The sequence below is a fragment of the Vulpes vulpes genome, chromosome 13 (genome assembly GCF_048418805.1).
Source record: "Vulpes vulpes isolate BD-2025 chromosome 13, VulVul3, whole genome shotgun sequence".
NCBI classification, from domain to species: domain Eukaryota; kingdom Metazoa; phylum Chordata; class Mammalia; order Carnivora; family Canidae; genus Vulpes; species Vulpes vulpes.
In genome coordinates, this window is record NC_132792.1 from 102,182,394 (window position 1) to 102,300,184 (window position 117,791).

At 35.3% G+C, this 117,791-nt stretch overlaps 1 protein-coding gene and 1 non-coding gene across 4 annotated transcripts; one reads left to right on the plus strand and one right to left on the minus strand.

Annotated features, from left to right (window-relative positions):
• Positions 1-7,742: 7,742 nt before the first annotated feature.
• Positions 7,743-7,815, minus strand: TRNAK-UUU (transfer RNA lysine (anticodon UUU)). Its single transcript has one exon. It is a non-coding gene; the product is annotated as a tRNA-Lys (tRNA).
• Positions 7,816-25,015: 17,200 nt separating this feature from the next.
• DSG1 (desmoglein 1) lies at positions 25,016-105,416 on the plus strand. Of its 3 annotated transcripts, XM_072732124.1 has the most exons (17): positions 25,016-25,221; positions 71,362-71,489; positions 71,874-72,213; positions 80,790-80,825; positions 81,092-81,223; positions 82,476-82,631; positions 84,455-84,599; positions 86,951-87,117; positions 89,069-89,203; positions 89,510-89,695; positions 91,813-92,072; positions 93,133-93,272; positions 94,943-95,284; positions 96,687-96,820; positions 97,156-97,228; positions 99,307-99,515; positions 101,934-105,416. In XM_072732124.1, exons 3-17 carry the CDS (start codon positions 72,166-72,168, stop codon positions 102,978-102,980), a joined length of 3,210 nt encoding a protein of 1,069 aa, XP_072588225.1. In that variant the 5' UTR covers positions 25,016-25,221; positions 71,362-71,489; positions 71,874-72,165; the 3' UTR covers positions 102,981-105,416. The 3 variants fall into 3 exon arrangements, with proteins under 3 accessions (XP_072588225.1, XP_072588224.1, XP_072588226.1); XM_072732125.1 differs by lacking the exon at positions 25,016-25,221 and having other exon boundaries at positions 71,150-71,489; XM_072732123.1 differs by lacking the exon at positions 25,016-25,221 and having other exon boundaries at positions 70,462-72,213.
• The last annotated feature ends 12,375 nt before the right edge of the window (positions 105,417-117,791 follow it).

The window sequence follows — 117,791 nt, forward strand, 5'->3', positions numbered from 1 at the left end:
TATTATATCTTAATTAATTTAATTTAAATGAAAAAATATGTAAAAAAAGAACAAAATAAAAGCACTAGGATTTGTTTTAAAAAGAGAGAAAGAAACCACATAGAAAAAAATAGGCTTTAAACTACAAATGGTAACAAGAGACAAAGAAAGTCAGTATATAGTGGTAAAGGAGTAATTAATCTAGCAGAAATAACAGTAGTAAATATATATGCAACCCAACATTGGGGCATCTAAATTTATTAAGCAATGACTAACAGATTTGAAGGGAGAAATAGACAACAATACAGTAATAGTTGAGGATTTCAATATCCCACTTTCAACAATGGATAGATTGTGCAGAAAGAAAATCAATACATTATACATTATAATATATGGATTTAAATCACGTATCACACCAAATGAACCTAAAAATTATGTATAGAATATTCTATCCAACAGAAGCAAAATACACAATTCTTCTTAAGTACATACATCATATTTCAGGATGGACCATATGATAGGGCACCAAACAAGTGCTACCAAATTTAAGAATATTGAAATCATACCAATAATTTTAACTGTCCATAATGATATGAAATTAGAAGTCAATAAGAGGAAAGCTGTAAAATGTACAAATACATGAAAGTTAAACAACACACTCCTGAACAACCAATAGATCAAAAGGGAAATTTTAAAAAATCTCAAAACAGGGACACCTGGGTGGTTCAGCAGTTGAGCATCTGCCTTTGGCTCAAGGTGTGATCCCTCCATCCTGGGATCGAAGCCCTAGTCTGACTCTCTGCATGGAGCCTGCTTCTCCTTCTGCTTATGTCTCTGCCTCTCTTATGAATAAATGAAAAAAAATTATAAATAAATGAATAAATCTAAAAACAGATGAAAATGGAAACACAACATACCAACAAACATAATACATCAATACCTATGGAATGCCACCAAAGCAGTTCTGAAAGGAAAATGTATAGTGGTAAATGCATATATTAAGAAAATAGAAGGGTCCCAAATAAACTAATTGTATACCTCAATAACTAAAAAAGAGCAAACTAAGCCCAGAGTTAGCAGAAGAAAAGAAATAACAACTATCAGAGCAGAAATAAATGAAATAAAATCAGAAAAGCAATAGAAACAGAGAGCCAGTTTTTCAGAAAGATAAATGAAATTAAAACTTTAGCTAGACTAAGAAAAAAGAGAAAAGATTCAAATGAAGTCAGAAATTAAAGAGAGGACATTATAACTGATAGAAAAATACAAAGGATCATGAGAGACTACTATGAACAGTAATACGTCAACAAATTGGATAACCTAGAAAAAGTGGATAAATTCCTAGAAACATACAGTCTTCCAAGATTGAGTCAGGGAGAAATAAATCTAAACAGATCAACAATGAGTAAGGAAATTGAATCAGTAATTAAAAACTTTTTTTTTTAAGATTTTATTTATTTATTCATGAGAAATACACAGAGAGAGAGAGAGAGAGGGAGAGACATAAGCAGAGGGAAAAGCAGGCTCTCCATGGGGAGCTCAAGGTGAGACTCCATCCCAGGACCATGGGATTACAACCTGAGGTGAAGACAGACACTCAACCGCTGAGCCACCCAGGCATCCCTCAAACTTTTTAACACAGAAAACCCCAGGACCAGATGACTTCACTGGCAAATCTTATTAAACATTTAAAGAAGAATTAACAGCAAACCTTCTCAAACTCTTTCAAAAAATTGAAAAGGGAATTCTAAATTCATTTTATGAGGCCAGGATTACCTTGAACCCAATGCCAGATATATATACTATGAGAAAAGAAAACCCACCATAAGCTAAATCTCCTAGGCCTGTTTTCCTACCAGCCTGCTATCCCTCTGCCCTTTCTGTAGAGACCTTTTGTCATTGTCCTTGTGAAAATGGATTGGCCCAGGGTTCCGACAAGAAGCACTGTTTCCATGGAAATCAGTGTGCACAGACTGTGCTAGAAAACACAAACCACCCCATGTACCCCAAGACACTTCAAAGTTCTTCTCTCCATGCACACACCACCAAGGGAGAAGAGTGAGCATAAGCAGAGAGGTTTCATCTTTAATATTATGGAGTTTTAGTCCTGATTTAATTGAAAAATTGTGGAATTTGAATACTTTTATCTTAAAATGTCTAGATCAATTTTTTTTTCTTACTCTCAGGTGGTACTGACTTCAGACCACAATTATTAGAACATACAGTTACATTTTTATAGATCTGTCTTTGTCTATTATATTTACTCTTTAGTCTGGATATGGTAGAAAAATAACCTGATGAACAGACTGTCTTGGCACAAGGCTGACAATATTTCCCAGGGGGGACTGAATTGGAGAGAAACTGGGGTAATAAGTAACATGTGATACAGCAGGGAAGCACGTTGAATTGTGGTGGTGGGAATAAAGAGGAAGAGCTTGACATTAAGAAAACACTTGATAAGGCTTGGAAATGAAGAAAAGATAAAAAGGGATAAAAAAAATTCTGCAGTTTCATGCAAGCAAAGGCTAGAAGAGCAGTGAGGTACTCTCTTTAACAGAGGCTAGCATGGTGTCTCAGGCCATCCCACCTGAATGTAATGCTGCTGTCTGTCAGCCACCAGAGGAGTGGGAGTACAAATGTGGCTTTTTCTTCTGAGTATGGTTGACCTTGGACTGGAACAAAGTGTGTTGGGGTGACAATGTCCCATTCAGTAGAAAGATGGAAACAAGAATAGCAGCAAGATAAGAGGATTGCAAGGGATGTCTTTGTGAACCTTTGGCATAGAAGTGACAGTTGACACCACAAGTTTGAATGATTATTCCAGCAGAAGTGAAGGGAGAGGTGAGCGCAAGGGCAGGGAAGGAGCCCAAGCAGTTGCCTATCAACATGACACATCTCATTTGGCTTTATTTTTCATTTGCTCTCTATTTCCATATGGATTTTTTTTTAAAGATTTTATTTATTTATTCATGATAGAGAGAGAGAGAGAGAGAGAGGCAGAGACACAGGCAGAGGGAGAAGCAGGCTCCATGCAGGGAGCCTGACATGGGATTCGATCCCGGGTCTCCAGGATCGCGCCCTGGGCCAAAGGCAGGAGCTAAACCGCTGTGCCACCCAGGGATCCCATCCATATGGATTTTTAAAAAGAAGGATAAACTGTTGATCAGAGGTGAACTAGTGCAATTTGTAAATACAGGCTTATTGATGGAAAGAAAACTTGGTCTAGAACTGGCATTTTCTCTTTCAAATTTTTCGTTTTATGCATTCGCAAATATTATTCAATGTCATTAAACTTTAAAAAAAAGATTTTATTTATTTATTCATGAGAGACACACAGAGAGGCAGAGACATAGACAGGGGGAGAAGCAGGCTCCCCGCAGGGAAAGACTTGATCTTGGCACTTGATCCCAGGACTCAATCTGGGAACCTTGGGATCACACCCTGAGCTGAAGGCAGATGCACAACCACTGAGCCACCCAGATATCCCATCATTAAACTTTTTAAAAAGAAATATTTGGAAAAATGTTCAGGCATTAAATTCCTTAAGTAATACAGTCTAAGGGCTCTTTTCTGAAAATAATAACTATTTCTCCAGGTTTTATTTAATTAAATTAAATGTAGTTTTGATCATTGAAACTTATAACATTTATATGTAATGTCATGGTTGACTCCAACTATCCCATGAATACAGTACCCTTTATTGGTAAATATTTGTATTTATTTCATCTATCACTAAAACAAACAGGAAAATATTCTTCTCCAGTTAACAAACCAGATATTTAGGAAAAAGAAGAAAAGGTCTTTTCTAAACTCTAGGGGTATGGTTACTGAAAAATGACATACTTTTGTAAATAGGGATGTGTGAAAATCTTATCTTAATTTGGGGAAAATGTTGAATTCATATTTTGAAAATAATTAAATAGTTTTAATTACACACATGTAATATAATACTTTAAATAATGAGCCTCATCTGGTTTACAGAAATATTCACAAAACGATTTTGGTCATCTGTCTTGCCTGAGTATCTGTTGATTTAAAATATCCAAAATAAAAATTTCTGTCTAAATATATTTCCAAGCAAGTATTATTAAAATAGGAATGATTACTAGGAGATGAGAAATGTTCTCAATAGCAATATAGGAAAAATATGAACCGTGCTAAAATCTCTGCTTGATTTCAATACTGTTTCTAGATCAAGTAAATCATGGTCAATAATAAAATAAAAGTGAAATATACAACACTTGTAATTCTAGTTTACTGTTAATTTTTTCATTGCTTCCCAAAACTGAGCTGTCTTTACTTGTGTAATTGGTAGCTCATTGATTTACATATTCATTCAACAAATATTATTAAAGGGTGAAACATATGCCAGGCACTTATCAGGCAGTGCTTCTGGGAGCCTCCCTGGTTAGGGAGTACTTATGAGCAGACTTGTTAAGTAAACTCAGATTTATTTTTAAGTGTAGATTGATCAAGTTATGTAAATGTCTATATTACTGAATAAAGTGAAGTATTTATTGTTGTTGCTTTCTTGAATCTTTCCTCACACTAATAAAGTACTCTAGAATTTAGATACTTCTCTGTATCCTTCATTAATGACAGCATCACAGGCTATGTGGATGGTGGATGTGTTAGAGCACTGTCCTGAAGTTCTTACATCTACTAAAATTCTGAAATTATTGTGAATATGCACTGCATCTCATTGTTACCAAAATAAGGTAAATCATCTCTCCCCAAAGAAGATGGATGACCTAATAGCTATTCTACTTCAAATGTTTATGGTTATACTTTCATCGTAAGATCTCATGATTGTGTCTTTTTAGTAACTACAAAGTCCATTATTCATTGGGTTCCTTTTTCTTTTTTATCATTTTGAATGGTCAGTCTTTCCTTCCTTTCAAACTATTTTACCTCAAACCACTTTGTGCTTACAATGCCTCAACTATTTTTGGCAATAAGAATGCTGAGGAAAGAAGGTTGATTAAAAACGTGAAAATATATAAATAATTTTTTTTATTTTATCATTTTTTTTCAAAACTTTAGTTTTTAGTAATTATTTTATATCAAATTGACTTCTATTTTCATTTTGCTTTTTGAAAAATAATACTTTGAGTTTGGCATTTTTTACATTTTTTGTTTTCTTTTTTTAAGATTTATTTATTTATTTTAGAGAGAGAGAGAGAGAAAGAGCTGGCGGAGGCAGAGGGAGAAAGCATCTCAAGCAGACTCCCCACTGAGCATGAAGCCTGACGCAGGGCTTGATCCCAGGATCCTGAGATCATGACCTGAGCCAAAATCAAGAGATAGACATTTAACTGACTGAACCAACCAGGTGCACCTCTTTTTGCTTTTTAATAATTTGAGTTTATATATTTTTATTTCATTATTACCCAAGGCTTGTGCAGTGAGCCAATTACTTTTCATTCCTAAATAGTAATTTAATTTCCATTTTTGAAAAAAATTGTTATGAAAACCTGGAAAGAAAAAGTAAAACTTGATAGATTTTAATTTTTCTAGGGTTTTTTGTATCAATTTCTAATTTTACAAGACTTTCTCTATTTTCCTAAGAAGAGTACTCAATGGTTATTGAATATTAAAAATTACCTGGAATCTCCTTTCTTAGTTTGTGAGAAAAAATAGGAAGTGGTGATATTTGATAATGGTATAACTCAGAATAGTCACATTATATTTAATGTGCATAAAATACTTACCATGGTGTCATTTTTCAACAAAATAGCACCATAAGGATTATTCTCAGTATTCAGACACACCGCCCCCACCCCCACCCCCACACACAGACTCATATATACATTTTACTCCTCTGCCAAACTCCTTATCTCTCTTTTTCTATTATTTTACCAAAGCCTGGTAGAAGACTATATAATAATTTAATATTGGCAGAAATAAGCTTTATTTAGAAAGTAAAATCCACCATAATATTGTGATCCAATTTTATTTAGTAAAGACCTTGGGATTTGCCATCTTCTTACTTATTTCCAATAGTGCACATAGTGATGTGCTGGCGTAAATGGCAGGAAGATCACCATGGCTTGGAGGTGTAAGCAAAGAAGCATGCATGAATAATATACATGACAATTAAAGAGAGGCAGCAAAAATAAATAAAACATTAAATTCCAATCTACCAACGGCACTTGAAATAATATACTTGGCATCATATGACAAAATTATTCTATTAGAAAAATAATAGTTGGCTAACACCTGTAAATACTCCACTTAAATGGCACAAGCAGTGTAGCATCAGGCCCATTTAGAGTTTGCCAGGACTATGAATGACACCTACAGATTTGACTGGAGATTATAAAATCTTCAGCTGAGTACATAGATGTGTCTATGGTTCCCCTCCTTTTGGGGGGAGGCCTTCTCATGCAAGGGGCACATGTACAGAAGGCTCCAGCCAATGAACTTCCTGACATATTTTAGAAGAGTATATATGGGAGGGAGATTTTCATGTTTCCTGTGTATTCAAAAATTCATACACATTTTATTTAAGTCAACTATACTATGATCAACTGCAATATCTCTGGAGAATATTTTCCCCTCTTTATTAGAATTTTCCAATCTTCAATCATTTGGGATGAAGTAAATTTAAGCCTAATTCCATAAACAAAATTTGTCCTATTCTCTCTCTGTTCCTAAAGATCTATAGAGCAAGCAAGCACATTTCCAGAAGCATATAAGATTGGAAAGTAATTTCAATTTGCTAGACTTATTTATTTCCAAACTTAACTTTTCATGTTTTATTGTCAGATTGTCCTAGTTTATATCGGTTTTGGGTTAAACTCAGGATTATAGAAACAAATAGAAATACAAAGGACCTCTTACCTAGGAGAATTAACTCAAGTATAAGCTGAAGAGCAGTTGGAAGCTCAAAATTCATTTCCAGGGCAGAGCGGGATATTAATATTTACTGAGAGCTTACTACATATTAAGCACGGCACTGAGTGCATGTACACAGACCATCCTCTTTAATCTTCACCACAATCTCATGAGTTTGGTAAAATCATTACCCCATATTATAGGTGAGGTACTAGAAGCTTGGATGTACGGAGTAACCGACTCAAAGTCAAACAACCAGGAAATGTTAGAGCCTTATTTAAAGGTGAGCTCTTCTTCCAGGGTTTCTCGACCACTGATATTCTTATTGATTGAATTATAACTATTGATGCTTGTAACTATTGATGGGCTGTTTTCAAATAGTTCAATCTTTGGGGACATTGACACTTCAGCTTCTCAAGTAAAGGTTATAGGAAAAGAGCCTAATTTCTAATTCTTCTCTAATTTCCTGGTTGACCCTTTCATCTTTTAGCAGGATGGTCCTTAACCCTCCACGTGTTTGAAATCCTTCCAAACTTCTTCTTGTGATTTAGTTCTAATTTCAAAGCATTATGTTCTGAAAATATGCAGGGGATGATCCCAATCTTTTGGTAAGAGCCTAATTTCTTATCATTTGGTATATACCTTTAGTTATTTTATTATGATTCATTCTGCAGAAGCAGAACAGAGCTTACTGAGTAAAAAGAGACACATGAACAGATGTGCACAAAAGAGATCTAGGCATTACACCCCTGGGAGCCTATGGAATGAGTGGATGAAATTGCCTTTCCAAACTCAGGTTCTAGGCTGAAGAGAGAGGGCTATAGTTTGCCCTTGGTCTCAGGCAGAGAAAATTCGAATTCTCTGTTGCAATTCTAATCCTCTGGGTTTTTTTAAGTTTATTTCTTTATTTGTTTAAGTAATCTATATACCCAACATGGGGCTCAAACTCACAACCCTGAGATCAAAAGTCACATGCTCTTCCAACTGAGCCAGCTAGGCATCCCACCACTTATAATATTCTTAATCATTATTTATTTAGGTAAGCCATACCTAAAGAAAAGACAGATGAAGTGAATTTTAAAGAAGAAACACTTCTCTAACCTATCAAAATTAGAATTTCCTCAATAAGGATGAATACAACCATCACTTCACCATTTAAAGATAGGCTGCTTCTTTCCTATCATTAAAACTAAATACGTTGGGACTCCTGGGTGGCTCAGTGGTTTGGCACCTGCCTTTCGGCCCAGGGTGTGACCCTGGAGACCCAGGATCGAGTCCCACATCGGGCTCCCTGCATAGACCCTGCTTCTCTCTCTCTGCCTATGTCTCTGCCTCTCTCTCTGTATCTCTCATTAATAAATAAATAAAATCTTTAAAAAAAAACCCTAAATGTGTCAAAATTCAAAGAGAAAGACTTTGCCATCCTTTGTTTCCCTTAGTGTTTCCTTTATTTCCCACAAGATGCCCTCCTCAACCTCCTCTCTCCTCAACAAACAGAGTAAACATCTTTGAACCTCATGCTCTGTTTATACAGCCTCACAGAACTACCCCAGATTCCTACTCTAATTTCCTTCTTTAAAATAGTCGATGCCTCTTCCTTTTCCTTAAACATCCCCCCTTTCTTGGGAATACTATATGTTATATTCAGCAGAAAATAAATCAGAATAAATATAATTCATACTAAGATATGAATAACTGCAAATCCTAATAGGTACGTATAAAGGGCACTGTGGGACAGATCTAAGCTTGAACCTGGTCTTTTCTCCCATTTACTCACTAGGGAGTTTCTCTGAATCTCAGTTTCTTCTCTCTATAAAATAGGCAGAATAACACCTGATAGGCTTGTTGTGACGATTAAATGTGATAATATTTATGCAAAGTGATGACCGGATATCCTGGATTACTAGTAAATGTTATTTACCCTCTTATTTGAGTCTATGACAATATTTAAACAGGTTAAAGAAGAAAGTTTTTACATTCCTAAATCACAGGTTGGCAGTGTTTTAAAATGAAGTGTGGAAGTCCTTATTAGATTAGTCAAATCATTCTACTTCTAGCAATAGTCAGTGGAATGGGTTTTCATAAAACACATGTTATAAATAGAAACATATAGAGATAGTCATGCACTAAATCCCACTCAAGACGTGCTTCATTAAAATGGAGAATAGCTTTAGATGTATTTAGCAATATACTCAACAAACCATTTACTAGATGCATGGTTTAGGCAAGAGGCTGCATTGTGTTCATACAGATAAAGAAGACAGGAGCTGTGGAAACATACAGAGAAAATATCCAATCCTGTTGAACAGGGGCTAAGCTCAGAGTCTTTAACTCATATCAAATTATTAACTTAGCTGCACTTTTTAAAAAACACGTTATCTCTCCCCTTAAGATTTGAGGAAGACTTGGGAGCACAGAATTTCTGCCAAAAGCTTCCAGAAACCATATGAAAATAGTGGTTGAAAAAAAAGAAAGAAAGAAAGAAAGAAAGAAAGAAAGAAAGAAAGAAAGAAAGAAAGAAAAAATAGTGGTTGTAAAAAGATTTATTTCTTCTTTTTTACTTAAGGAAATTTCATTCAAAAATTAATAATAATTAAGAAACCAAGGATGCATATTCTTTGTTTTTTACAGTATAAGAAAGATTGTCTTTGGTGTGTGCACGTTGTGGAGAGTCTCTAAGCCAATCTTATTGAGAAATATTTTATCATGATTTTCCCACAGAAAGATATGGCATATTTCCAACTCATCTCCATTCATTCATAGCCTACAAATGCTTCCTATAAATAAACTTTAAATCTGCCGTTTGAGTAGGATGTTTTATGAACAGCTGTCATGCTCTTCAGTTTTCTTTTAAATATGATGTTTTTAAGGACAGAAGTTAAGAAAAGTCCCATTTACTTTGTCATCAGTACTTGGTTTCTCACTGTTCTATGTGGGATCTTTATGTAAAACAGAATTCTCTATTGAAATGTGGCAATGTCTCTTTAAAAGTCTCCACCAAACAGCCAGCAAACCAGTTTAGCAACTTTCTTGGGTGGATTCTCATATGAATAATTAGCCCTGAGCAATGAAACTGTTCAGCAACATGTCCTCTTGAAATCTGTGATCTGCCTGAGACCGCAGGGATCACAACAGACAAGTTTTGTTTCATGGTGCTTCTGAATATCGTCCAGGAAAAAAAATTCTTCCTTTGCATTAGAGCACCAGATGTAGGCACCCTGGTGGTGGTGGTCTCCGCACCTGCACTGTGTTTGTAGCCACTAGGCTGCTGCCACCTGACAGGCCCTGTCAGTCGGGAAAGCCTCTTTTCTGGTTTCTCAAACCCCACCTTCAAAAGCTGAAATTACATGACTCATTTATTTTGATACCATCAGAGTTTTGCTGACAACATGGGATTTTTGCCTGCCTTATGTTAATAAGTAAACTCCTCAGGTCTTTAGGCAGATAAATCCAAGCCTTGCTTAAAGCCTAAAAATGAAAACTTAACTCATTCCAAGTCCCCCTCTTACCTTTCCTTACACCATTAAAGGATCAGTAAACTGTGTGACAAAAGATGGTATGTTGTCAAGACCCAGAAAAAAATCACATCCAATGATTCCATCCAAAGATCCATAGACTCACTAACCATATATCCACAGTGACTGAAACAATATCCTAAATCACAGAAACACAGGTAGATGAATTTGGCAAAGGATATTTATATGCTGTCCAATATACATGACTTCTTACCAAAAGGGGTTGTGCCAAATTGCTGTGTCATTGATGAATAAGCCAAAGTTTCAATGGTTTTATTCACATCCGAGGAGTAATCATTTGGGGAAGTAGTTTCAATGGATGTGTTTTACTGTTCTTTCTAGATAATGAATTCCTTTTGTCAAGAACAGTGTTATTATACTTTCCGTATTCATCACAACACCTGTTGAGGTGCCTGACACATTGGCAATTGACAAATATGATTTGGATGAATGTACTTGAGCAGGTGACCACTTGGAAGTAACCAACACACAGAGAAGAAGAGGTGCTAGGAGATCTGGATTCTTTCCTCATTTGTTCATTGCTGGTTTTGAAAATTTTTAAAGCACTTAAATATACTGAGTTTTAATGTTTTAATGTACAATGAGTAGAGTAGATAAAGGTACTCTCAGGAGTTGTTTGTATTCATTCAACAATCTTTATTTAGTTCACAGTAAAACGGGATGTTTTTGCTCTCGTGGAGTCTATAGGATGGATGAATGGGTAGGAATAAACAAGTAAATAATCAGTAATAGCTGCTATGCAGACAGTACCACAGGGAAAGGAGAGTTTTCCTTTTTGCTTTTAATTTCTCCTTTTTCCTCCAAATAAAATCAACAGGTCTTCTCGAAAGGACACCTTGATTATCAGAATCAAGTGCAAAGTGTTTTACAAGTACAGGTTATAAATGTTTCACAGGAGATTGTGGCAGATGCCAGGAATATGCAATAAGAGCTGGGGGCAGCAGACAATAATTTACACACATACTTTATATTTTAGTTGTCTCTAAGTGTTGAAAACTACTCAAATTTTTCCTGATAGTCTTAGCATCCTTAGCCAGTAAGCCAATGAACTGACTTGACTTCTAAAATATCTGGTTACCCTAATTTGAATTGTTGATAAGCCCAAATTATTAAAACTCATTGATTCAGATAATAAATTTCCAAGAGAATCCAGCAAATTGGGAGCTGGACCTGGTCTATGATCTCAGAGAGGTATGAATACTATACACTGGGCATTGTGGTTACCCAGATAAATCTTCCTTATTTAAACTTGGCACAGAAAGCATGGTCATGAATAGCCCATGGGATCATTTGTTATCTTTAAGACTGTGCACCCGTCCAAGTAAGGCAGGACAGGGGAAATCCCACAAAACACAGGCAGCTTTCAGGGCTAGGAACAGTTCTGAAATCACCTAACCACAGGGAAGAAATAGTTGAGATCATACTGTTCCCTGAATGGTGAGCTATAGCATGTTCCTTGAGCATACCCTCTCCCCACATCAGAGGTTGGCCATGAAAAGCAGGCATTTTCAGGTGCTGGAAAGCCTTCCAAGAACCCTTCCAAAAGGTATGATGAATCTATTTTTAGTTCAAATGTATTTTTACACTATTACTGCTCTAAACTTGCCATTTATCAGAAAACCCCTTTTTCCTCTCTTCCTCCATTTTTTCTTGACCTTTGAGGAATGCAGCAAGGTAAGTTTACCCCAGAAAACAGAAAAAAAGCAAAGCCCATTTGTACTGGGACAAAATCTGAAAATAGAAATTGAGACTGCCATATATCAGTCCTGAATCTGGCTAAGTCTCTGGGACGTGGGGATGCTATCCAACTCAGAAGTTTTTGTGAGAGTTAAACAAGACATCTTTTGGATATGAAAATGCTCCATAAGGGTCAAAGAGCTGTACAATTTGAAGTCTTGAACACTTACTGGCATTTTCTAGCATATTGCACTTGGGACACTTATCAGAGTCTGAACATAGGACTCGCCTAAAAATAGCTTGTTGGAAGTCAGCACTCTGGCTTTCACGATACCAGCTCTAGAAAAGAACTGGAAACTGAAGTAATCAAGCTAACCTTCCCGAGAAAGCTATTGCAGTAAAGAAAGGCAGGGATATCCTGAGCTTCATGAGCCTCATGCTCTCAATTAACTTTTGGCCAGTCTTGTGACTGAAGCAATATGACAGAACTGAGAGCAGAAGCGAACAGCAAGCAGACCCAGGAACCACACAAGAGCACAGGCAATGTGGTGGGTACAAGCAGCAGTATAACCTGTAAAGGCCTGGGATGCAGTAATATCTGACGTGAAACAAACACAGAAAAACACTGCATCTTGAGTAATGGTCTATCTCATGATAGACTCTTCAACAAATGACAAAAAGAGAGCTTCTTGGTCATGTCTCTAACGTACATTTAATTTCTTACACAAATCTCTCTTTGCTCTTCTAGTCATGCTTTGACTTGTCTTTTACAATGCAGCTTTTTAAACTGGAAAGAAAACTGCTGAGTCTCTTATGGCCCAGGAGCTTGCAAACAATGACAGTCTTTACTGCCAACATCTCCAACACTCCCTTCCTTAATCGATTCTGCTTAATGAAGCATAGTATTATCTGCAGACCTCTGTGTTGTTAAAAGGAATGTTGAAACCATAAACACAAAAAAGAAATGTTAATGGGGTGTCTGATAGGCTCAGTTGGTGGAGCTGAGACTCTTGATCTCTGGGTTGTAGGTTTGAGCCCCATGTTGGATGTAAAGATTACTTAAAAACAAAAGGAAGGAAGGAAGAAAGGAAGGAAGGAAGGAAGGAAGGAAGGAAGGAAGGAAGGAAGGAAGGAAGGAAAAATTTTGGAGTGAAATGAGTTCAGAGCTAATTGGTAAGGGATTGGATGAAAACCAAAAACAGGAACTCACCTAAATCAACTTTTTAAAAAGAAATCTACGTTGAGAATAAAAACAAAAACCAAAGCAGACAAAACATGGCTTTAGTCTTTATCTTTACTGATAAAAGTTCCTAACGTTGCCAGAAAGCACTTTAAAAAACAAACACTATTTTATTTTACACTCAAGAGAAACTGTATACGCTGTGATAGAAATTTTGAAAAAAAATTTTTTTTTGAAAATACAGAGAAACAAAAACCAAAATCAAATAATTCATAGTTGACTAACATTCAGTTATAAAGCAAGTTTACATTCTGTCCTCTTGGTCTAGAAAAGATTTTAATGGCTATAAATCAACTGTACTTTGCTCAGCAGTCTGAAAAATGTGTATTTGCATAAAGTAAGAAGGATTTTTTTTAACTATTAAAAGTAAACATTGATTAGCTTGGAATATAAGAATTAGGGCTTAAAAAGAGAATTATGGCTTAACATTGTAAAATCCAATACAGCAATTTTCCTCAGCAAACTAATGTCTCTGTTTTTTTAGGACTCAATCTGAAACAGCAATGCATTATTTTTTAAAATAAAAAAAAATTTTTTAATTAAAAAAAATTTTTGGGGATCCCTGGGTGGCGCAGCGGTTTGGCGCCTGCCTTTGGCCCAGGGCGCGATCCTGGAGACCCGGGATCGAATCCCACATCGGGCTCCCGGTGCATGGAGCCTGCTTCTCCCTCTGCCTGTGTCTCTGCCTCTCTCCCTCTCTCTCTGTGTGACTATCATAAATAAAGAAAAATTAAAAAATATATTAAAAAATTTTTTTAAACTTCTTAAAATAGTACCAGAAGACAGGGAAAATCAGATTTGGGGACCTCACTCCTCCCTGAGGAGCCAGTGGGAAGCTCCTTCTCTGAATTCACACATGCCCACACAGCCTGTGTGACGATATTTTCATTTTCTTCTTGTACACTTTGGCTGTGGCACAACAGTATATCCTACTAACCAAAAAAAGAGGGTGCATGCTTCCTTTGGCCTTAGGAAACCATTAGCTTATGATTATTTTATTTATAAGTCTACTTAGTGTTTGTCCAATGCACCAAATACTAGTCAAGTTTACCAGGAAGTGGTAAAGCTAGGACCAAGAGTCAGAACTGATAACTACCACTTAAGCATTAAAACCACCTCCTTCTGTGAAGGGTTAATGGACTCAGTCCAGCTCCTTGCAGACATCTGTCTACATCACACATAAAATAAATTTAAATTGGCAGTGTCAGCAGAGAAAATGAGATTTCATGGGTGTGAAGACAAACCAACCCTTCAGGTGAGAAACGACTTCACATACTAGAGATAGTGTCTTCATAGTGAGCTCTGGGAAGCCAAACATTTTAAACACCTTGCTCACTGTTTCTTGCCCCATTAAGAGCAGGTGCAACAAATGATGCCATCAGACCTCCTTTAATGACAAACACATCGAATTCTATGAGCATTTATTTGTATATATAGCCGGTGGTCATATACATTTCTAAGCTTACTTCCACTTCTGTTTTACTCAGTTAAACATTCACCTACTCTCATAATGGCATGTGATAAGGGGGAGTATAAATGTGTCAGCTATTATTGTTTTCTCACTTTTAAGACAGATATATTTGATACTCATTCCTGCTGAAGAAAACATGCAAAATCAAAATGTTAACCTGGTTAGCTGTTGGGAGCCGCGTGCCAGGAAGGGGTTAATGGATGGAGCAATGGCTCTCTGTTGACTCTTCCAACTGCGGCCCACCTGTCTCACCCTTGTTGTTGAAGGCTTGTGGCTCAAGGACGCATACTATAGCTATCTATTCAAGGGCGTATACTGTTGCTGTCTACTGTGAAAGGACATGTCTGGAGAACTAAGCTTAAAATATCCTGCTTGTTAAACAACCCTGCTTTATAAAAGAGTGAATAATACAAATAAAGTTGGCATTGTGGCTGAATCCGGCCATATGTCCCTCCTGCTCCCACTCTGTTTATGTCTCTTTTCTTTTCCTCATTCCCTTACCCTCATCCTTGGACGGTTGTCGCCTCCAGCGCGCGCGACAGTTAGCACTTCAATAACTCTAAACATTCTGTAGCAGTATGGATAATGCATTAAAAATGAGCACCAGCTCTTTCAAAATGTTAACTGATGCAGGTTGCAAAATTAATATACAGAAACCTGTTATGTTTCTAAACACTAATAGCAAAGTAGCAGAAAGAGAAAGTAAGAAAACAATTCCATTTACAATTGCAAAAAGAGTAAAGTACCTAGGAGTAAACTTAACCAAGAAGGTGAAAGACCTATACTTTTAAAACTCAAAATACTGATGAAAGAAATTGAAGACAGAATAAACAAATAGAAAGATATTCTATAAGCATGGGCTGTAAGAATTAATATTGTTAAAATGTTCAAACTACACAAAGCAATGTGCAAATTTAATGAAACTCCATCAAAATACCAGCAGTATTTTTCACAGAACTAGAACAAAGAATCCTAAAATTTGTATGGAACTACAAAAGACCCTGACTAGCCAATGCAATCTTGATGAAGAACAAACCTGGAGGTTTCACAATCCCAGATTTCCAGGTATACTACAAAGCTGTAGTAATCAAAACAGTATGGTACGGACACAAAAATAGACACAGAGATCAATGGAACAGAATACAGAACCCAGAAATAGGGATCCCTGGGTGGCATAGTGGTTTGGCGCCTGCCTTTGGCCCAGGGTGCGATCCTGGAGACCCGGGATCGAATCCCACATCGGGCTCCCGGTGCATGGAGCCTGCTTCTCCCTCTGCCTGTGTCTCTGCCTCTCTCTCTCTCTCTCTCTCTCTCTCTGTATGACTATCATAAATAAAAATAAAAAAAAAAAGAACCCAGAAATATCCCATACGTGTATTACCAATTAATCTATGACAAGGGAGGAAAGAATATGCAATGGAGAAAAACAATCTCTTTCACAAATGGCACTGGGAAAACCAGAAAGCAAAATGCAAAAGAATGAAACTGGACCACTTTCTTGCATGATAAACAAAAATAAACTCAAATGAATTTAAGACCTAATGTGAGACCTGAATCCGTAAAATCCTAGGAGAAAATACAAGCAGTAATCTCTTTGACACTGGACTTAGCAATATTTTTCTAGATACATCCTCTCAGGCAAGGGAAATAAAAGCAAAAATAAACTATTGCAACTACATCAAAACAAAAACCTTTTTCACAGCAGAGGAAGCCATCAACAAAATGAAATGGCAACCTACAAAATGGGCGAAAACATTTGCAAATGATACATCTGATAAAATGTTAATATCCAAAATATATAAAGAACTTATATAATTCAACACCAGAAAGACAATAATCCAATTTAAAAATGAGCAGAAGACCTGAATAGACATTTTTTCGAAGAAGACATCCAGATGGCCAACAGTCACATGAAAAGATGTTCAATATCACTAATCATAAGGGAAATGGAAATCAAAACAACAATGAGATATCACCATATACCTGTCAGAATGGCTAGTATCAAAAAGAAAGGAAAGAACAAGTGTTGGCAAGGAAATGGAGAAGAACCCCCGAGCATTGTTGGTAGGAAAGTAAATTGGTATAGCCACTGTGGGAAACAATGTAAATTTTCCTCAAAAAAATTATAAATAAAAATATCATATGATCCAGTAATTCCACTACTGGATATTAACCCAGGGAAAAGGAAAATACTAATTCAAAAATATATATGCACCCCTATGTTTATTGCAGCATCACTTACAATAGATAAGAGATGTGACAACAATGTATAATAATTGATTCATCTGGTTTTCCAACATGAACACACTGAAGAAGCATCACCAGTTTTCCAGGTATAATAGTGTGTAAAACAAATAAACGGTATGAGCGATATCAAGGAAGGGAAGAATATTGAGTAGTGAGAATTTTTCTCCTGAATATTTCCTCTAGGAATGTCACACTATTAACATGAATCTTACAATAAATCTTTTTATTTTAGACATCACTTCACTTTTTCATTTGAAATATATACGTATGACAATCTGGAAGTTAGATCAATAGAAATGTGACAGTATCTCATACTCTGCAACAACAGTACTGCAGTTAAAGAGTTACAGAGTGATTAAGATGGCCATTTAAGTACACGCTTTGAATGCTGCCATCCATCACTGTCATGTTCCTATCGCATATGTATAAAGTTTATTTTTTAAAACAAGATAAAAACACATGAATGCGCCAGAAAAATTGATAAATAGAACTGTGGCCAGAAATGGGGACATTATTTAATGGATAGCTAGAGAGTATGTCAGACAGGGAAAGACAAATATGATATAATTTCACTTATAGGTGGAATCTAAAAAAACAAAACAAACAAAAAAAGCTAACTACTAATCTAAAAAAACCTAACAACAACAACAAAAAAAAGGCAGAAGCAGTTCCATAAATACAGAGAACAAACTGATGGCTGTCAGAGAAGGCGGCTAGGAAGAGAGGCAAAAATGGGTGAAGGGGAATGAGCTTCCAGTTATGGAATGAATAAATCACAAGGATGAACAGTACAGCAAAAGGAATATAGTCAGTGGTAGTATAACAGCATTGTATGGTGACAAATGGTAGCTACACTTGTGGTAAGCATTAGAGTTGTCGAATTACTATGCGGTACACCTGACACTAATGCGACATGGTGTGTCTATTACACTTCAGTTAAAATGAAACTGTTTTAAGGGGAAAAAGTGTTTAATAACCTAATTGTTTTCATATATTCCTTCAACAAATATTTCTGAAACACGATGTGGCAGGCATTCTTCTGGACACTGGAGTTTACAATCTAACTGGAGAGACAATAAATTGGTATATTTGTTTTCTCTTGCTGTGTAAAAACTTACCATTAACTTAGCAACTCAAATTAGCAGACATTTATTATCTCATAGTTTCTGTGAATCTAGAAATCCAAACAATGGGTCCTCTGATTAGGGTCTCCCAAGGCTACCATCAAAATATAAACCAAACCTGAGTTCTCGTCTTAGGCTCAGGGTTTTTCCAAGCTCAGTTGGCAGCATTTAGCTCTTGTAGATGTAGAACTATGAGCCTCAAAGTTTTGTTCCGCCTCTAAAAGCTGCCTGCAATTCCTTGTCTCCATGAGAGTCCCTCAAAACCTAACAGCTTGCATCTCCAAAGCCAGCAAAGGGAAAAGTCTCTAGAGCAAGTCTGCTAATGAAATGGAGTCTTTTGTAATGTACCCTGTCACAGAGGTAACATCCCGTCACCTCTACAAAAAAATGTAACCTAATTCTAGGAATGGCATCATATCACTTTTGCCATATTCCGTTGGCGAGTCAGAGGTCCTGCCCAAACCCAGGGCGAGGAGATTATACAAAGGTACAAATACCAGGAAATGGGGATGATGTGTGCTACCTTGAAGTCTGTCACACCTGTAAATAAATATACAGGGCTAATACCAGACAGAAATGAGTATTCTACAGAGAATCAGTAAGATTGAGTGTGACTCGGTGTTTCCTAAATGAGTGGCCAGAGAAGGCCTGTTTGAGGAGGTGGCTTCTGAATTGAGATCTATCTCAGTGACGAGAGGAAGGCAGATAGTCTGACTTTGTCAACAGTGAGAGGAGCTGGAGAGCAGTGGATGACAGGGAAAGTGATACGAATGAAGTCAGACGGGTAAGCAGAGGCGGGATCACATAAGGATTTACAAATGTACATAATTCTTCTCCATGCTATTATTAGAAGTTTTTAAATAGTGTGGGGGTGTGATCTGACTATATATTTTATTTTGAGAGGCCACTCCAATTGCTGCAATGAAAATAAATCATTGAATTTTAACAGTAGAAGCAAGGAGACCAGCAGAAGGGTCCCATGGTAGTCCAGGCGTTAAGCAATGGGAGCTTGGCCTGGGGTGATAGTGGTAGAGATGGAGAGCGGTAGACAGGCCTGGGAAATGGTTAACACTAATCAGACTTAATGACATATTAGGTGTGTGATATGAGGAATAGAGAAATCCAAGGACACTTCCTTGTTCTTTGTTCTCGCTGCCCTGTTAAAGACAATTTTCTGCAACCCAGGTTTTCTTCAAGAATATATTTTACCATCTTCTTGTGTTAATGGTTGTAGCCCATAGTTCTTTTGTCTGTTTCTTGGGGCATTGTTTTATCAGGAAGCATCCTGATTCCACTGGCCCACATCAAGCCCAACTGTGTTAGATAGCTCTTGGACAAGAACAGATGTTACCCTCTGTCATGTCTAGGGACATTTTCTTATACATATTGCTTACAAATTTAGACACTGTAAAATACAAATTTCAAACAATTTTATCCAGTGTGGGAGACTGAATAACTTTTCTTAATGATGATTTCTTATTACACCAATTATTTTAGTTTACTGTAGTAAGGTGAGCCAAAGGACCATGTAAGGGAAAATGAATTAACGGTACAAAGAGTTTTATTTGTTTTGTGGTAAAATCAAAATATACCTTTAATTTTTGGTCTCCCACTATCCTTTCAAAATGTATTTATTGGCTATAATCTTGCCCTGGCTCTAGATGAAACTGGGGTAGTTCTCATGAACATTTTACTTATTCTTAGATGAGTGGAACCTTAATTCACAGTCACAAAATGCACAGTTTCAATTTAGAAATCAAAATATCAAGAAGAAAGGATATATACAGCAAATAGTAGAATCAACTCCTCAATATCCATTCAGAGGTCAGTTTTCTCCCCTTTCCCAGGTAAGGCCTTTATAGTTGGCCTCTGTGTACAGGGGATGCTGTTGGCTTTTGCTCTGATATCCTGCATCCATCTCATTTTCTAAGTGATATTTTCACTTCCTTCAGGGATAAAGCAGAGGAAAAGAGGAGAGATGAGAATTTGGACTTGGTTGGGTAACTTCACTTTCTTGTCCTAAGAAGTGCTTCTCTTATATGTGATTCCAAGGGCTGTCCTAGGGGGTCCCTGCATGCCCCTTTCACTATGATACCCAGGACACTGGAAAAAGCCTGGCTTCATGAGGTGCCCACCCTCAACCCAAGCACACATTGCTGGTGTCCTCCTCTCACTTAAGGGCTTCAGCCCAGCTTCCACAACATGTGGACCACATGTTGTCCACAGAAAGCATGCAGCCAATCTCTGGCAGGACACACCTGAGCTGCTGCAGCTCTGCTGACCTGGCAGTTCAGCCAAGCAGTTTGTTATTCTCTGCCCTCCAGTGTCCTGGGCTAAAGTCAGACCCCAAGAATGGCATTGAATAGCAAAACAAAGACATCCCTTAAGAAGTATAAGTTGCCCTTAATTATTAATTTGTCCAAAAGCTTTCTCCCTGCTGTTAGTAATCCAGAATGATAAATGTCTCAATATAAATAAGGATATATGCACCTAAATTAATTTAGAATTCTCTCCCTTTCTCTTTCACGGACCTCTCCACTTTATCAGAATCAGAGTTAGACTACATAGTTAAGGCTCACAGAAACAACAGGTAGGAACTTGTCTTTAGCCTAAGGGCCACCACATTCCTTGTTTTGTCAGCACTGCTCATTGAAAGTGGAACCCCCAAATGAAAGTCGGAACACACTCTCAGCTCTTAAAAACATCAAAATGAGCAATGAAGTGCTCTTTAAGTCATTTCTTTCTTAAATTTAAATGAGTTTGAGTTTTTTCTCTTCATAATTTCTAAAGAAAAAATATACACAAATATTTTTATCAAGAAGGACAATGGAAATATGTAGCCAATAGAAATATAAAGCTAACTTACCATGGGCCATTTATAGACAGAGAAGTGAGAATGCCACCACCCACCCGCCACCCCCATCCCTTGCTCAGTATTTCACAACTGTCTACTCTCCAGAACTTGTCTATATTGTTGATTACATTCTCAGGGGATGGTCCATTTCTTACAATATTCACTTTTTGTCATATTTCTTTAAGAAGTCAATAAAATTCTAGTTATAGTATTCACAGATAATGTATAAAACTATTTCCCTTCTTTACCCAGAGTTGTATAAATCATAAATATCTCCAAATACAGAGAGGAGGGGCACACAAGGCAGATTACCTGCCATGGATAGAAATCCTAAGAGACTGTGAACTGACATTGACCCTAGAGTATACTTTTCACCTTTTAATGGAGTTAGTAATCATGCTTATTTGGATTTGCTCACTCAGGTGTGAGGGAACATCTTCAGAGCTTGCACTTCAGATTCTGAGATTCCTCCAGGAGAAGAAAATAATTTATTTCATTAGTCATCCTGAGTTCTACTGCACAAAAGACCATTCTTGTAAAAAATATTTTATTTGTTCATTTGAGATAGAGAACAAGAGAGAGCAAGTATGAGCTGAGGGTGAAGAGCAGAGGAAAAGGGAGAGGCAGACGCCCTGTTGAGCAGAGAGCCCAATGTGGGCCTTGATCTCAGGACCCTGGAATCATGACCTCAGCTGAAGGCAGCTGCTTAACCAACTGAGCCACCCAAGTGCCCCCAAATGACTATTCTTTATTTGTGTGAAGCCCCCAAAGGTTTCAAAACAATTATTTTTATCAAAGATTTTAAGAGAAATCTCATCATTGATTTCATTTATTCATTCACTTATTCTCCCACAAGTTTCTGGAATATATTTACCAATAGACATTTGGTGAGAAGTTGAAGATACAATGGTCAACAAGATATTCTCTGCTTCCATGAAGCTTACCAGGCATGGACTTACTCATTCCATGGTTTTGGTTTTTGTTGTTGTTGTTGTTGTTTTTGAGCACCTCCCACATGCCAGACAATATTCTAACTTCTGGGAAACAGCAGAGAACCAGATAGAAAATAAACAATTTTTAAAATAGCATAAAATAAAATAAAAAGCATAATTTCAGGAATTGGTATTTCTGATGAAAATAAACCAAAGGAAGTTAATTCACAGTGATGGTAGGTGCTATTTTTTGTAGACTGGTCAGAGACTGACGTTTCAGCAAAGACCTGCATGATTAGAACAATCAGCCAATCAAACATCTTAAGGATGACCAACTCAAGCAGAAAGAACTCAGAACATAAGGCCCAAGCAAAGGAAAACCATGGACTGTTTCCTTGAAAGCTTGACTACACTTTTATGCACATCTGAACAATTTCCAACTATCCTATGTTCAAATTTAAACCAACTTACCATTAGGTACATTATACACAGTGAACACTAATACATGTTTTGTACACTAAGTTTGAAGTTTCTGCCACTTGACACCTCATGTTTTGCTCTGCTTGCTTATTTGCCTGCCTAGATTTCTATGCACATATCATGCCCAAAGTCTCTAGGAAAAATGCAAATCTTTCAAATATATCAGCAGTCTATGATTCTTAGAGAAGAGTCTTCTAGAGTCTTTGTCCTCCTTCTGATCTGTATGGTTGCTCTCCAGGCTGGACTCAGTTATCATACTGGGTCTTCCTTTCCCCAGCATCCTGAGCATTTTCTTCTTTACTGTGTTGGATTTCCTGATTTCTGATCCATGTCATCCTCTTTCTTAGATTAGTTTTCATTTTCACAAATAATACCCTCTACTAGCTTACTATGAAAGGACATATTAGAGAAAAAGCTGGAGGTCGGATATGTGAATATTTCTATATTCTACTCTTATACTAAATAGACAATTTGGCTAGGAATAGGACTCCAAGTTTATATTTATTTTCCCTAAGAATTGAAAGGCTATTCTCTTCTGTTTTCTAGCTTTTGGGCTGGCTAAGTTTGATGCCATTCATATTTAAGAACAAGGCAATGAAAATCTGAATAGAAGGTCGGTGTACATGGATAGATAGTACTTATCAATTTACAGACATTGTCACAGAGTAATCTATTTAGGAAATGAAGTTTGAATTCTGACTCTCAATGTCTGTAAGTCTTTAGAAAGGGGATAGGGCTGGTAAATTTTTTTTCCAGAAGGAATCTTCTTCCATTTTCCTACCTTGAAGAAATAATCCAGCCAGTCAACATCTCTGAGCTAAGGGAGGAAGGGGTTTAGGGTCTTACCATTCAGAATGTAGAAGTTATTTAAGCCCCATTTAGGCATGGGTGTGGCTGTAAATCCAGAGTCTCTCTACTTGACCTCTCCAGAGAGTAATCTTCTGGTCTTCTCAAGTAAAGGAGAGACATCCATCAGCTGTGCAGGATTTGGAAGAAGGAGTGTCAATTACTTCAAATATTGACTCATAATCTTGTTTTCCTCTCCATCTGCCTCTATCTCCAATCCTTGAGGCTTTTGGCATTGAGGCATCAATCCATCTAATTCTAGTTTCAACTCTCAAAGAACTACTGATTCAAATTCCACGTATCCATCTGCTGTCTGTTTTAAAAGCATAGTTGCAATTATCTACTTACTCTCTATCCTTATCCCCCCTATACATTAATAGTTATTATAATTCCACTAGATTGATAAAACAGTTGTTTTAATCATTTGGGTTTGATTTTTGGTGTATTTAACCTACAGTATCTAACTAGAAACTCTCCTGAATCATTTTTCCCCACAATCCAATTACTTTTTCACAAAGGATGTGTTAAAAATAGAATTTTATTCATCTCATATCATTGTGCAAAGGTAAGTGAAAGTTATGAAAGGAAAAATGCTAATACTAGAGATAAGAAGGCTAGGTTTCATAAACTTAATACATTAAAGATGGAAATCACTAGGCCTACTAGAAGCTGTATCTCTTTAAGTTCAATCTGATACTTATTGGCTTTAAGCCAGTTGAACACATGACTAGGTATAAAGTATAAGGATAAACTTAAAAGATATGTCTTAAATGCCAAAAAGGTGTTTCTGAAAATGGTGTTTCATGGATAAAATGTAATTCAGGAATTTACAATGGAAATCTTTCTATAGTAATAAGTCTATCCCTAGGCTTTAGGGATTTTGAATTCCAGAAAAATCCAGTAACATAGGCACAAACCTATAGAAGTCTCCAAACAATTTTTGGGCCACCCTTTTAAATTTAAGAGCCATAAAGAAATAGCTATTTGATTAGAAAGGCTATAAAGTCTTTAGTAACCTCAGAGTTCTCTGATATTTTCTGGAACTCTTTTGGCCTATTCACTTTCTTTTCCAACTGTACTATGACTCCTTTTTATCAAAGCTTGTTTTTACTTAAAAATAAATTATTATTCATGTCATATGACACTGAAAGCATGAATCAATGCTCTATCTCCTGCCCTTTCTGAAAAACAATCAGGTGTGCTTGAACAGAGAAAATATTTGAGGAAACAAGAAATCAATGTGGCATAAGAGAGTTAAATATCAGAGGTTGAAAATAATAATTCTCCTTGCCAAAATCCCACCAAATAACAAAACACAAATCACAGTGATCTTGGAAGCCAGAAGATGATGGAGCAATATATTTAAAATTCTAAGGGAAATTAATTTCTAACTTAGAATTCTATACCTAGTCATATAATCAATTAAGTGTGAGAGTTAAATAGAGGTATTTTCACATATATCAAGTCTCAGAATAGTTACTTCCAATGCACCCTTTCTCAGAAGTTGCTCTCTGAAAGCAAGGGAATAAATCAGGAAAGCAGAAATCATGGAACATGAAAAAAAAATCCAAAAACAGAGAAAAGGAGCAGAAATTTCTAAGAATGAGAGGAGAGGGAAGTCCTAAAACTAATCTAACAAGGAGACAGGCAGATCAAATCAGAGCTAAGAAGAGAACACTCCAGGAGGGAAGCTAAAAGACAAAGTCAAACAAACTAACAAATGAGCACGTTAAAAATCTGAGTGAATGATTATCGAAATTTTCAAAGTTCAGTGAAAGTGTTTGGAATGACTACATGAAAGGTGCATAGAAACCTAAGCAACAAAATAATTGTCGACTATCTCCAAGGGAAATGGAAAATTATGTTTTCATGTAATTTGAAGTATACATGAACTTTGAAAATGTCATTTCAAATGTAATTTGAAAATGAAAAAAAGAAATATGATCAGAGAGTACTATGCAGTTCAGCTGTGAATGATACATCCATCGTCAGGACAAGGTAAGCGCTGAATTTTCATCCTATCAAAAATTGTGTGAGAGCTGAATTGGGAGGAGGAGTTGAGAGAGAAATGTGTGAAAATGTGCGAGACAGGGTTTTTCCATTTGATGTTTTAAAGAGAAAGAAAAGATAGTCTCATCTTCCACAAAAGAAACTTAATAGATTATGCTTCAATGTTTAAACTGAAGAGTACTTTATAAAATTTGGAAGACATCTCAGAAGAAACAGAATTGAAAGTGAGTTGCCCTGGTAGATAGGAACCAGGGATGAGGTAGCTAGCATTGGGCATGAGATCGCTAACTTGTCTCATATATGCTTTGTCATTTTATTTTACATTTTAAAGCACATTGCTGATATTTTTTCGATGAATAGGGACCAGGAGTCGAGACACCTGGATGTAAATCTTTGCCCTGGCCTGGTTATTCAGTAGCAGAAACAGGTTCCCTGGATCTCCTGAACTATACTCCTAAAATTCCAGGGCAGTTTTTAGAACAAAATAATCTCCAAATATTCCCTCCAATATACACTTTGGCACTGTGACAGGTCTTGAGCATATTTTCTGAACCCAGAAAACCCCCAAATTCTTGACAAGTCACAGCATGACTGCATCTTCTCCACATTCCAAAGACTCTAAAGATTTGTGCTCAGCTGGACTCCCACCCCGTAGGCCTTTAAATGGATTCTGCAGAGGCTGAGTAGTGCCTAAAGTATCCTATAACCTTTAGGAGATTTCCCAGATAAGAAGGGGGAATTTCCAAGGGAGCTATAGATTTCCTAGGATTTTAGAGACTCAAGTCTCAAGTTTCAGTATAAATGTCCTGTGACAATTCTGAGTGACTAAGAGAAGAGATGGCTGTACATGCCCAAACCCAGGAGGATGAGAGGTCACACTCCCTCCTGGCATAGTGTATCTATTGGAATAAGGACAGAAGAGTGTGATTTTCTTCTTAACCGGGGTTTATATCTATGTATCTAACGATTGTTTTTACAAAAAATTAAAACCTTTTTACACACTTTAAAAGATTGAATATATTTGTCTAATTATTTTTAAAGCTAGCACTTTTGGAAATTTATATATAAATTAAATAGAAATAGAAGATTGTTTAAAGCAAATGGTGTCTGGCATTGTGTGTTAGCACATCTCTGTTTTTCTGTGTCTCATCACAGTTGCTATTTACAAAGCAAACTGCACCTCCTTAACATTTCTCACTCTGAAAGCCAGATCCACATTCTTTTCTTATCAGAGGCTAGTCCCCTGCACTCAACTTAATGTTCAACTAAAGTAACTCAGACTCATTTTACTTATTTAAAATGCTTTCCTTCTCTGAGAAAAGAATTTGTACATTGAGCTGTGCTGAAAACACATTTTATTTAGCTGTGTATAGATGTTTTATGTTTATAAACACACATAATTACAATCGCCAGCCTATTTGAGCTACTTACAAATGGATACAGCAACTACCTGCAAAACTACCTTCCAGTTTGAAAGTAAGTAATCTCCTATTAACTCAAATTACCAAAAGAGATGTGATCATATATATGTCAATTTATATCCATATATAATGAATCCTAGAATTTAAAAATATTAGTTGAATCTTTGGGCGAGATTTCAGATTAAGAGTTCATTCCTAGTTATTCCAATGGAGGTGATCATTTTCCCTCTTCAGCTATTTACTGGGTTTTTAATTATTTAGAATCTTAGTATAACCTTTTTAAAAATAATAATAATAAAAAAAAAAAAAAAAAAACCCTTTAACCATAGCAGCCTACGTGGAGTTTTGTGGTTTAGATTTTGGGCTGGTATTCCTGGTCCATCAAGGATAGAATCCTGAGCCAAAATGGAACTATGTGGAGGCTTCTGATATCATCTTTAGACATTAACTCCATTATTTCCCCACACCAAAATAAAATAAGATAAAATAAAATAAAAATAAGTAAAATAAAATAAAAATAAGTAATATAAAATAAAAATAAATATTTTTGTTTTGAGGCAGAATTTACATTGAAAACAATGTACAGGGGATCCCTGGGTGGCGCAGCGGTTTGGCGCCTGCCTTTGGCCCAGGGCGCGATCCTGGAGACCCGGGATCGAATCCCACGTCGGGCTCCTGGTGCATGGTGCCTGCTTCTCCCTCTGTCTGTGTCTCTGTCTCTCTCTGTGACTATCATAAATAAATAAAAATTAAAAAAAAACAATGTACAAATCTTAGTTGTATAGCCCAATGAATTTTTGACATATGTATATACCCCTGTAACCAGTATCTGTGTCAAGGTATAGAACATATCTATCCCACTAGAAAATTTCTCCATGCCCCTTTCCAAGCAATAGCCCTCTTTTACCCCAGAGTCAACTTTCCTGATTTCTATCACCATATATTAGTTTTGCATACTCTGTACATGAACTCCATACAAATAAAATTATAAAGTCCATACTCTTTGATGTCTGGCTTGATCAATATAACATTTCTGAGAGAAACATAAGAAAGACCTGACACTTGACAAAAGCGAAATAAAAATGGCTTTTCTTTAAAGATGGTATAATTCTGTGTGTAAAAATCTTGAGGCATCAGGTAAAAATGCCTATAACTACTATGAGGCTTAGCAAGTTCAAGGGATTCCAGGCCACTTTGTAAAAATCATTGTATCTTAAAAAAACAAACAAACAACAACAACAACAAAATCCCCAGCATTTCATTTTATTTTATTTTTAAAAGTAATCTCTCTTCCCCATATGGGGTTAGAACTCATGACTCCAAGATCCAGTGTCACATGCTTACTGAGCCAGCCAGGGGCCCCCTAAAAATCATTGTATCTTAAATGCCTTTTGAATAACTTTATAGTTGATTAATTAAGAAATTATTTCTAGAATAGAAGTATCCTTGAGCAAATATAGGTCCAGAGATACCTCACTCCAAAATGGACATAATTAATGAGACCTAAAATATCCCTAAAACCTATCAACCAATCAAAACGTTTTTAAAAAAGAAACTACTAGGTAATACATAGGAGAAAACTGTTAACTCTGATATTTATCATTTGTCCTCCTCTTGAGAAATTTCTCACTTATATAAATCCTTATTTCTCTGTGAATATAATTTTTTGGGAAGATTTTATTTATTTAGTAAGTTAGACTGCGAGTGGGGGGAGGGGCAGAGAGAGGAGAGAAAATCCCTAGCAGACTTCACTCTCATCACAGAGGCCTACACGGGGCTTGATCTCATGACCTGAGTTGAAATCAAGAGTCAATCGGAAAAAAAAAAAAAAAAAAAGAGTCAATCGGAGAAGGACAAACATATGGTTTCATTCATTCGGGGAATATAAAAAATAGTGAAAGGGATTAAAGGGGAAAGGAGAGAAAATGAGTGGGAAAAATCAGAGAGGGAGACAGAACATGAGAGACTCCTAACTCTGGGAAACGATCAAGGGGTAGTGGAAGGGGAGGTGGGCAGAGGGGATGGGGTGACTGGGTAACAGGCACTGAGAGGGGCACTTGACAGGATGAGCACTGGGTGTTATACTATATGTTGGCAAACCGATCTTCAATAAAAAAATACACATTAAAAAATAAAGTCAGACATTTAAATGACTGAGCTACCTGGGTGCCCCTGTGAATATAAACTTTTAAAAAATTTTCTTGCAAAGTATTTTATAAAGTGTGAGCAATTGTAAATGGGACTTTGTGTTTCTATTCTGTGGTTATATATATATAAGGAAAGATTATTTATGAATAAAGAATTAAATAAAAACATTTAAGGGCACCTGACTAGCTCTGTCAGAAAAGCATGACTTTTGATATTTGGGTCATGAGTTGAAGCCGCAAGTTGGTTGTAGAAATTGCATAAATAAATAAAAAGCTTTAAGGAAAATTTAAAAAAAATAAATGAAAACATTTAAATTATCTTAAAAACTGAACTACCTCTGCATACTCAGCATGCGTGTGTGCATGCATATATGCAAATGTTCTACATCTTTAGAAAGCAGTAACACTTACAGACAATAACTGGCCAAATAAAACAAAGACAAGCTTTAAACAGATGTAATCAATTAAGTAAAGTCGAAAGGCTGATTGTGAACTATGCACCAAACAAGGTTACCAGACAATTTGCTCATCTACACCTAATTGAATGAATGTAGAAGATGATTGTAGATATGTTTGAGATTTCCATATTCTAGACACTATGCTAAAGACTTCACATTCCTTATCTCATTAAACTCCACAAAAACTGAAGTAGGTATATTGTCCCCATTTTATAGATGAGAAATCAAGGCTTACAGAGTTTAGGTAACATCCCCAATGTTACACAATAAGTAAAAAAAAAAAAAACAAGATTCAAACCAAGAACTCAGGCTCATGCCCTGACACACCGACACCCCCGTGCTTCTTCCTACATATAAGCCAATATTTTCTACTTTCTTTTTGATCATCCCTTAAGTGCAGAGAAAAATTGTTATATATAAGAAAATTTCTTAAGTGTCTTAATAGCAATGAAATAAGTACTCAAACTATGTAAGAGCAATGTGATGTACAGATTAAATTCTCTCAAACAATGTATATGTGCATGTGTACATAGTGTGTGTGTGCATGAATGCACATGTGAGTAGCTGTGTATATTCTGTTTCTAAAGGTACCATTGTCCAGAAAAATACTTTAAAGAGAGGTGTTTAGCAGTAGAGTGGAAAACAATGATTAACTCTTTGTAACTATTGCATAATTTCAGTGAGTGCAGTAAACATTTGTTCTTCTTGTTTAAAAAAAATCTAATACATTAATACCTCTTAACATAGGCATATATGTTTTGGAAGAATGTTATTTCTGTAGAAATACATAAATATTTAATTCTTTCTACACACAGAAAGATGTTTAAAGAAACGTCTTTTAATTATTATTCATCTGTGATTTTAGTCTTGAGGACATGATGACAATTGAGGAAATTTGAGGAGTTTAATTGCAGAGTTCTATAAATCCTTAGCTTTAGGTAGATTCACATTTCTAGTGAAATATGACCTGAGGTGAACTTCAAAATAATTAGTAATATTTCAACCCAATATTGAGTAAAAGATGATTTTTTAAATAAAAGCATACTTTTCTTCAGCATATTTTATAGAATCAATGAAGCATAGTTACATTAAAAGTCACACAATTAAAAGGCCTAAGAAACTAAGTAAATTGCTTTATCACTTAATCCCTTTTAAGTAGGAATGATATTTAGTTATTTATCCAATCAGTCATAGTGATGTATGTATTTTGTTAAGTCAGGGATAATATTTTAAAGTACATAAAATTCACATATCTTTATTAATAAAAATATTTTTTTTTCTGAATGGAACAACATACCCATTTTAAATGCTTTCCAAAACAGAACTTTACAAATATCAACAGCACCAACTGTTATCAGGCAAGAGAAAATAATAATTTGAGTACAGGGAATTTTAATGCCCCTAAACAGAAATGAATTCTCCAATACAGCAGATACAAATTATCATAAGTTAAAATTTCCTGAAGGTGGCAGCATGCTAAGCAAATCTGTCCTCAATCTTTGCAGCCGGTTGTACTTATTTGTGAATAATTACATTTGCTAGTTAAAATGGCTAGTAAAATTATAAACCATTATTAATTATGAAAACAACATAGTTATCATCATCATCATCATTATGACTTGATCTCTGAAGGATTCCTACTTAAAGTATAGCCTGTGCTTTCAAATATATTTTATCTCAATATAAAAATCTTCGTGAAGACTTTTTATATCCATGAAGATTTCTGTTTCCTGATTCATTATATTGAGTTTATTACTAATACATATCAGCAAAGTGATGAAGTGACAGAGATACATTTCAAAATTCTGATTTCCAACTTTGAGTCATTTTCTTATCAGAAAGTTTTAAATTATTTTTAATGCCAATTCTTTCTTCACATTTCTTGAAATTGGAGCAAAATAATCATGATGAATATTAAGACTGATTCTTGAAACATACATTGGACCCATAAATCAAGAGGGAAATTCTAATTTAAACATTGAATTTTAAAGTACTTATTCTATTCAATTTATTTTGAAATAAGAACCCATAAAGGTTTTTTACCTGCCAATAAAATACTATTCGTTGACATACTTTTGAAGCTATAATGCTCTCTCTATATACAGATGGTTATGGCTGTTATTATTATTTTTAAAAGGCAAGTTTCCTGACCTATACTTTGTGAGTAGGGACTCTTATAGGAAGAAAGAGTTCATTATCATGCCAATCATGCCATCGCTGATCAAATACTCCATCAAAGATCAAAGTCCCCTCAAGGGAAATGTTAGTCTGTAGGAATAACTGAAACATAGAGTTCATTAATAAGAATCACATAATCTCCAGATCTTTCCATTTATCCCCAGTCAGGTGTACCTAAATTCTTCCACACTCCTACAATTCCTGAAGAGGGAACAAACATATTCTCAGTAATAACAGTCATTAATCTTATACCATCTCATTCATCAACAGAGCCCCTCTAGGTGTAGGTATTTTTCTTTTAAAATGAGATGTGTTTCTCCATCCTTCAACATTTATTGGTTGATTTCCAGTCACTTGTTCGTTATTCCATATCTAAACACGTGGATAAATTCTTTTTTTTTTAAGATTTTATTTATTCATGAGACACACACAAAGAGAGAGAGAGAGAGAGAGAGAGAGAGAATGGCAGAGAGGGGCAGAGGGAGAAGCAGGCCCCACGCAGGGAGCCCTACACGGGACTGGATACCGGGACTCTAGGATCACGCCCCAGGTGAACGCAGGGGCTAAAACCACTGAGCCTCCCAGGGATCCCCTACATGTCTAAATTCTAAAGTGTTTGTCAGTAATCTCCTATCTAAAATTCAATATCAGCTTATTATGTTTACTAAATTAGATTGCCATGTAATCAAATATTATTTTATAAAACCAATGACGCCTTTTGTGTCAAAGGCACAAAGTCCTGGTGTTTCTTTGCAGATGGTAATGTGCAAGCCAACTAATCCATATACAACCATGTGATTTAGCAAAGCGAAAGCCCCTGGAAGTCCCATCCAATGTCTGCAACTTTCTTTCTCTAGACTTTCCCCAACCAGAGTCTCCCCATCTCTATTGCATTTTTATATCTTCCTTCATTCTGTTTCTTTCCTTTACTCTTCTGCTTATCATTTTTCTTTCTTCCACTTATTTATTTTTTCTTTCTTCACCTTTGTTCCTTCCCTTTTCAGTCTCTGAGTATTTGAGCCTACTGTATGTTAGGGATTTTCCTGGGGTGTTTTCCAAAGGCTGAGGAAAAGTACCAGGACTGGACTTGAAGTCACAGAAGCAACAACAGCAAGACCCTGGGTGGTGATGGGCAATGGCTGGAGTGATGATTTATCTAGATGTTATTGAGTATGGGCAAAATAGAACACAGGGACAAGGAAAGGTCTATGTAATCTACTGATAAATTGAAAACCAAAAATTTCCAACATATTCATCCCATACAGCTTGGGTTTTTTTGTATATTTGGGACCAGCAAGTTAAAAATTCCTAGAAGATTTGGTCTAAATTCTTCAGCTAGTATTGCAGACTAGCTATTACACCCAGCAAGCACATTACAGATATAGATGAAGAAGTATGTCTGTATACTGTATATCTGGGCTCCTTTATTTTACACTTTGCTAAATAGGGCTTGAAAAGAGAAAATTTATGAAAAAGAATGGGAAAGCTATTTTAACTGAAACTGGATCACTTAAGGATGAGTGATATAATAGAAAGAAGTATAAAAAAGAAAAAAGTGTGATTGTAGCATGGGGAACTTGAAAGAAATAAGATAGAAACAGAAGTTGAAATATAAGAAACAATGGAAATGTTCATATAAGCAATTAACAACTGCCTTGGAAAACAGAGGGCATAGGCAAGAAAAAATAATAAAATAATATAATAATTGGGATTATAATGTTTGGGAATGACAAGAAGAAAGAGAAATGTGTAGAGGCCAAAAAAAAAAAAAAATCTTAGTGATCAAAGTCTTAAGGGGAAAATCAATTTGGAAAGTAACATGGAGGAAGAAGCAGTAAGATTTTGCCACCAATTTAAAAAAAAAAAAAAAGGTCTGGTCACATCATCTGCCAAATGAATCCACATTTGGACATTTGAGGACAAAAGAAATTCAGTAACTGTCGAGCAAGGAGTCAGTTTTGCCATAAACCAAGTAGAGTGAAAAACACTGATTCTAATCTACAAGCTGATTTCACACCAAGCATAAAAGGGCAACAGATACGCAATTTAATGATCACTAAAAGCAGAGATGACACTAATTGTATTTTAAACTCTCCCTAATCTCATGGAATGTGACAATAAGTGAATTGTGGACAGCATCAAGCTCATTTCTGGTGTTCAACTGAAGTCACACAATAAAAAAACAAAGTTAGCAGGAAAGAATGTGTGTTATTATTCCATACTAGCTACCTAGAAATTTTAGGTGCTCTGCATTTGAGACATATTTGCTTCCTGATCCCTCCTGCAAAATAAAGTTATATATGCAATTCTTTGCCAAAGTGAACAGGGAAAGAGAGACAGGGCATAGTCACCCTCAGTGCGCCTCCCTCCTCCTTTGCCCCTGGCACAACATGGCTAGTCACACCAAAGACGCAGTGCCCAGAGTCTCCACCCACTATCAAATTTCCCATTAGAAACTGACTCTCCTCTATGGACTTCCAGTACAAGGAAAGGAGGACACAAGAATGTAATGTAAACTCTTAGTTTCTACAATTGGTGAATAATAGTTGATGTTAATTATTACTTGTGCAGCCCATGATGCTTGACCTCTTCAGGTATAGCTGTGGCGTCAAAGGAATTCCATTCACATAAAGGCCTCCAGGTTTTTAGATAGGGTGGGTAAACATTGGAGCTTATTGCCAGGTTTTCCTGTGGCTGAGTCAGAAGACCAGAGATAGGGCTGGTTTTGTTTTTTTTGTTTTGTTTTTCTTTTCCTTCAAATCTTATGAAAAGAGCCTTAAAATGATCTTTCTAGACAGAGAAGAGTAAGTATAGATGCCTTTGGACAACACAAAAACAGAAACTTGAGTGTAGGAGAAGGACTTCACAGTGTATTTTGCTCACCTGCTTCCTTTAGGCAGTTCTAAAGGGATTTAAATAGTTCTTTATAAAAGCAAAACTGTAAGAATCTCTGTTCAGACTCATAGGGAAAGTTTAATTACTTTTTAAATGAACATATAATATAAATATGGTGTAGCTATGATGCCTATGAAAAGTACACCTATCACAGGCATATGGCTTAATGAATTTTTATCAGGTATCTATATCTTGTGTAACTAGCTCTCTGATCATGATCTAGAACATCAGGGCCCTCCATCACTGACTTCAACTGTGACTACTAGGGACACCTGGAGAGCTCAGTGGTTGAGCACCTGCCTTTGGCTCAGGGCATGATCCGCCATCCAGAACCGAGTTCCGCATCAGGCTCCTTGCAGGGAACTTCTCCTCCTGCCTATGTCTCCTCCTCTCTCTCTCTGTGCCCCTCATGAATAAATAAAAATCTTAAAAAAAAAAAACAAAACCTGACTACTAGCTTGAATTCTAACAGCATAGTTTTGTCTCCTTTTTGTTTTTAAGCTTTTGTCTATTTACTTTAAATAAATGAAATAATGCTGTATGTTCTTTTCTGTATCTGGCTCCTTCCACCCAATATTATGTTTCTATGATTCATTCATGTGTTTGGGGGTATTATTGATTAGTTATTCTCTTTGCTGTATAGTATTTCACTATATGAATACACTGTAATATATTATCCATTCTGTTATTGATGGACATTTGAGCCATTTCTATTTTGGGGATATTATGCATAGTAGTTCCTCCACAAACATTCCCATATTTCTTTCAGTGCATATATTCATTGATTTATGACAGATATATATCAAAGAGCTGGAATTCATAAACTATAGGGTAGGTACATGTTCATTTGTTTTAGTAGATAGCACCCAACAATTTTCCAAAGTGTTTCTACCAATTTATTTTCCAACTGTAATGTGTGAGAGTTCCAATTGCTCTACATTTTTGACAACTCTCATTATTTCCTGTCTTTTTATTTTATCCTTTCTGATGGATGACCATGGGGTTTAGAGCTGTACTCTAATGCTTGTTGAGGAGTCTTGGACACAGTTCTCACTAATTCTAGCTATAAATGATGTATTTGGGTCCCATATCCCACCTTGGTATATAGCATCTTCTTGGTAATTAAAAATAAATAGATTTTTAAAGGAATCTACCCAACAAACCAACTTTACCAATCAACGAAGTCTCTGAGAAATAATTGAGGGGTCAATTCTTCAATCACACTGAATAAAACTGCACTTTCAAGGACATATTTTTTTCAAGTGATTTTATTTTTCTACCTAATTGTTTTACTTTTAATCAGTCTAATTCTCTGTTCTTTTAGAGATTTATCCAGGATGCTTTGATGATTTCCAAAGCTGAAAAAGGACTCGTTAAGAAACTTGTTCTAATTAAAATACTATTCATTATTACTACCTGATATTTACCGTGATAATTATCAATGATGCAAAATTAATAAAATAGAGTCCTTTTTTCAGCAATTCACTAGTTAAAGAGAAAGATAGTGAAGATAGTAATAGCTAACATCCTTTGAGTGTATGCATTTCCCACATATTGTCATTTAATCCTTACAGCAAACATTGGAGTAGATTCTCTTACTGTTGTAGATGAGGAACATGTAGCCAGCAATGTGAAGAAACTTTCTGAGTAGCAGTGACATAGAAATGGAGTCAAACCCAGGAAATCTGCTTCCAGAGTACGCTTTTTAATCCTTATACCATCTTATAACTGTAACAAAAGACAGAATAGGATATGTGCTTAAAAATAGGGCTAACAAAAGTTACAGGAGAGGTACAAGTGGGAGAGATCAATTCTGAAAAGTAGGGAATTTCATGAAAATGGCATCAAATGAGCTGGGTTTTTAAGATTAGGTAGTACTTTTAAGGGGAAAAAATGAGAAAAAATAGGACTTTATGCAGTGAGAACAACACAGACTCTAAATTCCTTGGGGGAAGGCAATGTGTTTTGTTACTGTAAACCTAAGAGACTAGATAAAGGTCTGTAAGTTAGCTGATATTGAATGAGTGCTGAAATTTAGGGCATGCTGGGTCCTGGATACATCCCATAGACCCATTTAAGTGGTCAGTGGCCAGTGAATGAATAAATAAAGGGGTGAAGAGCATATTCAGGAAAGCAGTATTTGGGGTCAGTGTAACCAAAGTAGAGCAACTCAGCCTAAGATTTAAAATTTATCATTCCAGGGGCATCTAGGTAGCTTAGTAGATTAAGCATTGAACTCTTGGTTTTGGTTCAGGTCTTGATCTCAGCTGGTGGGATAGAGCCCCACATCAATGCTCATCCTCAGTGTGGAGTCTGCTATAGATTCTCTCTTGCTCTCTTTACCCCTCTCCCCACTCACACTTGCTGTCTTTCTCTCTCTCTCTCAATAAATAAATAAAATCTTTAAAAAATATGTATCATTCCTTATAATTTATTTTCTACTTTAAGGTCAGATCTTTAATTGAAGCAACTTGTTTCAAAATTCTGGGAGTAGCTTTGTTAAAGGATCATTAAACTTAATTGCATATAAACTAGATCAAATTTTAAATCCCTTTCAGTAGCGTAATTGTCACTATTTAGGAAAAGTTATTTTCCTAAAACTGATTAAGAAATCAGTGACCTAAAATATTACTTTAGGTTTAAGGAAAAGAAACAAATGTAACATATGCTTCAAAAATAAATATTGAATGGGTGTTAAATAAGATGAATAATTAAGCAAATAATGGCTAAGTAAAGATATTTTAAAATTAGTACTCCATAACTATTTGAAAAATATTTATCTTTGCTCACAAAGAATCATAACTTGTAACAAGCTTGAGATGACATGTTACATCCATAGGAATGCCAAAAATATTTTCAGTTATGGTGACAGCTATGTCATGGTGAAATGGGCGCAAGAAAACACTGTTAGTAGCTTTTTATAAATCATGCAATGCTTTGGGGAACAATGTATTTTAAGAATCATACAGAAATTCGTATCACAGTTACTCCATTTCTGGAAAGTTATTAATTTATTCCTTCAGCAGATTTTTATTGGATATCCATGCTAGGAGCCTAAAACATGGATATTATCAATATATATTCCCTTCCTTCAAAAAGCTAATATATCAACTAAGGGCAGACTTGGAAAAAACAATAAAGTATTAACTTTTAGTTTAATAATGGCTTCTATAAGGTATATTACAGGGGGAAAGAGAAAACTAAGAACAGATTATCCTAAGGAAGCCATTTGAAACAGCAAAGAGAAATTCAAGGAGCTGTTAATGAGATACTTGTAATAACAAAAAATTAAAGGGGGAAAAAAACGTCAAAAACCCGAAATATATTTGGTTTAATGAGATAGTTTAAAGAATTCTGATAAGGATAAACTATGACAATACCTTTAAAAATAAAATAAATAAATAAATATCATATTTACTAAAAATATCACGTAAAAGATTTATACAATATGATTACGATATGTAAAAATACATAAATAAAGATAATGGATGAAAATTGATAAGTTCAACTAAGGAGCATTTTAATTAAGAAATAGCATTTGATATCACTGCTTTTCTCTCCAATAAAAGGAATACTACTTATTCGATAGTTTCTGGAAAATTGAAAAGAAAACCTAATCAGATTGTAGAATTAAAGAGAGTCTGTCTAAATATTAAGGTAAAACTGATGTGTTAAATTGCAGAATGTCAAGGCAACTTAAAATTGTCTTTGTACCATATCTTCCAAATTCAAAATTCTTCTCAATTATTACCGTTATAAACAAAGTACTCTTGTTAAATAAGTGAGTGTTGATTGGTAGCTATCTCCAAATTTTTCAGGTGAGAAAAATGAAACCAATTACTTTAGTGATATATCATTTGCAGAATACAGGAGCAAAGGCCTCTTTATCTCAAGTCAATAATGATTTCCAGTGGGTTCACTCGTCTCAATCAAAACTGTTAAATGTAACTTTTTCTTTCTGCTCAACTCTAAATATGAAGCACCGTGTTTTGTCTGCCAGTGATTATTTTTATAGCACTGTAAGTCACTCTGGAAGCCTAACTATGACTCTGCTTTGTATAAAGTGGAAAGACACAAAATTCCAAAACTAAATTTGAGCTGGTAAAACTTCTCAAGAAGATAATATTCCACGAGGTTTTATTTTCTATCTATATGCACACAAACAACCCATTTTCACGATCAAAGCAAGGTAACTCTCAGAATTACAGTATAATCAGATCAACTTTTCACCAATGACCTCTGCTGTTATTAGCTGGAATAATACTGTAAGACTTCACAAAATTATGGCTGAAAATGCTTGTAACTAATTGCACTTGTGAATTAAATAATGATGTTTGGGTGGTGCCTTTTTTTTCTCCAAAGGTATTTGTAGTTGTACCAATAAACCCAATGGGTAGAATTTGACCTCTTACTCATAACTTTGAAAACAAATGTCCCATGTACTTGTTAAGCAACTATAACAATTATTTTGGCCTCTGCTTTTAAGCAAATATTGTATAAAAGAAAGTTGTTACATACTTTAATGTTTCCATTAAAAAAACTCTTTAACTCTGTAAAAGTTAGAAAAGAAAGTTATATTTTCAAATAAAATTGATTTTTAATTTCTCAAAGAAAACTACCTTACATGGTTAATAATTTGACTTTGCATAGTCTAATCAGGAAACTGAAACAAACTTCTTTATTTAGAAAGAATTATGAATTCTAAGTTTTGAGATTATCCAATTTTCAAGTATTATATGTATCTATGCTATTATAAAGCCAAATTTGTGAGACAGAAATCATAACATTAATACTTTTCTTATTATTTAAAAATAATGACTACTAAGAAAAGTAATAATGATACTAATGTTATATTTCATATTAATGTTCATCCTTATGATCTCAGAATGTTTATATATCCAGTATCTCATGATTGTCTTTTTCTCTGTTAACTTGTGTACCCACTCCCAAGTCTATATTTTAATTAGTTTTAATTAGGGCAGATTAATAAATCCCAGCTTGTTCATGGGAACCAACTGATTCAGAATGAATCTTTCCTAATTGTTTTGTGTTCACATGGGTGTTCACCTTGGCTCCTCTCCAAACTTCCAGCCAAGGGAAAAAAATTACCTTTCCACGCCCAACTAAAAACAGAGTCAAAGAATAATTCCTTTGGTGAGCAGCGTCACTGAATAAGCAGTTTTAGCGTGGTGTGTGTGTATTTTTTCAAATGAAGATCTGTGTGTAGATTAATTCGACAAAGTAATCTTCACCTAGAATACCAGATCCTGCTGTTGCTTTTTTTTTTTCTCACATTCTGAAATATATAATGTTTATTACCAAGTTCTTTAATATCCCAAAGGACATGTTTTTTTCCTGGATGAAACAGTTTTCTTAAAAAGCAAACTGGAATCGTTTCCCAGCCTGTGTTCTGCGTCATTCACCTCTAACCCTCCAAAATAACATCTTTTGATACCATCATCTTTGTTGCTGTTCTAAATGGGAGTGTTTTTGCGTCCTTTTTTTTTTCCAGAAGATAAATATTAGTGCTCCACTTAAAAAAAAAAAAAAAAAAAATCCTGGGAAGCCTGGGTGGCTCAGCGGTTGAGCATCTGCCTTTGGCTCAGGGCGTGATCCAGGTCCCAGGATTGAGTCTCCCATAGGACTTCCTGCAGGGAGCCTGCTTTTCCCTCTGCCTCTGTCTCTGCTTCTCTCTCTCTGTTTCTTATGAATAAATAAAATATTTTTTAAAAAAATATTGACTGCATTATGACACAGAACTTACATAATTTCTTGCCTTTCTGATAATAAAAGTCCAGAATCTGTACTTGTTTGGTTTGACCTGGAGAAGTATCCAAGCCCTCCAGAGGGGATGGGTCCAAGCTTCCTATGCCCAAGATTGCTTTGCTTGCTTTAGGAAAGCAACATATATTGAGTGGCCACAGAAAAGAGAAAAATCTCTATGAGCTGAGTTGGTATGTTAGAGGGTGATGAAGCAGCTTTCATAGAATAATGAGGACTCCTTGGTGAGGTATTAGAGCCTCCTGTTTTTCTCGAAACCCACCTCCAGAAGTAACAACCCCTCCTTCTCTCCAATGTGATGAATCAGACAATACTCTCATCTCAGGAGTAGCTTCCAGAGTAGTGGCTGCCAAAGCACTCCACTTGAGGGCTGATAAACACTTCTTGAAAATGGTGATGATGACAGACTGGGTGGGTTTTTGTGATACAGCTTTTGAGAGAAGGATTCCAGATGTAGGATTTGTGAAAAGAGCTGAAGAAAATAATATGCGTGGATACAGGAACACAAACAGAAATTTTAAAACAGTTCTGTCTTCCACAAAGCCGTAAAATTTAGTTTTGACCCAGAAAATAAATTATTTCCTCTCATGTTAAGGTATTCTGACTTAAGAGAAACATATAAATAGCAAGTAACTATGCCATTTGTATTCTTTCAGAGTTTGGTGGAGCTGCATAATCTTGCAACAAAAATGTGGTGGTTTTTATCAACTAGTCTCCAGTTTCTGAGAATTTCCCCATTTTATAATGTCTGCCAGCTAAGAAAACTAGGTCTCTTTAACTTTCTTTAGGCTACACCAAGATCTCAATCAAACTGGGTAAGCTTCTGTTTTATTTTTCACAGATACAGTAAGTGCAAGCTTGCATATGTAAGGTCACAAAATTCACACCCTATTATGAATGAATCTCAGGGAACATTTTAAAAAGCAGAGTACTTCTATCCATTTTCCTTAACCACATTTTTCTTCCCTTATTTAATGTCTTTTTACAGTAAATTCTTTATTAGAAAGAGAGACAGATAAATCTTCTAATACCCCACTTTAAGGGTATATAAATGATGCTTTCTAACTGCATTTCTTAATATAAAGTAAACTTTGTACCCAAACACCTATTTCTTCCTTCCTTCCTTCCTTCCTTCCTTCCTTCCTTCCTTCCTTCCTTCCTTCCTTCTTTTCTTCCTTCCATGCTTTCTTTCTTTTACACACTGTTTTCCTTTATTTAGGAAAACAATCCACAAGTATTAATTAAGCACTTTCCATGCATTTATTCTCTGATAATAATTTCTTCCTTCTTTGAAAACATATTAAGTTACAACATGAAAAACTCTGTGAAAGACAAGTAAGCCCAATCTTTTTCTTCTAGGAGCTTTACATTTGAGTATGTGTATCTGTGTGCACACTGAACACACATGTTTAAGAGCTTGTGTAAGAGAGAGGTGAATACTTAGGGGGAAATATGTAAACAATCAATTGCAATTCAAGTCAGAATGAAAATAGCCATTGAGGTATCTCAGATGTGTTCCTTCTGATTGTAAGACATACCCAAAAGATCAATGAAGGGAGGCAGTCTCTGGGTCTGAAGATGGAAGCCAGATGCTAAAGTGATGGGCAGACAATGAGGTGGAGGCAGCAGCTCTAGGGAATGCTGGAGGATGGTGACGGCCCTGGGGAGGATGCGGAGTTGCCTCACAGTAATTTAGCACATTTCCATTTGCTTTTATCTATGGGAATTGAATGTCTCCAAGAGATGACCTTGATGACCACACATAATACCAAGTTAATCCAAGTGCACATTAGGCTTGAATGAGTTGGATTTCATTTCTCTCAGAAAGTAGCCTCTCATCTATGACTGGCTCCTTTTGTAGCTTAGAGTTTTGCATTTAGTTTAGACTTTGGGAAGATAATATTTTGGACGTGGTTTGAGCGTTTAATTTTATGTACTTTTAAATCTTCATTAAGGGAAGCTTAGGTGGCTTAGTTGGTCAAGCACTTGCTTTTGGCTCAGGTCATGATCTCAGGGTCCTGGGATCAAGCCCTACATTGGGCTCCTTGCTCAGTGGGGAGTCTGCTTCTCCCTCTCCCTTAGCTTCTACTCTCTCTCTCAAATAAATAAATAAAATATTTTAAAAAATCAAAGCTAAAAATATTTAATCCAGAAATGTTTTTAAAGATGTTTATTTATTTTAGAAGGAGAGAGAATGTGCATGAGCTGGGGGAGGGCAGAAGGAGAAGGAGAGTCAGAGTGAGAAGCAGACTCATGGCTCAATGAGGAGCCAGACTTGGGACTGGATGCTAAGATCATCACTGGAGCTTAAAGCAAGAGTCAGAGGTTCAACCAACTAAACTACCCAGATGCTCCTCCAGAAATCTTCAAGTGGATTTCCCAGGATTGTTTTCTTGGGGCAGAATGTAAAAGAGATTTCCTTGAACTCTGTGGATTCTCAACATCACTTTCTCCATATTATCTTCCTTATTCTTTGATAACATTTTTTCTAAAAGGGCTAAAAATCATTTATTTCACTGATTCACTCACTTATACAGTACATATGATTGCATACTGTGTTCTGAACACTGTGTGAGAACTCAAGGAGTTTAAAGAATTTTGTTGTTTTGGTTTTTTGCTGTTGTTTTGTCTTGTCTTGCTTTTTAGGGAAAATTAATGCCTAAAACCTAAAAGGGACAAATGCTCTGTCAGAAGTCCAGAGCATTTCAGGAGCCTATAGAAAGAGTATTTACTGTCTGTCTAGAGAATCTGAAAGGATTCCAGAGTTCAGTCCAAGATGACTCTTTGAAGATACAAAGTAGTCAAGCAGAGGGAGGAAAATGTAAAAAGCATAAGAACTTAAAAGAGAATATTAAAATCTGTGAGAAACTGAGTATGATAGAAAAATGTAACCATTTTAAGATAATGTTTGCTGACTGAATAGATATGAAAATAACTATTCTTCCCAAGTTTCAACTTTCTAGATTGAATAATTAGATTTCATTATATTAAGCCTTCTTTCCCATATAAATAATCTTTATGATTCTATCTCTTTTTTCTCAATATTCTTAGAATATTTGTACATGTTATGTATTCAACAGAACTCAACACTGCAATAAAGCCCATACATAGTTTAAGAGTAGAATATTCACAATGAAATTCTCCAAATATTCTTCCATATTTATCATGGAGTTACTAATTGATTTCTGATGTTATTCTAAAAATTAGAAACAAATTTATCCTAGAAGAAACAATAAACCTGAGGTTCATTCAATGACTAATAAGCCTAATCTCTGATAACCATATGATCTGAATGGCAGATTATTTGCTCACTAGTATAACATTGTCCTGACCTGTCTATAGACTCTTTCCGCTATACTATGAAACCCTATGGTTTTATATACTATAAAACCTGAAGTAATTATCTACTGGCTTCATGTACCATTCCGTATTAGTAGAATCTATGGTTCAAAGAGGACAAGTGACTCTTTCTTTTGATCTTTTCTTGTAGCCAGCAATGGCTGGACTACTCAGGAAGATTCACAAGAATCTTATTTGTTATTTAAAGTAACTATAATCCAATGGTGTTAAGGAACTGAATGTGACCAAAGTTTAAGTTAATATGAACTAACAAAATAGAGTCTTGAATCTAGCATGACTTTTACCTTGATGTCATATTAATACCATTATCTATCAAAGTTTTTTAAAATATGTTTTTTTTATTTGGTGGACAGATGGGTAGAGTTGATGACAAGGTTTGTTTCTTATTTTGTTTTGGTGTTTATATATTATAGATCTTGGTGACTTAGCAACAGAAATTTGATGATAAATTCCTGTTTACCTGGTTTACGGTACATAGTAGTCTTCCCTGTCAAGATTTTACAAAAGATCTTTTCAGAGACAGCAGCTAGAGTACAACTTCTTTTACTCCATAGTCAGTTAGTTCTGTTCACACCCAAGCCTAGGACTCAATAGGTCATCCTGGAATCTACATGGGCTTTATAGTCATTTGGAATTTTATTTGAATACCATCTGCCTCATTTCATTCATTCAGCAAATATCTTGAGTATCCATTTTATGCCACTTCTCATTTGGATTCTGGGTATAAATGGTTCAAAAAGAATACAAGTTTGTTGTTCTTATAGAGCTTAAGCCCTGCAATTTTAACCTCTTTGATTAAACTTCCTATAACTGTTATTAGGAGTTTAACTAAGATATGTTATGTAAAGTACTGAAACAACTTATGTCAAGTGTTCAGAAAGTACTTCAGTTTCTAGGGAGAATGGTATCCTCCCAAACATGGTGATGCCTAACCATGGTTACACAAAGCATTTCCAATCTGGTGTTCCACTCCTTGAGTCTCATCAAAGGCTAAGTTGATAAAATAAAGTATTGATCTTTATGACATCAGCTTCAAAGATTAGGGGCTTACACATGAGCTGGTTTGCCTATAAGATCCCTCATTATTAATTTGTCATTAATGAATTCATTTATTTATTTTTTTTAACAAGCTAGATGTCTAGCCACACATCAGCTCTTGGAGGTAATTTCCTTTTGAAGTGTTCTATTGTATAATGGATCACTCAGAAAAAGTAAGTCTGGCACTATCTCAAATTTGGGGGGAGAAAATGGGCTATTTTTGTCAATTGTCTGGGTCTGCTTCACAGAGAGGATGAGAGAGTAAGACTCTGATCTAACGACATTGAAGTTCCCTTATACTTTTTTGGTTCTATTTCCTTTAACTGCCTAACACATACTCTTTAAGTTGCAAAGAATATCCCTCATGTGGAATGCTGTGTTCATTCACGTTTGATAATTTTATAATATATTTTTTAAATTGACTGCTTCTAAATAAATGAACAAAAATGTACAAGGTTCTTTACTTTGGTTTCCCCTTGTCATAATTTCTCCCGTTTCTTTTATCTGTGCACATACACGTCAGTGTGTGTATAAATGTGTGGCAGTAAGTAATGGGCCAGTTGAAACATTTTAAAGAAAATTTATGTGGGAAAGGCACAAGTGATAAGAGCAAACTACCACTGTTCTTCTTTCTTGCTCTGTGTGTTGAGGAAAATTTCCATCTCTTCCTATAATGGCTATCAGGCTACAGACTAAGATTTATGGCTCTAATCTCAACCTTGAACACTTAAAACTAATAGGCAGGAAAATTTTGGTTATGATATTAGCTCAAATACAACTCAAATTACTTAAGGCAAATTTATTGGCTCATATAATACTAAAAAAATATAGAGGTTGATTTGTCTTGGATCCAGGGAATCCAGTGACCTGATCAGTAAGTACTCTGTCAACTTTTCTCTTTTCCTTTCCCTTCCGCTTCTTACCTTTCTTATCTCCTGCTCCCTACATACACCCCACCTTCTCCCACCACTCATTTTCTGTGCTGTCTTTGCTCTTAGCATTATTGTCTGAGCAGACACTCTCCATGTAGGCCTACACTGAACCAGGAAGAGTAGCCCCATCTGAACAACATGTTCAACAACTCAGAACTAGCGGATGTCTAGAAGAAAAAAAAAAAAAAGCTATTCATTATTCTAATTCCCTAAACCATTCACTCATAATCCATTTTTAGATGCATTTGATAAGACAAAGTAAAAAGTTAACTGAAGAGTCATGTCCTACTCTCTTAAGTGATAAATGTACCATTTCAGAAAAAAAAAAAATATTTAAGCATTTGGCCAAGAATCTATTTTCAATAGGCTGTTTCTCAAAGGTTCAGAATTACAAAGCAGAGAAGAAATCTTTTTCTTTAAAAAACAAAAATTACCATTTGAAATGAAAATGCCTAATCAGATTTTCCTGTCAAATCATCTCAGTCTTAAAATGAAATGTTATGAAAACAAAACAACAACAACAAACAGGCAGGATTTGAAGAATACAGAGCTTTAAATTATTTGTTATATTTCCTATTTCAGTTGGTCAATCAGTCATTGAATATTCATGAGCCCTATTAACCTTTTCTCTGCTAGGCGTTTAGGAAATGTATGTGAATAGAACACAGACTTTACCTTTATGACTTAACAGTTTAACTTGGAAACAGGTTAAGAGGTAATCATGTAACAGAATGTGTTAGGTATTATAATAGATATGAATATTGGAACATTAGCTCTTCCTAGGAAGTTAGGAAAGCCTGCAAAGAGAAGCCATTTGAGACACATTTTATTTTATTTTAAATTAATTTATTTAATTCAATTTAATTAATATATTGTGTATTATTGGTTTCAGTGGTAGAAGTTAGTGATTCATCACTTGCATATAACATCCAGTGCCCATTCCATCAAGTGCCCTCCTTAATGCCCATCCTCACTTATGTCCCCCTGCCCACAGCAACCTTCAGTTTGTTTCCCAGAGTTAAGAGTCTCCTTCGGTTTGCCTCCCTCTCTGTTTTCATCTTATTTTTCCTTCCCTTCCCCTATATTCATCTGTTTTGTTTCTTAAATTCCACCTATGAGTGAAATCATATAATTGTTTTTCTCTGACTGACTTATTTCACTTAGAATAATATCCTCTACTTCCATGCATATCATCACAAATGGCAAAATTTCATTCTTTTTGATGGCTGAGAAATATTCCATCATATAGATAGATAGATAGATAGATAGATAGATAGATAGATAGATAGATATAGATATATATCACGTCTTTAACCATTCATCTGTTGATAGGCATCTGGGCTCTTTTCGTACTTTGGCTATTGTAGACATTGCAGCTATAAACATTGGGGTGCATGTGCCCCTTCAATCACTATGTTTGTATCCTTTGGCTAAATCCCAGTAGTACAATTGCTGGGTCATAGGGTAGCTCTATTTTTAACTTTTTGAGGAACCTCCATACTATCTTCCAGAATGGCTGCACCAGTTTGCATTCCTACCAACAGTGTAAGAGGGTTCCCCATTCTCCACATCCTCACCAACATTTGTGGTTTCCTGAGTTGTTAATTTTAGTCATTCTGACAGGTATGAGGTGGTATCTCATTGTGGTTTTGACTTGTATTTCCCTGATGCTGAGTGATGTTGAGAATTTCTTCATGTCTTTTTTGGCCATTTGTATGTCTTTGAGATGCATTTTAAAGAATAAGAAAGAATTTGTCAAGCTAAGAAAGGAGACAGAGGCTAAGGGAAGACATCCCAAGAAGATAATACCATGAGAGCAAATTAACATGAGTGAAAGGGTTTTCTGGAGCATTTGGAGACAGGATAAGTAGTTCAGAGGAGTACATGCTGGATATTGGGCTAAAAGGAAAGTTTCAGTCAGATCTACAGACTTTTATTTTGAATTTTTAGTTTAATTCCAGTTAGTTAACATACAGCGTGATATTAGTTTCAGGTGTACAATATAGCAATTCAGCACTTCCAGACAATACCCGGTGCTCATCACAACTGTCCTCCTTAATCTCTATTCCTGATTTCACCTCTGGTAACCAGCAGCTTGTTCTCTTTCAATAACAGTCTGATTCTTGCAGATCTGAACACTTTAGGCAGCAAGTGAAGAACAATATTCTTCTAGCTAGCAATCTTTCTCTGGTCACTAGTTTATAGAAATACAATCTCACTTAAGTATGCATATGGGCAGCACACTGGGCCACTATACATATGATTAAGATCCACAGTTGTCACTTTCATCTCATTTTTCTCAGGGCATAAGAGCAGGACAACATAGAAGGGGTTTGGTGCAGATTCAGTCACTAGCTCTGTTACATAGGGACCCTGTCTGTTTTCATAAAAGCCGCACTTCTAAGCCATCCTATATATTCTCTCTAAAAGATATTCTCTCTAAAAGTTTTAATTGGCCGAGAAAACATTCAAACTCCGTTTCAGCTAATCAACACCTTGAAATAACTATCTAGTAGGGTAAATGGCCTGAGCATCCCTCAACATGAATCTTTGTTATATTTGTTTTGTTGGTTCTTGTTTCCCAGCTGTTATGAGAGAACCTCTTGTCCCTACAAAATTTATCCTGTATGCCAGCTGTCTAGAACAATTATGTTCTAGTTAGAAACTACAGAATGCCTCTTGCATGCTCATGAACATGTTCACTCAAACATTCCATGACATCTACCATTTTCTTCCTCTCCACCCTTCTGGTGATATTTGTTCCAATGGGCACGGTGCTCAGAGATGAATGCTTATACAGAGTTATCATCATCTGCCACACACTACCATCTCCTCCTGGAATCCTCAAACTGTAGATGCTCTAATGGGTTCCACAAGAAGGGTTATCAGACCTTTTATTTTCAACTGGGAACCATGTATTGGTACTGCTGGTAGTCAGTGTTTGTAGGCTTTCATGAAAATATCATTTCTGTTTTACAAGAGCACTTCCTTTTCCATTGGAACCAGGCACACACTGAAGTCAAGAGACAAATCGATATGATGAACAACATAGTGTATTTATGATCATGCCTTCCCCTCTGACAACCAATGTTTTGTTTCCTGGATAAAGTTATCCTCCTGATTCTCAGTGACATTCTCTCCCAAGTCGTTCACCAATCCCTCATGCATACCTCAGTTTCTGGTAGGCTCATCTCATACATACCAAACTCAGAGGCACACAGGTGAGGAAGAGATGGAAGACTTTCCTGACCTTCAAGCCATGCTTTCTGCATGTTGTCAGCCGTTACCTTTTGGGAAGACCCACAGAAACAGAGGACACATTTTTAAAGACTTTATTTATTTATTTATTTATTTATTTATTTATTTAAGAGAGAGAGAGAGAGCACGCGCACAAGAGAAAAAAGAGACAGCACGAGCAGGGGGGAGGGGGAGAGGGAGAGGGAAAAGCATTGTTTGATGTAGGGCTCAATCCTAAGACCCTGGGATCATGACTTGAGCCAAAGGCACACATTTAACCAACTGAGTCACCCAGGTGCCCATGAGGACACATTTTATGTACCTATGTATTTATTCACTGCAATTACCAAATGCTGTACGAAAAAAAAATGCTCTAGAAGCTCTAAAATATTTCCCTTTATTATCCTGTGAAACTTAAAAAAATAATGGAGCAAAGTTATTTATAAAAGGTTACAATGATAATCATTATGTGGTGAGGAGGAGAGAGGTACAAACTTCATGTACAGGAGAGAGAAGCAGAAAGAAAAGAAGAAAGAAAGAAAGAAAGAAAGAAAGAAAGAAAGAAAGAAAGAAAGAAGAAAGAAAGAAAGAAAGAAAGAAAGAAAGAAAGAAAGAAAGAAAGAAAGAAAGAAGAAAGAAAGAAAGAAAGAAAGAAAGAAAGAAAGAAAGAAGAAAGAAAGAAAGAAAGAAAGAAAGAAAGAAAGAAAGAAAGAAAGAAAGAAAGAACGGAGATAAGAATAGTTTGGCCCAGGAACAAAGCCTTGGTTCTGGGAGAGTGAAACATGCACAACTGAGAACAGTATGGTGTGTGTCACTCAGAATTTGTCCTGGTTGCCTGTGCCTGAGATTTAGGAAGACAGTGATACAAAAATCTTCACCTTTGAAAGATACAATGCATAGTTAGTTTGATACACCTCCAAAGTAAAAGAGAATGACATTCTCTTTTCTTCTCCCTAGATAGCCATTTTGTGGGATCCAACTCTTTCCAGTGGGAGAGTGGGGGTTTTCTGTGGAAGGGCAGTGGCATACATGGCATCATCCAAACTGTTTATGGACACTTTGATGAAATCCTCCAAGAAATCTCAGAAACACTTGGAAGGGTGGTCTTTTTTCTGACCTAGGGGATTGAATTATGCAGTAGATTAATCACCATTAAAAACAACAACAACAACAACTATTTATCCACCCTCTATTCCCCTAAACTGTCCTTCATTGCTTCTCTATAGTTTGTTTACCAATTTGGGTGCATAACTATAACCTCTGGCTCATTTCTTGGGTGGTTCACTACTTCCTTAGAAAAGCTTCTAAGTAGATCACACTGAGAACCAACCCATTACTCTTTGTGCATGTTCAATTTATTATGAACTCAACAATTAGACAAAAGCTCCTCATTGGCTGCAGAAACCAAACTTTGGACTTCACTAATGCAGCAACAGCTTTTTATTCTCACACACTGCATCCCTACAAACTTCGATTTCCCACTGTTGGATTTAGCTCTTAATTGGCCTAAGAGCACTAAGCCGCCACCTTGAGTCATAAGAAGTCAAGCATGTCGAGATTCTCACTGGACTGACTCCATCCTTACCTTACCCCTTCCCCTCAACTTCTTTCACCACCTTACCCCTCGCCCCATCTATTCCTCTATCTTTCTCCTGCCCAGTTTCCAACCATGTTGTTCTCAGAACAGCATCTCATGCCATGCAGCTGCGAGCATATTTAAACATCTTCTCTCTCTTCTCCCAACCTGCATTCTGTCCTTTCTAGGACCAACATGTCTCATCTCAACAGAGCTCTCCACCCCTCTCAGCCCAACCCAGAGTCTGAGCACAGGTTGCTGCATGCTCTGGGGCTTCTCCACCTCCACCCTGTTTTACCTCTCCACCCACCACCCCTGTTCCCCCCTCCCAGTCTACACCTGGAGGCAATAGCCAGCTCTCCCAAACTACTTAGACCTTTATCTTCACTCTGCATCCAGAGAGCCAGTTTTACTGCTTATTGTTCACTGGAGGGGAAACAAAACAAAACAAAACTGAGGCAGCACTCACATAGCTTTTAGGAGGCAGTGACAGAGGAATTCAGATGCTCCAGAAGAGTGACTTTCAATTTCCCCCCTTTTTAAACCATAACCCATCATGAGAAATGCATTTTACACTCTGATCCAGTGCATACACATATCAACTGAAGAAAAAGCATTCAATTCATACAACACACTAGAGGAAAGAACAGGATGTACCCAACTGTGTAACACAGAGAATTAACTCAAGTGAACAAGTACATATTCACAAAAACTGTAAACTTTATGGCATGCATCAACTCTTTATTATGTACATTTCTATGTTGTAGTGATACTGTTATACTGACACTGATGCAGCACGTGCTCTGTACTTAGCACATATATTAAATCACTTAATTCCCCTAACACTGTAAGTAGGTCCTGTATCCTTATTTTATCAATAGTGAAACTGAGGCCTGGAGAGGTAAACTAACTTTTCCAAGGTCACATGGATAGGAAATGCCTGGACCGGAATTTAAATCCAGGCTGCCACACTCTGGGACAACTACTCTCCCCTGCTACATTTAGACATGTAATTTACATCACCACATAGGGTTCACAAATTAAAGTATATTCTGACTTAAGGGTCTTTATAGGTTATCATCATCAATGTGATTCTGCTTCCATTCACTTACTTTATAATCTTTCTCCCTGTAAAATGAAATTGACAGACACATTTTTTTCAAGTTTTGAAGATGGCTATCTTAATGCAATAAATTAATGTCAAGAATTAATATAATATGTCTAGTTAAATATAAAACACTTTTAATAAGTTACATTTCTAGATTTCAGGACAGTCTGATATCATGAGCAGAATACAAAACATTCTCAGTAGTAATTTACTCATACATCTTTTCATTTTTCTTTTAAACTAAAAGGGGAAGATGTATACATTAATGCTATTACTAAGAATTAAATAAAAACTAGAAAATCTACTCCTACAAGACCATAACCATGTGCTAGTGACCAAGCAATCTTAAAATCACAAACACTGGAAAACTTAACACAAACTGATTTCTTTTACTTAAAAGAAAAAAATACCAAAATTTGGGACCTATATTTTAATTATTGATCCTATTTTTCAATTATTGGCTTAAGTTTCCATTCTTTTTATAATTGTGAAGACTATACAACTCTTTTTGGTCCGTTTAATTCTAGAAATGCTTGAATAATGTATATATCTACTATCCTGATTGTCATGTTAGTGTAGAGTAATTTCAATCTTATATATGAATGCTTTTTTTTTTGTCAATTAAAATGGCTGTGTTTATGAAATCTCACATTGAGAAGCTAAGCCAATGTGGAAGAAAGCTCTACAGGAGGCAGAAGACCTGAGCTAACCTTAGACAAGTCTTTTTTTTTTTTTTTTTGCCAGATTTGATTATTCTAAAACATATTGAGTACATACTCCATGGTAAATTCTGGGGTATAAAAAGTAGTAATCTGCAATCATATTGCATAGAAAGGTTTACTACACAAAAGTCATCTGGGAATGAACTGACAAAAACTAATTCTGCAGCTTTATTTAATGCAATTCTAAAGTTTTCTTTCTTTTAAGTTTATAACAAAATGTATTTATTACAAAATACTTATTTCCCAGAATCACAAACTAGTAGAAGTAGGAGCATTATCTACCTACCAGAACATTTCTACTTTGTGGAGAAAAGCTTTGAGACCCAAAGATATGGCAACTTAGCTCAATGTAAAATTTATTTCAAAAGGTTTGGTAGGAAGGCTTTAAAAACATTAACTGCAACTTTCCTTGAATATTGCCAAGAAAAAAAACATTTTTCATGTTACAAATTTTAAAATGGCACTTAAGAAAATCAGTTGATCTTCTAAATGTTTCCATGTCTTTGAAGTATTCAAAGTGCTTTGTCTTCAAACTAAGTTCTGTGTTAGTACAGAGAAATAACAGGGCCACTGTAAAGTTACACTAATGGGTCACGCCTACTTTCTCTCTCTCTCTCTCTCTCTCTCTCTCACACACACACACACACACACACACACAAAACAAGTTTAACCAGTTCTTGCTGAGAACATACATTTACTAGACCTATTAATTTAGGAAAATAATAGTAATATTGTTATAAAGCAACTGTAGTAGGTGGTAAGATAATGAAATAGCAATGGACATGGGACAATGGTCAAATCTCTCCTGAATTTCATAAGTTATATTCCAACACAACATGTCCATGAGTGTGAGGTAGCATTTATGGTTTTGTTTCTATCTGGGAGGTATCTCTAAAAGAACAGATATGCCATTAGGCAGTAAAAGTCCATTGAGCTTCTAGGAGTGACTCGAATTTCAAATCCTTCTGAAATTAAGGGTTTACCATTTAAATCAAATATTCACGTCATCTTAGAGAATGTGGCAACCATATATCACCACTGATCCCACTGCTGCTTTCAGGTGGGGATCTGGGAAACTGCAGCATATATCAACCTCACAATTTATCAACTGTCAGAGTTCAGAAAGGTCATTACCTGGCTAGACTCTGCAAATTCTATCTTGATGTGTTAATGGCCCCTAGTAAGCAATAGTCCCTTAATTAAGTCTATGTGAAGTTACTTTGAGAAGATGGATAAACTGTCACAATCTACTCATCTGTTCGTTGCTGGCAAATATTGGCTGGTTCAAGACATAACCCCAGACCACAGAAACATCCACTTATCTTTTAGCAAGTTTTGATAATCTTTAGTTTTAAGTGCTAAAATTTCCTGAAATTCAAGGACAATAAACTATATACAAGGTTCTTAAATACAAAAATGTTTCAAAAGATGGTGAATGATGCATTTTATAATGTCTGCAAAATGAATGTTTCATTTAAAATACACTAAATTTAGGAGTGAGGGAGGTTTTCAAGTACTTTCATTAACTTTGACATTCTCTGGTCTTCTACCTCTGCATATAGGGCAGATAACCACAGTAGCAGAATTTCTGATTTTATATTTGTTTTTATTTTTCAGTATTTGCTCTGTTACTAATCCTGAATATAAAACAATACTATTAGGTATTATTTCAATACATTTATCAATTTTTGAACTTTGGGAAGTTTAAAAGTATTTAACAATATCACATCAAACATCTGACGTAAAAGGGTAATTTAAGCATCAAGTCGAAGAGTCAATTAAAGGAAAGATCTTTCCAATTTTTGTAGTAAAAACATTTTTGCTACACCCATTTTTTTCCTGCATTCATACTTGAAGACCATATTATCTGTTGGAGCCAATAACATTTTATTTGAAGCATTAACAACTTTATGTAAAAATTAATGAGAAAGTAGTTTAATTGCACAGAAATATATTATCCATATATTTTATTAAATGATTGCTCTCACAAATATTTATCAGGTTTTAGTGCAATATTCTGTGGAATACACAGCATCTAGTTGTAGGTACTCAACATATACTAGTGGAATAAATGAAAAAATAATTTTAAATCTCAAAACTCTTTGAAAATTCCTTGTGGTTAAAAAAACCTAATATTAATGAATTACTCATGATTTGTTTCAAGATAAATATGTCAGGCTCATTCATGTTAATAGTTTAAATGGTCAGTGGTTCTCAGGTGATCTCTATTTTTAAAGCATTGGCTGTTCCTTTTAAATATTTAGGTGGTTTGTATTTATATAAAAACTTTTTATTAGATTATACTACTAGCTTATACTATTAATATCTGTCAAGAAAATACTCAATGATTAAAGTAACAAATAATTTAATTTATATTTTATTACTTTTATTTTACAAATAGAATCATTTTTATAAATATCTGATAATTTGAATAAATATTACTAATTATTTAGTAAATAGATAATATATAAATTTGGATCTACCAATTAGTTTACAGACTATGATGGGTAATATAAGATATCAGAGGCTCCTTGCAATAATTTCAATTTGCCAAGTTCCTGGCTTACAGGTTGAGCTGCGCTGATCAGAGGAAAATAAATAATATAAATACAAATACAAAATAGTACTGTCATTTTCTCTACAAGGGCATCATGCTCTCTGAACTGTGACTTCCGTACAAATATCTTGGATCTCCAACCCCTAACATGGCACTTGACACATAATAAAAATTCAATCTGCATTTATTGCATGAAAAAAGAAGTTACTGAATTTCACTCTCAGGTTTCTATAAATTCATTATCCATCACTCTCTCAAAGTACACCACTGACAGGATCTTTTTGTTTTAATAAATGATGGGTATTCTTAAACCAAATGAGGGTTTGCTAGGGTCTGAGTGTGGGTGGAGGAGGGGGCATTTTGAGGAGCAAGTGGAATCCCTGATGCAGCATGAATCATACCATGGGCCATACTGTGGATCATACTATGCTGGTACTGTACATCCTGCCTCAGAACAAAGCAGGTTTCTGGAAAATGTTTTCTTTAAAGAGTCATGAACTGCTAAAAGTGAAAATGCTTTTCACAAAGAACTTGGCTTGGAGGAACCCTGGCCCAAGCAGGGTTTTACATATAATGTCTTACTCAAAACCAAAGAGCCCTTATTTCTAGAATTAGTGAGAAAGGCTCCTAGACATTTTACACTGGGATATCTAGCTCCAATTCCAAAAGTCTTCATGGCAAGCAAAAGGCAATGAGAGGAAAATCTTTAGTATACTGTGAAGGGTCTGCAGAAAAGACATACACCGCAATACATACACATGAACCAACATGTGCACACACACACACACACACACACACACAGAGGGAATGAGGTCATCCTCTGGAAAGAAGATAAGCAACAAGAATAAATTGTTAAACAAATGTTTGGAAAGGAATACCTAGCATTTAAGACAGTTGTTTTGGATTCCATTACATACATAAAATGAACATGAAACTTTCCCATCAGAAGCCTCATTTTCAACTTGTGCTGAGGAGGAACAGCTTATTATGGGGCATCCTACAATGCTTTGCACATGAGTAACGTAAACTGACTGTTGAACAAATAGCAGGGAAGTAGCACTTGGCCTTCAGAAAAATACTTCTGATGAGGGCTGATCTAAACAAGCAAGTGATGGCTGCAAAGGCACCTGCTAGGGTGTGTCTTGAGGAGGAAATGGTGGAGGAAAGAGAGAATGATAACCCTGCAGCATGACATCCTTGTAAGGCCCTTTGCAACCTACTCAACAGCAGGAAAAGGAAGTTCACCTGAATTTGCCCTTGGATTTAAATAAAACATGGTTGGTCACAGTAGAGCTATCTCCAAGAACAATCCTGCCAGATCCTACCTCTTTCAACTCTACAGGTTTAGGCTTATTGTGACTTTGGTACAAATTCCCTCTAGAACAATGGACTTCCCTTGCCCACATCTTTCTGCATCTCCAGATATCCTCCATATCCCATTAAGATTCATCTCTATGAAGATTTTTCTCACTCTTTTTTTTAAGACGTATTTATCTTACAGAGAGAGAGAGTAAGAGCATGGAGGGGGAGGAGCAGAAGGAGAACAGAGAGTCTCAAGCAGACTCCACACTGAGCACAGGGCCCGATCCAGGGCTCCATCCCAACACCCTAAGATCCCGAAAACCAAGAGTTGGACACTCAACCAATGTAACACCCAGGAGCCCCAAGACTCCTCTCACTCTTTAAAGCAGATTAGTGTTTTCTCTCTAGAATTTTTTCTTTTTTTTAAACTTAAATTCAGTTAATTAACATATAGTGTATTATTAGTTTCAGAGGTAGAGTTCAGTGATTCATCAGTCTCATATAATACCCAGTGCTCATTATACAAACTGTAATCACAGAAGTTGTGGTACAAAATTTTAATTTATTTTTTTTACCTGCATATATAAAAAAAACACTGAGTGTTAGTTAACAGCACACATATCTCACTTATATTCATATCCTCAAATCCTAGCCCAATGTGCGCTTAATAATTCTTGTTAATGCTTCACTGCCCATGAGTGTAACTCTCCCTGAATTCCTGGAAGACTCCTCTGAGGGTGCCCAAGTTGTGACTGATCACCCTTCTTGCTGGTCAGGAGGTTACCACTATCTCTTTCTCCTCCATGTTCTCAAGGAATCTTGAAACAACATCCTTATCATCTTCTTTAGAATTCTTAGACAGTGAGGCTTGGGTTGAATGAGGCAGAAATTGTTCAGGGAGAGAGAAGAAGAGTTACTTAGGTATTTCTAATAAAGTAAAGCCCATGAGACCATATGCTAGGATTTGCAAAACTATTATCACAGGCTCAAATGACTCCCTGAGGCTCAAAGGGACTCAGATGAGACCATTCATAACGTGGCTCCTGCTGATCCCCCTGGTTTTGTCTCTTAGACTTCCTTCCTTATACTTCATTGCTATCAAACTACTTGAAGACCCACCAATACATCATGATTTCTCATACCCTATTTTAATTCCCACAAACCCTTGCCTATTAAACAGACTTCGTTATCTTCATTTTTCAAATGAGGAAACTGAAACTCATAGGCATTGACTAATCTAGCCAAGGTCACACAATGGAAGGTCAGAATTTGATCTAAGTTTGTCCTTTAAGTCAAGCAATTTCTCTTATTTAACAGAAGCATTCGGCTGGTTCTTCATTGTGGATAATGTCAGAAACTGGCACTAACAGTTTAAGTAATAGGATACTTCCTAGATCTTTGTGTCTCTGTAATTTGTGATTCACACATCAAGACAACCTAGGAATAAAATCTTTCTTAGTAAGTTTCTATGTCTAAGGTTCTCAAACTTTAAGAGACATCCAATCTACTTTGGGTACTAACTAAATATATAGTTTTCTGGGCCACATAAAAAATATGGATTTAGTAAATGTAAGATAAGACCTAAGAATTAACATTAAGATCCTTTTGAAAAACAATTTTCCACCTATTTTTTATTGTGCAGGGCACTTATTACCATGAAATTTAATACCTCTGAATGCAAGTTAATATGTTTGATTGCAAAAACTTGCATTAAGAATCTGTAGTTACTCGATATTAGTCTGAGAGGAGTTGATAATATAATATTGACACAAGAATCCTGATAGAATTGGGTGTTTCTCTTATCTTTACTTCTTTATCAATATCTCTGAATATATTGCAGAGTTTTCTGCTCCCTGACTCTAAATCCACAATTCTGTGACTCACGATATACAAGTCTGACTGCTTGGATGTGCGTTTCCAGAGGTTAGTCATCAGCATTTCATAGTACTTACTAGATTATATCACAGAATTCTGATGATGTTTGCAGTTGCTCGAGCTGAAAAACCCTCCCAAGAACCAGAAACATGTTTTAAAAACCTGTTCCTAAGTTTCTTGTGGTAACTCTGGCATAATTGCCAAAAAATATGCATTGCTCATGGACTGTAACTGAAAACTTATTCTTGAAATGCCCAACAGTAGAACATTTTTTTTAAATCACTGCTTGATTTTAAGTGATGAGGAAGTAGATACAACAAATACTGATTATTTTTCAAGAAGTTGCCACGAAGTCAAATTTACATAGAAGTAACTGTAAGACATCAAGTCTAAAAAATGCTGTAAAAATTAAGGTGTGGCAGGGCAGCCCGGGTGGCTCAGCGCTGGGTTTAGCACCGTCTTCTGCCCAGGGCATGATCCTGGAGACCCGGAATTGAGTCCCACGTTGGGCTCCCTGCATGGAGCCTGCTTCTCCCTCTGCTTGTGTCTCTGCCTCTCTCTCTCTCTTTTCTTCTTCTTCTTCTTCTTCTTCTTCTTCTTCTTCTTCTTCTTCTTCTCTCTCTCTCTCATGAATAAATAAATAAAATCTTTAAAAAAAATTAAGGTGGCAGAATTTCTAAAAAAAATGAGGCTTTAATTCAATTTAACTTAAAACATATATTAGGCATATATGGGTTCTCAGGAATCTCTAGGAGAGCAGAGGGCAGGCATGATCCCTAATTTTAAAGAGCTTTTTCTCAGGAAGCATGTACGTAATATCTGGAGTACAATTCATACCTTCCTAAGCACCAGTTTCTATGGTGACATCTAAGTTGCTATGGTCTCACTCTTTTGCTTCTAATACATATATCTTTGACCTTAATAGGATCCCTAGACTCCTATACCCTGCCTTTCTTCAGAACTAATCACTCAGGGGATCTGTTCCTCATTTCCCAGGACATACTCCATAGTCTATCTCTTTGGATAGTCTTGACAATATTCACCTTCATGTTATTCATAAATTCACCAGCAATAACCTGTTTCATCAAACCATCAAATTTGTCTACTTTTTACTATTTACCATCATCCTTTTAAATCTCTTAACAAAGTTTAAGACACACACTCTTTCTTCTTTTTTTTTTTTTTCAAGATTTTATCTATTCATGAGAATACACAGTGAGGAGAGAGAGAGAAAGACAGAGAGAGAGAGAGAGAGAGAGAGAGGCAGAGACACAGGCAGAGGGAGAAGCAGGCTCCATGTAGGGAGCCTGATGTGGGACTCGATCTCGGGTCTCCAGAATCATGCCCTGGACGGAAGGCAGCACTTAACCCACTGAGCCACCCAGGCCGCCCTTGAAACTCCTTTGTGTTTTCATTCATTTATTAACTAAAAATATTTATTGATCACTATCATGTATTAGATTCCAGTAATATAATTTTGATGAAAAAACAGCATGGTTCCTACTCTCATGAACCTAACAGTAGAGTGGTGAGGACAGAGAGTAACAATCACACAAACACATAAACTTGTAACTATGATAGCTGCAAAGGAGATGTACAAGGTCCTCACTTTTGTTCCCCTTTACTCTAAAAGCCATTAAAAGCTTCTATAAGAGATTGATATGTTTAGGTTTGCTCATGGAAATATCTTTTTTCCAGCAATAGTGTAGTAGACATATTAGAGGCTAGCCAGAATGGGATACAGAGCTGTTAGGAAGTTACAACAGCCATCTCAGATAAAAGGCACCATAATCACTTGGCTAAGACGGTGGTAGAGTCAAGATGGAGAGAAAGGAATTAATTTGAGAGATACTTTAGATGTAAAATCAGTAAAACTTGGTGATAAATTAGAAATGGAAGAATAAGAAGAAAAAGTTATTGATAATATCTCTTAGGCTTCTGTTTTGCACAACTAGATAGATGCTGGTCTTATGGCCTGGTCAAAGGGAAGGAACCCTGCAAACTGCTGTACCCACCGTGGAAAACACTGAGATCCCTCAAAAAAAATTTAAAATAGAACTACCGTATGATGCAGTAATTGCACTACTGGTATTTCAACCCTGCCCCTCCAAAATAGAAAAATACTAATTCAAAAGGATATATGCACCCTTATGTTCATTCAGCATTATTTATAATAGCCAAATATGGAAGCAAACCCAAGTGTCCATCGATAGATGAATGGATAAAGAGGTGGTATATATATATATGTATATATACACATACATATACATGTATATATATACATATATATATATATATATATACATACACACAATGGAATGTTATTCAGCCATAAAAAGTCATGAAATCTTGCTATTTACAACAACATGGATGGATCTAGAGTATAAAGCTAAGTGAAATAAGACAGTCAGAGAAAGATAAATGCTAGACGATTTCACTCACATGTGGAATTTAGGAAATAAAACAAAAGAACAAAGGGGATAAAAAAGAGACAAACCAAAAATCAAACTCTTAACTACAGAAAACAGAGGGTTACCAGAGGGGAAGTAGGTGGTGGGATCAGTGAAATAGGTGAAGGGGATTAAGACTACACTTAATGAACTGAGTAATATATCAAATTGTTGAATCACTATATTGTACATCTGAAACTAATATAATAATTATGTTAACAATTGGGATGAAAATAAGTCAAAACAAAAGCAAAGTGAAAGGACCATTTCTGAGAAGGAGAACATGAGTTTTCAACACTTTGATCTATATTTGAAATTTCTAAGAGGAAATGCCAAGTAGGCATTTGGATATACAGGTCTAGAGTTGAATAATAAAGGCCTGGCCTGAATAAATCCATCTGCAGAGTGTTAGTTCATGAAACCAACCTAGGGGACGAGGATACAAAACCAAGCTTCATGAAACAATGCATCAAATGGACGGTTGAAGAATATGCCTGCAAACAGAAAAGTAAGAGCCAGAGAGTTGGGAAATCAATCAAGAGACTGTTTGTGCTCTATTTTTCTCTTATCTTCAGGACTGTTCTGGAAATTACTCACTTTGAAATTCTTCCTCTGATTTCAATTACATGGGATTGAACCGGTTTGGCCACATCTTTAAAGCACCTTTTTGTATCTCTTTTGCAAACTCTTCTTCTTCCCCTTTACCAAGCAAACATAAACATGTAAGTTTTCTCTTCAGGTATTTTCATGTCTTTCTCCTCACGTTCTAAGTGATTCTACCACTTACACAGTTTCATTGTTATCTTGAAACTGACAACTTTCACGTATATATCTCTAATCCTTGTTTCTCCATCTGTTTTTAAATGGACATTTAAGATTACCTCTCCTATTTCTAAAAGGTCAATTACAAAGCTTCAAATACCTTCACCTTTTATTATAAAATAAAAGGCTGCTAACAATAAAATATGGAAATGGATCAGAAGAATACAAAACTAAGCATACAATTTCTTTTCCAATAAGCAGATTTTTGTGAACAATCCCAGAAAATTTCCATGCAGGTATAAAAATGTGTATATACAACATATATTTTTGCATAGTGTTCTACATCTTGGTTTTTCAATTTACTGTAATTTAGATCTCTTTTCATATTAGAATATTTAGATTTGTCTCATTTTTTAAAACTTCCGCTTATAAATGTACCCTAATTCACTAAACAAATCATGCTCTGAGATATTTGAATTGTTACCAATTTTTCACTATTACAATAATGCAATGAATGTCCTTGTATGTGTATGTTTTATCGGTGTATCTGGGGCTAAATTCTGAGAATAACAATTGCTGCATAAAAGTGTATGTATAACTTTTTGTCAGTTATTTTCAAATTACTTTCCCAAAACATTCTACCAACTTGCCCTTTCACTTTCAGTCAAGAAGATGATTTCCTATTTTTCTACTTCACTCTCAACAATGGACATTAGATAATATTTTAGAAAATATGTTTTGGGATCCCTGGGTGGCGCAGCGGTTTAGCGCCTGCCTGTGGCCCAAAGCGCGATCCTGGAGACCCAGGATCGAATCCCACGTCGGGCTCCCGGTGCATGGAGCCTGCTTCTCCGTCTGCCTCTCTCTCTCTCTCTCTCTCTCTCTCTGTGACTATCATAAAAAAAAAGAGAGAGAGAGAAAGAAAGAAAATATGTTTTGTTCATCCGATTGGTGAAAGATCTTTACTTCTTGGTGTTGTTTTCTCATGTATATGTTCAATTCTGACTAAAGTTAAGTATCTTTTTTTTTCCTGCCTATTAACTATTTTATGTTTTTTTAAGTGAAAGGCCTTTTTTTTATCCTCTGCCTATTTTTCTTTTGGGTTGCCAACTTTTTCTTGTTCAAAAGCTCATTATTATTATATATTTTATATACTGGAAACTGGACTTTGTTACACAAGTAAAAAACTTTTTTTCTAGCTTTCTCTTTTTTTCTTTGCTTATGTATATTTGCTGTGTACATGTTTTCATTTTTATGTTACTAAAATTTATCATCCTTCAACTCTAAGGGTTCTGGATATAAATAGACATTCCCTGTTTCAAAGTATTTAAATTTTCTTCTCTGAATGCCTTCCTTTCAATTTAAATCTTTTCACCATCTAAATTTCTTTCTGGTATAAGGAATAGGTTAGTTTTGTTCTAATAGTTACTTGCCTCAACCTGCCTCAACACTGTCAAATCTCAGTGATTTGAAAAGAATAACTGTGTTTCAGACTAGAGATCTTTTCATAATCCATATACTAAATCTAGTTTTGGAATCATTAGTCTATTTCATTGACATTTTTATTCATTTTCTGATTCCAGATTATGTTAATCATTGTAGCATTATGGTTAATACCTTAGCCTGGTTTGAGTTCACTCATTACTGTGCTTTTCATATACTAGAGTTTTAATTTCTATTTTCAGTTATTTTTTATCCCACATGAATATGAAGCCATTTTGTCAAATTCTACAAAAAAAGAATTTTGAGGTCTCCTTATCATATGCTGTCTTTCTGTAAAAAAACAAAATATGTTTTTCTATTGATTCATGTCTTCCTCATGTTCCTTAGGAAACCCTTAAAATTTTTATCACGCAGGTTCTATACATTTGTGCTCTGCTTCACAATGAGAGATAGTTTATGTTTACAGTTACTATTATAAACTATTATATTTCTCTTACTATATTCCCTGATAATTAGATTATTTATATTTCTTTCATTATAATCCCTGATATTTATTTAGATTAATGAATTTTATTAATTAGGTGTTCAGCCAACTTAATAAATTTTCAAGTTGTTTGCAGTAATTTTTTAACTGATTTTCTTGGAATTCTCATATAGGAAAATTTATTATCTGTGAATAACCATACTTTTAAGTCATTTCCAATATTTTTACTTGACTATTCATTCCAGAAAATATTAAGTTATAACAGTGGGATCTTTTTCCTCAATTTAATAAAAATGTGTTTGTCATTTTGGCACTGAGTAGCATGATAGATTTTTGTGTGATACACAACTTGTATCAAGCTACAGCCTGTTCTATTTCTTCATATTCATTCTTTCATTTAAAAAGATATGATGAGAGACGTCTAGGTGGCTCAGCGGTTGAGCATCTGCCTTTGGTTCAGGGCGTGATCCCGGAGTCCCGGGATGGAGTCCCACATCAGGCTTCCTGTGTGAAGCCTGCTTCTCCCTCTGCCTATGTCTCTGCCTCTCTCTCTCTGACTTTCATAAATAAATAAAATCTTTTAAAAAATTAGAAATAAAATATTTAAAACGATGAATTAAATAAAGCTTTGTAAAGCATCTGTGGAAGTTATTTTTTTAATTTGAGCTATTACAATGGTAAGACATTGATCTACCTAACATTCCTAGACTGACTTCAACGAGTCATAATGATTTTAATGTTCTCCCCATCCATACGTCAACACACTATTTCAAATTTTAGCAATTATATTAATTAATGAGATTGTTCCCTTTGGTTGTGTAATTGCTCCTTTTTGTTTCTGTTGTCTTTGTCTATTTTATTTTCAGAATCATATTTTTATGATCTGTCAATGAATAAACTTATAAATGAAAATCTCTTATTCCTATTTCCCTTGAACTTTTTGACTTGTAGCATGTTATGTTTTTTTTGTTTTTTTTTTACTTCATGAAAAAACATATGCATGACAATTATTGAATATTCATGACAAATATTCCATGTGACATTTATTATTATTTTTTAAAATATTGCTTCAATTAAACTATATTTTACCAACAATTTATAATGCTATTCCTACTTTTGTTTTGTATACACTAGTGGTAAAAATATTTAGAAAAAATAGATATTAAAAACATGATATTTCCTAGAGCTAAAATGCCCCAAATCAAAAAAATTTAATTGTTTTATAGAAAGTTCTTTATTTCTGATTTTCATTGCCATTGAATGTTCGTTCTGTGATTTAAAACAAAGAATCAAACGTGATATCTAGTTTCAATGTCTCCTTAGTCTCCTTTAATCTGGTACAAACTGCCATTTTATTTTCTATATCATAACTGATATTTTTTAAGGATGCAGGACATTTTATTATAGGACATTCCCAAATTGATATTTTTCTAATTGTTTTCTCATTTAATGATTCAGGTTAAACATTCTGGGCAGGAACACTATATGGTTGACAACATATAGTTTTATAGCATCATGCAAGGAGGTATACATTGTCAGTTTGTCCCAATGCTTAGTTTGATCAGTTGGTGGGATGATATATTTTGAGATCATGTAAACACCTGCTATCACAACAAATCTTTGTTCAATAGTATTAAGACCCTTTGATGATCTTTACCTGAACCAGTTATTATTTTGGGGAGTTCACTGTAAAAATTATCTATTTTTTTCCTTATATTTATTAGCTGGCAATCTTTTGTAAAGAAGAGCTTACTCTTCATCCCATTGCTATTGTGAGGAATGCTATGGGCTCATGTATTCTTTTTTATTCAGTGTGTCAGAGCTCATTTGCATCATTATTCTTTTTGATGACTTATGCATCAAAGACACAAATTATGCTTATATAGCAGAAGTCTTGGTTATTAGGAGATATACACTATCATGATATATGCAACTTCTAAATTATTCAATATATATGAATACACAAATTATACATGTATTTGTAACATGAAGAGAGAGCTAATGTGGAAAAACATTAGCAAATTGTAAATTTGAATGAAGGTTTGAATTTTTTTAAGCAGAAGAGGAACAAAACAATACAAACAGATAAAATGTAAAAAACTTCTTAGTTCTTACACCAAAACCTCAGATTTCTTTTTATTCCATTACACCTAATGTGAGAAGGAAGGAAGCATTTCCCTTTAGTCCCCAGCACCTTATTTGTCCAGCCTCCATCCAATTGGCCAGCTGGTACTGTTTATTTTACTTTTGTCACACTTCTATCTCCTTTTCCCTTTCCCACTGAAACTACATTATTTCAAGGTCATCACTTAAACTATTATGGAGGCCTCCAAATTCATCTTTCTCCTTCTGGTGTCTCTTCTCTATCCATTCTAAAGGTTTCAGGACAAATTTCCAAAGCACATTGACTAGGTTCATACCTTGCTCAAAGCCCACAATGGTTCTTTGTCTGCCATAGCATATCATCCAGATTCCTCAGCAGGGCACTTAAGGTCCTCTACATTCTGTTAACACATCAACTCTGCTACCTCTCACAAATGGTACATGTAGGTCCAGCTTGATTTTCCTTTCTATCCTGATAAATTCAAATTCATTTCTGCCTTCTTTCTCATCTACATCTCTATTTGTTGAGTCTGTAGTCAACCTGAAAATTTCAAATTCTACCTCTTCCATGAAGAGTTCTCCAATTCCCTTAATATAGAAATTATTTCTCTTTTGTGGGGCTCATAAAACTCTATTAAGGCCTTCCTTACAGCACATACATCAATATAGCTTATCACAGAGACAAGCCTTATAATTCTTTTAGATCCAGTCAAGGTTACAGCCTTCTTAAAAACGGAAACTTTTATTACCTGTTTTTCTCTCTCCTGACAACTAGTACAGTCCCTATGAGGCCTCAAGGAACATTAGTGGAATTGAATTTTTAAAACTGTAGTCACCAATACTTTCTGAAAATGACAAACTGCTCATAGACTATACCCACACCCCTAAATGGAAAATATCCTAGACAAATATCAATCAATATTTCAATTCTGAATTTCAATTCTGAAACCTATTAGTATCATCATTATCAAAAGCAGGATCTTCAAAAATGAAAAGCAATGGTAGAAAATCTTAAGAAGGTGGAGAGTGACTGCATTGTGTTTTCACCAGAGACAATAAATAATCTGAAGACATAAATTTGCTGCTGACATTCCAATATAAAGACATGGAAATATGAAGTTACTGTATTTTTTTTTTTTAAAAGTATGACATAAGGAGAGCAATGTTTCAGAAACATTATCCTGGAAAATGAATCCAAAATGGATTAAAAGGGCAAGTGCTGAGGTACAATTAGAAGTGTGGCATAGCAATGCTGGGTGAAGAGAGCCTGGAAGGATCTATAGCAGAAGGAATGAACACAGAAAGGCAATAAAAAAAGAAGATAAAAATTTGAAAGCATAGAAGTTGATTTAGGTAAACTACAAGGAAAAGAAGAAGCAATTCAGCATTTTAGAAATCAATTTTATTATATCATATATGTGTAGTCTTTAATAATATAAGATTTCTCCAACATCACCTCCAACAAAACAGAGCTAAGGGTTCCCAACATACTCCATGATTACTTCTATTTAGCATGTTGAGGGAAAATCTGTTGTCTTTCCCATCCAGCTAGCCTGGAGCTACATGAAGGCAAGGACCATGGTAAGTTCATCTTTACTACCTCAGTGCCTAGTATAGTCAAGGTATATAGTAGGCAAAAAAATAAAAATAAAAAATGTTCTGGAACTGAACTGATGGCAATTTACTATAAGTAAAAGGAAGGACTAAATTTGCACATGAAATCCAAACAGTACATAGAGGTGGGAGCTAATATACATAGGTGTGTGAGTAAAAAACGTCTTCCAGAAGGGAGTAGTATAATTCTTCTTTTACAGTATGTTTGCAGCTACAGAATAACCTCTGTAAGGGCAAAGTTTGAAATTATTCTGGGGATCCCTGGGTGGCGCAGCGGTTTGGCGCCTGCCTTTGGCCCAGGGCGCGATCCTGGAGACCCGGGATCGAATCCCACATCGGGCTCCCGGTGCATGAAGCCTGCTTCTCCCTCTGCCTGTGTCTCTGCCTCTCTCTCTCTCTCTATCATAAATAAAAATTAAAAAAAAAAAAAGAAATTATTCTGAATGTTCCACAACACCTAGCACAGCAATGAAAATGCAGTGGATGCTCATTTAGAATTATTTTTAATTTTTTTAAAGAAATAACAATAGATTAGTTTCTTTGACCACTCTTATTTAATCACAAAATATTTAAGCATTAAGATAGAGCCTGAGGTTCACAAAATAATTTGCTATTTTTCCCTGTTCATGAATATTCTTTCTATAGAGAGGAAAGTACATTAAGATTTTGTGCTATTGGGCAGCCCAGGTGGCTTTGCGGTTTAGCGCTGCCTTCAGCCCAGGGCGTGATCCTGGCGACCTGGGATCGAGTCCCGTCCGGCTTCTTGCATGGAGCCTGCTTCTCCCTCTGCCTGTGTCTCTGCCTCTCTCTCTCTCTCTCTGTGTCTCTCATGAATAAATAAATAAAAATTTTAAAAAAAGATTTTGTGCTATCAAATTCTTATTTTAGAATTGACTAGAGAAAAATAAAATTAAGATTTTCCTTAATCTGGTTTAAAAGGAAAGCAGAAGAGTTGGACCATAGATTATTCTAGTCAATTAAACAGTCTTTCTGAAAATATAAAACTAAAAATATATTTTGATTATAAAGTTGTATCTTTTCCTCAGTGGTTAATTGCTTTAATTTAAGTGGTTAAGTCATCATGATTTCTGTTCATAGACTTTCAATCAATTTTGTGGATTCTCCTAAAGTCAACTAATTTCCTAATGAATCATATTTTGTATTATGAATTATAATCTATTCACCTAGTGCAGACGTCAGCAAACTTCTATAAAGAGCCAGGTAAGTAGTTATGTTAGGCTTTGCAGGCCACTCTGTCATAACTATTCAGCTCAGCTGTTGTAGAGGAAAAGTAGCCATAGATAATACATATGCAAACAGGCACAGTTATTTTTCAATAAAATAATGAAAAGGCAGTGGGCCAAAGTTGGCTCATGGCTATAATTTGCTAACCCCTACTTAGACCATTATTTTAAATTTTATTATGAAAATTCTCAAAAATGCAGAAAAGATAAAGATTATCCAGAAATGGATAAAGAAGATGTGGTCTATGTATACAATAGAATATTACTCAGCCATTAGAAATGACGAATACCCACTATTTGCTTCGATGTGGATGGAACTGGAGGGTACTATGCTGAGTGAAGTAAGTCAGAGGAGGACAATCATTATATGGTTTCATTCATACAGAGAATATAAAAAATAGTGAAAGGGATTATAGGGGAAAGGAGGGAAAAATGGGAAAAATCAGAGAGGGTGACAAAACATGAGAGACTCCTAACTCTGGGAAACGAACAAGGGGTAGTAGAAGGGGCGGTGGGCAGAGGGATGGGGTGACTGGTGACGAGCACTGAGGGGACAGCACTTGACGGGATGCACACTGGGTGTATACTGTGTGTTGAATCAAACTTCAATAAATAAATATATATATATATATATTTAAAAAAGAAAAGCAAAGAGAAAACCATATACTATCATTTAGATTTGGCAATTAACATTTTGACATATTTACTTTATGTTATTGCTAAATTACCATAAAGAAAATTTCTGTTACCCGTTTTGCCTCTGCATAATTTAGTACGCATCTTTAAAGATACAATGCTACATAACCTAATAAAATTTCAAATAATTCCCTAATAGTCCATATTTAAATTTCACCAAATATCTACAAAATAATTTCTATAGTTGCTTTGTTCAAATCAAGAATCCAATTAAGGATCAGACATTGTATTTGGTTGCTACATATTAAAAGAAAAGTATCCTTTAATCTAAAGCAGCAGCCTCCATCTCCCAGACTTTGTTGTGACTCACTGAAAAACAGCCTGATTTTAAACAATGTGAACAAGATCTGGAATCAATACATATCATAGGAACATTAATATAGAGACAAGCACAAACATTTTTCCTTATATTATCCTCAACATACTTCCCTTAATTTTTCTATTTTTATGATTCCTTTTCATCTCTCACCTATATTTTAAACAATTTATAGAGCTGATTGGGTAATTTGATACACACCTGAAAGTAGACCTTCACATATGACATAAAAGCTTATTTTACCGGGTTTGACTAAAATACATGAATCCATGCTCTGTATATGAAGAGCGTAGAATTATCAGGAATTTTAACCAGGCTTAAGAAATTCTAATTGGTAGAATCCATCACCTTTAGTGAAAGATGCCAATTATTTTCTGTTGTAAGAAAGTATTACACTATCGCACACTGTGAGCAAATATAGAAGTGTAGGCACTTGAGATGACCTTCTAGAGTTTGCAAGTGCCTTATAAGAGAGAGGAAAATCCCTTCCCAGGAGAGTTTTGATTCCTGTGAGAAAATGTTAGCTTATCAAGGGAATTCCAAAAAGAAAAAAATCACCCCAAATTCCATAAAATCTCTATGAAATGAGAACTGTTGGTATGTAGGTGGAGATATGCACGCCAACCGATGTTCAGATAGAAATGGGGTCCAGGGAGACCAGAAGCCAACTTGTGTAGCACAATTCTGTGACAGTGTGATATGAAATTACAGGTAAGATGGCTGGAGGAAATAATTGAGAAAATGTGAATACGCAAATGAGAGGGGATTGTTGTTGCCTGTGTTTTAAAGTATCTTAACTCGTTGGCATTGGGAAATAGGATCAGTAAGGAGTCAGGAAAAAGGAGCAGGCCAACTCACATAACAAGAGTACACAAAGAAAAGGGAATCAAAAGGCATTGACTGGAAACTCTGAAAGATAGAGTTTCCTCATTTGAGAAAAGGAATAGAGTAGATTTAACTAAAGGGAGTTGAATTTACAAGGAACAAAAAGAGTTACAGCTTAGAACAAGATAGAAGATAATAAAAATAATGATGCTCTCACCTCTCTGTACTATGCGATACGTTAACCACTGGCCACATGTGGTTGTTTAAATTTAAATGGACTAAAATTAAATGAAGCTAAAAATTCAGTTCCTTGGTCATATAAAGCCACAGTTCATTTGCTCAGTAGCCATAGATGGTTAGTGGCTACTGGATAACACAGAGAACATTTCCATGTCTCAGGAAGTTCTCTTGGACAATGCTACTCTGAAGAGATTAAAATAGTAGGAAAGAGGAAAAGGCAGGGAAAGAAGTGAAAGAAAAGGAATGATGATCCGTAAACTCCCTTTCCCACTTGTGCTCCATATCACTAGTCCTCATGTGACAATTAAGATAGTCGCCGCTCTTCTACAGCAAGGTTCTGACACACCTCCTCTCCAGAGAGCTGCCTGACAAATGCAAGAGTCTAGGTGTTGGGACTCTTGGAGCAGGGCATTGAGTTAAGGGTGGAGCCAGGGTTGGGCTTGGGGAAGTACTATCCAATGCATGAAGAGGGCCTGTGCACAACCTAGTACCATGCCCAGAATTCCAGGTGGATAGAACATTCATGCCATGCAAAGCTGCAAGAGTAGATCCTTTCATCTCTGGTGCTGAGTCTTCAGCCATTCACGGTCATACAATCCTACTACTAATATATTGCTCAGACTAAGTCATAGGTCGATACTCACATTCTATCTTACTCTACTAAGAGAATTTTAGCCTGACCCTCTCCTTTCATTTCATTTACTCATATCAACCAATTCTTATAAGCATTCTTATTCACCAATACTACAAATGGACATCATAGCACCTTCTCTCTAAGCCCCATGAGGAAGAGCATAATATTTCAAATCACTGTTGAGTAACTTCTTTGCCACACATCTGTTGTGAAATGACAGCAGTTTGTAGAGGTTCTGACCCTCAGAGACACCCTCCCTTTCTGGGACATGGTTAGCATCTTTTTGACCATAATCTACATCTTATCAGATGGGTCTCTTGTTCCACACTGCCATCTCAAGACTTCCTGCCACTCACAATATTTATACTCGACATAGCTGAGTAAAGAGAGGATAACCCAAGAACATTTGCAAATGCTGCCTTGTGAGAGTCACTCTTTGGAAAGCTCAGGGCTGCGTTCAATCTCCCATTTGTGTGTGTGGGCAGCCATTTCTTCAGTGCATTACCCATGTTCTAATTGGCTCACTATCCAGATTCTTGGCTCTGTGCTTGGGACTCGTCATTGCCTTTTCACCCACCTCACCTGCACAGCAGCTTTCCGTGCTTCCATTAGCATTTCAGGCACTGATCTTCATTCGTAAAATGGCCAACAAGATTTTAATTGGTGGCTCTGACTTTTACTATTAATCTGGCTTAGATACTTTAAATTTTGTTTTACTACATTTGAAAAGGGTGAAGCCTTAAAGAGAGAAAAATAATAATTGGGGAGAGAAGATACTCAGAGAAAAAACAGAGGCTTCTCTGGATTCAGGCTGTCCACTTAAAGAAAACTGTGACTTATGCAGGGGACCTTATCATTGTAAGTAGCATAGTTTTGCTTGTTTGGATTAATTCTTTTTTTAAAAAAAGAACCCTCACTCTTAACATCGGCAAATTTTCTGGTTCTTTGATAATATCTTAAAAAAAGTGACTGAATATTTTCTAACATCCACTGAAATGGAAAGCTTTTGATTTTTGATTAAGACCTGAGCGTCTGGTTAGGAGTATGAACCAGATAATCCATTTTGAATATCAGCCTCCAGACTATACTTGGCTTTTGAAGAATGAAGAAGCTTAAACTACCTGTAAATAGAGCATAGGGGGCAAAGTCCCTATCAATTGTATCACTCTCCATCCCTCTGATCATTTTAAATGCCTGGCACTGAAAACCTTCATTAAAGGAGTGAATCTTCCAACCCCACAGAGAGCTGCCTTTCAGCTGGAAGAAGGGTGTGTCCTGAGCTTTTACCGGGAGCAGTGATGATCTTGTCAAGCATTTCACGGAGACCAGCCCAAGTTTTAAGGGTGGGGATCTAGACTGGTTATACGTACCTTGTGCTCTTCTCCCAGAGAAGGCAGAAACACCTCAAAGCCTGCATGTAAGAACATCTACTGAGAAATTATTTTAATCAGACACCAGTTGATTGGGGGAAAGAAAAAAGAACAGAGAACAAACAAAACTCTCTTGGTCTTGGATGTAAGAGAACCCAGCTGCAATGGACTGGCACTTTTTAAGAACAGCCACAGTGCTGCTCATTTTTCTGGTAAGTGGATTCTGTTAAAAACCCTCATAATCATGCTCATTGTAAACAAGGGAGAACTTTTTAGAAAGTGTTATTTAGTATTATTTCTAACCTAAACCCATTAAAAGTTTATGTTAATGACATGGTGATTTTACGAACTAGATTTTTAAGTAGGGTTTCTCTCTTTAATTGAAGACTCGAGCATATTAACGCATCAGTGTTAACTCATCATATCACATCTCTGACACTGAAGTCAGTGCTAAGTCATGCTGGGAAAATACTAAATTTGGAAAAGTCTTATCACCACTTGATAGCATTTTGTTGTTCAAATTATTTTTTGCAGGTGGGCTCGTAAACTAACATCGCGGCTGTGTCCTGATCTTTACCCTAAACATTTTCTCATTCTCTGGGTATCTTTACTGGCAGATTCACTATAATTTTAAAGCATAAATATAGAATACATATAAATTTAAATCATAGAAGTTTGTGACTGGCCTCACAATCCAAATAATCTCATCAGTTCTATATGTGGTTGGTATCCATATCACTGATAGCAAAAGCCCCACACTGCTAAACTATGATTTTATTTAAAACAACATTTTTTAATCTCAAGAAACATGGCAGTGTGGGAGATTTATAAATGATATAATGATATAATAAGTGAAGGAATAGCTGTAATTAAGGAGTAAGTATAATTATTATGATACTGGTTCTTACTACTGGAAAGTAATGATCGTGATATAAAAGTTGTATATTTGATGTTTAGACAAATGTAATGTGATGCTTTATCACTGTCTCCCTTATACGCTATTAATTTTCTCTTTTTAGAGATAACTAAGATAACAGTAGGTGTCATATCAAATTTCATACAGGTTGGAGAATTTTAAATCATAGTCTTTCTCACAGGAAAGTTAATGTAATCCAAAGAGGCAAGTGCCAGATAAATCACCCTCCAATTTGGCAGGATGTAGTGCTGTGGTTCATATTTGTTTCTACTTGCTTAATTTTTGAACTGGATTGTTGGGTTTCTATAATAACAAGTTAGACCTTTGAATCAAAGTATGCTGGTTAGTTTGAATTCAGTTTATTAAGTAAGAGAGGTCATACCAGTGGATTTGTTACAGATAAGCATCAATAAGCTGGTAGTTTTTCTTCCAAACTGCCTTCAAAGACCAGCCCTGTATCATGAACTTTTTAAATGGATCTTTAGGATCAGTTAATATCATAATTTGGGATGTGGTAGGGATTAACAAGCACTACTGTACCCTATGTTATTTGAGCATAGGGACAGCTATATATTGCAAGGTAATGAAATACTTTTATTTTTAATTTCATATAAAGCAGATCCATTAAGGCCTATTCTAGTTTCAGTTGATTAGAGTTTATTCATATGCTTCGTGCTTTCATTAAATGTATAAAATATCTCATTTCTTTATTTTTATGATTATTTCTAATTAAATACATCTATGAAATTCCTTTAAACAGTGTCAAATTAGTCATTCTTCATAAAATGTATCATTTTATCAAAATCATGTATTCTCATTGACCTTTCTTTGTAGAAAAGCTTTCTGGACATTTACACTTTATTTTCTAAGTTTGGATAGTTTTGGTTTTTTGGTTTGTGGATTGTTTGCTTATTGCCATATTTTACTTTGGAATCAATCATAAGTTTCTCCTCCATCTTATGAAAATTATCTCTCTCAAATAAATAAATAAAACCTTTTAAAAAATAAAATAAAATATTTTCCCCTGAAAATTAACTACCACTATAGTGGTAAACTCTTCCACTAACCTTTCTGCTAGCCTCACCATGAAGATTTGCTTTTACCAAAAAAAAAAAAAAAAAAAAAAAAAAAAGTCTTTATTCTTCTCTGCTGAAAGTCTATAATAAGTGAAAATCTACATTAGGGAGCATACTTGGACATACTTGGACAATTTTTCTTTAAGACATTTAAACTGGTCGTATCTTTAATGCAAATCCATTTGAGAGCTGAGCAGCCATCTATTTACATGTACGTCGTGTAATCCGTTTAATATACCTGAAAGTTTAGGCTTTGTTCAGATTAGTGAGTTAGATCAAGGAGAATAACGCTGAAAGATCTGTTCTTAAAACAAGCAAGCTGGTCACAGGACTACTCCGTTATTTAGACAAGCCTCCTAGAAAGACAAGAGCTTACACCTGTTATAACACTGCAAGCCAAAGAAATGTTACTGGACCCTCATTTATTTTTCTTTCTTTTTCTGTAGCTGCTAAATTAGTGTATTAAAAAGGGAGGGTGTGGAATGCATTCGAGACCACAGAACAATGACACCGAGGTAGCATACCCAAGAAATCTCTGTGAACGGTTGTTACAATGAGATAATGTATGGCAGGGCCCCACTGTAGGAAAGCAAAATAGATGCAGTATAATTTCTTTTTTTTTTTATGCAGTAGAATTTCTATAGTTCTAATGATTTCTGAAAATTATTCGCAACTTTGCCAGATTCAATTAGTCACCAACATCAGCACAAACTCAAGATGTCTTTTTATAGAAAGGCAAACTTCTGCAGCTTATACCCAAAGAACAAATAAATCTATCTTTACTGATTTCCAAGAATATCATGCTCTTGCATGGTTAAAACTTGCCTTCAAAAGAAAACCTCTAAACAAAAAGAAAGAAAGAACACCTCTGGCCAGCTGATAAAACCATCTCCACAATTTGACTTAACTGAAATAAATTAGGATAGAAGAAGGAGTTTCCAAAGTATTTCTCAGCGTGCAGGTTAAAATACACAGAAAAAATACATACTTCGTTACATAGTTCATCAACTTACTTGAACCAGACATTTTAAATTTCCATAATTGTGTTCATTGATGCTTAAAGCAAGAGAAGGGCTAACAAACTAGTACAGACCAAACAGAAAAAGGGAGGATTCTTTATGTTTTCTTGTGCACATAGTATAGTGATGCTAATTATAGATAACAGTATGTCAGTAAAATATTTTATAGAAAATGAAGATATTTTTGTTTACCTGTTCGATAAAATTTACAACTTGTGTTTTTTTAGCTTTCTTTATTTATTCATGAGAGACACAGAGAGAGAGAGAGAGGCAGAGACATAGGCAGAGGGAGAAGCAGTCTCCTTGCAGGGAGCCTGAGGTGGGATGTGATCCCAGATCCCGGGATCACGACCTGAGTCTAAGGCAGGCACCCAACCACTGAGCCATCCAGGCGTCCCAAAATTTATAATTTGTATTTCAGGAAAACCATTTCCATTTCATAGTGTTCTTAAAAGCTTTATTATTTCACTGTAGATATAGGATCAGCATCTTCTTGCACCTTTGTAAAAACAGGAACTACAAATTTCCCATCATTTAATTGGTTGCCACAGAGTAAAACATTTTGCCATGCCCAACTTAGGTAACAGAAAAACCAAAAGCATTGAGAGATGCTGTCTCAATAAATTTGAAGGCCTGGCCCCTAAGGGACAAGGTTCACCTTTTTAACAAGGCTGATGAATGTAGAAAAGAAAACACTCTTGTCTATACCCAGAGCACATAATTTCTGGTAACTCTTTCTCCACTATACATTCACCAAGGACATCGGTGCCGAGTATCCCATTTCCTAACAGGTATTGCCTAAGGAAAAGGCAGAAAGCATGCTCGGCATTGCAGTTACTTATTATGCTTCTGTCAATGAGGGAACGCCCTACAGAGTGCTGGGACATGCCACTCTTGGTGGTTTGCTTGCCCTGCGAATTCCTTTAAAGGACTTAGGCAGGTCGAAGTAGTTTAAATGCCATTGGCTACTGATCTATATTTTCAATTGGTCCATGAGAATAGGGTGCAGCCTTTTACACTTGGCTAATGAAAAACTGCAACTCTACAAATTAATGGCTGCCGGTGGCTCATAAAACTACTTGACTGTAAGTTATTTGAGGGCAGATTCTGTGTCTGATTCATTTTTGTATCCTTTGTAACGCCTCGCACCAGGGCAAGACTGCTCACTAGATATTTAATCACACAAAGTAGGGGCATCAGAAGGCAATTTGGGGATAGTTTATATTTCTCTCCCCCTACACATTCCAAAAAGTGATCAAGAAATTAAACATAGAAATAATAAGGTTGAATTTCCCTAACACTTATTTTTATGGTGTTTTATTACATTTACTTTACATTTCATCTAAGGTTTGCCACAGTATTTTTTAGGGCTTAAGCCCTTTCATCCAGCCTTGAAGCCACTTAATATACATTCAATACATATTTTTTGTCAAATAAATAAATAAACCAATAGCAAATAAGAAAACTCAACTTATCAAGGTATATCAACTCCAAACTGATAGTAATACAAAGACAAAACAGGAGTTTTTTTAAAAAGAAGCAAATTACTATATTTTGGCTCTGTCCCAAGTTCATCCTTATGATGTAAAATACAGTTATCAAATATGTCAGCATTGGATGCTTAACAACTGGCAAGTGGCTATGGAAGGCCATCTCCCAATTATTATATACAAGAGGTTTGCCTCATAGAAATTACTTATTACTTTCAAGACCATTTTATTGTTTGCAAAGAAATGTAAACCTCAGTATCAAAAGAGAAAAAATGACCTAAAAATGAGTATAATTAGAGAACCATTGAAATTAGCATGCAATTTAGTGTCCTGTGGATTTTTTTTTTTTTAATATATGTGGATTGGCTCTTTAAATAGAAATGAAGGAAGGATTCATTGAGGATGCACTTCAAGTGAATTATATTCACTACTTTCTTAGAATGTTTGAATTAGAAAGGGCTTTAGTCTCCTAAGTAGCCAATGAAACAGAGGCACAGAGGGACACACCCAGTAGACAAGAGAGATGAGATATACTCAGCTTAATAATGCCTGTATTCATTTTTAAGTGAATCTCCATCATAAGCCTCCATAGTACCTATTTCCAACTCATTTAGGAATCCAAACTGCTCCCTTGATTATACTTACTCTACAGATAAGGTCTAGATCAATCAGATGATGTCCTTCAACTACCTCTTACAGTCTACTGATTTTAACCTCCATCCTTCCTCTCTTCCTTACCTACTCTCCTTTCTTTCTGCCAATTCTCTCCTGCTCTGTTACACTTCTACCAAGTACTTTCTTTTTGAACCTCTCTTTCAAATAAAAATCTCCTACTTTTTTCTTTCTTCACCTTCAAAAATCCACATCTCCCTCTCCCAGAGTATTTCCTTGGACGCCATATCTCATTTTACCATCCCATCTTTGTTTCCTTTTGTAGTCCAATTTCCTGGAAAAGAAGCCATCTTTATGTCCCCTTCCCCTCCCATTTATTCCTCAATCCCTTTCAGTCAAGAAGGACCCATTCCATCAAACTGAAAGGATTCTTCTGAAGGTCACACAAAACCTCGGGATTCATTCCACTCCAGGATTTTAAGTCATCTGACACGTGTTCACATCCCATATTTCTTTCAGTTCTCCCTTCCTTTGACATCTGTGACATTGCATTATATTTTCTTCCCACTTTGGCCACTTCTTTTCTCTTTTTCTTTGTTGCTTGTTTCTGTTGCTGTTCCCTATTCTATAAATGTAGGAATTCCCCTTGTTTCATGCTTGGCCAGAGGCTGTTTCTTTGTTGTATTCCCTACTTTAGGGTCTTCAAATTCTCCCATGATTTAAACTGTCCAACCTGAGCAGATCATATGAGATCTGAACATTGTTCGTGATGCTGATACATATTTCAAATTGCTAAGCACCTTCACCTGGCCATTTCTCTAGCATCTCAAAGTCCATGTGTTCTAATCTGCTACATTCTGCTACTGCCTTGCGCCTCACCTCTTAGTTTGAAACTGCCATCACTTGAGATTCTTCTTTCTCCTGACTCCCATGTCCTATTTGTTCTCAAGTCCCATCCATTTCAATTGTGTGGATTTTCTGCCTTGATCTTCCCTGTTACCACTGTCACAGTCAACAGCTTCTGTTCCTCCCTGCTTCATCTCTGGTCTGTTTTGATGTGGAACACTCAACTACTTGTGGCCTATAATCCTGCCTCTTTCTACCACCTGTGGACAGAATAATCTTTTAAACCCACAAGTTTACCTTGCCTTTTCCATGATCAAATAACTGATATTTTCCTACTGCACACAGGGATTAGGTATTAGAATTGGAAAGTAACTTTATATAATTTATTCTCCCTCTCATTTTACAAATGAGAAAACTAAGGCTTAGAGAACTTAAGAAGTACATTGAAAGCTTCCTGACTCTACCAAGCACTCTTTTTATCTCATTATTTTGCCTTTGAAAGTCCAAGAGTGACTTTGTTTCATCGCTTATTCTAGACTCTGAGCAAAACAATAAGGCCATGTCAACACAACATATTTTTAAGCAGACTTGGCAGTTTTTTAATTACTAATTCAATTGGGAGCCTGACATTATGGTGAAACTTACTTGGTCTTCTGCCTAAATTGCCTCTCATGGGAAAAAGAATGACCCAGCTTCATAAAGTTGGAAGGTTTATTAGTCATCTGGCATAGTTCTCCAAAACAAACAGTAGGCTCTGACACTTCAGTGTGGAAGGGAAGTGCAAGACAGAGAACACATGCCTACATAACTCTGTAGCTATGAAGAAATGGCTTCCAAACAGACAAATAAGGTATCCCTACACCCCCGTTCCACATCCACAAATGGGAGAGAGATAGAGTTCTCATGAGTTCACAGGTAGCATGAAGTAACATCATCTTAATTCTGTACCTGAGAGGGACTCAACAATAACATTTGAGTTACTTATCTAAACCATTTGAACCATCTACTTCTTTTCCCCCCGGAATCACTATTATTGTTGTTGTTGTTGTTGTTATATATGGACATTCCTGTTAGGCTAACATGAGATGAGATTAAAATCAGAATGTTTTGAATTCTCAAAGTTGTATTGTCAATTTTCCATTGTATAGCTTATTTAATTATTTAGTTGGAATAGGCTATCTTGCATTTTATTGTAAAACCCATATCACAAGCACAAATTTAGGCTGAATTGTATTGGATGATATTTAGCCATAAATTTGTATCCCAAACTCAATTTCCTCATCTGTAAAATGGAGATAATGACCACCTGTATTTGTGAAGATTGAAGGCACGGATTTCTCTAAACACATTATCTAGTAATTAGTCACTATTCAGTGAATTGTAACAGTGATAATAATAATCAATATTAAATATATACCATAAGAATATAATTCCTATAAAAAAATCTCTTCACACTACTCTCATTAACCAAAAAATAGGTATTTTCCTGAATTATCAATTATAACAATTTTTGAAAAATATGCACTTGGAAACCAAAATTTTATTTTTATCTAATGGTGAGATTGAAATTATAAAAAGTAACTTACTCTATCTTGAAGTTTCTATTATTAGTATTTTTTAAATGCAAGCTTCAATTTCTTTTATCAGTGATGCAGATGAAGTCTAATTGTGATAATAAATTTCATACGTTGCAGTTCTGAAAAAATTCAACTAGAAGTTGAAAATTTCTTAATTAGAGAGAAATAAAAGCCAAGGATTTACATTATCTTTAATGACTTGAAGTGCAAGTTAAAACTTAATAAATGCAAATTAACCTTCACATCTACACCTAATTTTTAGATAGGTATTTTACTCTGTCTTAAGTATACTGACAATTTAAACTTAATATATAAAATCCATCTTTTTAGAAATGCATTCGGGTTTTAGAGAAAAGTAATTTAAATTATCCTGATCTTTCACTACAAATCATATGTAAAGATCAAGATCAAGCTGAAATAAGGCAGAGCTCTACTTGAGTAGTAGCTCATTTGTTGAACAGGGAAAGTGTTTAATGCTGGAGAAGATTGCTAGAAGTTGCTTACCCACTAATTTGTCCCTACATGCCTACAATTTCTTCTCCTTGCTATGGAAGGATGCATTTATATCTTTTTTTTTTTTTTTTTTAGGGCTAGCATAAAACATCAAACAGGAACTCATTTTTATAAAAGAAATTATTTGCGTGTTAGAACTTTTTATTCTCATATTTCGAAGCAAATCTATCATCTTAAGATTTTCAAAATACTAGAAAATCTCCCATTTAGAATTAGAATATGAAGGAGCAAATACTCTGAAACTTGTCAGATACTTTCAGTTCTATATGCTTTCTTTACTCCACTTTTTTTTTTCCTATTTCCATCTATGGCTAGTAAGATCCTGAAACTATAGTCAAAGCTTAAGTATCTTAACTTACTGTTGAATATTACAGAATAGCATCAGAATAGCTCTTAAGTGCAAGATTTATGAAGAAAGCCTAAATTTCCAACCCTCACTCCTCTTGCGTTCAATGTCTTAGGTCATATGATAATACATATCTGTGTAGGCGAAGAATGAAAGAGGTTAAAAAATAAAAGTCATTAAAAAGACGGGCATAACTGAAAAGTAAAGACAAAAAGAAAAGGAATCTATAACATCATCATTATACCTGGGAGATAAGCTAGATCCATCTCTATCTGGACTGATAAAATAATTCTAATGACTCACAAGATTTATTTGATTTTTAAATGATTGGATAACATGAATTGTAAAGCACTTAATGAAAATTAACTGTTGTGATTATTTTGTATTTTACAGGTGGTGGTGGAAATTAACAGTGAATTTCGAATCCAGGTAATACACAGCAAATCTATTTTTTTCCAAATTAGAAATAAGGAAAATAGTTTGGAAGTAACAACACATTTTCAAAGAAAATTCATCCTTATAAGTAAAAAATGAAGGTTATGCTAAAATTAATAGATTATCAAAATTACCAATTTTCCTAATTGAACATCCTCTCTTTCTAATATTACAATTACCCTCTCCTCCAAAAACTTCAGTGGCATGTGAATTATGAATAAAAGTTAATAGATACTACTACTTTATCATGCCTATTCAAGGTAAGAGATTACAACACTAAAAATGGCACCATCAAGTGGCATTCAATCAGGAGGCAAAAACGTGAATGGATCAAGTTCGCTGCAGCCTGTCGTGAAGGTGAAGACAATTCAAAGAGGAACCCAATCGCCAAAGTAAGTATCAACACCAAAGCATAAAATCAAAAATCAGAATGGATGGGGTTAAATTTCAAAACAGCCTATCTTTTAAATATTTTATAAATATAAACTCACTTAGAATTTATCATACAAAACAGAAGTATAGTCACTCATATTATGAAAACTGAAGCCATTAAAAAGATAAATTAAGAAATTTAGGCACTGGGTTAAACAGTTAAACATTGACGTGCCTCATTGGTAAAATAGATATACATGATCATAATTTATCCCCAATTCTAGGTAGAAAAATACAGTGATTTAAATAATGAATTTATCACTTAGCACACTCAGAGGGAGTATTTTAATGTTCTTTCTGCCTGGATCTATTAGAATTGAATTTCTACTTTTGGCTTTTTTTAAGTAAGAATTCACAATGTACCCTATTTCATACTCTTCCTTTCATTTCCCTTTGTTTTCCTTTGTATAAATACACACACACACACACACACTCACAAATATATCCCCACACACAGATTCACACACAGATACGTATACATACATAGACACATATACAATATACGCACACATTCAGACATATATACACTCTCCAGTTAGATTTGCTTGGAGTCATACAACATTGCATTTCAAAGAATGCAATGAACCCAGCTTCAATAAGCCATTTATTTGGGGGAAATTTCCTTATTTTCTGATAATATATCTTCCCCATTTTCAGAATTAAGGGCTTCTACACAGTCAGATAAGTCTTGTCACCTACATAAAACTACTTAAAATTTTCTTCTAAAACTACATTTTTAAAATTTTTTGGATCAAGAGATCAAAGTTATATAAAGACAACACTGGTAAACTGGAATTACCTACTCTAGTGCCAGTGCTAGCACAGAGCCTGAAAATAATATGATTATATTATTATATATATATATATATCATATATATCATATTATATATATAATATGATCAATTATAAATGTGGAAAGAAAGAATGGATAAATGAATGAATGGATGGATGATGACTACATTGTCCTGGGTTTATTAAAGTGGTATGTTATTTTTTTCTTATTTGGTATAAATAGAAATTGAGTTTCTTTTATTAGATTGCTTGCTATTATGGAAAATACTAGAGTTGAAACTAGAAAAATAACTATTTCCAGCATTTCCCAAAAGGTAACAGGTACTGACATTCTACAGTTCTTGAGAAAGATAGCTGTTTATCAAACCTAGCACTTTTTATTTGTTCTCTGTAATATTTTCACCTGTGCTTTCTCTGCAGATTCATTCAGATTGTGCTGCAAACCAGCAAGTTACATACCGCATCTCTGGAGTAGGAATTGATCAGCCACCTTATGGAATCTTCATCATCAATCAAAAAACTGGTGAAATTAATATTACATCCATAGTTGATCGAGAGGTCACCCCTTTTTTCATTGTAAGTTGGCTCCACACCAATATATGTGTTAAGCCTTAAATTATTTTTAGAATATCTTAAGCTCAGATCATATTTGATTTGATTTCAGGAATCCCAATATAATTTTTGGTTGTCTCAATTTATGAGCATCTTATGACCCAACAGAAACAAATAGATTAAGAGAAATGTCTTGCTGAAATGCCTTAGCAAAAAATGTTAACTTCTGGTCTGTCCCCAGTGGCAAACTAGAATATTTTTTTTGGAAGGGCAGGGACCTAACTCTTACTTCTTTTTCTTTAATTCAGCTGAGAATATTGGTTCTCTTTAACTCCGTTGTCAAGTGATGATTTTTGAGCTACTATGGGAGGCTCTTCTGAGTAAACATACTTTATTATAAATTAACATTGCTCCAGCTCACCTGAGCTAGAAGGTGCTTTGGAAAAACTCCCATTCATCCTTAATTTAATCACACATCCATTCTTGACAGTGGCTGTGACTTAGCTGCGAACCCACAACCTCATTAGCATTTAAAGCAGCTGACCTGATCAACTTCGTTAAAAGTCTGAGGCCTTCCATTACACACTTCCACAATTTTCTCTCCCCCGGTTCAGAAATATTCTGCATTAAATCCAAAAACAGGATTAATTTCCTACTTCTTCCCACAGTTTATCCTCATAAAATTTCCATTGTTCCATAATTACCTGTTTCTTCAAGAACCTTATTCTACCAATTTTATTTTTTCGTCTCTCTTATGCTTGTTCCTTGGCTGCTTCCATTTCCATTTATCATCATGGTCGACACTTGTTAATATTTAGAAAAAAAGGAAATACAGAAAACCCTTCTTGATCTTGTAGGCTCTTCAATGAAAACCTCACCCACCCATCTCCCCCAGACACCTTCAAATAGTAAGGGATGCTTGTGCTTTGTGTCATTATTGCTTACTGTGTATTCCTTAGGCTGCTTTAATTCCTTAGTCTTCTATTCCAAACCTATATTCCTGTCTTATTTCTGACAATGTTTGCCCACAAACTCTCTAGGTCAGCATGTCAACCTATTAGCTTTTCTTGAAGCACAAGGCATTTCTATAGTACAAGTAAAACAGCATACGTTATACTTACATACCCTTCATATAGAAGTAATAATAACAACAGCAATAATAATACAAACACCCACAAAGTTACCACCTAGCTAATGAATACTACCTTTCTTTGAACCCCCCCCCCCATGTGACTCTCCTTTACCCCATGCTCAAAGCCAATAGCCGCTACTCCTAATATCAACAATGCATTTTCACTACTCTGCTTCTTTCCTCACATAAATCCCTTTTCTTGGAACATCTTGTCAAATCCCAGCTCCACTTTTTGGAATTCTCTCTCAAGATCTTTCTCATTCATTACATCCTCTTATTCTTTAAGTAACTTATCATGTTACCTTTTCTCAAATGGTATTTTGAGTTTGTATTTGCCTCCCCTTATTGATCATAGATACTGCTTGTACCTACAGTCTAGTAGGAAATAATATGTCTTACTTTTTTTGGTTACCCTCTGTGCCTAGTATAGTATCCAAACAAAGTAAGAACTTAATAAATATCTGTTGCAGGATGCCTGGGCGACTCAGTGGTTGAGTGTCTGCCTTTGGCTCAGGGTATGATCCTGGGGTCCTGAGATCGAATCCCACATCAGGCTCCCCACAGGGAGCCTGTTTCTCCCTCTGCCTGTCATCTCTGCCTCTCTCTCTCTCTGTGTTTCTCATGAATAAATAAAATCTTTAAAAAATAAAAAATAATAAAAATAAATAAATAAACATCTGTTGCACCAAATAATTATTCTTATCTTCTCTCCTAGATCTATTGCCGGGCTCTGAATTCACTGGGTCAAGATTTAGAGAGGCCTCTTGAGCTCAGAGTCAGGGTTCTGGATATAAATGACAATCCTCCAGTATTTTCTATGTCTACTTTCGTAGGACAAATAGAAGAAAATTCTAATGCAAGTAAGTAATCCATTTTATTAAGTAAACAAGAATACATTGACTTCCAGATCACTCTTCACAGCCAGGCAATGAGATACCAAACTAAGAAGGTACTACTTCATCATGAATGTAAGAGACTAAGTACAGAAAACCATCCAGAACAGAAAGTCATTCTCAGTCTCCATAACAGCTTTCCCTTCAACTGTGGCAGCAGCTCCAGTTTGGAATACCCAAGGAGCAACTACAAAGAAATAAGAAGGGTTTTTTCATGTAACTCATACATCAGCTTTTTTTTAGATTCCTAAGAAGAAATCCCAAAATACTTTGTACAGTGGTGGCAGGGGCACTGGGAGGAGATTTAGCCTCCTAATCTGGCTGCTCTGAAGGGCAATTTCAACCGTTTCTGTTCATATTGCCTTTTTTATTATTATTATTCATTTGAGAGAGAGAGAGAGAAAGAGCACGAGAGCACGAGTGACAGTGAGAAGAGAGGCAAAGGCAGAGAATTTTCAAGCAGACTCCCACTGAGAGTAGAGCCCTATATGTGGCTCGATTCCAGAACCCAAGAGATCATGACCTGGCAAAAATCAAGAGCCAGACCAGATGCCCAACTGACTGAGCCACCCAGGCACCCCCCCCAACCTTTTTATTTTTTAACCTATTTTAAAGTCATTAGTAGAAATCATTTCCAGATGATCTAGCTTTTGACCAAAATCTTCAAGATAAACACTAAACAAGCATCATTTTCCCTTTTTATATAAGATGAAATAAATACAGGTCTTGCTTACTTTTTACTCAAGTTACTGATTTTATGTATTTGAAATAGACTATAAACTTAATCCTGTTCGGCCCACCATGCATATTGAAAACTATTGTTTGAAGTGGGGTTAATTGAGGGGTACCAGAAAACCTATAAACTAGATAGAGCATTTACCTGAACGAGCTTTGGTGATCTAAAGGTACAATGTCCTCCTTATGGATTACTGTAAATGGCAACATCTTAACTGTAAATATTCAGCCACTTGAGAAAATCAATTGCCTAGCATACCAGTAAAGATTGTCCTAAATATATTAAAAATAGCAGAGATGATTCTCATATGAATTCAAAACTTCAAGTTATCATAGTTACTTTTAACCTGAGTGGTATATTTCTTATAAATTCCCCAAATCCTGACATTTTACTTTTATTCATTAAAATACTATACCTATTTTTGAATAGGTATCCATTCTAAAATATCATCCTAAAAGTGTTGTAAAAATTTACACAATATGGTAAGTAAAAAATTGAATAGAAATCAATTCATTGTTTTCCATGGTACCATTCTTGAGGCAAGCACTATCATTGGTTACTTAGATATATATGTTTTATGCTTATATAAACATGCTTTTGGAAACAACTGGGAACATATTTTACATATTAATACATAATGTAAATTTTTGTTTAAAAATATTTTTAACATTTTTCCATATTAGGAAATGAAGATGTCTTCATTACTTTTAATAGCTGCATTGGATTTTACTGTATGGATGTATCATAATTAATTGCTTACTGAAAATATTTTAAAAGAATGCTGAAATGAATTAACATAAACACACACAGAGATTGAGAAAGAGAATGAGAGGGAGAAAGTTCAACTCTTTCATGAATTCAGTGAGGACAATACTATTATCATCCCCATTTACAGAGTGGAAACTGAAGCCAAAATCATAGAGAAACATTTTAAAAGACTCTTGAGAGTCTTTAGTTGAGAGAGTTGGTCTGACTTTAATATCATCATTAGATTGTAGTGAAATAAAATGATATTATACTCGATAAATCACTGAACGCTGATAAATCATTGAACACTACATCTTTAACTAACTGTGTACTTTATGTTGACTAATTGAATTTAAATTAAAAAGAAAAGGATTACACTAAAATGAGAGAAGGAAAAGTAGAGTAAAACATTTCTTTATTTTCTAACTGTCAATAATGTGTAAATTCCTGGTAAAATGTGATCTTTTTGTCAAGGCAAAGGTATAGAAAGGAGTTAAATTAATGATATGTTGGAGAAGTAGAAAGGAAAATGGTAGTGCAGGACACCTGGGTGGCTCAGCAGTTAAGCGTCTGCCTTCAGCTCAGGTCATGATCCCGGAGTCCTGGAATTGAGTCCCACATCGGGCTCCCTGCATAGAGCCTACTTCTCCCTCTGCCTGTGTCACGGCCTCTCTCTGTGTGTCTCTCATGAATAAATAAATAAAATCTTTAAAAAAATGGTAGTGCATACATTGTACAGACCAACCAACCCTAACACCTTGTTAAAAAAGCAATGTACTATATTATAATGAAAATGCAAACTGTCCATTTACAACCAATTTTCCTTGATTTCTAGATACTCTGGTGATGAGACTCAATGCTACTGATGCAGATGAACCAAATAACTTGAACTCAAAAATAGCCTTCAAGATCATAAGACAAGAACCTTCTGATTCACCAATGTTTATTATCAACAGAAACACTGGAGAAATTCGTACAATGAATAGTTTTCTAGACAGAGAGGTAATATTGTTTTTCTTTGAATGGTCAGTTTCAAAGGAAGTAATTCTAAAAGCAAGAGTACCTAAGAAAGAAAAAGAAGACAATATGTTTAATTTTGAATTATATAACCTTTTCATATAATGGTAATGATATAAGAAATATCTTCAAAATGAAATACATTAATGTATTTCATAGTGAAATACTTAAATACATTTTAAACTGTTATTTCTCATTCAATCCTACTTGATATTTCTCTCAATTTAAGAAAACTATATTCTGAGAGTACACAAGAATATACATAAGGCAGAGGCACAGCTGTACTCTTCTTTTAAAAGTGTGATCTATAATGAAATACATTTAAGAAACAATTGCTATTATGTCCCCCATCTTGGTAGGTCGCAATGCATGAACATGGTAGAAGCTCCAAGAATTCTTACAGGCTAAGAAATTTATTTATCTTTCTTTAACCCAGAATATCGTAAGCTCATCTGAATATGAGACAACAGAACTCTTCTTTTCCCTTCCTATATCTCACCTACTGACAGCCCAGATCATTTTTGGAAATTAATCAAAATGATGGATAGCAATCGAGTAACATTCAGACAAATCTTTTCACTTACAAATAATATAATTAGTGATAGTTAGCAAGTTAGAATCAGCATGGTTTCTATTAATACCATATGGTCCCATTATTTAATATAAAAGTATCAATTTTGGGATCCCTGGGTGGCGCAGTGGTTTGGCGCCTGCCTTTGGCCCAGGGCGCGATCCTGGAGACCCGGGATCGAATCCCACGTCGGGCTCCTGGTGCATGGAGCCTGCTTCTTCCTCTGCCTGTGTCTCTGCCTCTCTCTCTCTCTCTCTCTCTCTCTCTGTGACTATCATAAATAAATAAAAAAATTAAAAAAAAGTATCAATTTTTTCATCATTTTTAAAATACTGATAGGATTTACCTGATCTGTATTTTAGAGATATAAATGAAGTTTTATTTTTGAATTGATAATTAAAATTTATTTTAATTATTATAGTTATTTTGAATGAGATCTGTTCAATCTCATGAACAGACTGTTAATGACTGTGAACACTGTTAATGACCCCTAGGTTTATAATAAATCAGATGATTTTCACATTTCTTAATGATCCAAATCCTATCAGTTTCTAAGTTACCTATATCTCCTTTTTCACTTGTTCGAAAATAACCACTAGAAGAAATTTACTATTTACTTTTTCTCTCTCAAACTTCCTTAAAGGGGCCAGTGGGATTCCTTTCATATCAAGAGTTTTAGTAGTGAAGAGCTCTAAAAATGAAAGGAACTCTGTAGTCACTAGCAAGCCACCAAAGCAGATATTTTGAACCTGGAGTCCATGGAGAGACCTCAAGATGTCCCTAACAAAGAATCTTCTAAAATTATATCCACAATTTTGAATAAGGATGTGTGTATATACGTGTGTAGGAAAGGCTTCTCTGCTTTTGCTGAATTCTAAAAACTTAAGCACCATTGAGTAGAATCAAGAAGATAGAATTATCAAGGACTCCACTGCTTCTGCCCACCATCCTGCCTCCCAGAAATGCAAACCATTTGTTATCTCTTTATTTTCTCGTACATTTCAGGGCTGATTATTTACAGCATGGAATTTTCATGTCATAAATTCTTGATAAACCTAATCTCTCTCCTCCTAAGCATTTTGGTCCACTTTACCCTTTATAAACTGTTTTCAACCTCTGGACATGAGGCTTTTAAATGTGTTTTCTTTTAAATGATGCTGGATAAGCATTACTGGAAATAGAAGTGGCAACGGTTTGTGAGATTTGATTCATGTGAGATATGTGGATTTTCAACATTCTGTGTTACCCCTATCTCAACATAAATTCATGTAAATGTTGAGCCAACATTTTAAAAGAATTTTGCATGAGACAAAATATGGACTGTCTGGATCAACTATGACATTTTTTTGTAATATGTGCTTTTAGCAATATAGCCAGTATTCCCTTGCTGTGAGAGGCTCAGACCGAGACGGTGGGGCAGATGGTATGTCAGCAGAGTGTGAGTGCAACATTAAAATCCTCGACGTTAATGATAACATCCCATACATGGAACTGTCTTCTGTAAGTATTTGTCCTTGAAATTAATAACTTTAATTCATTACATTCTAAAATTTGTTCAAACAATTCTATTTACAGAGGTACATGTTATTTTTAGTGACATACAACCCAAATGTAGACACGTGTTTTGTCTTATGTTTGTTTATATATTACATAGGAAAAATATGTGTATTTGGACAATGAAGCATGAGCCTATAAACACAGATCTCATTTCTAAGTAATGAATGACTGTAAACTTTCTTAGTAAGTCCAGAATAGTTCTTCTCTCACTCACACAGTTGTTAAGATTTTTTTTACTTCTTGTTTCAGTATATGGTTAGAATTGAAGAAAATGCTCTATCTCAAAATTTGCTCGAGATGAGAGTAATCGATTTGGATGAGGAGTTCTCAGCTAATTGGATGGCAGTAATTTTCTTTATCTCCGGAAATGAAGGAGGTTGGTTTGACATAGAAATGAATGAAAGGACAAATGTGGGAATTTTAAAGGTTATTAAGGTATGGTATAATTATCCTAAATATTTTGTTTTCTTGATCTTTTTCAAAATGCTAGTCTTAAAATAAAATGTTAACATGTCACAAAATTGAGGGGGTGAAAGAATAAAAGTTACAGTTTTAAAATGATATATGATTATAGAGCTTTTTTAGCAGTTTTTCCGTTTATATCACTTTATAAAAACTGGTATTAAATTTGAACTTGAAACTCTCTTCTATTAGTATACTACTCCTTCAAAGATCATATAAACTTAGAGCATTTCTAAAAATGAATCTTATTTTATGTTTACAACAAAGTATAATCAATCCTTAAGATTTTGTTTTAGATGTTTAAATAATACTTTTTAAGCAGATTTCACATGACCTTAAAAAATATGTCTTTGTCAGCATTGTACATTAGTTATCATGCACTGAGAATATTTGTCATGTAAATTAAAAGTTGTTTAGTTCTCTAAATGTTAAATGAGGTGTTTATATAAAATTAAAATTAAATTACTGTAATAGTAGGATTATCACATTCCATTCTTCCTGTAGCTCCTAATCAGGGCTTATTATGTATATAAATATACTAGAGATTTGGTCTAAGTGACAAAGATTTGGTCCAAGTCAACAGAATTCTCCTATGTTCCCCCTACATTAATGATCCACCTCATGAGTGGATCATTGAATTTCCTCTAAGAGTTGCGGGCAGGGCGGGGGGGGATGTGACTTCTACAGAGCTAATAGTGAAAGTTTCAGCCTGTGCTACAAGACTTGTGGAGTCTATTTTTTAAATCTGCAATAGCTATGCATGGATTGTGTATGATACAGGCAATATGTATTCTTTATGGTAAAATGTATTCCTTTCTAAACTATTTCCTTCCTTCATAATAGTCCTGGGAAATAGACTTCAAAGGGATTTTGTTCCCAGAAGAATGTGTGATCATTTATCTTATGTCTTCATAAAGTGTCATCATGCCTATAGCTTCCATTTACTGAGACAGGGTGCGGATGCCTTAGTTTTTTCCTCACAGCATCCCTGCAAATTAGGATATGCCCATATTGCAGATAAATACACTGAAGTTGAGAGAGAGTATGTAACCCACTCAAGTTCTGATAGCTAGTAAAGTGGTACAGTTGACATTCAAACGTAGATTTCTCTAGTTATTAAGTTCATATTTTCCCTACTACTCTATGATTCCATGCTGGAGAAACAGTCCTAATCTATTTCACCCTGAACTACTATATTACTTTAAAAAATTAGTCTAGTTATCCTCAATATCTCTATCTGTAAAATGGGAATAATGTTGATTTTTCTCCCAGGCATGACATTATATATTAATTCCTTTGTTATATGTATGTATGTAACGTATATGTGAACATGATTTTATAGTCAACGTTAAAGATTGAAAATTTTACTAAGTACAGAGTTTGATTGTGAATTGACAGTCATCTAAATTACTCTCAAGTGAAATTTAGAAAAAATATATTTGGGGCTTACAGGCATAATGCATTGTTGTCTGTGAATTTCATAAGTAGTGGATATTGACACCGACTTTCATAATGAAAATGGCTACTTGAAATATTTTTTTCCAGAATATGTTGAAGAAAATAAGTATTTTTATTATATTTATACTTTGTTCTATTATTACTGGGCTTATTGAGAGACTCACACTTACAAAAGTAAAATTTCTTCTAAATACTTCTTTATGGAGAAAACCAGTCATGTGATTGAACCTACTAGATATTTGGCCCATACTTTGTAATAAATTGAGCTACTTTGTGAGAAAAAATGAAATGACAGAAACTAACTTAAACTGTCTTTGTGCTACAAAATGCATGGATTTGACCATCTATATTATTTTGAGTTTTTAAATTTGTTTGATGGATAATTATAACTCATGTCATGTACTTTCAACTTATTTGACAAAAGATCTAGGGCAGTTGGATTTTTTCTTCCTATATTTTCATGTGTTTATATTGCATTAAAGATAAAGACAGAATAGAGTGTATATTTGTATGTATTTATATTTAATTAAACAAAGGGATGTAAAAGTTTTCTGGCCGATTATCAAAGGATTTGTCTTTCTTCCAGAATGTTTTTTTCTTATAGTGAAACTATCTCACTCTGTATTTTCTAGCCCCTAGATTATGAAGCTGTGCAGAATCTGCAACTTAGTCTCGGTGTCAGAAATAAAGCTGACTTTCACCATTCAATTATGTCTCAATATAAAGTCACAGCAACTGCAATCTCTGTGACTGTGTTAAATGTAATTGAAGGTTCAGTGTTTCGTCCAGGTTCAAAGACATATGTAGTAAGGAGTGACATGGGACAGAATTATAAAGTGGGAGACTTTGTAGCTACTGACCTGGACACAGGTCTAGCTTCAACAACTGTTAGGTAAGACCAACATTTTCCAAATAATTTTTAACATATATTGAACTTAAGTATGGATGTTCTTTTTAGAAATTTTAAGTATCTGAATTAAAATATTTTTCATTATCTTTGAAAACATCATTCAATCATAAAAAGTACTAACTAGTGAACTATTATTTAATTCACAGCTTTTACCTTAGGAAAATATAAAAATTGTGCAAAAAGTAAAATGCAAAAAATGTAAAGATGCAAAATTGGAAAATATTGGATCTTGAAAGTTTGACATTTCTGTATTTATGTATTTTATTGGTCATTTAGCTGATTACCATATATCATGGTTATTCCCCTAGAAGATTTTATGGACTGATTTTCCTATTGCAAATGGGTCCAGATTGAAATCAATTAGATTTAGTTAGCTCATTTCAGTTACTCTCTTCACTTTAGTGGCATTTAATATTGATAAACTATCTTGTACTCCACAGATGTGAGTTCACTGAGGGTAGATCATCCTACCTTCCCCACCCCACTCTGATCCTCCCAAAGTTCTATCTAGTCTTTGAGTTTAGCACAGTGCTTAAGACAGAGTTATTTAACCAATGTTTAACAAATATGCAAATGAGGAAATTCAAAAGAAGTCCTATAAAGTCATCATATATATGGGAAGGGTGAGTGAAAATAGGGAGATAATGAAGCACAAGCTGATGGAGAAGTAACTTTTTTGGTAAAAGAGTTAGAAGGAGCCCAAGAGGTCCCAGGATCTGGGTCTTCCAGGATAGTTCTAATGCTACCAAAACCAAATGAAAATAAGACTGTAAGAAGCAAAGATTATTCTGACATCCAAATGGGCATGAGGTAATTCCATCAGAAATGACTGCTAACAATTCATTTTTCTTAAATTTAAACCTTTTCTATTTCTGAATGTCTTCAAACAGAAGGCACTACCCTGAAAAAAAAAAATAAAGTCTCTAATAATTGCAAATGTTATGCAGAGGTTATAACCACAGACTTGAAACATGACATTTATAATCAAAATCTGCCTCTTTTAGAAAGCTGACATTAATTCATACTGTTTCTTCAAATACAGATATGTAATGGGAAATAATCCAGCTAACCTACTAAATGTTGACTCAAAAACAGGCATAATTACTTTGAGAAATAAAGTTACCATGGAACAATATAAAATGCTTAATGGAAAATACCAAGGAACAATTCTATCTATAGATGGTAAGAAATCAATTTAACTTTTTTCCTGTCTAGAGGAAATTATATATACATTCAGAAATTAAAGTTTTAATTGTTGTATTTTGAAATAACCCTTTCCCAACAACAACAACAACAACAACAACAACAACAACAACAACAACACAACAAATCATACTGGGTATTATATAATCAAATTTTTAATGATATGAGAGACAACATAACTCATTGGCCAAGTTCATGAGCTCTAGAGTGAGACTGGATTGGTATCTTGTACCATCACTTAGTAGCTATGGGATTTTGGAGAAGTCATTTAACCCATTTATTCTTCAGTCTTTTCTTCTGTAAAATGGGGCACTAACATGGATTTAGAGATCCCAAATAAGCTATTACATGTAAAGCACTTAGAAGAATGCTAGTATTCAATGTTAGTTCTTACTAATGTCAATAAATGATTTTTAAAAACTGTATTCTTAAATTACTTGCAAATAATTAGTCCAGAAGCAAAGTTAACTTTACATTATTTTTGGAAAGTTGATGTAAAACTTCATGCAAAGTAGGATGTTTGTATTATGTTTCCAAACCAACAAAATTAAAATTAAGCTGGTCACCAAAGGGATGGGAAAGGGGAGAGATGTTGGTCAAAAAGTACAAACTTCCAGTTACAAGACGAATAAGTTCTATGGATCTAATGCAGAGCCTTGCCTTGTGATCATTAATGACCATGCAATTGCTATATACTTAAAAGTTCCTAAAATAATAGATCTTAACTGTTCTCACCACAAAAAAGAAATAGTTGTCATGTGAGGTGATGGAGATGTTAGCTAATACTATGGTGGAAATCATACTGCAATGTATAAGTATATATCAGAATGACACACTGTATACCTTAAGTTTATACAATGTTATATCCAATTTATAAAGTTAAAGAAGATAGCAGGAAAAAAAGGCTTATCATGGAATTTTTAAAAATTGCTTAAGACATAACTACATATAAATAATTGTAAGTGGGTTATAGAAAAGGATAATGTTCCATCAGCATCATTCCTACACTGTAGTAAGAATTATTATAATCACCAATGTCCAGCCAGAACCTCAGAGTTATGAAAGATTTCTAACCTAATAGGACGTGTTGGGGAAGAAGCTTTCCTGTACAGTGGATGCTAGACTTTGAAAATCTTATCACTGAAGGAGAAAAAAAATCACACCTTGAACTATCAGTATTGTGGGTTTTCTGCACTGAGCAATTCCTAATCAGAGATTATCACATATTCAAATCCTATGGAAAGCAGATAGTGCCAATGTGATGAATAAATCTCTGCCAAGGTAATTTAGGAGAGAATAAAGCAATTAACTACTGCACGTAAAATACAAATACAAGTAGCTTCCATTCATTTAAGTAGTATGTGGACTATGACTGATTTATTTATCTAAGGTGAATGACAGCACATACATGACATGGCATTTACTGTTTATATTTCTCAACATATGGGACAGTCTTTCAGGAGCACTAATATTCATCATGGTTTGATTTAAAAACTGAGTCACAAGTAAGGGATGATTTGTGAAGTTACTGAATTCATGAGAATAAAGATGCTGAAATAAGTTATTGACTCAAAAAATGGTTTTATCTTATTCAATGATTATTATACTAAGCGTATTAAATATTTCTTCCATTTTGAATCTTGTTGCAGATGCTCTTCAAAGAACTTGTACTGGAACAATTAATATTGACCTTCAAGGTTCTGGGTGGGAAGAAGATTTTGAAAAAGTTACCAGTTCTGAAAACAGTGGAAGTTCTACTGGAGAGAGCAGTGGAGGTACAGGTGGAGGTGGCAGAGAAAATCCTAGCGAAGGTGATACCACTACAAACACAGGTGGCAAAACTTCCACTGACTATGAAGGCAGTGAAACCCAGACACAGAGCAACAACGACTATCAGGGATCAGGTGGTAATAACTTAAATCTGTCAGATAATGTCCATTTTGGTCCTGCTGGCATCGGACTACTCATCATGGGATTTTTGGTCCTAGGATGTAAGTACTTTTAACAATCCTATTCATATGTGTCCCTCTCCCTGAAATTACGGGGAGGAGATAAGCTTTCTGATCCTATGATAAAGAATACTTTATAAATTCTTATTTTGTGCACTTATTAAGAAATGCCTATTTGCTGGTGGGTCTGTAAGATGAAAAAAATCAAACTGCTTGACCCCTTATAGTGCAGTGGAGGATAAAAACTTCTTTGCATTCAATCTCAGTGCAATGGGAAAGTGCTATCACAGGCAGGGTTCAGATTGCTATTTAGGTAAAGAAGACAATCATAAATGATCCAAACAATCAGAAAAGGCTACATACTTGCAGAATGTAACATAAAATACACAAGAAGAGATAATTCCCCAATTTCAATTTTTTGGCCCTATTAACTATTAAGCAGCATTTTAAAATTTTAAAATTAAGTACTTTATAAAAGTAATTTAATTACCCAGGTGTTGATTATCTCTACTGCAAGTAATATAGGACTTTCACTTTGAGTTTATTGTTGATTGCCTTTGGGTAGCATAGTTTAAAAAATATTTAAAAATTAAATATTTAGGGTCAAATACCTCTAGATTCAAAGCTTTCTCTAGCCCTAGCAAATTTTCAAGAAAGCAAAATATAGGATTCTCTTCCTCCTTTCTTTCCTTTTTCCCTCTCTTACAATCCGTTCCTTATTGCTATCTTTTCTATGTTCTTTCCTCTATACCTCACTTCCTTCTTGTTTCTTTCCTTCCTTTGTTGTATTTTCTATGTACACATCCTTTCCTTCATCTGTCCATTCATTCCAAATCATTTATCAAGATTCTATCATATAAAAGGCTCTGTGCTAGACATATATTTAGATGAACAAGAAAATCCAACTAGGTTAACAGAAAGACATCATTTGGCAGTGTAATATTCTCTATTTGTGCAAGCATGCTTTCAAGAAAAAAAAAAGCCATGTAGAGGAAAATAATAGAGGGAATAATTACTTGAAGCATGAGTAAGATTTTACTGCTGAAATTACAAAGGCAGGCATGGATGAAAGAAAAAAAAAGTGAAGACATGGAAGAGGAAACGTAAAGACTCAAACATACTGCCTGTTTTGTGCAGCTCTCTTTTTTGACTCTAACATTTTCCTGAGTAATGACAGCAAAAAGTCTCGTCTGTTTTAATAGTATAATACTATTTGTGAGTTGAATACTATATAACAAATGAAAATTGATTGTAGTCTAATATACTGAAGCTTACAATGATTCTGGTATCTGACCATGATTCAGTTTGCTTATCGAAACTTTCATAATAATTTTAAAGTCAAATGCAGTTATATTAGGGTTTCAAATTTAATCATACAAAAGCAAGTTATTTTTTTAATGTGGTTCTGTTCCTAATTCCAATATTCCCATCCTTTCACCAACAGTGGTCCCATTTTTGTTGATGTGCTGTGACTGTGGAGGTGCTCCTGGTGCAGGAGCTGGCTTTGAGCCTGTCCCTGAATGTTCAGATGGAGCAATTCACTCATGGGCAGTAGAAGGACCACAGCCACTTCCCACAGTAAGTGCTAATTTGTAAGAAATGGCTTTGGTGGTCCCCAAAACTCAGCTTCATGTACATGAACCAAGATGTTGGCGATTGCTCACAGTCTATCTTATTCTTCATTCTGGGATAGCCAATGTGAAAAATGAAGAGAAGTCAAAGGTCCATCTGAATTAGATGGAAGTAACCAGGAAAGACTTTCTAAATGAGGTGCAGGTTTTAAATGGATTTCAGAAGTTTTATAAATAGTGTTATTTTAGAATCTGGGGTATTTTGAGAACAAACCCAATATAATATATAAGGATAGAAAGAAAAGAATGACTACAAGTGGGGATATGTTTCTTGTCTTTTAGGATGCGACCATGGTCTGTGTACCACCAATACCATCTGATAATGCAAATCTAATTGAATGCATTGACACATCCGGTAAGAAGTTTGCTTTTTGTTTGTTTTTTGTTTAACAGCTCAAATGATGAAGGAATTCCGTTCTGTCTTTACCTTACTATTTCTCAATTATCTTATTTGTCTTTAAAATTGTTTCTATCATTCATTTTTAAATGACTAAGTTACAAATTAAATGGTAAGGAAAAACCTACAGTAATTATTATTCTTATATGTTGAATTTTTAAAATCTTCCTCAGTCATCAGAGAGTACTCAGGAGATGACTCTAGTAGGACCTATATAAATAGGAGAGAAGAATTACAAGTCAATTTTGGTCCAGGTTTTCTGTCTAATAGAGCAAACGTTATTTACCAAAAAAAATACAGTTGACTCTTGAACAGCACAGGTGTTAGGGATGCCGATCCCTGTGCAGTCAAAAACACAAGTATTAACTTTTGATTTCCCCAAAACTTAACTATTACTTAACTACCAGAAGTTTTACTGTTAACATAAACAGTTGATTAACACACATTTTCTATGTTTTATATGTATTATATACTGTATTCTTACAATAAAGTAAGCCAGAAAAAATAAATTGTTATTAAGAAAATCATAAGGAAGAGAAAAACATTTACATTACTAAATTGTATTCATTTAAAAAAAATCTGCATTCAAACACACTCTGACCTCAGCTGCTATCATGACAAAGAAAAAAACTGCATCCATTCTCAGCATGTGCATAAAGTTGACATAAAATGATTTGTCTGGTTTCTTAAATTGAAAGTAAGTGTATGAAACACTATCAGAATCTTTCCAAGTTCTCAGTTGAGGCTGTGTGCAGGTGCTGGAGTCTCTCCTTGCACACAGTTAACCAAGACTTTTAAATACAAAAGGCCTAAAAATAAATAAATAAATAAATAAATAAATAAATAAATAAATAAATACAAAAGGCCTTAAAACAGGGGTCTAGACCAGTTTGCAGGCAGAAATGAGGGAATGATTAGAATGTCATAGCAAGAGGACAGCTACCATGCTAATAAAAAAATTCTTTTAAACTTTTTATTATCTTTGAAAACTGTTGTACCATCTTGCCTTTTATCAGAGTAAACAAAATTAGATATTCTCTTCCTTTTCTCTGGGTCTTTTTAAAACGTGTCATCATTACTTTCCTACTTGCAACTCTTTAAAATAGAAGAGGTGTAGGAATGCCCAGAGTTTGTAGAATTGCACTTTATTCAAAGACTAGACACAGTGGCCTCTAAACCTATTTCTCCTTCTGATGTCTCCATTTTTGGTAATGACATCAGCTCCTCTTACCTCAGAAGCAGCAGCCGGTTGACTTTTCTATCTTCCTATTCTTTAACATCCAATCCTTTCTCAAGACTTGTCAAATCATCGTATCCATCAGGATTTATTTATGCATTTATCCCTTCATTACATCTAAAAGCCTTTACACAAATCTGGAACAAAGCACAGTTAGAGGCACCAGAGTCATAAAAGGATGAAAAATACACCGTCCCTAAAATTCAAGATTTTTAACATATTAAAGCCATGGGGCACATACCCCAGTCTCAACATTTTCCCTATCTATGGCTCTTCCATAGTCTGAGCCATCATTTTGACTAACTTAGCTTGAACATGGTAACAGGTTTCTATTCACCCATCACATCTAAGTGAAAACCCAAGATTCTCCATGCAAACCTTCCCCTCACCACAGCCATGACTACTCCTCTGAAAGCCAGTGGTTCTTGGGTCTTCTTCTGGATGCCCTGTACTTCTAATGTGTTGGGGTATTCTTATACTATTCAGCTTTTAGAATTTGGGTATTTCCCCACTAAACTCCCTCAATTTGAAATCAAACTCTCTAAAGCATAAGTTCTTATAACCTCTATGCAGCCCTCCCTCTTCCAGCATGACATATAATTAGCAACAAATAATTAACATCAAACAATTAACAAATTAACAAACTGATTAATAATATTATTTTGAACTCAATATTGCATTTATAGCCCTTTACTTATTGTCTAGATTTTACTTCAATGAGGAAACTTACATTATAGAAAGTTATTTTTGGTCTATAATATACCAGAAAAAGAAAACTTAATTTTATCAACACTTTTAGGGGTTTACACAAATGAGTATGGTGGCAGAGAAATGCAAGATCTGGGAGGAGGAGAAAGAACAACAGGATTTGAACTAACAGAAGGAGTTAAAACGTCAGGAGTACCTGAAATATGTCAAGAATATTCTGGAACATTAAGAAGAAATTCTATGAGAGAATGTAGAGAAGGAGGTCTGAATATGAATTTCATGGAAAGCTACTTCTGTCAGGTAAGGTTTCTTTTTTTTTTTTTTTTTTTTTTCCAGGTAAGGTTTCTAACACTGTGTCTTCCTTTCCATCCTGTGCCCCCGGCTCTACTCTAGGCTACCATTATTCCCCAACAGGGCTTTCGCAGGTTCCCAGCCTCTAGTCTCTGCCTGACAGTCATACATCTGCTGGATAAAATTTCTATAATTCTGAACTCATCACTTTAATCCTCTACTTAAAAATACCCAATGGCACCTAGCTCTATTTGCCCAAGGCATGAGGTCCAAACTCCTTAACATGACAAGATTATTCATAAAATGACCCCTTCTCTCACCTCCAATTCCTCCTCACCACCAACTCTACATACCAAGTGTCCTTGCCTTATTCACACTGGTCTATTCCCCTTCATGCCTTTGCCTATGCTGTGCCTCTCCTGCAATGCTTTTAACCATCACCTACTCATAAACTCCTACTCATCTTTTAAGGCTCAATCAAATATTACTGCCTCTCTGGAGTTTTACTGTTAACCCTCACATTCAAAATAGAATAGATGTTTCTTTATCTGTATTTCTGTAGTGCTCTGTGTATAGTCTTTATAGAACTTTATCATTGCTAAAATATATTTCTATGTCTATCATGGTTTTTAGCATCTTGTCCATATGTTCTCTGCATGTCGCCAGTACCTAGCTCAGCTCCAGGCACATAGTAAACATTCAGTAAGCATGGGTTCAAGAGCCATAGCACACTTCCAGAATATTCTAAGAAGCAGCAAGAATTAATTTTGCCACCCTCAGGAGACAGAATTGTCTGTGGATATGCACTATCTGATACTTAAGCTTTCAGGAATTTTCTATCCCTGAAACAGTCTCTGATAGATTTACATTCTTCTACATCGAAGTCTAAAATATCTTCTTTAACTCTCCCATTGGTTTAAAGGGAGGTTGATTATCTTGAAATAAAACACTAATGAAAGCCTTTCAAATAATGGGAGATAATAATAGGAGACTTGTTGCTGAAATCCACAGGAATACTTCCTATCCATGTCCCTACAAGTGAATGTTATTTTCATGAAAAGTACAATTCTTCCTCAAAACTTTTGCACCTTGCAACTCCTTCTGCCCAGGACACTCATCTGCTTTATTCCACCCACTGCTTTATTCCAACCACTACTCAAACATCACTTTACGAAATGCTGCCCTTGGCCACTCTGTCACCCTATCTCTTCACTCTGTGCGTACCGCCTCCTAACAAATATGTTTATGTATTGTCTGTCTCATCCTACTAAAATATGAGCCCTTTGGAGAGAGAGACTTCAAATGTATTTCTTCACCCCTACATTGCCAATTTCCTAATAAAGTGTCTGGCATACAGTACAGATTCAAAAATATTTTTGAATGAAATAATGAAATGACTTGGTTTGCTAATAAAGATATTTCTGATACTTAACCTGAAAGTTTGCAATCCAATATTATGAAGGACAGAAATGAGATAAAAGTGCACATGTTTGGGACACCTCGGTGGCGCAGCTTGTTGAGCATCCAACTCTTGGTTTCAGGTCAGGTCATGATCTCCAGGTTGAGATGGAGCCCCAAGTCAGGCTCTGTGCTCAGTGGAGAATCTGCTTAAGATTCTCTCTCTCTCTCTCTCTCTCTCTCTCAAATTCATAAATAAATCTTACAGAAAAAAAGTGCATGTCTCTGGGATTTAGCTTTGAATTGAAGAAGATCCTATTTTAAAAAATCTTCAGTTTTGAATCCCAAAATGGCAAAGACATGTTCTGTTGTTTTGCTGGAAAAGCCATCTTGAAGTAAATCTTCACAGAACCACCAAATTCACTCCACTGGAGAAAGGAGAGTGCAATCCTGAATGAGCCCGAATCAACAATGAGCTACCTTTTATATACAAACAAAAAAAGAAAGAGAAAGAAGAAAGAAAGAAAGAAAGAAAGAAAGAAAGAAAGAAAGAAAGAAAGAAAGAAAAGAGAGAGAGAGAAAAAGAAAGAAAGAAAGAAAGAAAGAAAGAAAGAAAGAAAGAAAGAAAGAAAGAAAGAAAAGAATAGAACCTCCCATACACACACACAATTGAGTGTACTTAATGTTCAGTGCTTCTAGGTATCTCCTTCCAGTTTGGTTACAAAATAATTCATGTGATTTTTTTTTTGCATGTACTTTTGTATCCAAAGTGCACTCTGATGAGGGAAGTCCATTTAAATAAATTTTAAAAATCAAAATGTATTAACAGGATTACAGTTAAAATAATATCCAACCAAATTCTTTCAAGAAATTATATGATGATTTTAATATATCTCTAGTAGAGGTTAGAATTTTGTTTTATATGTTCTTCTTTGATAATGCCCCAGAAGCAAAAAGAATGATAAAGACTTCTATTATTGTTAAATATGTATCCATAATTTCATTTTTCTCTTTCCTCTACAAATCTAGAAAGCATATGCTTATGCAGATGAAGATGAAGGACGTCCATCCAATGACTGTTTGCTCATTTATGATATTGAAGGTGTAGGTTCTCCTGCTGGCTCCGTGGGTTGTTGTAGCTTCATTGGAGAAGACTTGGATGACAGCTTTTTGGACACACTGGGGCCTAAATTTAAGAAGTTGGCAGATATCAGCCTGGGAAAAGAAGTTGAACCTTATCCAGACCCTGATCCCTCTTGGCCACCTGAGAGCACTGAACCAATTTGCCCTCAGCAGGGAACAGAGCCCATCATTGGTGGACACCCATCCATCTCCCCACATTTCGGTACTACCACAGTCATTTCTGAGAATACCTACCCCTCAGGACCTGGTGTACAGCATCCAATGCCTATTCCTGATCCTCTGGGCTATGGTAATGTCACTGTGACCGAGTCTTACACCACCTCTGGCACTCTGAAGCCCACTGTCCATGTTCATGATAATCGACATGCATCAAACATAGTGGTGACAGAGAGGGTTGTTGGCCCAATCTCTGGCACTGATTTGCATGGAATGTTAGAGATGCCTGACTTGAGAGATGGGTCAAATGTTATAGTGACAGAAAGGGTAATAGCACCAAGCTCAAGTCTACCCACCTCTTTGACTATGCCTGATCCCAGAGAATCATCAAATGTGGTAGTGACAGAAAGAGTAATCCGACCAGCTTCTGGCATGATGGGCAATCTAAGTATACACCCTGAGTTATCAAATGCCCAAAATGTGATTGTGACAGAGAGGGTTGTTTCTGGCTCTGGCATAAGTGGTATTAGTGGCCCAGCTGGGATAAGTGGAGGCAGTGGCCTAGTTGGCAGTGCAATGGGAGTAAGTGGTGGTGGCATTGGGCTGAACAGCCTGGGAGGAGGTGGTGGCCTGAGTAGCAGCATGGGGGGCACAGCCACCATCGGTCATGTGAGGAGCTCCTCTGACCATCACTTTAGCCAGACCCTTGGATCTGCCTCCCCTAGTACTGCCCGAAGCCGAATCACAAAGTACAGTACAGTACAATATACTAAGTAGCCAGGATCCCAGTACATTTGTTCTCAGTAATGGTGATTTAGATTCCATTCCCACCACCAAAAAACTAATGATGTGTTTGATGATGTGCAGGTAGGTGCTAAAAAACTGTGGAACAAGGTCAGAAACCACAATGAGAAAGACAGATGGAAACAGTGCTATTGGGCAAGAGCTCTCCTAGCATTTGTAAACTTTTTTCTTATATTAATACTAATGGAATCATGACAGTGAAGTAAAACTTGAGACAGGGTCTTCTTTGCTTCTGTGTGGCCTGTCTTATATCTCCAGCACAGGGAATAAATTAAACTCAGTCATGCAAAATCACTGGCCTTAAGATGGCTATCTGCACAACTCTCCTTACTCTGTTTTGATTTGCCATGTAGCTCAGGCAATATTAAAAAAGGACTAAACATGTAACATGAGCTCACATATGTAGGAAGAATTTGAAATATGTGCTAAGCGCCTGGTCAATTTCACAGATAATAGGAATAAAAATCCAACCATGTATTCAGACCATGATGAACCATTAAAGAAAACAAAATCTGGCTACACATTCCAGTTCACAAGCCATCAAGCACTCCTACCTTAATAACTGCACTAGATAAAATAAACCTCAAATGAGGAACAATTTCCTGGGAGGAAATTTCCACAAGGGAATGGCAATAGGGGAGATTCATTGGGGGGAAACTGGAAATGTCTGAACCTGATCTTGAGATGGGGCCTCAGCTAAAATTCCCATGGAGTCCAGGAGTTTTCTGATTCTAGTTTGTGTTTTGTGGTAGATGTGAAGTTGCAGAATATCACACTCCTTCTTCTCCTTATCACTGTGGCTCTTACCTAAAGGCAGAAAGCTTGCCAAGTATACTTCTCTGACTGAAGCAAGTAACACCTGACATGGTTGTCGTCCCTAATGCTAAATTACCTTCCAAGGAAGCAGATGGATACCACTTTGTATTTTCAGATGTGTGTTTAGTAAGTGTTATTCACCTACATCCAGCTCTCTATTATACATCTCTTAAGTTAAAATAATTTACTTAAGCTGAGCTGTGAAAAAACTCTGCAGTATGGTTAAGCTTTGGGGGGATTTTTTTAAGGGGATCTAAAAAAAGTTTTTAGAACATGTAAAATGTTTAATGGGAAAAGTTAGTTCTGTAAAGTAATGCTGTACTATTAGTTTTAATTGAGTTTAGTACTTTTAAAAACAACACTCTGCTGCTATTTTAAAGAGGTCAACCAAAACCTTTTAACAGAATTGATGATATTGTGTTAACTTATGTGAAATTGTACTAGACAATCCCATATCCTTACTCTATCTCACTCCCTACTAAATTTTCTCACTAGAATAAATCTTATACTCCTTATTTAATTTGTTGATAAAACTCTTGGCTTATATAATATTCCAATTTATAGATAGTTCCCAAATTATATAGTATGATATATTTTTCTAGCTTCAAAATTTAGCAATATACTATTTATGATAAGCCATTTCTGTGTGTTTGCTATATAGTAATACCTGGTTTAAAAAATCTCTAAATAGAACCAAAGCATTCTTAGACAGGGATAAACTTGCTATGGCAAGATAGAGAAATTTTTTTCTCATTTCTAAATTCAGTGTTGATATGAGCTCACTAAAGTGAAACTAGATATGACAAAATTGTTCAAGGACTATTCCCTGTTGATTACTCAAATTTCCCAAGGTATTACAAAATCCAAGAATAGTCAACTTCCAACACTTTTCAAAGGGAGCTAAGGAGTGAACTATTTTATCAGAGCTATTTTGCTCTATGTTATAGTAGATGATGTCAATATTTTCAAAGCCACAATATACATCTTATTTTACATCTGTAGTCTATGTGAAATTTTGATAGTCTGTAGCATGTCAAAATGCAGAGGTGTAAATAAAGTCATTTACAGGGACTCTTTTATTTCTTTCTCCCATTTGGGGAGGGGGGAGCTTCCATTAATGATGGATAATCTTTCCAGAAATAAAGTCAAAATGTATTTATTGAAATATACTTGATTATGCTGGATCCAGGAGTTTGAAGTAATAAAAATAATTACTAGTTAATTAATTCAAGGGAATGGTATCTGACCAAAAGTAGCTTCTGTGTCACTTTGATTTCTCATCAGAAGTGTTTTTTAAAGACTCTGGATATCTTCCAAAAAAGTTTTTTAGATTGTCTAACAAATGCCAGAGTGACCATCTTTAATAACTGTTGTTATGAAGATCCATTAGTAAAAAACCATGGAAGATATAAAAAATGACAGTATTAGTTGTCAATTTTTCTAGGAAGATACTTTCAAATAAATTTTTTGTCAGGATTACACACTGATGTTCTAACTCTTTATTCTTAAATTTTAAATTATCTTTTTAAGATACAGTTCTAACAATCCTTTAAAGGCATGTCATTTTTTCAATAAACAACCTTTGGGCAGAAATCAATTCTCCTCTGTAGATCCTTTACTCCAACTCACAGACCTTAGGTCATTCTACAGACCTAAGATATGGAAATTATTTTACAAGTAAATGTTATAATTCAAATCTATATTGGAGGCTGAATCTCAGATCAACATGCTCTTAACAAAAGGGAGAGGAAAAAATAGTAGTTTAAATGTTCTGTGTATAGAGTTTGAAATAAAGTGATGGTCCTTAGGGTCTGACTATCTAAAGATATGGTCCTTAGGGTCAAAAATTAGTGTGTCATAAATATTTCATAATTTAATATCAACCAAATTACCATCCTGAGCTAATTTTAACATTTAGTTCCAGATTTGTCTGCTACATATTATTAGTCTGTATGTATATTGCCAAATGTAACTGTATGCACTACAAATTTACAGAAAAGTTATCGCCTGGGGATATATTTAGGGCTTCATCTGGACATCTGTTCTACACTGCCACATAGTTTTACCCTTATAATCTCCATTCAATGTAATTTCCTGACAATTTTAATCATATAGCTTCAAAAATTACATAGTTGCTCTAACTGGATGTTTTTAATTATATACACAATTTGTTTCTGAATTTATACCAACATCTGAATGTTGGTATAAATTGGTATAAATCAACCAGGGTGTAACACATATGATACCCTCTGGCTAGAATAGGAATTTAAAGGTTTTATCATCATTGGCTAGAAGAGCCAGTTTAGGAAAGACATTCAAACCCCAAAATGAACTTTTAAAAGTATTTGCCACATTCTCCCATGCCTATTTAAATAAATTCCAAACTTTTGTAGGATTTCTGGTATTTTTAAGACTTACTTCACTTTGCACTGCAATACACCAGTCTACACAGATTACTAGTCCCCATGAAATGGAATCTGCATTCCGGTTCTAGATTGTTCAATTTATATTAGGACAACAGCACGAATGGATCAACCTATTAGCCATCAAAGAATTTTAAAACAAGGAATAATCTATTGTTTAACTGTCTGTATTCCTTCCATTTAGTTATATTTGAATTACTAAACACTTTATCATCAAGCAGTACCTAGTCTTATTTTTTTCTTTTGCTATTTTACAAGTATTTTTAAATTCTAATATTCATCTTTGGTGATGTTTAAAACAGGTGCTTTCTTTTAGGTTTCAATATAAAAGTTCTTGGCTCATTTGGGCAATAGTTCCTTGCTTGGTCCTCCGTTTGCTATTTTAAGTCAGTCTGTAATTTCCAAAGACTTATGTTTACGGCAATAAAATGATTGGTATGCTTCCATTATCTTTTCTGAATTTTAAAGGTGGGGCGGTTTAGACTGTAAGGAATAATTAGAGGTTATCAAATCAAATGATTATTTTCAGCCCATATGAGGGAAGAAATACTTTATTTTCACATTGTTAAAATTTATTTACATTTCCCATTTTCTAGCTCTTTTTTTTCCCAGTGTTTACTGAGGAGCCTTCTCTGCAGAGTACTTGTCAGCAGTGTCCAAGCACAAATAAATAAATGACAAAAAGCTGGATTTTAAAATTCTGTTTGAAATTTTTAGCATCTTTATATTTTCATCTTTCTCTCTTTCATACTCTCATTTATATTTTTGTTTACACTAGTATTGTATTTCTTTTAAAATGGATTTTCTTATTAGTTGCTTTTAAAATCACCCCCTTTCATCTTTATTGGGAATGCATCTCTTTTTTGCTCTCCAATGCCACTTTCAGAACATGATCATGTTCATCTTACACAAAACCTTATCTTTCCAGACTCATGTGATCTGCTTGTATTCCTCTCTCTCTCTCTCCTGCTTGTGTCATTCATTGACCTCCCAGCAATGTCCTCACTTTTACTAAAGACTCATATTCTGACACACAGTCCATTGCGATCTTTCCAACTCCTGAAAGCATTCACAGTAACTTAAGTAACTACAGGGGTGAGGCACCTGACCCCCATTTTTCTCCATCCCACCTCAGCAGGGCAGTACTCTGGGTGCCTATTTCAGTCTTCACATCCTCTGATCACTTCCTCCTTATCCTTTCAGCTCACTTGCTGAAGTATTCTGGTTGCACAATTCTCCACTTAATCAAAACTTCTTTGCTTTCACTCTCCCTGCTTTCTATCTGCCACCCCACTTCCCTCTGTGTCTAATCAAGAGTCATGAGCTTAAATATGCTGCCTCTTGGTGAATGCCTTCAAACTCCTTGCCCTGCTCTCCCCTTTCATATCCCAAATCTTTCACTCTCCATCTCTGTCCTCACACAAACAGCTCAGGTGTGACTGACTTTTTTTTTCATTTTGAATACTTAATCTCAAATCTCAGATTAATATAAAATGCTTCCCCACAATCCTACCTCCATCTCTGATAGACTTCCCATCTCATTATACTAGGTCACTATTCCATACCTTCTCTGTCCTCAAAACTCCTGCACCTCTTCTTTCCTCCTCATTCTTAGTTGATGACCCAATCTTATTGTTCACCTGACCTATACATCTTCCTGTACTTGTACTCTCCCCCCCCCCTTATTACAATGGAGTTGGTGTTCTACTTTTATAAAAAGACAATCTCCAATTTGTGCTCAAGAACTTTGCTCTTTCCCTAATAATCCTTTTTGGAAACCATCTCTCTCTCTCTCTCTCTCTTTCTATTTCTTTCAGAGCATGTTCATCAGCACCCCTCCATAGAATCACTGCCTCATTTTTTGTTGGTTTCACAAACTTTTTAAGACTTATAAACACATGACTTTTCTTTCCCATGTCCTATCAAACTTCAACCCCATCCCATCGATCCATTAAAATGGCCCTTGTCAAGTTTGTTTAAGACCTACAGATTGCCAAACACAAGGTCCTCTTTTCTATCCTCATCTTTATTAACCTTTGGAAAGAATCTGAAAAAATTAACTATTCTCTCTTCCTTGCAACAGTTTTCATTCTTGGCTTTTATACCATCCTTTCAAAATATAGCTTACATTTCACTGCATGAATGAATAAATTGAATGAATTCTCTTATTTTCCTGTTTCTTTGCCATCTACCCAATTATCAAACGATGATGTTCCCCTTAAAGTTTGATCCTATGCCCTCCCCTTTCTACACTCTACACTGTCTCTATGAGACCTCATCAAAGCCTCTTTTAAAATGTTCAAAACTAAGCACACTTGTGCTCCCCAGCACTCCCTCCCAATAAATAGAGCCCACTGCTCAAGACAGAGACTAAGTACTCCTCCTTGATTTCATCCCTTCCCTCACATCCCTTTCCTTCATCTGGTCCATCAGTATGTGCTAATGACTTTGACTGAATCTATAACCAAAACATAGCTCAGGCCATCCAATAGCTTCCATCCCCATATGGCCACCCCCTCCTAGAACTGTATCTTATCTTGTCTATTTCCATAGTGGCCTTCTTCAAACAGTTTTCTGCAGATAAGCTTATGTGGCCTTCTTAAATGTAAGTCAGATTAAGCCAATCCTCTATTTCAAGAATTTTAATACATTTCCATTGTATAGATCCTAGAATAGCCTATAGGGATCCATAGGTACTAGAATAGACTATAGGGACTCATCTGATCTGGTATGAAAGATGATAGTGGAAAGATAATGGTGATTTGGACTAGAATAGTTGTAACGGAGAAGGCGGAAAGAAATGGACTGAGGAAATGTTTTGACCTCTGCCATGAGAATTCACTGTGTGGCACATTTTCCTCCTTGTTTTCATGTGGTTACGTTGTTTTCATCTTTTAGGTAGCAATCTAAGTATCATTCCCTCAGAAAGCCATTCACTCATTCATTCATTTGTTCATTCATCCATTCATTCTGCAGATACTTAGTGAATGCCTAACAGTGTTGATATGACAGGAACAAAACAGATAAAGTCCTTCTGAGCTTACATTCAGGATAAGGAGTAGGGTAGGGGGTAGGTCTGACAATACACAGGAAAATAAAGTGTGCTAGATGGCAGTAACATGTCTATTGAGCAGACAACTGAAGAACATTAGGAAACAAATCATGTGGCTATCTGGGTACAAGACATTTCAGGTAAAGGAAACTACAAACCACAAACAGTAATGAGGTAGAGAGAGAGAAGGAAAGCAACAAGAAATGAAATCTGAGACATAACAGGGATGAGACTGAGTTTGAGCTTTCAGGCCATTGTAAGAATTCTGACTTATCCTAAGTGAAATAGAAAGCCACTAGAAAGCTTGGGCAGAGGAGTGCTCTGCTCAGATTTGGATTTTTGAAAGATCACTTACAGCTCTCTCTTAATGAGGGACTCCTACTACCTGGTTTGACCATATAGTTGAATAGCAAAACAAGCAACAAAAATAAAAAGAAAAACCTTAAGCAGCTTAATAAAGAGAAGTTCAAAAGAAATTGGAAAAACGGCCTTGAGAACTAGCTTAAATTCAAATTTCATTATAAAGTTTCTTGAAAAAACTCGAGCATAATAAACACAGATGGAACATATTAAATTGGTCCAAAAGATTGAAAAGGAGCCAATTTCTGGGCATGTACTTAGTGACTGAGTTCATATAAGACAAACACTAGCTGACCTTTATTTTTCTTAATTTTACAAATAAAACTTTAGGAAAAACTTGGTATATCCCTATTTGTTCTGTGCCTATGTGCTAGTCATCCCTTCTCAGATAAAACTCAGGTGGAAAAGCACACTACCTGAAAAAATCTATAAATTTAATGTAATCCCTATCAAAACACCAACAGTATTTTTCACAGAATTAGAATAATCCTAAAATTTTGTATAGAATCACAAAAGACCCCAAATGCCCAAAGCAATCTTGAGAAAGACAAAACCAGAGTTATCACAATCCCAGATTTCTTTTTATTTTCTTTTTTTTTTTTTTTTAAGATTTTATTTGAGAGAGATAGTGAGAAGAGCATGAGCAGGGGAGAGAAGGAGAAGCAGGCTCCCTGCTGAACAGGGAGCCCAATGTGGAGCTTGATTCCAGGACCCTGAGATCATGACCAGAGTCAAAGGCAGACAGACACTTAGCCAACTGAGCCACCCAGGCACCTAACAATCAGAGAGAGACAGATACCACATATGGAATTTAAGAAACAAAACAAACAAAGAAAAAAAGAGACAAACAAGAAAACAGACTCTCAAATATAAAGAACAAGTTGGTGGTTGCCAGAGGGGAAGGAGGGAATGAGTGAAATAGGTGAAGAGGTTAAGAGTACGTTTATCATGATGAGCACCGAATAATGTATAAAATCGTTGAATCACTATATGGGATGCCTGAAACTAACATAACACACTGTATGTTAGTTATACTGAGATTAAAATAATAAATAAATTAATTAATTAATTAAACAAACCTAGAGGGAAGAGCCTTGCCTCAAGAACTTTCCTACAACTGCTCAACATGTCAGGCTCTATTTCTCGTTGAAGGTCGTATCTCGGGGAACCTCGGTGACTCAGTCGGTTAAGTATCCAACTCTTGATTTCTGCAGGTTATGATCTAAGGGTCATGAGATTGAGCCCCAGACTGGGTTCTTGTGAGTGGAGAATCTGCTTCTCTCCTTCTCCCCCTATATTTCCCCTCACTTGTATACACATGCATGGGTCTCTCTCTCAAATAAATAAATACATAAATGTGGTTTTTAAAGAAGACTATATCTGGTTGGACCGAGAATGTTAATTTGTCACATTTTCACTGGAAAATAATTTGCTGTGTTCAAATTAATAGCTATCTTTTTCAAAATGTATGCCAGTTCCTCCTTGCTCAATTACTGACTTGGGCTTCTCAGTTTGTTTTGATCACATCTGAGACTGGATTTACCCACAATTAGACCCTGAGAAATAGGATTTCTGGGCAGTCTGAGGAAGAAGGGGATGGATGTGAAGAAATCCTGGTAAGTAACTGTGAAATGAAATAGAGAAGGGGAAACAGCCAATAGAGGCCAATTATCCCCACGGATAACCAAAGCTCAGCTCTCCTGGGGAAAATGTTGGAAGTCAGTGTAGTGCATGCAGGGCAGAGTTAAACTAGCCCAGAAATGAGATCGCGTACTTAGACAATATCCATCAGTTCACAGTTGAGGGGCAAAGTGGCTATAGCATTAATGAAGTGAAGAAACAGAATAGCTGGCAGTCAGAAATTGGATTTGTGGGTACTGAAATATAAGGGCAAAATATATGGAAAGGACACCAACGGGTCTGTTACAACCACTGGTCTACTCGGCAGCACTCTGGCGAAATATGCTATAAGCAAGAAATAAAATTTTCAGACTTCACGGCCCTTTCTTAAACATTCCATTGTAAATAAGAATGGACCATAAGTTAATATATTGACAAACTGGATAACAAAACCCAGTGGTATAAAATAGGAAAGTTTGCAAGTCCCCTTTATCATTAAATTGTACCTTTATGATATTATATGATTCATGTTAATTAGATGCCGGTCCCTGTAAAGTGTTTAGACATATAATCATTCTCCTATAAGAGATGACTTAGCTTTACTGTTACAAATTTAGGAGTGAGCTTGATAGATAATTGGTTTTGATATCTATTTACTGCTAGAAAGAAGGGTCATGAATCTATTAAAGTTATCATTTTTTGTATACACAGCCCAACATTTTAATAGCTTATTTCCAATAACATCATGTTAACTTACTCAGTATCTAAAACATGTCCTTGCATCTAGCTTATTTAAAAAGGTACACCAAAAATTGTATTGTCATTATTTGGATATAGAAGTAATTAAATAAGACATTTTGAATTAATGTGTGATACAGAGGTCAGCACAGCAACAAACAGAAACTTAATAATTATGTATTGAATACATACATAGATACAATCAATCCACTACTCAACTTATCTAAAACCCATCCTTGTACTGACCATCTACATGAGAACTGAGCCCCCAGATTATACTATATTGCTTGTCAAATTCCACCATTCCCAATAGAACTTCTCCTTCATAATTATTATTTGGCCTGATGATTCCTCTTTAAAATGTGGAACAATATAATTTAATTTTGTTATATTGTAAAATATATTTTGACTAATTGTTTTAAATATGCTTTGGGGAAAGATTAGATATATAAAATTTTAGATCTTGCTAGGATATAGTTAGAATTAAAGAATTATTTTTAGATTAAATAACCTAAAAAGTAGTTTATTTTCAAATATAACTACACATTTTTCAAGTGGAAAAATTTAGAAAATAGAGTACAAAAAAATTGGGATGAAAATGTGACTTTCTTCATATGACAAAGGTCATGGTGGCAGTAGAAAAGTGCTCCCAGGCTCTGTGAGGTTGATATATCAAAATGCAGAAACTCAATAATTATTTGTTGTATACATAAATAAATGCAATCCATTCACTACTCGATTTTTCTAAAATATGTCACCTGATAGATGAAATCAAACATACGTAAAAGCTCAGGCCTTTCTACATACTGGTTCTCTGGGAGAATAAATGAAGGTATTTCCTATCTCAGAGAAAGAACATTTTACCCCTGCAGCTTAGACGAAAGGTATATCAAAATAACCACCCATCTCTGCTTTTCCTTTCTTAACCAATAAATAATTTTTGAGCTAGTATCTTGATTGCTAGGGTAAGTGGAGGGCATTTAGAGAATATGAACTTTATAGTTACCGTGCAATGGAAAAATCTCCCCATTATAAAATAATAAATTAATATTTTATTTCATAAATCATCTTCTATAAACATGATTATTGAACACCAATTACCGGGAAAACTAATTTACTTTCAATATAAAGATGAAAATAATTTGAGGCTATGGGTTGACTGGGTGGCTCAGTTGGTTAAGCATCTGCCTTCAGCTCAGGTCATGATCTGAGGGTCCTAGGATGGAGCCCACATCAGGCTCTCCACTCAGCAAGGAGTCTGCTTCTCCCTCTCCCTCTGCACTCCCTCAACTCTTACATTCATGCTCTTGCTCCCTCTCTCAAATGAATAAATAAAATCTTTTTTAAAAAAATAAAAGAAAATCTGAGGCTACAAAACTTAGATGTAAAGCTTGCAGTGGGGAACTCAATCCAAGTTAAACAATGAATGGGCCAAATATGGGTACCTATCTGACTGGATTTCTCTTTGCTCTTATCATTGACAACCTAAAAGCACTCCTTTTAAAACATTATTTATGGGCAGCCCAGGTGGCTCAGCGGTTTAGCTCCGCCTTTGGCCAAGAGCATGATCCTGGAGACCCACATCTGTTCCATGCATGGAGCCTGCTTCTCCCTCTGCCTGTGTCTCTGCCTCTCTCTCTCTCTCTCTGTGTGTGTGTGTGTGTGTGTGTGTGTGTCTCATGAATAAATATATAAAATCTTTAAAAAGAAATAAAATAAGTAAAACATTATTTAACATTATTTATGAAGTAAGGATAATGAGCCAGATTTTTTAAAAGATACATATGTATTTTAAAAATCATTAAATCCAAAATGAAGATTAAAAACCAATTAAATAAAATAAAATTTCAATCACAGGTACAAAACTGTCAAATTAATGTGCTATAAACTAGAGGAGCAAGCAATAAGAAAAACCTATTTATTGACTGTCACTAAAAATCAAATATTAGCACATAGAAAAAATAGCATATATATACCTAATACTATAGGCTTTAATAAATGGCAAGTCTATTATAGACATACACAATCTAGAAATTATGAAGAAAGAATACCAGTCAAAGAGAGTGTACTATGTGCTAGTTTCTCTAAATGTATTTAATTTAACTTCCAAAATCTGCCTAGGAAGGAGATAGATGAGATAATTGCAATTTACAGAGACAAATTAACTCACTCATAGAAACAAACCAAGCTAGTGAAATTTCTGGAATTTGAACCAGATCTACATCTTTAACGTTTTAATATGCAACACTAGCATTCCAAATTTACATTAACTATAAATAGCTAATTCTATGAGCATGACAAACTAGAAGCTATAATTAGGGATCAACTACATAAATAAAATAAACTACATAAATAAAATTAAATTCTACACAACAAAAGCTAACAAGTGACAAGGACACATTCTTTCGAGATCTAGTGATGTAAGCAAGCCATAGAATTATCAGAAAAAAATTCTTCTAGGAACCAGTTCTCCCTCACTGGTCACTAGGGGAGCTGAAGCTGAAAGGCAGACTCCTTAAAAGATGTCCCCTGTATTTTCTGTAACTAAGCTTCCTCCCCTATTGAGATCTTTGGATATGTGGCAGGATGGAGAGGCACAAAGACAGCATTTTCAGGGTAACTCGGGAACCAATCTCAACTAGATTTCATAAGTAAAACCCAGCAGAAACAAGGGAAAGCAGAAAAATACCTAAAAAGACTTCAGATACTAAAATCTTCAGGCACATCCTATCAAACAAATAGAAACCTGGGATGCCTGGGTAGCTCATTGGTTGAGCATCTGCCTTTGGCGCGGGGCATGATCCCAGGTCCAGGGATTGAGTCCCGCATCGGGCTCCCTGCAAGAAGCCTGCTTCTCTCTCTGCCTATGTCTCTGCCTCTCTCTCTCTCTCTTTTATAAATAAATAAAATCTTAAAAAAATAACAACAAATAGAAATCTAATGAAATTTATATACCTAGTAAGGCTGATAAGAACAAAAAGAGAATACACAAATAAAAAAAAATCAAGAGTTCTTTAAAATAGGACATGATTATAGATTCCACAGACACTAATGAAATGAAGAGATTATGAATACCTCGTTGCCAATCAATTAAAATATTTAAATTAAGTGGACAAATTCAGAGTGAAAAGTACAGTTTATCCAAACTTTCAAGAGTCAAACACTCAAGGAAGAAATAATTCCAATCTTAGACAACTTTTCTACATAAGAGAATAAGGCCTTCCAACCCTCAATTCATTTTATAAAACTAGCATAACTTTTTGACAAATTCATCAAGATCAGTATAAGAAAGGGAAATTATATGTTAATTTCACACAAGAACATGGACAGAATATTCTGTTTAGGGGAGTGGGAGATACAGGCTTCCAGTTAAGGAATGAATAAGTTTCCGGGATGAAATGTACAACACAAGAGAATGTAGTCAATGGTATTGTTACTGCATTGTATGGTGACAGATAGTAGGTACACTTGCAGTGAGCACAGCACAGCATATAGAGTTGTTGAATCACTGTATTATATTTGAAACTAATGTAACATTGTGTGTCAACTATATACAAAGAAAGAAAGAAGAAAGAAAGAAAAAGAAAGAAAGAAAGAAAGAAAGAAAGAAAGAAAGAAAGAAAGAGAAAGGGAAAGAAGAAAGAAACAAAGAAACAAAGAAAAAGTTTAGCAAACTTGCTAGATAGAAAAATCAAAAGGCCAAAATCCATTGTACTTCTTTTATTTTTGTAAAGATTTTTTTTTATTTATTTGAGAGAGAGACAAAGAGAGCACAAGTGGGGAGATGGGCAGAGGGAAAGGGACCAGCAAACTCCCTGCTGAGCAGAGAACCCTAGCAGGGCTTGCTCCACATGGGGCTCCATCCCCGGACTCTGAAATCATGACCTGAGCCAAAGTCAGACACTTAACTGACTGAGCCACCCAGGCACTCCAATTATATTTCTGTGTATATGAAAATAAATGCTAGAAACTATAACTAAAGAAAATATGTCATTTATACTAGTAAGATAATGCATTTTTGTTGTTTTTAGTCACTAAGTTTGTGATAATTTATTACAACAGCAACAGACATAGATAGTAGCACTGTTTATAACAGCCTACTCCAAGGAAAAACATAATCATTTTCAAATGCAAAAAAAAAAAAAAAAAGAAAGGAAAAAGAATAAAAGAAAAATCAAAACAAACTCAAAAGAGAAAAAAAAGCAAAAAACAGTGTTAATGTTTTTTACAAAAGTTGATTTCCCTTATATATGAAAAGTATTTACAAATCTGTAATAAAGGCATCAGTAACACAGTGGGAGAAAATAAAGAAGTAAAGTCTTCACATAAAAAGAAACACAAATAACCAATACCAACCCCTTCATGAAGAGATGCTAACCTTACCATATTTTGAAAAATATGTTTACCTGCTGCCATTTCTGCTTATGTAGGCCTAGGTTAATTATCCTCACTCAATAGTTCTTAAAACTTCAGCCTGAACCCCCAGAATTACATGAAGAGCATGTTAAGAAAAAATAATTTTGGTCCCATCTCCAGACATTCTGATTCAGTAAGTCTGAGGCCAATAAATCTGCATTTCCGACATATTGGACCATATGATTTTTGGCCCATGTGGCCCAAGAAATACATTTCAAAAAGCACTGCTTAGCTTGTGACCTTCCTCCTCTTGAATTTCTTCCTAAACAGCCTAAGCCCACATCCCACTTCAGAGTCTGCCAGATGCATAACTAACAGCATAAAGGCTAAACAATATACACAATACAACTTTGCCAAGGAGGGGGCACTGCCAGTATCACTGAGGTAGCCAGCATGATATTTATGTAATTTTCATAGTGCAGAAGTGCTGTCACTGTCATCATGATCCAGAGTCAGGGAGCAGACCATGATGAAATTTTTGTGGGATAAGTATGCAGCAAGTATGTAATAAGTATGTAAGTGTGCACTTTAATTAATACACAGTGAGAAGCCACACTATTCTTTCTGCACTTACTTAGAAGACATCCCACACCAAGGACATGACATCACAGAGAGAATCAACAAGGCACCTCTGTCAGGGTGTAAGTATGATTTTAGGGTGCAAACTAACATCATCCTTATGGTATTAATATAACTCTTTAGGAAACTGACATTTAATCTCTATGATTTCCAACACCCACTAAATAACCTGGTTTGCAGGCACCATGGTTGCCATACATAAATTGGCTTTAACAAGGAGATAGGTTGTTTATCTCCAGTGCCATTAACTCAGGATGGACTGTCAGAGGTGTATTCACAGCACAGCTTGAGGTCAAAACTAAGACAAGTGTTGTTTACATTTTGTTTATCCACCCAGGCCCATGCTAATGAAAACTCTTTTGCTTGGGTCAACTCTAGAACCTACTTGCCTACTGCATTTGATAAACATAGTTTAGGACCATAAATATGTTTTAAATTTCCTTTCCTCTAACACCTGCTATCAAGAAATAGAATTGCCTATGGATACTTAAATATTATCCACCAGTAATCCTACACTGATAACCTTATGGCAAACGCTGCCTTAACATCATGTTCACACAATTTGGCCTAAATAGATTATGTTTCTTTTTTTCAAAAAGAATCTGTACTGGCATGGATTTAATTACCTATCTTTGAGGGCTTACTTTTAAAAAATGTAAGTGTTAAAATAACTAACTTTTAGGTGGACATGATATATGGAATGAAAATGTCTCACTACTTTAAAATGTCCCAGTATGAGACAATATTACTGAAGCACAGAACAATACTTAACTATGAAGA

Coding starts and splice junctions, on each gene's coding strand:
- DSG1 (XM_072732124.1), top strand. CDS start 72,166: ATGGACTGGCACTTTTTAAGAACAGCCACAGTGCTGCTCATTTTTCTG. Junction 82,632..84,454: donor AGGTCACCCCTTTTTTCATT/GTAAGTTGGCTC, acceptor CTTCTCTCCTAG/ATCTATTGCCGGGCTCTGAA. Junction 87,118..89,068: donor ATAGTTTTCTAGACAGAGAG/GTAATATTGTTT, acceptor ATGTGCTTTTAG/CAATATAGCCAGTATTCCCT.